The following is a 130,631-nucleotide window of genomic DNA, read 5'->3' on the forward strand; positions in this document are numbered from 1 at the left end:
GCGTAGCTCAGTGGACTGAGCACAGGCTGCGAACCAAAGCATCGCAGGTTCGATTCCCAGTCAGGGCACGTGCCTGGGCTGCAGGCCACGGCCCCCAGCAACCGCACATTGATGTTTCTCTCTCTCTCTCTCTTTCTCCCTCCCTTCCCTCTCTAAAAATAAATTAAAAAAATAAAAAATAAAAAAAATAAAAATTGAAAAGAGGAGGCAAAAACAAAGCGAATAACAAAACGGCACCCTGAAGGCAAAGCTGTCAGTCACTCTGCCGAGTGTAACGGGTGTGCACACGCTGACGAGACAGACGTCACAGGGCAGGGTTGAGGGGGGTGCTATCAGCCGGGACGCCGTGCGCCTGGGGACCCGTGTGCCGCCCGGGAGGGGACACCGTGCCTCCTCTACCTCCGGGCGGAGGGAAGCGGACGGAGAGGCAGTGAGAAGGCGGTGATTCGGCGCTCACAGCTGGAAACGTCAACGCCCCACTTCTAACGGTCGATGCAAACCAGGAGGAGGAAGATCGGCAGAATTAGGACCCGCGCGCTCATCTTACTCCCCCCGCCGACGTTCCCTGGTGGAGTGGGAGAACGGAGACGGGTATCGTATGAATCCCTGGTCATAGGTTCCTTAACGTAAAATTCTGGAAAGCTTTTGTCCAAACTGAAATAATCACTCCTTGATTCCTAACCAAAAGTAGCCACTGTGGGAGCAGAGCCGGCTCTCACTTTTGAAACGCACCCCCAGCCGCGTGGCGGCGGGCTCAGAGAGAAGGGGGTGGGTAGGTGGGAAAGCCGCTGTCGATTCGGTTCCCTTCTTTCTCTCTAAAGTGAAATCTCACCAACTCATCCAGAAAGCAGTTCGACTCTGATTTCTCCGGAAAAGAAGCCAGGTCCTCGGCGGCCTGAGTGACTCCGGAGAGGAGAAGGGGCCGTGAGCAAGGGGAGCCCCGGGCCGGAGGCGCTTCCCTCGGCCGCCTCCCGGCGTCGGTCCCCCGAGGGGTCCGGCACTCCTCCCCCCAGGGCAGCTGCCCAGATGCCCGACCTCCGACCTCTCCGGGGACCTCCGGAGAGGCTGGCCTATCTGCAGCCTGGATTGCTCAGACCCTGCCCGTGGTCCGGGGAAGACGTGGCTTTCGGGGAACAGCTCTCCCGGGGAGCTGGCGGTCACTCCCAGATGGACCTGGGCCCTGGACTGGGAGCCTGGAGCAGGGCCCCTCCTGAGCGCCGGGACACGGCCAGTGTGCGGTCTGTGCCGCGGAGACGCCGGCGGCAGCTTCCTCTAAGTCGCATTCCCGTCTGAGCGTCAGCGGGGACGCCTTGCCGTTGGTGGCAACTGTCATGCTGACAGCTCTGTCGCTAAGGAAGGCCCGGCGTGTCCTGTTATGTCGGGGAACGGGTCTTCCTAAGACCTTCCTTAAATGTGTCACAGGATGCCAGGGTGCACGTTTTCAAAGCAGCGGTAACGCGGGACGAGGTCACCAGTAGCAGGAGGTGGCCGCTGGCCGAAGAAGCGTCACTCGGTGCCGAGGAAGCACTGGGAAGGGCAGGTGCCAACAGGACGACGATAGACGCCCGTCCCGGCAGGGCAGATGGCAGGGTCCGGGGAGGGCGGAAACACCCAGCAAAAGGGAAGTGCGTGCAGGACCGTTTGGAGTTTCCCAGGCTCGTGCGGAGGCGCACCGTCCCCGGGGCACCAGCTCGGAGAGCAAGGAAATGAGGAAGCCAGGGCAACAACACACCCACTGGTGCCCAGCTCCCGCCGGGCCGAGCGGAGCTGGGTGAGCGCTTGGGTGTGGCGGGCGCTTCAGCTCCGAGTGCCCCACCCCCCGCCCCCCACCCCGTCGGAGACCTGGGGAAGCCCGGCTGCTCCGGGCGAGGCCTTTACGGAGCCTCAGTTTCAGGTCCTGGGGAGGGACAGCGCGTCGGCCCAGTGGTGGACGTGCGGACGAGGCCCTGCCGCCTCCCCTGGCAGGTCGGCTGGTGGGAGCTGGCGGGGCGGTGGGCACGGGCAGCGGGCCCCCTGTCCCGCTTTTGGGCGGTGTTCCGGGGCCCGCTGCCCGCAGGCGGCCCCCACCTGGCGTCAGCGTCTCGGGGGCCCGGAGCTTGGGAGAAACGCAGCCTCTTGCTCGGGCCCCCATCAGGGGCGATGGTGTCAGACAGAGCCTGAGGACTCGCGGGACTGCAGGGACCACGTGCAGATTAAAGCTGAGGCCCGCCCGCCCAGAGCGCAGTGCAGCCTTCCTTCCAGACCAGAATTCTGTGAAGCTTCTCTGGGGCTTTCACTTACACCCACTGGGCAGCGGCCCGGCCCCCAGGGCAGACCGCGTCGCAGGCCCTGGCGCGGGAGCTGCTGGCGGGAGGCGGGGCAGCGCCCCTTCTCCCACTCCCCTTGGAGGTCCAGGGGCCACGACTCCAGCTCCTCCAGGCACAGGTGGCTGGCACTCGGCCACAGCAGGTGGCCTGAGGACCCTGCCGCCGTTGGAAGGCATCCAGTCTCCGGGGCCTGGACTCGCCTGCCAGCGCTCGGCTCTGGCCAGCCTGACTCTCCACGTGGCCACCACGCCAGTGAGTCCGCCAGATCCGTCCGCCCGAGGCGGTGGCTGAACCCCACGGTGGCCCACCCTGGTCGCAGGCTGGCTGCTGGCAGCTGGCTGCGGGCCGTCGGCTGGGGCTGCGCCTCTGCCCGTCGGATCTTAACTACCAACTCCGGAGGCGTGTCCCCTCCATTTGCAACGTTCCCCGCTCTTTCTCGTGGGCGTGGCCCTGAACTTCCAGGGGGTCCGTTCCTGGGGTCCCTTTCTTTCCTTCCCGGGGCACGGCCTGTGGCCACCCTCCCCGGACTCCGCTAAGCCTTGGCCTTCGTGCGTCACCTTCTCAGCCTGGTCCAGGCCCCCTGGATCTGCCCCAGCCCCGGGATGAGGGGGGCCAGACACACTCTTAGAGGGGCGCTCTCGTGCGGAGGGGATGAGTTCACCTGTGGGAAGGGGCAGCCCCCGGAGCCGCACGGGCGCAGCTGTGCGTGCCGGCCCCCCCGGATGTCCGCTCCCCTCCCCACGGAGGAGGAGGAGGTCTCGGGAGTGCCCCGCCCCCACTGAACACGAAGAAAGCGCCATGTCATGCACAAAACCACAGCTTGCCTTGAGCTCTTCAGAAAGCTCCGGGCACATGACAGCTGTGTGAGCGGGATTCCGAAGAGAGGGAGGCCCCTTCGGGGAGAGACGGCCGTGTGAGCTGTGCCCCACTCGGCAGAGAAGGGAGAGAGGCGGCCGCCACGCCGTGGGCAGGGGCAGCGGGCCTCGTTCTAACGAATCCGGGCCAGCGGGCCGGGCTCGGGCGGCAGGAGGCCGGGGACCCAGGGGAGATCGCGCTGGCTGGCGGGCGCTTTGCCGTGGCCTCCCCGAGAGAGTCTGGGGGGCCGGGGAAGGACCACGTCAGTGCCACGGGCTTCCTAAGGCCATTGGCAGCTCCCGGGAAGGGGACACAAAATCTCTGTTCTTCCCGTGATCTTTCTCTGCCGGCGAGCGAACGCCTCGAGCTGTTGAGGAAAGGACTCCGGTCAGGCCTCATTCCGGGACACACGCAGAGCTCCGGTGCTGCAGGGGGAGGACCGGGGACTCTCTCCCGCCCGAGCCTGGCCACACACACAGGCCGAGCGTGGCTTCCGTGCAGTAGAGTGAGACCAGACTCGGACCCGGCTCGACCCCTGAGCAGCGCGGCAGCCCCCGTCCCCTCGCAGATGCGAGGACAGCTCACTGCAGTCTCTGGGCTGTGTGGGCACAGCTTTCAGCAGTCCGTCCAAAGCTGACGCAGAAAGGTAAAGCGAAGAGAAACAAAACCAAATCACTGGCAACAGGTGCAGCAATCCCGACGCCAGACCTGGGCGGGGCCCAGCTGCGGGACTCTGAGACGGAGGCTTTAAAGCGACCGTGATGAACGGTTACAGTAAATGACTTAGAGGAAAAGGCGTATCGATGGCACGAACAGGGGGGGGATTCAAACAGATACAGAAACTATAAGGAAGAGGCCAGCAGGGACACTGCAAATAAAATAATAATGACAGAAAACAAGCAGTTCCCGTGGCAGGTTTGCGGTCGGCTGGTCTCTGCTGAAGGAACAGGAGTGACCCTGAGGACAGGCCGGCACGGGTCATACAGAGTGGTGGCCGGCGAGGAGCACAGGACAGCCAGGAGCCGCAGACGGCACAGAGTAACTTCATCACGCGCATGCAGCTGGGAGAACAGACAGGAAATAAAGAGATCACAGCTAATAATTTTGCAAAAATAATGCAAGACAATCTCAGGCCCATGCACCTCAGAGAACCCCAAGAGCGTAAATACAGGACAAAAGAAAAACAACCAAAAGACAAAAAACAAAAACCCCCAAACCAAGGAAACCCACTGAGACATTTGTGACTGAACTGTTGAAAACCAAGGACAAGGAGAAACTAGAGCGCGGCCGTGGGGAGCGTGTCGGAGGGGAGAGCAGGGCACGTGGCGTGTCGGAGGGGAGAGCAGGGCACGTGGCGTGTCGGAGGGGAGAGGAGCACGTGGCGTGTCGGAGGGGAGAGAGGGGCACGTGGCGTGTCGGAGGGGGAGAGGAGCACGTGGCGTGTCAGAGGAGAGAGGAGCACGTGGCGTGTGGAGGGGAGAGCAGGTCACGTGGCGTGTCGGAGGGGAGAGAGGAGCCCGTGGCGTGTCGGAGGGGAGAGAGGGGCACGTGGCGTGTCGGAGGGGAGAGCGGGGCACGTGGCGTGTCGGAGGGGAGAGGAGCACGTGGCGTGTCGGAGGAGAGAGCGGGGCACGTGGCGTGTCGGAGGGGAGAGAGGAGCCCGTGGCGTGTCGGAGGGGAGAGGGGAGCACGTGGCGTGTCAGAGGAGAGAGCAGGGCAGGTGGCGTGTCGGAGGAGAGAGCAGGGAGCACGTGGCGTGTCGGAGGAGAGAGCAGGGCACGTGGCGTGTCGGAGGGGAGAGCGGGGCACGTGGCGTGTCGGAGGGGAGAGAGGAGCACGTGGCGTGTCGGAGGGGAGAGCGGGGCACGTGGCGTGTCGGAGGGGACAGAGGAGCACGTGGCGTGTGGGAGGGGAGAGCGGGGCACGTGGCGTGTCGGAGGGGAGAGCAGGGGCACGTGGCGTGTTGGAGGGGAGAGGGGAGCACGTGGCGTGTCAGAGGAGAGAGGAGCCCGTGGCGTGTGGAGGGGAGAGCGGGAGCCCGTGGCGTGTCGGAGGGAGAGCGGGGCACGTGGCGTGTCGGGAGGGGAGAGAGGAGCACGTGGCGTGTGGGAGGGGAGAGCGGGGCACGTGGCGTGTCGGAGGGGAGAGAGGAGCCCGTGGCGTGTGGGAGGGGAGAGCGGGGCACGTGGCGTGTCGGAGGGGAGAGCGGGGCACGTGGCGTGTCGGAGGGGAGAGAGGAGCACGTGGCGTGTGGGAGGGGAGAGCAGGGCAGGTGGCGTGTCGGAGGAGAGAGAGGAGCACGTGGCGTGTCGGAGGGGAGAGCGGGGCACGTGGTGTGTCGGAGGGGAGAGCGGGGCAGGTGGCGTGTCGGAGGGGAGAGCGGGGCAGGTGGCGTGTCGGAGGGGAGAGCGGGGCAGGTGGCGTGTCAGAGGGGAGAGCGGGGCAGGTGGCGTGTCGGAGGAGAGAGCGGAGCCCGTGGCATGTCAGAGGGGAGAGCGGGGCACGTGGCGTGTGGGAGGGGAGAGAGGGGCACGTGGCATGTCGGAGGGGAGAGCGGGGCAGGTGGCGTGTCGGAGGAGAGAGCGGAGCCCGTGGCGTGTCACAGGGGAGAGCGGGGCACGTGGCGTGTCGGAGGGGAGAGCGGGGCAGGTGGCGTGTCAGAGGGGAGAGCAGGGCATGTGGCGTGTCAGAGGGGAGAGAGGAGCACGTGGCGTGTTGGAGGGGAGAGAGGAGCACGTGGCGTGTCGGAGCGGAGAGGCGCAGGCCCGAACGGGAGATGTCGGACATCTCATGAGCTGGAAGATCGCGATGGGGTACCTTCCCAGTGTTATACAGAAACGGTTATGAACACAGAATTCTACACCCAGTGAAATATTTCTCAACATTGAAGGCAAAAAGTGTCACTGTTTTGGACAAACGAAAACCGAGATGTCTCATTCCCCACAGGCCCGAGCCACGGAACGTGGCGCAGGAAGCTCTCTGGGCCGTGGGGGGCTCGCGGCGGTGGGGATCGTACGGGGTCCGCACGGAGAGCGCTGGCCCCAGCGCAGACAAAGGGGACAAGCACAGTGTTTTTATTGTAGCAGTTTTTTAAAAGAAAATAGAAGCCGAGGTTTATCACACCTGTAGAAGCAAAGTACACGGGAATGATTACCCAAGCGGGGAGGAGGAGTTGGGGGTTTAAGATTGCAGACGCAAACCACTAAGGTCTGATGCCTTTCCGAAGTTCTCTGGTTCTTTTCGGCCTGAGGTAGGGATTTCAGACCAGTTGCTACTGTTAGACGTGAAAAAGCGTGAGAAGAACAAGTCACACGAGACTTTGATTTTGAGGGAAGTAAGTGTTCTCATTTGCTCTGTGGTTCTCAGCTTTAGCTAACGTCCAAATCACGTGAGCGAGTTTGTTCAAAAATGGAACTTTCTGGAACGTCTGGTGCCACACGTTTGCCACAGGTTTCCTTTGGGCGAGCGGCCTCCTGTCTGGCCCCGGCGCGACCTGCTGACAGGGTCCCACGGCTGCGTGCGAGGCGGCGTCCCCCCAGGGTGGCAGATGCGGTGTCCTTGGTCCCTGAGCCGGGTCAGGGCGCGTCACACAGGAGGAGACCGATGGCCCGGCTGCCGAGACACCACAGCCCGGGCTGGCGCCAAGACCCCCTCCCTTTTATCCACAAGCTGCACCCCCGGGGGGTCTGCGTGGAGGAAGGGCACCCCTGGGAACAGTGGGGTGTACTCGATAAACCCAAGGGCCTTCTTCTACTGCAGGAACCCGGGGACCGCAGACAGTGGCCAAGGCCAGCCGACCACAGCAGCCCCTCGGGCGCCTCTGTGTGGTTTAGAGCTGTGGCCTCTGCGTCCCGGCGACACGGGCCGCCCCCTTCCCTCCGGACAGCGGCCGCAGCTCAGCAGCCCCTGGTCAGGGACGCAGGTGGGCTCTGGGCCCCGCTGGTCTGGGGCGAGGACCGGAGCAGAAGCGGCCCCCGCCGGGGCTGGGCTGCCTCTCCCAGCTGGGGCCGGAAGGGAGGCGGGGGTCCAGGTGGGGCTGCAGGCCGGGCCCTTCTGGGTGGGGCCCTTCTGGGTGTGGCCTGGGCAGGACCAGCCGGGCGACCCTGCCTGGGCTTCTCGCTGTGGGGGGGCGGCGGGGCGGGGGGGGCAGATAAAGAGCTTTCTCCCCCCACCCACCCCCCGGGGCGGCAGTTTTCAGGTTCTGCCGAGTAACCGGAGTGACAGAAGCTCTGGTGTCTCCTTAGCTAGCCTTGCGTGACCCCCAGGTGGCAGGAAGGCGAGCTGCCCCCCCCCCGTGGCCGCATCGCTTTTCCTTCTTTTCTGCTCCCCCAGAGCCACTTCCTCCGTGTGGGGCTGCGCGTGCGAGCCACCCAGGGTGGCAGCCCCCCTGAGTGCAGCCCCCCTGCCGGCTGCCCAGGGAGGTGGTCCCAGCGGGTGGGGCCTGCCTGGGCCAGCGCCTGTGGTCCAGCCTGGTCCGGCGGGTGCCTGGAAGCCCCCGCAGGCTCCGGCCGGTGGGCCACTGCCTGGTCGGAGCTCTGTCACCGGCTGGCCCCTTCGGGTGACTCGGCCATCACCTCCTGAATTCACAACACCCGCTCCCGGCCACACGCATCCTGAGCAGGCGGCTGCCCCGCACCCCAGGCCCCGGCGCCATGTGGAGGGCACGGAGGCCCGGGGAGACCAGCACTTCCCTGCTTCCCCCAGTGAGGGCACGGAAACGCCAGGCCCAGGTCCGCTCCAAGCCCAGGGTCGGTCTGGCTGTCGCCCCCTAGTCCTGTCCAGACGTGTGTCCCCATCCCGGTGGGCCCGACCCCGACGGTCACGGCCTCCATGGCCCACGGCCACTGACCGCCACGCCCCAGTCTTGTGTCTAACCACGAGGGGACTGCCGCTTGGAAAGGGCACGTGAAAGTGGTGCAGCCCAGTGTGGGTTCCACTCACTCCCAGGGGCGCACTTGTCTGGGGGCCGCAGCGCTCGGCGCACCCCGTCAGAGCCAGAAGCTCCATCGAACGAGATGCCCTGGGCCTCCGTGGCCCCCGGCAGGGCGGTGGCCGGGGTCCGGGGTCCGGAGGAGAAGTCGGAGAGGAAGTGGCCTCCCTCCCCGCCCCCACCCCCCTCCCCCCAGCTTCGATCGTGTCCCACTTACGAGCCGCCTACTTTTCTTCTCTTTCAAGTCGAAACCTCTTCCCTTTCTGAGATGACAAATCACAAAGCCGGCTCTGCCCAGCTTGCGGCCAGGCCCTATCTTTGCATCAGCCGTGGTCGGGTCGGCGGAGACCAGGGCTGCAGATGGCTGCAGCTGAGATAAGCTCTTACAGAGCTCTTTAAAGAGCTCTCCCGAGTGCTCCTGCCAATCACTGCAGCTTCACTGTTGCCCCACTCACCCCGGGCATGCACCTCTGGAGCCTCCTCGGAGGGCGTGGAGGGGGGCCTCAGTCCGGCGGCCGGAGTCTGTGGGCAGGGAAGCCGGCAGGGCGTCGTCCCCGAGGGGCTTGCACACTGGTGGTGGCTGACAGGCCAGCGTGCCGACGGGACAGAGAGGCAGGGCCTGGGCACCAGGGCAAGGCCCGGAGGCCAGGCGTGCAGGAGGCACCTGAGCAGGGGAAGAGGAGGCCTTCTCCACGGAGCGACAGCAGGGACAAAGGCCCCTCGAGGCCAGCATGTCCTGAGCCAACTCGCGGGAAGGCCTGGGTGCCGGGGTGGCCGTGTGGACGGTAGAGGGGGCGGGCAGCACAGGGAGGGGTGCGGGGGGCAGGTCCTGTGTGTGCCTGGAGGTCCCCGTTGGCAGGCAAGGTTGCACCCTGAAGTATCTGGGGCGCCCCTGGGGAGTCTCAAACAGAACGCAGGTGCGGAGTGAATAATCTCTGAAGTCCCACCCTGTCGAGCGGGGGTGGGGCCGGCCACTGGGCAGCTGGGGACGCCGGCCCGGGCTGCGGGCAGAGAGGGAACCAGAAGCCCCAGGTCTGGGGTCAGGGCCTGCATGGAACCCGGGAGAGAGCTAAGAGGGTTCGCTGGCGGGTCTGATGGGGAGAAAGAGAGAAACTGGGACGCCTCTGAGGCTGGTGCCCTGGCGCCGGGTGGTGCTGCCTGGTGCCGGGGGAGCCGGCCTGCGGTGAGGGAGCACGTGGCGGGCAAACGAAGTCGGGTCTGGTTGCAGACGGCAGGTGGCCGGGATTTCCGTGGACTCTCTGAGTGACACCTGGGGCCTGGCGTTCCAGGCAGGGCTCTGGGTTGGAGCCACCTGGAGGGTGCAGGTGTTTAAGCAGCGTCTCCCCCAAATTCACGTGCACCAGGAGCTCGGGATGGGACCTTACGTAGAAATAGTTTTCTCAGATCTAATTGGTTAAGGGTTTTGAGATTCAGACATTTTGGCTTAAGGGTGAGGGCCCCCAGCCTCCATCCCCCCCCAACACACCGTGTCCAGCATCCTAGTGAGAGAGGCGACACCTGGGGACAGAGAGGCAGCTGATGTGCAGGTGCAGGCGGAGGCTGGAGGGACGGGCCTGAGGTCCGGGGCACCGAGGATGGCAGGCGGCCGCCGGGGGCCCGCAGACGGGGCGGTGCGGGGCCGGAGCCCCCAGAGGAAGGGCCCTGACATCGGACCCCGGCCTCCCGGACCATGGGCCAGCACGCTGCTGCCGTCTGGAGCCGGCGAGCTCGTGGTCCTTGGTTGCGCACGGCAGGCCCGGGAGCTGGAGCAGGCGTCAGGGCACGTGGCCGTCTGGGGGGCGTCACCCCGGCCTGAGCCCAGGCCCGTGACTTGAGGGGGTGGTGGTGGGGAGGTGCCAGCAGAGGAGCTGACGACCCCCTTCTCCTTCCTCGTTCTGTGGGACGCGGCGGGAGAGCTGGAGGGCGGTCTTGCAGCATGACTCTAACGGCCCCGTGGGTGCCTCGGCGTCTCGGTGCACGTGCTGTGCCCGGCCGCCCGTTCACTCGGGGCCCTGGCCCCGCCCCTGCCCCTCACTCGAGGCCCTGGCCTCGCCCCCGACTCAGCCCTGGCCCCGCCCCCGACTCGAACCCAGCCCCGTGATGTCTCGACTAGCTCAGGCACGGTGCCCTGTGTTTCAAGCCGACCTCACGGAGAGGCGGTGCACAGACAGCAAGGGGCCTGCCTGCTCAGGGCCAGGTCGGCGAGTTCCCACAACGTCCCCCAGGGCGGCCGGGACCTCGGTGAGGACGGGAACGTGGCTGCCACCCTCGAAGGCCCCGCGCCCCTGCCCGTCACCCCCACCCGGCCCCACACAGCGGCTCGTCTGGTGCCCATGACGCCCCACCCCCCAGTGCTGCGTGCACGAGGAACCCCAGATGGCGCTCGCTGCGTGCTCTGCCCAGAGCCCCCCGTGGAGAGGGGTGTGTCCGGCGTGGATGGGCGCCCGCCGGTCTGGGCTGTGGGTCCTCCCACCCCCGCCTGGCGGTGTTGGCCGAGGCAGGAGCGCTGACGCCGGAGCCACAGGCCGGAGCTGTCGGCCAGGGACTTTCTCCGCCCGAGGAGCCCACGCTGACTCACCGGCCACGCGGGTCCGGTCGGGTGGTGGGGCGTTCAGGCTGCCTTCCTCATCGCTCTCGGGCCCCTCGGCCGGAGCCCGGGTGGGCCGGTGCTCCAGTCTGCCCCACCTGCTCGCACCGCGCCCCCCGTGGCCCCCCAGGCCTGGAGCTCGTCCCTCCAAAGGCACCAGAGAGGAGGCAAAGGAACACGGCGACCCAGCCCCAAGCTCGACTGCGTGGGACACTGTTGTCACCGCTTCTGTCCCTCGGGAACCGACCCTGCGGCCAGGACGAGCGCTGCTGGCCCGGCCCAGGCCGGCCCAGGCCGGGGTTTCAAAAGAGGCCGAGGCCCCCCCAGCGACGGGAGCCCCTGCTCACACGCCCTCGGTGTTGTCCCCCCGCACTCGGTCCCCTGGGGGGTGCAGGCAGGAGCCTCCGGTCCATCTCCCGTGGGGGCGCTGGGTCCTGCCTCCCCCCCCATCAGCCCTCCTCTCTTCGTGGAACTTTCCCCCGGGGGCTTTCTCTTTTCCCTTTTTTTCCTCCCAGAGGACATCTTTTACATTTTCTTCAAAGCTTCTGGAGAGAGAGGAAAGGAGACAGAAACATCAGTTCATTGCCTTTTTGTCGGTGCCCCGGCCAGGGATCAAACCTGCAACCTGGGTGGGTGCCCCGACCGGGAATCCAGCCTGTGGCCTTTTGATCTGTGAACCAATGCTCCAAACAACTGAGCCACCGTGGCCAGCCCACCCCCAAAGCCCCAGCCCACCCTCTCAGCCAGGCTTTTGATGAGCTGTCAGCCGTGCGCATCACGGGCGGCTCAGCACTGTCCAACCTGCAGGCGACAGGGGCCTCTCTTCTCCCAGCGCCCCTGAGGCTGACCTTCCCGGCGGACCGAGGGGATCCCTCCCAGAGCCTCTCAGCTTTCAAACTCAGAGTCAACGCACGGGCCTTCTCCAGCCGGCGCCCGAGGGTCTGGTGACAGTGCGCGGCCCGGGCCCTCCTGTCCGCGCTTGCGTGACTTCTGAGTGCACAGGTTGTCCCAGGCCTGGCTGCTGCCGCCGCTGCAGAGGGAGGCTGTCGTGTGGAGCTCCCGGCTCCGCCCCCGCCACCCCCCCCCCCCCAGCGGCTGCAGCTCTCCTCCCCGCAGCGTCGGCCGGCACGCCCGGGGCTTCCACGTGGCCCCCGCCACGAGCTCCCGGGCGCTGCACGCCTCCCCTGCGTTTGTGAGAAACCGTCCGTGGGGCGTCGTGCCCTCACACACACCGCCCCCCGTCTCGCGGTCCTGGGTTCCGGTCCCGGTCTGCTCACGACGGGCTCCGCCGCCTCTGAGGTCGGAGCGTTTCCCTGCACAAAGGGCTGGATTTCGTCAGCCGCGCAGGAACGGTGGCTGCCAGGAATTCAGGCCCGGCGTCCTCCCGGGCCTGTGGGGACAGCCGGGCCTGCGTGGCCGGCGCGGAGCGGCGCCCACACTGTGTTTCACTTCCAGTTCGTGGAGCCGCCCCACGCGGGCTGCAGGCTCCTGACCACCCTGTGAGCTCTCACCACGCAGCCCTGCCGAAACAGTCTCCCGGGCGCCTGGCGACCCGGGCCGGCGAGCGGCGAGGCCGTCCTACCTGAGGGGCGCGCGCTGCCGGTCTCCCCGGGTCTGCGCACACGCGGCCTGCCGTGCCGGGCCCCGCAGAGCGGGCACCTGCAGGCCGGCGCCGCGAGCTCACAGCCGGAGGCCCCTCAGAGGGCGGCGCCGGGGCCGCACGGGGAAGGAGTTCCCCGATGCCCAATGTCGGTGCCCGAGAGCTTGCCCAGTCAGAGCTCACCGGGGGCAGGTGAGCTGCTCGACAGGAGCCCCTACCTGCGGCAGTTTCCCGTTTGGCCTTCGCCCCTGCGCCCGGCACTGCTCCCGGCACACGGCACACCCGGGCCCCACGGGGGACCAAGGGCAGCTGGCTTCTTGCCCGGGCAGCTCTTCGCGGGTGGAAGGCGGCTCTCGGGCTGCACCCCGAGTCCCTGTTCCGAGACTAGACACAGTTGGCTCCTGCGATTCCTCTTAAACGGTGCGGCCGCCCGTGCTCAACTGCCTGCAGGCCGCCCTCCCGAGGACAGCCGCGTCCCCTGCAAGACGGGTGCCGGGCCTGGGAGCGGCGACCCCTTGTCTGGGCAGGGTGGACGTGGGTCGGTGGCCCCCGTGGCCCCGAGTAACCAGCTCCGGCACCTGCGCCCTTGCCTATGAGGTCTCATGGGTCTCCTGTCCGGAGGCAGAACGGCGTCCTGGACCGGTCTGAGTTGGCCTTGGCCCAGACTGGCCGTGGTCCGTGGGGTGCGGCACAACCGGTCGTATACATGGATTCCATCAGCTAAGAACCTGCCGCCTAAGGGCGGTGCCCTTCAGACCGCTGTTTGCTGCTCTGCCCAGGAGGGTTTGAAGAGCCTTGGTGGAAGGCCTTGCCAGCATCTGGGTGTCGGGGGGATTGGGGCCTGCGGTGGGTAGGCAGAACCGGGCCTGGAGGTGTTGCCGCCACACCAGCGAGCTCAGACCCGGGCAGGGGACGGGGTGACAGGGGACCCCGAGCTCCCTCCCCACGGGGCCCTGCCGAGTGCACAGCGCCAGGAGCTCCAGAAACTACCGGAGTGGCCCCCACCCTGGATGGAAGGGGAGATGCCCACGTCTGGTTGGACGGGAAAGGCCAAGGCCCAGGCTCGCCCTGGGCCCCACCCGCAACCCAGCGCAGCGCCGCCCGAGCTGGGGAGAGCCCCTGGCCCCCCGCTTTCCCCTGAGCCAACCGCACGCGGGGCCACGAGACCCGCAGGACCACCGCACACAGAGGAGCTTCCTTGATGTGTGAGCAAGCACTTGACTGCTGAGGCCCCCCCATTAGCCCAGACGGAGAGAACCTGCCACCTCCCAGGCTGTCGGGGCGCTGTGTGGGGGGGTGTCTGCACACTCTTCAGCAGCTGCTTCCCCAGGGCCGGGCTCGGGGTTCGCGGGCGTCCAGGGGATGGCTGCAATCTCCCCAGAGAGCACGGCGGCTGGCGGACGCCTTCCATGCCTCCTCCCTCCAGCCCGCTCCACGGACGGGACCAAGCAGCCAGGGGTGCCCCGGAGGGGCCGGCACACCCGTGTGGCTCCGCAGCTTTTGTGGCCGCCCCTCACGGCGGGACAGGCCCCCGGGCCTCCCGGCCCCAGCAGCCACCGGGCCTGGCACCCCCAAAGCCCCGGGACTGCAGCAGAGGAAGAATCAGTCCTCGGTGGTCGTCGGGACGCAGCCCCAGCCCCCACTGCGGCTGCATCACAGGCCCCGCCCGGAAGGGGCCAGCGTGACACTGGGAAGGGGCTGCCGCCGGGAATGGGCTGCACGTCCTGCTTCCCAGCCGCTGCCCCGGGGGGAGCTTCTGCTCGCCTGCCTGGAGCTGCCGCCGAGGGCGCTCCTCCCCGCCGGGGCCGGGCGGGGCTGGGCACCCCTCGACCGCCAGGAGCCGCCGGGAGCAAACAAGGGGGCTCGGAGGGAGGGTCGCAGACGTGAGGGAGAGGGCCGGGCAGCAGGCGCGCCGGCCGACCAGGTGCACGTCCTGAGCGAGGCCACTCTGACCCGGCCTCGGAAGGGGCTGATCTCTCTAGCATGCGGGACCAGCTCGGGGGGTGCCCAGGGGGGAGGGGGGGTGACGAAACAGAGCGACGCGTTCCCAGCCAAAGAACGAGCTCAGGACCCAGAAACGGACGTTCCGGGTGCAGGGGTGAGGGGTGTCGCCGAGAGAGAGAGAGAGAGTCCACACGGCGGTTCGCGTGGAGGTGCTCGCCGGGGCCAGGAAGGTGGCGTGTGAACAACGTGAGAGCTGCAACCACGAGACGGGAGGTGTTAAAGACGCCAGACGACACCGCAGAGCTGGCGGATGCCGTGACGGAGCTGGGGCGTTCAGTAGTGGGGTTCGTCTCCGGGCGAGGTCAAGCGGAAGACAGGGCCAGCAAAGCCACAGCCACGGCCGGGGAGCTGTTCCGGCTGGAGGAGCAGAGAGGGTGAGGAGGGAGGAAGAGGAAGGGCTCAGGGACGCACGGGCCGGACCTGCTGGGCCGCCGAGCGCCCCCCGGAAGTTCCGGACGGAGAACAGAGAGTGGGGTGGGGTGGGGGGTTACTCAGACATCACCGGCCGAAGGTCCCCCTAACGTGGGGAAGGAAACAGGTTTCTGCGTTCAGGAAGCCGCGAGAACTCCGAAAGGATGAATCTGAAGAGATCTACACCGGGACACGTAATTGCACTGTCTAAAGCAACAGACCGGGAGCGAATCTTAGAAGCAGGAAGAGAGAAACAACCTGTTGAGTAAAAAGAACCCCCACAGGACGACCAGCACATGGCCCGACGGAGACCTCAGTTAAAAGTGCGGGAAGAAGAACACCACCCACCAGGAGGCCGCAGCCCGGCGAAACCGCCCCTCCGGCCTGGAGAGAGAGAGACGTGTTCCAGGCAAGGGAAGGCCGCGGGGGTGGGCCGCCACCGCAGTGGCCCAGCAAAGAAAAATGTCTCAGGGCGTTCTTCAGGTTGCAAGAAAAGAACACGACGGGTAACCTGAGAACACGGGAAAGCATGAAGCTCATGGGTAAATGTAGACGTGCAATTAAATTCAGAATGTCTTAAGGTCGCAGTGGTGGTGGGAAGTCACTCGTAACTCTAGTGTCAAGGCCGAAGGACGCAGTATCAGGTACCCTCACTCCATAATAACGTATTCGTGGGCGCACATCGCAGAAAGACGCAGCTTGTGGCGTGGAGATGTGTGGGGTGGGGGGGAGTCGGCGGCGCGTTCACGGCCGAGTGGTCAGCTTAAAATAGACTGTTACAAGTAAAAGGTGTTCTGTGTTTCCTGGCACCCACAAGCAGAAGCTTAGAGACACAAAAGATAAAGAGAAAAGCGTCTACGTGTACCACTCATAAGGCCATCCGATCAGACAGACGGGGCGCACGAGCGGAGGGAAGGAGCGAAGGAACACAGGACCGGGAGGCCACGGAGAAGCTGGCGGCAGCAGGCCCGTCCCTGCCGACGGCCGCTGAGAGTGCACAGGGCCGCTTCTCCGGCGAGGACCACCGAGGGGCGGGTGGGTGGGAAGGGAGGTCCAGCCCTGTGTTGCCTGCAGGAGACCCGCCTCAGCGGTAAGGACAGAGGTGGACGAAGTGAAGGGATGGAAAAAGGCATTTCATGCAAATGGAATTTTTTTTTTTAAAAAAGCAGAGGTATCTGTAATTATATTAGACAAAATAGATTTTGGCCCAAAGGCTGTAACAAGAGACAAAGAAGGTCATTGTGTAATAATAAAGGGGTCAGTTTATCGAGAGACTATAATAATTACGAACACGTGTGCACCGTATAGATTTAAGGGGCACTTAAACCTATAAAGCAAAGATTAATTAACGTATCCGAAGGGGAAACAGCAACACCAGAGTCACAGGAGGTGTCGGTGCTCTGCTTCTCGCCGCGGGCACATCGCCCAGACAGACAGAAGCCGGCGCGGAAAGTCAGCCTGAACCGCAGGTCCGATCGGACGCAGCGACCCGGCGGGCTCGGAGCCCCCTCTGCCCCCGGCGGGCAGCCGAGTGTGCCTCCTGCTCCGGGTGTGCGGAGCCCGCTCGCCAGTGGGCCGTCCGTGGGGCCACTCGACAGTTCTGAATAGATGCAAGACGCCCGAAGTCACACCACGCCGCCTTTCCAACCACAAGAAGCAGAAGGAAGTGGCAGACACACACATTCAGACAGAAGGAACATCTCAAATAAACAACCTGATTTTACACCTCAGGGAGCTTCAGACCTCAAGGAACACGAAAAAGCAGAACAAAGCGAGCCCGGAGGGGGCAGGAGGCAGGAAGCAGCAAAGACCAGCGCAGACACAAATGAAATAGAAACTGAGAAGGTAATAGAAAACACCAGCGCGTCTCAGAGCTGCTTTTTCGAAACAATAAATGAAATGGACAAACTTACATCCCAACTTAGCAAAAAAAAAAAAAAGGGGGACAGAGGAGTATAGAAATAACACCAGAAGTAAAACAGCCAGGAAACAACCGACATTATAAAAGTACCCAGGATCATAGGAGACTGCTACGAACAGTCATACGCCCCAAAACCGGACAATCTAGAAAGAATAGATACACCCTGAAACGTCACACCCGACCAGGACTGCACTGAGAAAACCAGCATCAGCACAGATCAATCACTAGTGAGGCGGTGAAATCAATAATCACGCACCTTGACGCCGGCCAACCCTCTTGCACCCTCCCAGAAGCGAAAGAGGGAGACGCACTTCCACACTCGTCCTAGGACGCCGGCATCACCCCGGCACCGGAGCCAGACAGAGGCGTCACCGGAAAGGAAAACGGTTCCCGCCGTCCCTGACGAGCACAGAGGCAGACATTCCCGACGGACAGCTGAACAGTCGCAGGTGCGACAGCGCCTGGAGCGGACCCCTCGCCACGCACAGTGGGGGTTCGTTTGGGGGCACGGGGACGGCGTGGCCCCCGCGGAGGAGTGGACGGGCGCGCCCCACTGGCACTCGGAGACTCCGTGCAGGCAGAAGAAGGGTTTGGGACCGTCGGGCCCCGGTTCGGGACGGAGGCTCTCGGTGGTGTCTGGTGGCCAGGGGAACGCGGCTCTGGAACCTGCAGTGGGACCGGGAGTTACTGCTGCTGCCTTCTGGGCCGGGCGCCTGTGCAGCTGTCCCTCGTTTTCTCGGCCGCGGCCGTGGCAGACGCTGCTGGGAGCGGGCGTGCAAGCCCCGGGCGTGAGAGGCGGCCGTGTGGCTCATGGGAAGGAATATGCACGCTCAGCACAATTCTTAACACTTGTGCGGGGAGGGGATGTTCCGCGTCTCCCAGGCGTGTCCCCCCCCCGGAGCGAGGACAAGGACACGCCGCACGGGATAGCGTGAGCACAGACGGGGGGAGCAGGGTGGGGCACACAGCAGGCACTCAGGGGACGGCTCGTGGCCGCCTCACCAGGCGTTCCAGTCGCAGCCTGGACACTTCTGCCCTCTTGCGAGAGGTCCGAGTGTGAGCGTGTTCTGAGTCTCAGGAGCAGACCGGAGCTCCCGCTGGCTGGAACGCGCCCCGCCCACCGGGCCGCCCCCGGCAGGTTTACCCGTGAGCCGGGGGTCCCTCCCCGTGGGGGCGTGTGCGGCAGGGATTCCCGCGAGATTCCCCGGTGCCGTGAGCTGTGCAGACTCGGGGTGTGGCTCCCTTGGTCCGGGTGGGCGGTGACGCCGACCGTCTCCAAAGGTGCTGGTCTGGCCCGTTGACGGGCCCGGGCCGGACCGGACCTTGGTGCCAGAAGTCAGGGCCACGGCGGGGGGTGCTGGGCCGGGGCCGTGGGGGCGTCCTTGTGCCCTGATGCCCTGCTGGCCTGGGCTGCGGGACCGACCGCTGCACTGCCAGTGGGGCGGCTGGCGCCCGGTGCCCAGCCAGATGGCCGCCAGCTGACCGACCGACCGACCGACCAGGAGCCGAGCACAGAGGTGCCCTGAGGGTCCTTCCTCCTATCGCTCCCCCACGGACCTTCAGTAAGAGCTGGTTCGAGGACCGGGGTCCTGACCCCGCCGCCGTGGGGACAGGGACGCCGGCCCACCCCAGGCCCGAGGGGACGCGAGCAGGGGCGTGGAGCCCTTGGTCGGGGCCAGAACGAGAGGGGCGGCCGATCCACCGAGGTCGACGGGCGCCCTCCAGCCCGGACGGCCGGTCTCCTTCTTGTGCCCACTGAGGGCCGACGCCCTCTCGGGTCAGGTCGTAAGGCGTTCGGGGTAAGATGGTCCCGTTCAGTTCACTGCTTCGCATTCCAGAGGAGCCAGCACAGACGTGGCCTTCGGGGCGGGGAACACCTGCAGCCTGTGCAGCGATGAGCCGCCTCGGTGGTGGGCAGTGGGGTGTCCGGGGGCTGTGCCCTGCTGGGGGCACCCTGTCCCGGAGCTCAGGCGGCCGGGCCCTTCCTGAGGGTGGGAAGTCACGGATGGCGGACCGAGGGGGACTCCGGGTCCCCTCCCCACCTCGCGGAACCGGCGGGGCACGGACCTCGTGCGAGACACACACCCCCAGGGTCGTGCTGGGGGCGGCGCCCCGGGCAGCCGCTGGCCTTGCTCGTGCCACCGGTGTCTGCCGGCACGCTCAGGCCCGGCCACGCCTCTGCCTTCCCGTCCGGTGCCCGATGCTGAGGCCAAGCTCCGCTCTCAATTCCTCCGGAGCGCCTCTAACACGTCTGTCCGGTGCGTGTGACAACGTCCTCTCTCCTCGGGGCTGAGGGCACTGGAGTCCTGGCCACACGCAGGAAGGGCCAGGAGGGCCTGAAGTCAGGGGTCAGGACGTCGGCCCCCGAACCCGTGCAACCTCATCACACGGGGCGGTGTCTCCGAACCCCAGCCCAGACTGGGCCCCGGGCTCCGCTCGCTGCCCGAGAGCACCTGTCGGTGGGCTGCCCTCGTCCAAAGGACGGACGAGCCCGTCCGTGACCACCCAGGGGTGCGGACCACCCAGGAATCCACGGCGGTCTCCCGTCATCTCGCCGGAGAGCCCGGCGGCCGTGGTCGCCAAGGGCGCCACTGTCTGCCTGCTGAAGATCAGCCTGTCCCGGTGCATTCGACACGAGAAAAGTCACGGTGGAAAAAAAAAAGTGCTGCTTTAACAGCTGACCAAGCTCAGTAGTCCGTGGCTCTGCACACTGGCAGGGGCAGCATGACGTGGAAATGTCTGGGGTGTCAGAAGCCAGCATCGATTTCGGGAGGAAGCAAGGGTTCGAGCAGCAGTTGCACTGTGCTGGGCGCCCGGCGACCCCGCTGCAGCAGGCCCCCGGGGGCCGGGGTCCCGGCCTTGGCTGTGGGTCAGGTAGGGTGCCGGTGGGAGGCCCGAGGGGCCGGGCCGGGGCTGCTCTCCAGGGGCTCTGCCTCTGGGCTGCAGGGGACAGAAGACAGCTTCTGCCTCTCACACGCCCCCGCCCACCGGCCCTCTCTCAGTCTGACTCAGCGGACGACCGACCGGAGAGCTCTGGCTGAATTTCACCTTCCTCCTCCTCCCCCTCCTCCTCCACTCTGGCGCCCACACAGCCCACCGCGTCTAGAGAAGATGGCAGGCCATGGTGGCCGCGGCTCCCTCCTGGAGCCCCGGCCGCCGCAGGTGTCTCTGGCCTCTGCGCCGGACACCAGCTCGTCCCCCCTGCTGTCCGGCCAGAGCTCTGGCGCCCCTGCCCCCTCTGCACTCCTGGCCGAGGACCTGGTTTCTGACGGTGCAGGGGGCGGAGCCCCCCCGCCCCCCCGCCCCACCCGCAGAGGCACCACCCCCTGCGTCCTGGCCTGCCAGTCCGCACCTGCGGCACAGCCGCCCGCCCCACCCGGCTGGGCCCTGGGGGTCCCGCCCGCCCCGGCCTCCTCACCGGGGCCCTCCCACAGCCCCGGGATGTCTCGTTTCTCCCGTCTCAACACCGCAGCTCGTGGGTCGCAGCACCGTCTGTAGCTACCGCCCGTTTCTTCCCCCTCACACAGCACCCCCCCCCCAAAGTACACGTCTGTGTCCTCCCGTCTTCGGCCTTCCTCCAGCCAGGGTTGCCTCCCCCCTCGGCCCGCTCAGCAGAACGCGGGGCAGGGTGGCAGGGAGATATTTGCACGCGGCCACCTCGAGCGGCCGAGGTTCTCTAGCTTCGTGTCGCTCGCCTGCCAGCGGCAAGGATGTGGCTGCCCCTTCTCCTCCAGAAACACTCCTGCACGCGGCCCCCAGGCCTCAGGCCCGGGGCCTCCGGTCCACCCACGCCCACCCCCTTGGCGGGGTGGTCCACTCACCAGCGGACAACCCCTAGGCCTAGATCTGCAGCCCAGTGCGCGCCCCTCCTGGCCCAGACCCCACGGCCACCCACGCAAGCAGCTGTGTCCCAGGTCCCGCCCCTGGCCTAGTGCGGGTTACGGGGGTGTCAGCCTCGTCTTCACCGGGGGCCACAGCAGCCTCGCGGTGGCCTTAAAGGGCCGAATGCAACGTTAGGACTGTGTACACGTGACTGCTCCTTTACAGTTAAGGGAGAGCTCAGCACTGCCCCCAGGTAGAAACCAGGTGCCGGGCCGGATAAAACAAGGTGGAGGGCCGGGTTCGGCCCACGGGCCTGGGGTTTGCACCTGCGGCGTAGAAGGTGCACCTGCCTCCCCAGGCTCCTGACCAGCTTCCCGACACGCCCTCACCGGCCTCCTCTGCCCGTGTGTGTGCCCCCGCGTTTTTCCTGGGCTCCTCCGGGCCCTGGGTCAGTCAGACGCCTCGGAATCACCGTTCTACGCACCCCCCGCCCCCCCGTCTGGCCTGTGAGCGAGTTCGGCTTGTCTCCAGGAGGGACCCAGCACGACTGGCCAGGGTGGCCCTCGAGGCACCGCCCGAGTTCCTCCTGACCGGCTCGAACACGGCCACCAGGGTCACCTCCTTGAAGTGGAAGTGGGATGACCTCCCTCTGGCCTCCGTTGACCGGAGGAGAAGGGGAAGTCGCAGTGGACCGCGAGGCCTCACACCCGGCCCCCGTCGCCCCTGTGACCTCACCCCCCCCATCGCCCCCCTCGGGCTCGCTGCAGCCACCCCGGCTGGGGACCCACCCCGAGACGTCCCCCTCTGGAGGCGCGCCTGGCTCACTCCCACCGCAGGGCCCCTCGGCGCTGCCTCCCGGAACCCTCCCTGTTCTGTCCGCTCGGCTTAAAACCGGGGCCTCAGCCGCCCCCGCCCGCCCGCCCCACCCTGATCAATGTTTCTCGTCCTCGCCCGCCACGCGAGGTGTCTTTTCCTTCGTCTCGCTCGCGGTCCGGCTTCCCGGAGAGCGCGTCCCCTTCACTCCCGGGGCCCTCTCGCCTGGCAGGGTGCCCAGCGCGCAGTGGGCGCTCAGCCTGGCAGAGTGCCCAGCGCACAGTGGGCGCTCAGCCAGGGTTTCGCTGCAGGAATTGATGAGTGGCCGAGCGCACGTGCGGGGCCGCGGGAGACCCTGGTCTAGCTTCCGCACCCGGACACGCAGGTTCAGACACCCCTGACCGGATCACTTCACTCCTTTTCGTGCTGGCGTCTTCCCACCCGTGAGCTACATCACCGGGCCCGCCCGTCAGGGTTCAGTGAGGAGATGAGATGGGAAGTGCTTTTCGGTCGGCCTTACACGGCGCTCGATGACTCTGCGCCCGTGAGGCGGACTGCGGCTGAGCTGCCCCCACTCCCCGCCCCGCACAGCCTGGGGTTTCCTAGCAAGGGCTGAGATCTGGGACTTTTCTTGGGGGCGTTTGTCATCTGACTCATGCTCACGTCAGACTTCGGTCCCCTCACATTACGGGGCTGCTCCCAAATGCACGCGGACAGGTCCCCGGACGCTGGGGGACGCCAGGTCTCTGCCACCCTGTGTGGGGGCAGGTGGCCCGAGCCTCAGGGGCTGCCAAGTGGGCAGCACAACACCGTTGAGGTGGCGTGTCCCCCCCGAGGTGGGTTCCGCCGCCTCCCGGGCGATCGCAGACCCGCAGTGTCCGTTCCCGGCTCCTGGCTCGGTTCCCCGGGAGGGCGCACGCCAGGCGGTGCTTTGGGCTTTCTGCCCCACATTGAAGAGCAGAAATGGAGGCCGTCGACGACCCCGGGAGCTGGGGACGGCGTGGAGCTTTTCGGAGAACTTCACTGTCATTCTAATTAACTTGGGATTTCCAAGAAGGCAGAATAAAAAAAAAACGTTCCACCAACGAATAATTCTGAAACACACACAAAAAATTTGCATCTAAAATTGAAATGATCAAGTGACCTAGTTACATAAGCCTGCCTTCCTTCCTCCCTCCCTTCCACCTATGTGTCACCTTTCTACCCGCCGAGGTAGGTGCTGGGAGAATCGGAGTTGTGGTGAGTCGGTTCGCCACGCAGCCCGGCGTGTGGGCGCGCAGCTCTGGGACGCACGCGTGTGAGGCTGGGCAGTGCAGGTCTGCACGGGGGGGGGGGGGCGGCCGTGCTGCCACCGGGAAGAGAACTCGGAAGACGTCAGAACCTGAAGTTCAGGAGGAAGGCTGGGTGGCAGCCTCGCCTCGGTGGGCCGAGAAAACAGTGAGTTGTTGTCTGGCCGTGGAGCTTAGAGCAGGCCGCGGCCTCTGCCGGCGGCGCCTCCGTGGGCCGCGTTGCCGCCTTACGCTTCGGAGGCAAGAACGTCGCGGACCGTGTGTGGCCGAGTCAGACGCCGGCTGACTGCCGACTGGGCGAGCGGCCGGCTGTGTGAGTGGATGGGTGGCTGTGGTGAGCAGGGCAGGGCAGGGCAGGGCAGGGCAGGCCCCTGTGGGGGACACACCCAGGCGTGATGGCTTCGCAGCCAGGCTCAGGGCAGGGTGCTGTGATTCACGGGAAGGAGCTGCGGTGATAGCACCGTCTCCCGAGTGAAAGTGTTAATCGGGCGGTGGTGAGTTTCACTGCCTGTGGGCTAATGCATTCACGCCGTTTAAGACGCCGTTTGCATCTATGTGAGGTCACAGTGCAGGCGTCTGTTTTGGTCTCATCCGTGTGTTCTCTGAGCCAGGGTGCGTGAGCCCCAGCCCCAGCCCCCTTGGCCCGGTGGCTCCTGTCTGTCCCGTGGAGCCTGCAAGGCGGAGAAAGAGGAAACGGGCAGAGGCAGAGGGCCTGCGGCCGAAATAGCCACCTGACGCCCTGCCAGGCCTCGCGAGTTGCTCCCAGGGGAGGCCTCAGGTGCACAGGCAGCTGTGCTGGCTGCTATTTTAGGGGCAGGTCTGGTCAGCGGCCCGCTGGGCTTCCCAGCGCGGGGCCGGACCGTCCTGGAAGGGGCGGGGCAGGAGGGGCGGGCACTGGAGCCAGGCGCGGAGGGCCCGGCCGGGCCGCTGCCCATGGAGGACAGGGCGCGAACCCCCGGTACAGGCGGGGCAGCTCAGGGTGCTTGTCCTGGGGCCACAGAAGGCAGCAGTGAGCCGTGCCTGGTGTCCGAGCCACCTCTGGGTGCAGAGGAGGGGCCCGCAGGCAGGAGGCAGGGCTGGCCCTGGCGGGTCAGCTGGAAGACGTGCCCGAGGGGGCCCCTCATTGGTCAGGGCTCACACTCGACGTGGTTAAAAGTGCAAATGGTCCACCTCGGATGCAAGTGAACTCGGAGCCCGTCTCCCCGAGAACAAGGGGGTTCGAGGTCGCCGTGTGCCTGTGACGTGGCTCAGCGTCCAGGGCAGGGGCGGGGCGCACGGCCCCGCGTCCGAGAGGGTCGGAGTTCAGAACACACCCCCTTCCTTCGCCCCACTCCTCTGTCGTGGGGGGAGAGCGAGGAGCAGGGTGCCGGGCACAAGAGGAAACGGAACGAGAAAGCAGGAAGAGGTTAGGGGGTGCAGGCGGGGAGCGAGGTGAAGACCACCGGCAGAGGCTGCGGGCGGGCCGCCACCGTGACGGTGACCCTGGGCTGGTGGCCTCTCACCCAGCTCGCGGACAGGCGCAGAGCCAGGCTGCCCATAGCTGGGGGCACGGGGTCCCCGAGCACCGGGGGGCCGACCCCTCACAGCCCCGTGAGGGTCCAATCAGCACCTCTCCCCCAGGACGGAGTTCCGCACCACAGGGGCCGTGCTCGCCCCGCCTGCTCCCTGCCCCCAAGCCTCTGCCGTTCCCGGGGCAGGTGGAGGACGAGCTTGAGGGGTTAGAAGTGACATGCACTGAGCTGGGGCCTTCTAGACCCTTCTGCCCGAGCACGGTCTCCCAAGCAGGCTCTCAGTCTGCACCCCAGGCCCGCTCAGTCCGACCCTGCACCTCACCCCGGGGGAGGTGGTTGTACACGCAGGGTGCGCAGGCACCGTTCCGAAGGTGCAGGAAACCTCGGCCCAAAGGGGTCCGTGTGCCCGAGGGTGCTCCTGCTGCTGTGTTCTTTCCACACGGGTGGGCCCAGGGTGGGCAGGCCCCTTCCCTCCCCACACCGCCCTGGCAGCTGCCTCCTCGAGCACGGGGCCCCCAGGGCCCTCCTGGCACCACAGCGCCGCCCACTCCCTTCGGTGGCGCCTTCGTGAACAGCTGGGCCGCCCCGTCAGGCAGAACGAAAGCGAAGGCTCTGAATCTGGGTCACGGCGGGTGCGGTGGGGATCAGAGAGGCCCGGGCCCCGGCCCTCTGCCCGCCGCCCCCGCATGGCCCGCCCGCACCTCCAGGCCGGAGGGCGGGGCCCCGGCCTCTTTCCCGCGGGTTTTCCTATCGGCGCCCTCGCTCAGCCGGAGGTCCCAGCTCCGGAGGGTGTGCGGCCTTCAGGTCGCCCCCCGGCAGATGAGCCGGCACTCTCGCCAGCTCGAAAACCGGTCTTGCACGCATCCTTGACCGAAAGCTCCGTGAAACCGGCCGGCTCCTTGGGTCTCCAGCCTGGGTCTGAGCCACCTCGGACTCCGCAACACGGATGGAGCGGCTTGTGCGTCCCTCCCCACGCGCTTCTGAGACGGCAGCAGCTGCCGCACGGGCGCCCCACCGTTCTCCGTCCCATCCTCCGTCCCATCCGACATCCGAGAGTCCGAGAGGGAGCCCTCCCGCCGCCCCCCCCCCCCCCCAGGCTCCGAGGTGGCCCGAGGCCCAGGGCCCGGCCCACTGGGTCGGTGCCCCTCGAGCTCCGGATTCGGCGGAACCGGTGAGCGGGGCCTTTGTGTCCCTGTGCCCCGTCCGTCCTGGTGAGATGAGGGGCGCCCTGGATGAGGGGCCTGGGGTGCTCCTCGGTCCCAGCAAAGCCTCTTCTGCAGGGTGCTCATCTCGGAGCTGCCTGGGGCCCTTTCATGGACGGGCACAGTCTCCTTAGGGCGGCCGTCCCGCGGCTCCAGCTTCCCGAGCTCCGCGGGGCTGTGCCCCCCCCCACCGCGGCCCCCCCCCCCTCCCGCCCTGTGCCGGCTCTGGGAGCCCTCAGGCAAGGGGCGCGGGAGCTGCCGAGTCGGCGTTGTGTCCCCGGCGGTGAGCCTGGGCGAGCCTGTCGCGGGTCCTTCCGCTGTCCTTAGGGGCTCCGCCACCACTCGAGCAAGGCCCCCGCGTGGCCGGGCCCCCGGAGAGCAGCACGGCCCCTCTCGCACCCTGCCGCCGGGTCCCCACCGGCCGTCACAAGCTGTGGCAGGAAGAAGGCCGCGTCTGGCACGTGCGGTCAGGACGAGGCGTGTCCGTTTGGGGCCTCCAACAGCAGTTTGAGAGGGGACGGCGGTGTTCACGAGGCCCACGCAGCATGCTGGCCAGCTTCCGCTCCTCCTCCCGGCGGAGGCCCCAGCGCGGGACCAGGAAGGCGTGTCGTCGGCCCAACCGGATCCGCCTCCGTGACTGCCCCTGGCCCCAGCCCCCGCCCCCGTTCTGGGGGAGGCGTAGGGAGGGGTGGTTCCCCACCCCCTTCCTGTCCCTTGCAGGCCATGCGGACACTTTCTCACGCTGCCTCCCTCGGCCCCGAACCCTCTCGGCCGCCCTGGCCGCCCGCAGCCACGCTCAGCCAGCCCCAGCTCTCCAGCCCGGCTTTCTCTTTCCGCCACGGCCCCCCAGCTCTCTGCGCCCCAGGTCAGGCGGCCCTCCTGGGCTGACCCTCCGGCCCCCGCTCACGGAGCAGCGACCTGCTGTCCAGTCTGCGGCCCGGGCCCCGCAGCCCATCGGGGAGGGAGGGGTGGCCACTGGGCCCACACGGGGCGGCCGGCCACGTCCAGAGCCGTCCCCACGCTGGCAAAACCATCCCCCCGCACCGTCACGTGCTCCGCCTGAGCTTCCCTCCCGGTGCCGCGATGGTGAGGCCTTCCTCCTCCTCCACCGGGGCTCCTCGCCCACGGTGGGGGGGGGGGACCCTGTGCACTGCCGTCCGGCCCACCTCCTCGCTCTGCCTCCTCGGGCCCTGCAGCCCCCGGATCGCGCTCCGTGACGAGGCGCCACGGTGTGCTAAAGCCGGCTGAGGAGGACTCCGGCGCCCAATTCTCGGTGCTGCCATTCCCTGCCAGACCCCGGGCGGCCGACCTCCTGGTCTTCCCGGGACGGTCCTGGCTTTAGCGCGGAGGCTGCTGCAACGCAGAAAGCACTCGCGCTCCAGGCCAGCCGGGGTGGTGGTCCGCCCTGACGCAGGCAGCCCCACAGGCCAGGGGCCGGGAGGTCAACGCCAGTGTGAAGTGCTGACCCCCATTCCCCTGGGGGTGTGGGGGCGAGTCGTGTCCACTCATTGGCCGAGGAGGCTCCGTGGGTCCAGTACGCCTCTGTCCTTCTGGGCCACACCTGAAGGCCCAGCACAAAAGGCCTTGAGTCAGGAAACCGGAGCTCCGGGTATCCGAGGAGGCACCATCCACGAGGGCAGTGTCGGCCGCCGCCACTGCCGGTAAGGTCGGGCGTGGGCCACGGGGCGCCCACCGACGCCCAGGGCCGAACCAGCCAAGCGGGATGCGTGTTTGGGGCTTTGGGGCTCTCTCCTCCCTTGAGTCTCACTGCCAGGGATTTGAACAAAGTTTTCTACGACTGTGTTCTCCTGGTTCCTCGGTGTTCTCCGCCAGCCCTGCCCTGGAGCCTCTGCCCGGGCGCCCACGCTGCACGCCCGACCTCCACGAGTGCTGCGGGCTGCCGCCATGACGGCACGCAGAGGCTGGCGTTCCGACCCCAGCGCCCACCCCGCACCCGCCTCCGCGCCTGCCCTGGGAGTGCTGGGTCGATTTTTGAGTGACCCGTTGTTCTCATGGCCACTCGTTTCTGGCTGCTGTTTGTTCCCTGTTGCCTGAGTGTAAGCGCAGGCTCCCAGAGCGTCTGTCCACATATTGGTTACAATCCCTCTGTGCATGACCTCCTGACCCTCTGGCTAGAGCTCCCCTGTAAGACTCCACTGCCACCGCCGCCATCATCATCGCCATCACCACCACCACCACCATCATCACCATCACCACCACCACCACCATCATCACCATCACCACCATCATCACCATCACCACCATCACCATCACCATCATCACCATCACCACCACCATCATCACCATCACCACCATCACCACCACCACCATCATCACCATCACCACCATCACCACCATCACCATCACCATCACCACCATCACCACCACCACCACCATCATCACCACCATCATCACCATCACCACCATCACCATCATCACCATCATCACCATCACCACCATCACCACCACCATCACCACCATCATCACCATCACCACCACCATCGCCATCACCACCATCACCATCCCCATCACCACCATCACCACCACCACCATCACCACCATCACCATCCCCATCACCACCATCACCACCATCCCCATCATCACCACCATCACCATCATCACCATCACTGCCATCATCACCACCGCCGCCACCCCAGCAGCTGTGCCTGTGCGCCTACCCTGTGGGAGCGACGCACTGCGTGTGTCTCTAATCGCCGTCCTAACCCTTTACAAGCCTCTAACTTCCACTCGTATCCATCTGAGGAGACAGACCCCCGGAGATGAACTTGAGAACAGACTCATCTGTGGCGGCCGTGGCCCTGTAGTCCCGACAGGCGTCCCCAGCCACATAGCACCTCGGGCTCACCGCAGTCTGTGCGCCCGAAATGAGACTCATTTCCTTCCCCTTCGGTCAGTTTCTGCACCTTCTCTGCGCACAGACTCGTTAGCCACCTAGAAATAAGTTTCCAGCCCCGATTTCTCGGTTCCGGTCAGGATGGAAAATGTGGTATCCATGTTTCTCCCCTTCATCCTGGTCGTGACTGGTTCTCCAGGAAGTCTCCCCCACGCCGTTCCCTCTTCACGTTTATCCCAGAGAGGCACGACCTCTGGGACCAGACCGGGTGGCTTTGAACCCTGGCACCTCAGGGCATGCCTGGGTGGATTTGAGGAAGTCGCTTCATCTCCGAGTTCCAGGTTGGGGCGCCGACACCGGCCAGGCTCGTCGTGAGGGTCCGTGAGACGGACTGAGGGGACGTCCAGGCGTCAGCTGGCGGTCCTGCCTCTGTTCCCCGCCCGTGGACACACCTGCCCCCTGTGTCCCCCTGGTCGTCAGTCCTGTGCACCTGCTGCCCGTCACAGCACCGCCCAGGGTCACGAGCACAGCCCCGCCCTCCGCAGCGCTCAGGTTCCCTGCTCCTGCTGTTTGCTCCCCCACCTCCCACATTTCGCCCCCCCCCACATTCCAGGTGTCCCCGACTGAGCCCCACCCTTCCTCCTTCCCAGATGCCGCTCAGCCCGGGGCTGGGGGGGGCACTCCCTGCCTCCTCGACGCGCCTCACGCCCCCACTGCCGGCTCCCCAGTGGCAGAGCACACACGCCACCGGGTGTGGCTGGCCCGGCAGGCTCATGGTCATGCACGCGTCGCTGTTTTCCGGCCGCGCGGGCTCCTGGAGGGCGGAACGGGATCGGCCTGGGGAGGTGTCTCTGTGTGTGTGTGGTGCGGTGCACGCGGTCGCCCTCTGGAATATCCGTGTCTGGCAGGCACAGCGGGCTGGATTTCACTTTGAAACCCGGAAGGAATATCGGGGCCCAGAACATTCCGGGCCCCACGCGGGCCAGGGAGCCCAGAGGGCAGCTGGGGCGGGAGGCAGGCCCGGGGCGGGGCCAGGTCCCTGCAGACGCCCTTCCCGTCCGGGGGCAGAGCAGATGCAGGGGTGGGGGTCCCTCCCGGGGGACCTGTCCCCCCGCTGCTCCGCGCTCCGCTCCTGAAAGGTGGCCCCACGCCGGTGGCAGGCGCCACAGTGTGTGGCCCCCAGGGCCTGTGGCTGCAGCACCTTCGGCGTTTCCCTGGGACTTGATTCACAGCTGCACCGGGTCGTGAGCCCCTCTGTGATTCTTTAAATTTTTTTTTTTTTAATTGCTTGCTCCTAAAGATGAGGCCCCGAGTGAGTCATCTCCTACTCTTTCCAACTTTCGTTCGTCATATCGAGTGACAGGGCACCCGCTGGGTTGTCCCCTGCTTTTAGGGACCTGTGTGTGTGTTTCGCTGAGATGTGATTGGCACCGAGCACTGCGTCGGGTTCGGGCGTACGGCACAGCGATCTGGGGCTTGTGTGCCCTGCGGCACGGCGGCCACGGCAAGTCCAGGTGACGCCTGTCCCCACCCAGTCACAGTCCCACCAGCTCCTGTGTATCAAGAGCCACTCCAGGCGCACAGGACGTGGCCCGGCCCGGTCACCCCTTGACGCTGGGAGGCTGGAGCAGCGCCTCCCCCGCCGCCCCCAGGGACCAGCTGCGCACGCACTAACTACAGCCCCGGGGGGCCGGCTCTCAGCACTTCCACATTCCCCCCTCCCCCGCCGGCCAGCCGGTCAGGGACGGCCAGGTACAGGGCGGGGCCTGCTGGAGCCGTCCGTCCGTCCGGAGGGCCTGGCAGGGCTCGTCCCACTGCTGCTGGCTCAGCTGGCGGTCCAGGGTCACGTGGTGGCTTCATAACCTACAGGATATGGATGGTTAACCAGCTGCGTTTGGGCAGAGAGGCGTTACTCTTAAGTAGGAAGTGGTAATTCAGCAATTTGCTTTTGTCCCATTCTGGTCTCTCGCTGACTTTTCTTGATGACCTCTGGAACTCTTGTCCTCAGAGTCCCGCCGGCGGCCGGGCGCCTGGAGCATCACCGGGAGGCGTGACCGAACCATTCTCCGTGGGCCCCGGCATGGCTTCAGGTAAGCACGGCGCCGCCTGCGCCCCTTCCGAAGCGTCTCGGCGTCTCTGGTCCCCCCACCGGAGGGCCTTCGGACTCGGGACTGCTTCCATGCAGAGATTCCAGAGCGCGGGCGGGTGGCCTGGGCCTGCACCGAGATGCACGCGCTTCCCGGCGTGGTGCTGCCCGTGTTGGTAGCGGTGCTGTGCTGTCGAGAAGTCCGCTGGCCCTGAAACGGCCCGGGACCGTGAGAGCGCTCATTCTAACCGCCTCTCCCTGGAGCCTGGGGGAGGTCTGGGCATCGCCGAGAGAGAGAGAGAGAGAGAGAGGGGGAGGTGATTTTTTGTTTAACCGAGGACGCAAGGAGGGCTGGGGAAGCTGGGCGCTGAGCTAGGAAGGGTTTGGAGGCACTGCGGGAGGTGGTTGATGCAGAGCAAGGCTGGGAGCTGCTGTGTGGGATGGCGGGGGTCCAAGGGAAGGGGTTGGAGAGGAGAACCGAGAGGAATTGCGCGGGGGCGGGGGGGGACGTGTTTATGGGGAACAGTGTGGTCCCGGGGAATCTCTGATCGCAGGTGCAAATGCGGTGATGACAGTGAAGTCAGGCTCTCGAGGCCACGAAAGGTTCCCAGTGGTTTTAGAAGGGTCCGCCAGAGACCCCCGAAGCCGGCAGGGGAGCGGAAAACAGGCACCCCAGACGCCGGCGCTGTAAAGAGACGGAGGCAAAGTGTGAATCACAGTGGTTCTGGGGAGGGTTAAAGAGATACTTTCTGTAAATAAGAAAGAAAATGTGAGAGCTGGCTTCCCAAGAGGCAGAAGGAACCGAACACAAGAGAAAAGAAACCACCAACCTATATACAAATCACTGGAAAAAACCTTCAGCCTTCTTTGTGAACCGCTCTTGCTCAAAAGCAGAAGGAAGCCGGCCCGGGGTTTCAGCCGCACCGCCGCTCCTCTGAAAGGGGCCGGGCCGCGCGGGGCCGGGGCTTCAGTTAAGAGCTGAGAGAGCGTGCTCGTTGAACGCGGGCCGGCGCGGCGTGCGCGGTTCTGGGCTCCGCAGGCGGGTTTAGCAGAGCCGTGTCACCTAAGGCCCGTGGCAGTTTCTCGGTCCCGCGGGACGGCCCTCAGCAGATGATGCACGGGCGGGGTGGGGGTGGGGCGGGGGGGGGAGCCCAGCCGTGTGGGTGAGCTGCAGCCTTCCCGTCGGTGCAGGGGGCGCGGTACCCACCCAGGAGGCTTCCTGAGGTTCCAGAGATAGAGATCAGTGGTCCCCGTGCCCAGAAAGCACCTGGCGGCCACCGCCCAGCACACACGTGTGCCTCCACACCTGCACACATGCACGTGCGACTGTGCAAAACATGTGTGCACACATGCACGAGCACATGGGACATGCATGTGCACCCATGCACGCTAGCACATGCACCCACACACGGCACATGCATGCACATGTGCATACAGGCATGCTGGCGCACACAACACACACACACGCCCTGTTGCCCTGCAGTATCACTATTCAGGAAAGGAAGCACAGATTGTAAGTCTTCCGATTTGATTTAATTTTAACAAACAAACTTGTGATCACCTCTGTCTAAACTAAAAATGTAACGCAATTTTCTTCGCTGATGGTATTTCACGACTGTTATTAAAGATATCTTTCCTATATTTAATTTTCTCGGGTAAGGCTGCCCTCGGCCACACGGACCAGCCGCTGGGGTTGGCCTGGCAGCCTTCCCTGCCCCCTCCTCTGCTCTCGGCCCCCGCCCCCCCTGCGCCCGGCCCCACCCAGCCACCTGGGCGCTGATGGCCGACTCCCCTGCCCTGAGGGTCTGTGGTCCCTTAACGGACACCAGCTAAGACGCTTGCTGCTACAGACTTGGAGGTCTCCCTCCTGTCCCCGGTCCCCTGCTCAGGACCAGGGACTCCCGAAGCCTCAAGGTCCCAAGGGTTTCGCCGAAGCAGAGGCCAGGAGGCCCAGGGGCGGCGGGGGGGAGAGGCGGAGCGTACGGGCTTTTCCTCGGCTGCACGGAGTGGGCTGTCTCCCTCCTGATGTCAGGCAGGTCTCGTTGTTCTCACTTTGGAGCGAATGCGCCAGTTTGCCGTCTCTGAGACGTTGTCTGCCTAACAGAAACGATGCTAGAAACCCACGTTATTTCATTGCAAGATGAAGTGTTTTAACTACCACGTTTAAAACGCGGCTCTGATCACGTCGCCACTAAGTTTTTCTCCAAGCAGCGTCCTTCTCACGCGCGCGCGGCGCCGACATGTTCCCGGTGCCTCACCAGCACACGTCCGGTTCTCGGGGCCCCGGACCCGTGCCCGCCACCGAGAAGGCGACGTGTGTGCCCCGCCCCCACCTTAAACGCAGCAGCGACACGAGGGGCCGCCTTAGCGTCCGCGCCTCTGAGAGGGAAGCAAGGCGGCGCCGAGACGTGTCTCTCCGTGAGCGCCGGCTTCCAGGCGCGTCTGAGATGAGAAGGTGGCCGGCCGGGAGGTGGCTGGGAGCCCACCGACTCTGTTCCCGCGTTTCTGGGTGACAGGCTGTGGTCCCCGAGAGAGACTGTCCCAGGGGCCTGCGTGCCACCTGAGGGCCGGGGATCCCTGCCCCCCGGGCACACGCCCCGCCGCGCCGCCAGGGTCAGCACCGCGGAGGGCGAGCTGGTGGGCGAGCCGCGGGTGTGCCTGGCACCTGTGCCTGTCCTTTCACGGGTGGGTTAGGGAGCTTCCCCCCGGGGTGCTCTGTCCCCCGTGTCCCAGGAGACACCACGTGTGAGGAGGTGGGGGGAGCTCCTGGAGCCGAGGTCTAGGGCCGTTGACCCCGGCTGCGGTGTGGACCCTGGAGGAGGGTGCAGTCAGCGGTTCCCAGCCGTCCTCACCCGGAGCACCCCTCCCGCCCTTGCTCCCACCCAAGCCCCCCGCGCCCCGAGGACTCACGCAGAATTAATTGCTGGGCTGTCCCCCATACATCATTGTTTGGAGCCAGGTCCCCTGTGATGCACCAGTCCTCGCAGGGCCGTGCGTCCCGGCCATGGGGACGGGTGCAGGACCACCCCTCTCGCCGGCCTTCAGGCCATGCAGATGCAGGCAGGCGCCGGCACACACACAGAAACACCCCTGGGCCGGAGGGGCCCTGACCGTCCGACACGCTCGCTCACTGGTAGCGGGTCCAGGCTGCGGAAGGACGCTGGGCACCTCGGCCGTCCATGTGAAAACGTTCTTCTCCAAGGCTCCCTGCTTCTGTCGCCAGGCCACGGCAGCTGGACGGGGCCTGGGAGCTTGGCTCCGGCAGCCTCCACGGACCGTGGCCAGCAGCCCGCCACGTCCAGGCTCCCGTGCGATGAGCAGCCCGGACGCCCAGGCACAGGGGGCTCAAGGCACTTCCCGGGCGCATGGCCAGGTCTCCCCCCGCCACCCCGTAGATGCCACTGGAGTGTTTCCCAGGAGGGCTGGTCCGGGGTGCTCGTCCCGCTGACCCCAGCGGGCAGGGGCGTGTCCCGGCCTGTCACTCACCCTCCTCCCCAGGCAGAGCGGGGCCCACGGAGTCTGACTCGGCCGGTCGGGGCGGCCTTGTTTCCACCTCCTGCCCCTCTGGAACTCGCCCCTGGGCCTGGCAGGGAGCTGGCCATCCTGCAGGACAGCCCGCGCCCTTGGTGGAGAGGCGTCCAGACAGTCTGTCCACTGCGAGGCCAATTCTTTCTCTGCGGTCTCTGTGCCAGCGTCTTCTCACCCTTGGGGGGCTGGTGGGGGGAGTCCAGACCCTCTTTCAAATGACAGCGAGTAGCTGACGGCCTCATTCATCACCTGCCCGTCACTTTTTTTAGGGCCGAACACCCCCAGGTCTGGACCCAGCGGTTTCCGTCACCGTCAGCCCCTTGCTTCGGCCGGTTCCAGCGTCACTGGGCGTCGCTGTCGTCTGACCCCGCAGGGGGACGGGGCTGCTCCTGCCGCGTTCTGAACGCTCAGGCTTTTTTTTGGTAGTTTCTTATTTTATTATCTTTTTTGCTTTAATCTTTATTGTGTTTTTTCCCATGCCCATTCAGTCGCCGTGTACCCCCAGCCCCAGCAGCCCCCACACTGCGGCCTGCGTGCACAGTTTCAGCAGTTCGCTCCCTTTTCTATGGACCGAGGCCACCAGAAGCCGCCACCGATGCAGCAGCTGAAACAACCAAACGTGGTGCCCGGCAGCTCTGCGGGCCAAAGCCTGGCCCAGGTCTCGTCGCGGCCTGGCACCCAGGAGCCGGCAGGGCCGGGCTCCTCCTGGAGCTTCTGAAAGGGGCGGCTTGTCCCGGCTCGGGCAGGCTGTTGCCGCGGTTCAGCTGTTGTGGCTGGAGGCCCCAGACTCCCGTCCGCATGCAGACTGTCCGCAGGGGGCCTGTCCCAGCTCCCAGGACCCTCCCGGTCGCGTGACCTGCGGTGACGACACAGCGGCGGCAGCAGACAGACACCCGCTCACGCTTCGGATCTCCCATCCCCCCCCCCGCCCCGGCTATCTCCCCCCGCTTCTCCTCCCCCATCTCAGCCGGGACAGAGTCCCCACTTTGAGAGCTCACAGCCGCCTCGGGCTGCCTGGAGGGTGCGGGCCTGCCCCTCTCCAGGTGGGTCCCCTCGGTCCCGCTGGCAGGGCTCCTGCTGCCCCATAGCGGCACCTGCTACAGGTCCCAGGGGTGGGCGGGGGTCGCCGACCTCCCAGCGCTGCCGCACGCTGTCACGTGGGAGGTCCCTTGTCCTCACCGAGCGCTGAGGACCCTCTTCAGACCCCTGCTCCGCTTCCACCCGGGAGTGGACCCTCCCAGCCCCCGGGGGGGAGAACCTCCGAGCCCCCGGGCGGGGCCTCCTGTTCTCCGGCGGAGTGTCCCCCCCTGCACCGCATCTGCCGCTGGTGTCCGTGCCCAGGGTTTGCCCGTGGGCCCTCTCCTCCGGCACCGCACCGGTACTTCCGGGCTGCTCGTCGCCTTCAGACCCGGGGAGCTCGCCTCCTCTCGTTCGGTCCCCGACGTCGATAGGATTGACGGCGGCCCAGGGCGGGGGACGCAGAGACCCCCGTCAGGGTCTCGCGCTGGGCGGCCGTGAGGGCTGGTGCCACGGGGCCGTCGCCAAGCGAACACCCACCTGTGCTTTCGCCTGGCCCCCGCGTCCCCGCCCGCCTTTCAGCTGGAATCGCAGACTTGCAGTGTCTGCGCTGCACTGCCCCCCCATCCACGGCAGTCTGCACGTGGTCATGCGTCACAGTCGCCACGACAACCACGGCTGGGAGCTGACGAGACACACGGCCAGGAAATGCTCGCTGGCCGAGAGCGCCCCGCCCGCCCCGTCCTCCTGTCACTCCCGCCTCCGAGGCCCAGTGGCCGCTCCCGCACGCAGACCCCGAAGGGCTCTCTGCCGGTGGGCTTGGGAGGGTCTACGCAGGTCCGTTCCCTGGGACTCTGCGGGCACCGGCGGCGGGGGCCGGGCACCCTGAGTTCCGGGGTCTCCGCCGGCACCACCTGGGCCCAGGCAAGTGCCCCGACTGGGGACGGAACCCCAAACCTCTGGTGCACAGGGGCGGCGCTCCAACCCGCAGTGCCACCTGGCTGGGCCCAGAACCCTCCGCTTCAAAGAGTCCCCCCCCCCCTCCCCCGTCTGCGCTGCACGGCGCCCCCAGCAGGAGCAGCCCGTCTCCCGGGAGCCGGCAGCCGCTGCTCCAGGTCCGAGGCGGTGCGGGGGCACGGCAGGTGCCCCAGCCTCCCCGCGGGCCGTGGCGGCACCGCGGCCCCGGCCTGATTTCCCCGAAGCAGCTTTGTGGTGCTGCGGTGGTCGCGGCGGCTGAATCACTTCCAGGAACGCCCAGCGACTGGCAGCCGAGTAACGTGACCATGGCCGCTGCGGGGAGTGCCAGCCCCGAGCCACAGCCGCCCGATGCCGTCACTGCCCCTGCCTGCGTGTCGTCTGCGCCCCGCAGCCCCGCCACCACCGCTGAGAAATGGGGAACCGGCACCCCACGGGGGCGGGTCTCTCACGACCGTCCCCATCACAGCCAGGCAGGGGCGAGGGGGAGTGAAACAGCGCCTCCCCATGGACGCCGTCGGGAGCGCAGGCGCGGCGTCTCCCGCGGAGCAGGGCAGAGCCTTCCGCGACGCTGCGCTTCTGGTCCCCAGGGGCCAGGCCCTGTTGCTCCCTGTGCCCCACGGCCACCGCGCGCGGCAGCACTCGGGCGTGTCTGAGGGGTCCCTGGCGGCGGTTGGTCCGGGCGCCCTCGGGGCCGCGCTCAGGGGCGTCTCCCGGACGCGTGTGGAGCGGGGTTGAGTCTGAGGTCAGACAAGGTGACGTGTCGTGCACGCGGGGGGCGGCTGGGGGCCGGAGGGGTTGCCCTTCGGAGGGGTGTCAGCCAGGCACAGCGCTGGCCACCCGCTCGGCCTTCGCCGGCCGCCCCACCCCGCGCCCCTCAGCGGGGACCCCGCCTCCGTGGGGCGTGAATGCCGCCTGCGCCAGCCCCGCGCCCGCCTCGCTAAGGAACGCTGGAGGCCCCTCCCCTCGGCGCGGGGTCCGAAGCGGTCCCGTCTCTCGGTCCCCAAGGTGGTCCCAGCCCCCTCCCCCCACTTCATGCCTTCCCCGCCCGCCGCTGCCCCTCCTTCCCACTGTCCGCACCCCCCCCTCCCCGGGGCCCACGAGCCTCTGCGCCTCCCCAGGCCCCCGCGGGCCCCCCCTCGGACCCGTCACACCCGCCGTCCCTGCGTGTGTGTGGGGGGAACCGTGGGCCGCTGACATGTAGTAAACTCCACGGACGTGTGACTTCCACGGGTGACGTGTCGCCGGTTTGAGCGCGGGCACACTGAGGGCGGCTCCAGCCCCTCCGCCCCACGGCACCGAGAGTCACACACTCGTCTCGGCTCCCCGGCGCGCGTGCGGGTCACGTTCCCACGTGCTGTCGTCCGTGGGTGTGCGGCGGCACGCCGGGAGCGCCACCTGTATCGCCGTCAAGGGCCTCGCTGCTGGAGAGCACCACCGGCGCCTGAGCGCGCTGGGAGAGTGGGGCCCCTCCTCCTACCTCACTCTGCGGAGCTCAGCTGCCCCGGCCTCCCCGGAATCTGACCCTGCCCCCCCAGCTCAGCCGGAGTGCGCTCTCTGCGCCGGCGATCCCCCTGCTCTCGGCGTGAGGTCCCAGAGCCGGGGCGGGGCGGTGCAGCACCCTCCTGGCGCCCCGGCCCACCGCCTGCTCCGCGGGGCTGGTGCAGCTGTCCAGTCGGCGGGCCGGCCGGTCGCCCCGCTCCACAGGCGTGGGGGGGGCTCGGTGCTCCTTCGCGGCAGCAGCGGCCCTGGTCACCTGCGGGGTGTCCCCCCGCCCGCCCCTGCTGCTGTCTCCAAGGACCCCGAGCGGGTCTGTCCTCACAGCCTCTCCCGATCGTGCTGGCCCTGACCTTCTCCCCGCGCTCCGGCTTGTGAGGGTGTTGCTGCGTCCGCCGGCAGACGAGTGGCTGCAGACAGAGTGTGCGTGGGACGCATCCACAGCTTTTTACAAGTAGGCGTATCCCTGCCGCCTTCCAGGTCGGAGTGTCTGGTCAGTTTGTCTTGAGAGTCACCCGCACACACAAGCTTAAAGACGCCCTGGCGGCATTCTCGCGCCCCCCCCACCCAGTGGAAGTGGCGGGGCTGCACTGTGGACGATTTGGGAGTCACAGACGTTTTGGGTCTGTCTTCCCCTCTGCATCCCTGGTCCGGGGGGTCCTGTGGAAGGGGCTTCAGCCGAACTTCGCGCGGAGACGGCTGGGCGGACCCAAGGCTGCGGCTGGGCGGGCGTCACCCCGCTCACGCCGTGGATCAGGGGCCGGCTCGTCGCGGTCGGCGGGGCCCTCGGAGCCCCAGAGCTGTGCCTCCCGGCCCCGCCTGCGGGGGGGTGCCGCCCCTGCTGGGAGTGGGCGGTTTCCCCCGCCGGCACCCCAGTCCCCGGCTCTCCCGGAACCCAGCTTTGACCTCAGCGTCCCCGGCTTCCTTTCCTGCGTAGGCTCCCCTGTCTCCTGTTAGCTCCGCCGGCCGGCCGAGGGTCCAAGTGCCCGCCCTCCTGCGTCAGGCCCTGCCCAGATCCCCGCCCAGCAGCACGATGGCCGCGGTGAGTCCCCGCCGGGTTCGGGCGGGCGGGCAGGCGAGTTCGGCGGGTTGCGGGGGCGGTCGGAGACGCATGCCCCAGTTCACTCTGCCTCTGCTCGCCCCTCAGGAGCTGGAGGCGTACACCGAGTACCTCGAGGACGGGGGCAACGGCACCACTGAGGACTACTGGTCCTGGGGCCCAAGTGACAACCTGCTGTGCTCCCTGGAGGAGGTCAGGGCCTTCTCCAGGCTGTTCGTGCCCGTCGCATACTCCTTGATATGCGTCTGCGGCCTCCTGGGCAACGTGCTGGTGGTGGTCACCTTCGCCTTCTACAAGAAGGCCAAGTCCATGACCGACGTGTACCTGCTGAACATGGCCGTGGCGGACATCCTCTCGGTCCTCACGCTCCCGTTCCTGGCGGCCACGCACGCGGCCGACCAGTGGCTGTTCAGCAGCGCCACGTGCAAGCTGGTGCGGGGCATGCACTCGGTCAACTTCTACTGCGGCATGCTGCTGCTGGCCTGCGTCAGCCTGGACCGCTACGTGGCCATCGTGCAGGCCACCAGGTCCTTCCGCCTGCGGGCCCGGGCGCTGGCGCACCGCCGCGGCATCTGCCTGGCCGTGTGGGCCGTGTCGGTGTTCATCTCCGTGGCCACCTTCGTCTTCTACCAGAAGTACCCGGCGCCGGGCCCCGTGCCGGACGGCGGGCGGCAGAGCTACGTGTGCGAGCCGCGGTATGCCGGCGTGTCCGAGCCGCTGCACTGGAAGCTGCTCATGCTGGGCCTGCAGCTGTTCTTCGGCTTCTTCGTGCCGCTGGTGTTCATGGTCGTCTGCTACCTGCTCATCGTCCGCACCCTGCTGCGCGCCCAGAACGCGAAGCGGCACCGGGCCATCCGCGTGGTGCTGGCCGTCGTGCTGGTCTTCCTGGTCTGCCAGGTGCCCCACAACCTGGTGCTGCTGGTGACGGCGGCCAACCTGGGCAGCATGGGCCGCTCCTGCCGCGGGGAGAAGCTGCTGGGCTATGCCCGGCAGGGCACGGAGGCCCTGGCCTTCCTGCGCTGCTGCCTGAACCCCGTGCTGTACGCCTTCGTCGGCCAGAAGTTCCGGGGCTACTTCCTGCGCATCATGAAGGGCCTACTGTGCGTGCGGCGGGGCCAGAAGTCCCCCGGCTTCTCCTGCTCCAAGATGCAGTCCGACACCTTCGCCTCCAGGCAGAACAGCGAGACCGCGGACAACGACAATGCCTCCTCCTTCACCATGTGACGCGCCCCGCGCCACGGGGGCACGCCCTCGCACGCGTGCACGGTGCCTGGATGCGGGGGAATGTGGACGGGGGGTGGGGAGGCTCGCGGTGTCTTCCCCGTGGGCCCCGGACTGCGGGGGGGCCCGGGCGGGGCCCCTCTCCAGGGGGTGGGGGTGGGGGGTGGGCTCTGGCAGTAGCGCTTCCCAGATTTTCTCGGCTGGAGACACGGCGACGCGGCCGTACTCCACAGCCGGCACCCCTCCAGACGGGCCTGGGGAAACACGGAGTTGGGGGGACTTATTTACAAACACGAACGTTTTCAGAAACATGGGTGAAGCCGTCATAGGCCGCAGCTGCTTCCAGTCAGGAAAAAAAAAATCAAGTAGCTTGAAAAACCAGAACAGAAAACACAAAACAAACAAAGAAATGAAAGCCCACACGCTGCTTGTTCTCGGGGAGAGGTCCCAGATTCCATCCCCCTCCCCCCGCCGGCCCGTCTGCGGCAGCTGCGCAGAAGCAGCTCACGCCCCGCGGTGCCCTCGGCGGTGGGGGCGGGGGTGGCGGCCGTGTGGGTGTGAGTGAGTGCTGTCCCCACAGCCCAGGCCCGCGGGAGAGTGAGTGGAAGCTGGCCGCGGCGTGTCCCCGTAGCCGGCGGTCCCTGCCGAGGCCCATCAGGCCGAGAGCTCTGGGAAGACAGGTGCCCACGGCTCCCAGCCAGCACCCGGGGGCCTCAAGAGATATTTGCTTAGCGCGTCATAACGAAACTGGAGCCGGCAGTGCCGCTCACGGTGTCAGGTGTGAGAAGCCGTTCATCCCCGGGGCGCTGCTGGGAAGAGAGCAGGGAAACGGGGTTGAGGACAGACAGAGGGACGTGCGTCCCCTTCCTCGGGGGACGGGGGCGGGGCCGGCTGCCGGCCGTCCCCGAAGCGGTCCCGCCTGGGACCCGGGCCCGTGAGGAGTCAGGCCTCCTTGCTCTCCTCCGCGCCCAGGGAGTTCGCGGAGCCGGTGCTGGGCAGCGTGCCGTGTAAGTACGGGGACACGGCAGGGACATGACAGGGACCGCGCCGGCCTGCTGCAAGGGGCCGGGCCTGTGGGGAGTGCCGGCGTGTCCCGGGCTGACGGCCGTGTCCTCGGAGCCCCCTTGTCCTCGTGAGCTTTACGTCCCCGTACGAAACTCGGCGCCATGTCTGGGACTCAGAGTCTGCATCTCCGGGCGCCGTGCTGGCTCCGCCAGGCCACGCCGGGATTCGCAGGTGGAGCAGAGGCTGGCTTCCGGCCGTGGCGTCCGGTCTTGGGGGCCGCGGTGTGCAGGGACCCCGAGTCCTTCGAGCCTGTGAGCGGCCGGCTCCGAAGCCAAAGCGAAGGGGGCGGCCCCCCGACGCCGCTCTCCGTGGGACCGTGGCGGGGCAGACGTGGTCTCGGGAGGTGAGCCACGCTCCCAGCCGGCTCGGCGACGTCGGGGCGCCTGGCACGGCCGGGACACGGGCGCGTCCGAGCGACTCCCGTCTCCCGAGGACAGATGCTTGCTTCCCTCTGTAGGCAGCAGCCTCTCAGAGTCTCCGCCACAGTGAATAAAGGTGTTTCTAACGCGTGCTACCCGCTCCCCTGCATTCCGTGACCGCTCTCCTCTGGCTGCCGCAGGCGTCGGGTCAGTCGGCAGGTCGGTGACGGGGTGGCCACACCACAGCCGACTCCCACGGGTGCAGGGCTGTGCGGGGTGGGCTCCTGTGCGGGAGCCCGGGGACCGTCCTTCCACGGTTCTCGGGTCCCCTTTCCACGACCGTCCCCTGCTCCTCGGGGTCCGCGCCTCCTCCTCCGGCAGGACCGCCGTGTGCCCACCTCCAGTGCCCGCCCCGCCCCCGCACCCTGTTCTGCCCGACTGGGGACGGGCCCTGCTCCTGTCGGAACCGCCCTCCTCGGGCCGCGAGTCACGCCGCACAGGCTGCTGTTGGTGCCGTGATCAAACATGTGTGCACGCGGTTGTGACACACACGTGTGTTTACATACGGTCACACCTGTCACTGCTGACCAGAGACGACTTTTCCTGGCTCCCGCTACAGAGGAGCTGAAATGCTGTCAGTAATTGCTTCTGCGTAAGTGAAGTTTCGTCAGCACAAATCTCAGCCGCGGCGGGCATTCAGGCAGGAAGTGCGGCCGTGCAAACACTCGCACTGGTAAGAGGCACGCGGGGGTCGTCTTGCAGTCTGTGTGCTGATTGGCTTCCGGGGCTGTGCAGCTGGTGTTGGAACGACACCAGAAAAGTGCGGTATGTTCAGGTCTTTAAAAACTCTGATGCCATGTACAAAATCCAGGCATTCTGCAGACACCAGAGCACGGGGTCTCCTCGAGCACATGCATGTGCTCACGGTGCGCAGGTGTACGTGTCACAGTGTGCAGGTGTACATGCTCACGGTGCGCAGGTGTGAGTGCTCATGGTGCATGTGCTCTCAGTGTGCAGGTGTACATGTCACGGTGTGCAGGTGTGTGTGCTTACGTTATGCAGATGCGTGTGCTCACAGTGCACAGGTGCATGTGCTCACAGTGTGCAGGTGCATATCCTCACAGTACGCAGGTGTGTGTGTCACAGTGTGCAGGTGCGTGTGCGCGCTCTCAGTGTGCAGGTGTACATGTCACGGTGCACAGGTGTGTGTGTGTCACAGTGCACAGTGTGCGTGCTCTCAGTGTGCAGGTGTACATGTCACGGTGCGCAGGTGTGTGTGCTCACGGTGCACAGGTGTGTGTGCTCACGGTGCACAGGTGTATGTGCTCACAGTGCACAGGTGTGTGCGCACTCTCAGTGTGCAGGTGTACATGTCACGGTGCACAGGTGTGTGTGTGTCACAGTGCACAGTGTGTGTGCTCACAGTGCACAGGTGTACATACTCAAAGTGCGCAGGTGCGTTTGCTTGCTGGGGCTGCCATTACCAAAGGCTGGAGTCTGAGATCCAGGGGTGAGCAGGTGGGTTTCTCCCGAGGTCTCTGCCCTTGGCGTGCCGACGGCCTCTTTTCTGTCTCCTCGCTTGCTCGTGCCTCTGTGCCCCAACCCCCGGTGTCTCCTCTGTGCCCTAATGCCCTCTTCTTACGAGGACCCAGTCAGAGGGGGCGGGCCCACCTGATTACCTCTTTTTACCTCAGTGACCCTTGAAAGGCCTGGGATGTCCAAGTGCGTCACAAAGAGACCAGGAGCTGGGACTTCAGCACAGGGGCTCGGGAGACCCAGCGGCGCCCACGCACCCAGGCAGAGAGCGCGGCCTCTCCCCGTAAACTTCCAACAGGCGGCACCGTTTCCAGACAGAGCCCCCCTTCCTCATAGGCCGCGTTCAGGTGTTCGTGCCCGCTGCGGTGGTTCAGCGGCCTATCCCCACGGCATGAAGAACAGGGACCCTCGTGACCTCGGGCCAGACCACGCCCCCTGTTTAACCTGCCCCGAGTCTAAGCCCCAACACCCCCCGAGACTCACACCTCCTCCGAGAAACCTTCCGTGTCGGGGTTCCAGTGGCCTGTCTGCTGCCCCTGATCCTGCCTGGGGAGGGGCTGCCCCCACCCCCACCGTTCTCCGGCAGGACAGAGGGCAGGTCCCCAACCCCGGTGGCTGCTGTGCTCACTGCAGAGACCTCCCTCTCTTCTTGGGGACCTCTGTCAGCAGGCAGTGGAAGGTGGCTGTGTCGGGCCCGTGGAGGCCAGCCCCCATCGGCCTGCCCGTGTGTCTGCGCAGCCTGTGACTCAGGGTGGCCTCTCCCCATGACCCGGCTCCTGGAGCAGCGTGCAGCCACCCCACCCCCATCTCTGGGAGAGAGTGGCGGGGCACGTTTGCTGTCAGACTAGTCACTCTCCACCCCTCCCCCTGCAGGTGTAGGTCCTCTGATGCCGTCTGCACCCTGCTCCTTGCCCCCCAGGGGCCCGGCTGACGCGGTCTGGTGCCCAGGGATTTGTGTGACACGGCGGGGAGGCTGCAGCGTGCCCAGCTCACTGCAAACTGCCAATGCTTCTGTGTCGGTGCCCCGAGAGGCATTTGCTAGTATAATCATGCACCTGCCGTTTTACTCGGGCGGATCGCGTGAGAACTAAACGCAGGAGCTGTGTCTCTCCTAATCCCTTGGTCCGTTTCTCTGTTGCATCTGAGTCCTGGTAGGCAGTCCAGACGATCAGCGGAGTGCCGCAGTCCAGGCTGTCCTCGTGGTCCAGATGGGCTGCTGTGGCTCCTGCCATCGCACTTCCATTCCAGCCAGCAGGCGGAGGAAAAGGGGAAGTGGTGGTCTTTTCTGTAAGGGCACACCTTGGAAGCTGTGGAAATCACTCCCCCCTCCCCCACCTCTTGGCCTGGAGTCAGTCAAGGGGCTGAGCCGGGTGGAAGGAAGTCTGAGGATCATCTTCCGCTGGCCAGCCCCGAGTCCTCATGGGTGTGGCAGCAGAGGACACGCAGTGAGCCCGTCCACGCGTGGGCAGAAGGCAGAAGGCAGGGTGGCCGCAACAACCACTCACGTCAGAAAGAAGAAGGAAGGCGATTGGCTTTCAGGAAATGCTTAATTCAAGCTGCACTGCGGGGCGACGACAAGAACCCACAATGCCGGCACCGCAGGGAAGGCCGGGGGCCATGTCCCCCGGGCCCCCGTGGGCGCCCGTGAGGGGGGGGCTCCCCCCGCTCACGGCCCTGGTGGACGCCGCTGCCGGGTCCGGAATCCGCCAGCCGGCACGTTCAGGGCACTGCACTGGGGGTCGCCGCCAGCGTGTTGTGAGTCTCCTCCTCCGCCTCGCGCTGGGAGACTACCTGGGTTCCGGAATGGAGGGTGACATTTTGGGGTCCTTCCTCTGAGACGGTTATGTAAGTAGATGAGGTGGCAAGTGATCACGCTGAGGGCGCCACTCAGGAGACCTCGAGTCCTCACGTGACGGAGCCGCGGCTTTGGGAAGGGGGACAGCCCCAGACGGGCCCCCTGGCCTCCGTGACGCGACACTGCTGCCCCCTGCTGGACGCAGGCCGCACCCGCAGAACCGCTCCCGCCCTCCACAGGACCCGCCGGCCCGTGTCCCGGTGCGAGCAGAGGACACGCAGTGAGCCCGTCTGGGGCTCGTCACAGGGGCTTATGCCGTGTTCCCTGAAAACCGGCATCGAGTCCTCAGAATAATTAATTTTAAGACTTTGCCTGCAATATTGCTGCAGCTCACTCTCTTTTTTTACTGCCTCAAATACTCAGTAGATTGGCTTCTTTTTAAAAAATCTTTTCCCTCTGTGACTACTTACACTTTTGTGCATGTGCTTGTGTATTTGTTTTGGTGGTAACATGTGTTTGAGCATATGTGTGTACATGTGATTTAGGAAATAAGATTGATATGTATTTTAGGGTATCCATTTCAGGACAATTTTAAGGACGTGATAACTGACGGAGATTTTACCTTAAAAGATGAGATGCAGTTTACTCGCCAGAAATTAGTTCTGAAACCGTGAAACTAAGCAGCCTCATTTCTCTACCCGTCTGCATTCTGGGCGGGGCCGAGCCTGTTTTCCCCGTAGTGAGGAACAGCGTGGCGTCGGGGTGTCAGCACCCCCCGAGGACCGTCACTGCCTCTGGTCCGCGAGGTCTGCTGGCCGGGGGGGGGGAGGTGGCCGTCTCGGGGCCGCCCGCCAAGGCGGACAGTGGCGTCTGGTGTGGAGATTCAGGAGCCGGGCCTCGCCTTTGAGAAAGACCTTCTCGATGGGCTGCCCCTCCGTCGGCCTCAGCTCCAGTGGCTCCTGTCCATCAGCGAGTGGCCACAGCCGAAGGCATGGCTCGAGAGCCACCAGCGGTGACCCCCCGTGGTCCAGCCTCTCTCCCCGGCCTCACTCGGGAGCCTGGGGTGCAGAGCCGTGGGGTCACAGCCCAAGGCGTGGGAGCTGCCTCGTAAGCTCTCCCCGGCAGTCCTGACCCTTCTTCCCTCCTGTGTCCAACCCGCCACACTCTCCTTCCCCCTCCCTCTCCCCATCTCCCTCGCCCTCCCCCCCTCCCCCTCCCCGAGGCGTCTGCAGCTGCCCGCAGGCCCGCCCTGCCCGGCGGGCACACGGACAAGGGACCAGCCGCCCCTGGGTGAGACGGTTCTGGCCGGAGGCCGAGTTCGAGGGCAGCACGTGGGTCTGGCCCGGCCGGTGCGCCTGCTCACGGTCTCCTCCCGTTGGCTGCGACGGGGCCGACCCCCAGGAACCTCGGCGGGCAGGTGTCTCAGCGAGCAGAGCCCGCCTTAGTCTGAATTCCCACGGACCAGCCCCTCCTGGAGCTCCTGTGTGACCCAGAAATGAAATGACTTTTTGTTACGTCTGACCTGTGGTTGTCCAAGGGGAGGGGTCCCTCTGGGTCTGGCGGTCCTCCTGGACAAGAGACGGCTTGTGCCTCTGCAGGGCGCCCCCCCACCCCCCTGTTGCCAATTGCTCCACGGGTGACCCAGGGCAGTGCCACTGCACGCGAGCCCTCCAGACTGTTCTAGAAGCCGCTGCATCTGCACTCAGACCCTCTGGCCCATTCCGCAGGTGGCAGCAGCTGCCTTCCCAGCAAAGGCCACAGGGTGGGAAGGTTGCTGGTCTAAGCTCTCGCTGCCCTGTATTACACAGCCACCCCCTAGCCACCTGGGCCCTGCACCTGACCCCTGATTTTGGACTCCGCCCTGTGAGTTGCCGTGGCATCGGGACCCAGTGGCTGAGCAGAGGCTGGAATGTGCTCTTGGGCTGGGCTGGTCCTTCCAGCTTTGGCCATCCAGGGCACTCAGGGCCTGGGGCCACCAGCCCTTTCGCCTGGACATGTAGGGGGAACCTAAGACAAACGGAGCCTGGAGCATCCCAGCAGGCGTGTATATGGCCAAGGAGGAGCCAGTGGCTGAGTAGGTTCTGCAAGAGAAACGAGATTCACAGCTTAAAGCTGACAGCGCAGCCTGCAGAGGGAGGGAACTGTGTGGCTTGGGGTGGGGGCCTGGGCGGCCGGTGGGCCGGCCTCCGCAGACGTGCAGGGCGCAGGTGCAGCAGCTGAGATTGGAGGGCCCGCGGGCATGGCCGTGCACCGGCGCCGCGGCGCCGCCAGGGGTGAGTCACGGGAGGACAGAAACCGAAGCCGGCCAGCGTCAGCAGAGCCCTGGCTCCGGGGTCTGCCGCTTGCTGTTCGCCTTCACTTTCCTTCTGAGTCATTTCCTCGCTCAGCAAAATTCACGAGGGGAGGGCAGGCACCTCATGCCTCTGCCTCTCTGGAGCAGGGAGACGTCTGGAGGCAGAGCTGCGGGGCGTCCAGGAGCGAGCACGGGGTGGGGGACCGGGCACCGAAGACGGGCCCTGGGACGGGGTGGCCCACGGACCCTGGGCCTTCCACTGTGGGACACTGTCCCCTCACGGTGTGCGGGGTGCAGCTGGAGGCAGACAGAGTCCCTGTGAAAGGCCCGGAGAGCAAGACTACGACAGACGCCGGTTCAGCAGAACTTCCCCGCATCCGGCTCTCCGGGCACCCAGCCTGCCCGGCCCTGCGTGGAGGGTGTGCGGGCGGAAAGTCCTGTCCCCAAAGGGCACACGGACTGGCTGGGGATGTCGCCAGGAGACGAGAACAAACCGGTCGCTCGAACGAGCACAGTCCCCGCTGCCGGACGTGTGTGGTGGGCCAGGCGCCGTGCTCCCCGCACTGTTCGGTGTTGTCCTTGACCCCACGGGGCCCCCACGGGTTGGCCTGTCCCACCCCCGTATTGCGGCAGAGGACGGTGGTGCGGTGACTGGTCCCCGGTCACAAAGCCGGGAAGTGACGGGGCAGGGTGCCGAGCCGAAGGCCCCGACCTGAGCCGCTAACCCGGTGGTGACTCTCAGCCGTGGCTGTGATGACCCCAACATTACCGGTGCCCGGGCGCCTCCCAGACCGACCGATCAGGACACTGGGCTGGCCGAGGCGCCAGTGTTTTCTGAACGCTCCGGGCCCGCTGAGCAGGCCCCGGGGTGAGCGGGAAGGAGGGCCCCCCGCTCTGCCCAGGACCCTGGCAGCAAGGGCCCGAGGGGCCGGCACACTGTGGGGCGACTTCCCCCTTTGGCCGGGCTGATGCGTGAGCCCGGGTGGGGGTGCCCAAGGGCAGCCAGCTGCAGCACCCTGGGCCAGACACGCACCCAAGGGACGGGCGGGCAGAGGCATGTCTGAGAGGCTGCCGCACCCAGCACTGGCCCAAAGGCCGGCCGGAGTCCTGTGGGCTGCTGAGTCATCCCGCCTGAGGGCGGGCGTCCTGCAGGGCCGGGTCAGAGGGCTGTGGGACTTCAGCGTGGGCTCGCCTGTGCGCAGAGCAGCGGGCCTCGATGTGCCCCCCCCACCTCCACAGGGAAACGGTTCGGAAGTGCCTCCCGGAGAGACGACAGGACAATCCGGGACAGAAGGCCTGGGGGCGGTCACCGCAGGGTGGACAACACTCCTGGGAAGGGTCGGCTTTTTGGGAAGCAGCGTTTAAGGTCACGCGTGCCGTGAGGTCAGGGGAAGAAAAGCAGACACTTTCCTTCAGCGGAGAAGGAAGTGAGCAGGCCGGGCGGGGAAGGTGTCCCCCCCCCCCCGCCCCGGGGGTTTTATTCACACGCTTCCCAGCTGCACCTGCTCGCCTGCCCTCCGAACCTGTGAGATTCTGTGGACTTGGGGGCGGGGGGGACGGAAACCTGGGGAGGCGGGGCAGCGTTGCCGCCAGAGCCCCACCCCCCGGGGACCCCAAATGTGGTTAGGTCATGTGGGAACACGCTCTCAGCTCAGAACCCCAGAGCCCTACTTTCCCAGGTTCGTTGCCGCCCAGCTGCACACTGGGGGGTGGGGGAGAGGCACAGACGTTTTGCATTCACAAATCAAAGCCGAGAAAAGGAACACCTCTTGCACACCCCACACGGAGGGAGGGTAGGAGCCGCCTCCAGCCTCCGCCCCTCCCCGCTGGGCCCTCCAGTACCGTCCTTCCTGTGGGGGCGCGGTCACCGCAGCAGCTCAGCCTGCAGCCGGGTGGGGGGCCGGGCGGGGGGCCGGGCAGGGGGCCGGGTGGGGGCGGGGGCGGGGGCTTCCTCGTGTGCACCTGCTGCTCCGTTCCGCACGGCAGCCCAGGGTGTCCTGGCGGACAGGCCGTGATAACGGTCGCCATAGTTTTGCTGAAGTCCGTCCGTGGTCCGGTCTTTGCGGCGCCGCCCCAGCATGCACCCCCGCCCCGTGTCCGGGATCCTAACTCACGGTCACTCCCACGGGGGTCCCAGCAGACCCAGGGCTTGGGACCCAGCCGTCCTCAGGAGTCGGAGTCTCTGAGCTCGCAGCCCGGCTCCTGCGCCTCCGGCCCGCGGCCCCGCAGGGTGAAGAAGACCTTCCGGTAGGAGTGCCTGAATGCGGGGCTGGAGAAGCAGTACACCACGGGGTTCAGCACGCTCTGCAGGCCGGTGAGGCTGCTGGCCACCTGGGACGCGTGCACCAGGGCCGTCCAGACCTTGCAGCTGCCCGCCCCTCGGAAGGCGGCCAGCAGGACCTGGGCCAGGAAGCTGGGCAGGAAGCACAGCGCGAACAGCACCACCACCGCGGCCAGCAGCGCCCGGGCCCGCTGCAGCTTGGGCTGCTTGTCCGTGCCCCGCAGCCTCCGCCGGAGGGTCCGCAGGATGCCGGCGTTGCAGAACAGGATGAGGCCGAAGGGCAGGACGAACTGCGCGAAGGACAGCACCTCCTGCCAGGTGAGGCCGGCGGGGCCGCGCCCACGGGGCTCCGAGCCCGCGCACTCGGCGGCGGCGGCGGGCCCCAGCAGGTGTTGGTGGCTGAGGCCCACCATCAGGAGCCAGACGAGGACGGCGATGCCCCAGGCCGCCCGAAGGGACAGGAGGTTGACCCGGAGCCGGGGGTGGACCACGCGCAAGTAGCGGTCCACAGCCACCGCCGTGAGGAAGGCGACGCCCACGCTGCGCCCGAGGGCCCACAGGAAGAGCAGGGCCCTGCCGGGCGCGTGTCCGGGGCTGCAGGTCCTGCGCTGCAGGAGGAAGGCCGCGAGGAAGGGCAGGCAGAGGGTCAGCAGCAGGTCGGCCAGGACCAGGTTGAACAGGTAGATGGCGTAGGGCTTCCACACTCGCAGGCGGGAGAAGAAGGTCCACAGAGCCACGGCGTTGCCCAGCAGGCCCAGCCCGCACTCCAGCACCAGCAGCGTGGCCACTGCCACCTCCACCGCCGCGCTGGGCTCCGAGCAGTTCGGGGGCGGCATGGCCCTGCCCGCTGCTGCGGGGGGCCCAGAGCCGGGGGGGGGGGCCGCGTGGCCGCCCGAGGGAAAGAACAAGGCTGTCCCTTGCTCCCAGGCTCTGCCTGTTCTGGGCGTGCGAGCGCGGAAGCAGCGCCGGACCGGAGTCAAAAGCAAACTGAAGCCTCTCTGGAAAGAGGATCCGCGGGGGAGGCCAGCGCCCAGCTCCTCGCTCCTGTCATGCTTTGCCTGAAAAAGAGGAAACTGCGGTTCCCTTCCCACCAGCTGGTGGGAAGCTGATCGCTTGCGGCCAGAGAGCACCCGAGGGAGCGGGCTGGGCCCGCGGCGGCGGGGCAGGACCCTGCGAGGAAAGAGCAAGGGCCTGCAGCTGACGGTGCCTCCGGGAGCCGAGACCGGCCTGCGCGGCTCGCGTCCACTCGCGGGCGGTCAGGCCGTGTCCTGCCTTCCCCCAGGAGCGGGTCCGGTGGCCGGGTCACTCCACAGGGGGCCGTTTCCAGTTGTGCTTCTGCCAAGTTTTCCCTTCTGCTGAGGAGACCCCCCCTTTCCTCGCCTGCACCCCCGGACCAGGGTCCACACGAGGGGGCTCGGGCCCGAGAGTGCCGTGAACCCCGTGTCCGGTGCCAGAACGATGCCGGCACATCACGGAGCCAGCAGATGAATGTCGAGTGAATCCTGACATCCCGCCCCTCAGCTGAGCCCGGTTCACCTCGGTCCTGACCCTCTGCTGAGCCCGGTTCACCTCCGTTCCGCTCAGCCTGACTTGAGCTTCGGGGTCAGACGGGCTTTAGTCTGGTTCTGGTTCTTCCACGGAGCAGCACTGGGGCCAGGGGAGGCAGATACAGGCGCGTGCACCCCAGGGGCCTCGCCTGGGAGGGGCAGGGGCTGGTGCACGTTGGAGATGCCGGGGAGGAGCCGTGCGCCGCCTCCGGGATGTCGCGTGCTCCCCCGCGTCCCCGCCGCGGACTGCGCCGCCGCAGCGCGGTGAAGGGGGTGCCGACCCCAGCTCGTGCTGTGGATGAAGTGGAGGTGCAGGGAGGGGAGGTCACTTGCTCAGGGCGACAGGCCAGTGAGCATGGGGGGCGGGGCGGTCCCAGCCCAGGCTCCGGCCAGCGCCTGGGGTCAGGACCAGATGCCCAGCTGCCCGCCAGGGGACGGGAGCTGCACTGCTGCGGTCAGGACACGTCCAGGTCTCCGGAATCCGCGGAGCTTTGACCCGGGCCCTTTCGGGGGGCGTGGCCTGTGCGTCTCCGCGTTGGGTCCTATCAGGGCTCCTCTCCAGCCGGACCGCCCGCCCACCGCCCGCCCCCCTATCGCCCCCCTCGGCCTCACGCGGGGTCAGCTGCTTCTCTGTTTTCTAAGGACGTCCTGCGAGCACCCGGGATTGTGGCAATGTCTCAGCTGGCCCGCCCCCCCCCACGCCCCACCTATGAACACCTATGAACGGGGACCCGCCAACCGCATGCCCGGTATGAACAGTTCCCGGGAACCGGGAGGGAGGACGGAGTTCCGCCGCGTGCGCGCTGGGAGACCCCGGGCGGCCGCCGCCTGCCTGGGTCCGAGCGCCGACGCCCCGAGCCGCCCAGCCCTGGGGGGTGGGGGGTGGTGGGAGGTGCTAGCCCCAGGAGAGGAGCGAGTTAAAGCCCTTTCTCCCAACACCCCGACACCTTTGGCAGGCCGTAAAAGCTACCCCTTAATGACAAACTTCCATGTGTGCCGGAACTTTCCAAAGCACAGATACTCTCACTCGTTAGGTCAAACACAAACATCAAGAACGACACACATTCCTTTCGAACATGGGAAATCGAGGTGGAGCATTTTATTTAAACTCTGCTTTTTCTCAGCACACAGATTAACCTCCCCTTCTTCTAAAAGAGTGAACTGTCCTTACCGTCCTCTCTCCTAAAGCTGTACCATGGGGGCCTCGGCCTTGGGGGTCCCGCCTAAGGAGCTCTAACAGTCGGAAACGCTGTTTCCAGTCACCACCGCTGTTCCTCCAGCGCCCCCCCCGCAGGAAACTGCTCTGCTCTCCCTTCCATTCGTGAGGCGTGTGTTTTGTTTCTGTCCTCGTTCTGGAGTTTAAATGGCTGTGGAATCATTGCCTGAAACCCGCGCCACAAATTTAATGCTGTCCGTGTTTCCTTTCTGGTTTTCTCTGCTATGTCTGAAGGTCACCAGGAGGAAGACTCGGTGCCCACCGAGCCGTCGCGCTGACCCCGGCTTTCCCGTGCCCGGCTGTGGGGTCAGCCACCTGCGAGTTTGGAGGGCGGACCCCACCCCATTCCCCTGCCCACCTCGCCCACCGCCCCACTGCCCCCTCTCTGACGCCAGCGGGCAGCCTGGGCGTCCCAGAAGGGCTGGCAGAGCGCACTGCACGTGCCTCTGTTCAGGGTTGTTTTCTGTTGCAGAGAAAGGACGCAGGTCAGGGTCAGCCAGGGAGGAGGTGCGTGGGACAGAGGGCGGGAGAGTGACCGGTGTAGGGCCTCCGGGTCCTCTCCCCGGGGGTCAGGACGGGGCTGCCTTGTCTGCACAGATGCGTGATGGCCCCCGCAGCCCACTGGGACCCCCGAGCTTCCGAGTGCAGGGCCTCCATCGGAGGGGCCCCAGCCTGTGGCCCCCAGGCAGGGCAGGTGGACACCGTGCGGCCCAGCGCCCCTGCCACACCCCGCGGCGTCTGCTTGCCGGCCCCGTCCCCGGCGAACAGGGGCGCCCTGACCAGGCTTGACACGCCAAGGGCTCGGAGGTGACCTCCCAGCAGCTGAGGGCCACGGTCAGACCTCTTTTGGGGCACTTACATTCTTTACTGCACAGCCACTTATGCAAGTGACATTAGAAGGCAGGGTGGCCTGTTCTGCACTGAGAATGCACACACTTACAGTTCCTACGACACTTCCTAATTTCGAGAGGTGTGCTCCGGCGTGGGAGACCAGTGAGGAGGCAGACGTGTAAAAACACAACAGGACCCACTAAGCGTGCAGTGGAAGTGGGAGGAGGGGAACCCCGGCCGGGAAGGGGCCCCCGGCCGGCGGACACCCAGCCCTCGTGAGCCATCGCGGCCCGCTGGGGGCGGGCCGCTGACTTTCCTCTGCCCCAGCGACTTCTTGTGAACTCTCAGAAGTGCCTCACGTTTCACTTTCTTTCCTGGGTCCCAGTTCCAAGCGACCGCCATCCCCTGGGACCCTGCTCCCCTCCCAGTCGGGGACACCTGACTGTCACGTGGCACCCCGGGCCTCAGGAGAGAGGAGCCGCAGGCACTTTCAGAGAAAGGCTCGTTTCCGTGAAAGGAGGAGGAAGTCCCAGCGCAGGCCTGGGAGCTCGCAGGACGGGGTGTGGCCTCTCGGGTGTCCTGAGCGCGGGTCCGAGTGTGCGGCTGGTGCCCAAGAACCTCAGCAGCCTCAGGACACCCTGCGTGCGCGTGTCCTCGGGCGAGCGGGTGACCGATGCCCCCGTGATTCAGGCCTCAGAACACCATCGGTGTCAGAGGAAAAAAATTCAGTCCCGCAAAACAAGCTTTTCCTGTGCGACCACGGCGCTCACCCTCCACGCCTGGGCCACAACGGCGCCGTGTGCGGACACGCCCCTTGTCAGGACGCTGGTGTCCCCCTTGTTCCCTCTTCCTCCTCCTCCTCCTCCCTCCTTTATTTTTTCAGTGCAGGTTCAAGTCCAACACAGGGTTTCAGGCTGAAAGTGATGGACCCCCCCCCCCCCCCCGAGCAGACCCCCGGAGCGAGCGCGCACCGGGAGTGAGCTGTGCCGCAAAGTGAGAGGGTCATGCGTGGCCAGCGCTGGACACTGGGGTCAGGGGGCCGTTTGCGGGGCCGTCGCTGCCGGAGAGACTGCAGGGACGTCGCCACGTGGCGTCCCTGACGGTGTTTGGGTGAAACCGGTCGTTTTCCCATTCAGCAGTGTTGTTTTATCTTTTCAGTTGTCTGTTTCATTGAACTAACTGTTCTTCTAAGTAGTTAAAGGTGCCGGGGTGACATTGTCCAGCAAGGTCAAGTGTGCAGGTCTGTGACACATGACTGGACCCTGCACCGTGCACCCCCCCCCAAAGCCAGTCTCTGTCCGTCCCCACATATCGAGCCCCCCTTTCCCCTTTACTCCCCTCCCCCGCCCCTCCCCTCCGGTGACCCCCGCACTGCTGATGAGTGTCTGCTCCTTTATTCGTCTGTGTCTCTCCTCCTTTCTGGGGGTCAGCTCTTACACTGCGGGGGCACGCATGTGCTCACCCCTGCACCCCAGTCACCGCTCACACAGGGCTCTGGGTGGGAGGCGGCACCCAGCACGGCGTCTCCCGCTCACCCCGTGCTCCCCACCATCCAGGGGTCGCGGGGCCGCTCAGACGGCGAGGCGCTGGGGGACGGTGAGACTCGGCATCGCTTCTGCTGGTCGCAGCCGCGCACCCAGCTCTCTCCTCCTGAGCACGTCGTCCAGCGTCTGTCCGTTGTGACCTCAGAAGACAGCTCGTCTTCCTTCCAGGACAAGTGTAGGGCATTTACCTGGTGGAATACTACGCAGCCGTAAAAAAGGAAGGGAGTCTCGCCTTTCGCGACAGCACAGGTGCACCTGGAGAGCATTACGCCGCGTGAAACCAGCCTGTCGGAGAAACCCACGCGCCACGTGATCTCGGTCACACGGGGAGTCGGATGCACGACCCAGGAGCAGACTCACGGGGACGGGGAACAGGCTGGCGGCTCTCGGGGGAGCGCTGGGGGCTGGAGGAGGAAGGCGAAGGGATTAAGCCGAGAACAAAGCTCATGGACACGGATGACAGCCTGGCAGTTCCCAGGGGAGGGGGTGGGGGAGGTGGGGGGGAGGGGGCACATGGAGATGGAGGGGGCTTGGCTTGGGGGGGTGCCCACACGATTCAACAAGCAGATGACTAGCTGTGGAATTTGTGCACCTGAAACCCAGCGAATTTTGTTAGCAATGTCGCCCAATGAATTCAATTAAAACTAACTAAACTAATTAAATAAAATTTAAAAGAGAATAAGTGCTCAGAGAGTGAGTTCTTACTATTTATTACGTTCTGAAAACTGGTATTGAGCCCTTTCTCTGGCCGGCTGGGGGCTGGCTGGCTGTGCCCGGCCCCTGGGAGCAGGGGCGGCCCACCGCTGGCACGTGGGCGCCTGTGCAGCCGGGGCGTGGACTGGGAGGGCGGGCCCCTTTAAGACAGGGCGTCGGTTTAGAATCAGGCCGCTGTCTTCTGGTGTGCCCTGACGGTGGGGGGCAGCCGTGCGGGGACATGGCCCGGGGGGCCCGGCGCCTGGCCCCAGCGGCCTGCACGGACGCGTGAGGTGACAGAGCCCGGCCGGGGTGGCGGGGGAGAGAGGCCCCCCCAGACTGCGGGGTGGAAGGGATGGGCCCCCCCTCCCCCTCACACAGACACGCCCGGTTCAGAACAAAGAGAAAAAGTGCCCTTTGCGGGGTGACATGGGGGACCAGCCCGCGCTGCCTTCTGGGTGCGGCCTCCCTAAAACCCGCCCAGGCAGGGGCGACCGAGTCCCCGGGTCGTCAGCCTTTGTTGGGAGACTCGGTCCCCGAGGAGACGAGCTTCGAGGGCCGTGTTGGACGGTGCGTTCCGATGCCCGTGGGTGGTCTGAGGGGCGCGCCTTTCTGGCAGTGCTCATCGCTCTGGTTTTCGGGGGGCCATGAGCTTCCCGGGACAGGCAGAGCTGCCCCGAGTCTCCCGCACAGAGGCTGCTCCCCCTGCCCCGCCCTGCCCACACGGGCCCTTTCTTCTAAGGCCCCAGCCCGCCAGCAGGGGCCCGCCAGCAGGATCCCGCCCCCCTCAGCGCTGTTTGGGGACGGTGCCCAGCTGGTGGCCACGTGCCTCTGCCTCCTAGGCACGGGGCCTGCAGGTGCCCGCTGCGGTCGCTCACCTTCTCTGCGGGAGGCATCGGACGGCCCGTCTGTCCATCACCCCAGCAGCCGGGTCTGGTTCACATTTTCCGATGGGTGCACCTCGGCCGGTGCTGGCTGAGGCGCTGAGCAGTCCCCAGGTTTCCACGGAGACAGTCCTGGGCCCATCTGAGAGACCCCCGAGGGGCGCTGCCGAGGAGAGGCAGCCCCAGGTGGCCCGCCTAGGCCCTCCCCCGCTCTCCCGTTGTGGCCCCCAAACCCCACAGCGTTCTGCTGGGTGGGTGCTGAGCACTGAGCGGCAGAGATGGGCTGGACCTTGCACTCCTTCCTCAGAGGGTGCGGGGCCGGCACCCCGCCTCCCGCCTCCTGACGGGGCCCCCTCCCCTCCAGAATGCTGGAACCCCACCTGGAGGCTGAGCGGCCAGCACACACCGGCTGCCCCGGGGACCCACAGGCCGGGACCAACCCTGGGAAGACAGCCGAGCGCCCCCGGGAAGGCGGTGGGGCCGAGGAGTTGCTGGTGAGCTGGGTGCCTCGGGGTCATGCGGGGTCATGCGGGGTCATGCGGGGTCATGCAGGGTTGTGCGGGGTGCGGGGGACTTCGTGGCACCAGCTGGGAGCACCCCTCCCAGCGTCGGGTCTCCCTGCTTCCTCGTCCTGCAGGGCCGGGAGGTGACGCACTAGCACAGAGAGGGACCCCCGTCCTTCCGGGGGGTGGGGGTGGGCAGGGCTGTCTGCCCTGCGGCTGTGTGTTCTGAGGTTGGGGCGGGGCGGGGAGCCCCCCCGGGTGCGGCAGCTCAGCGCTTCTGACCTGAGAGAAGGCACAGGCCGGGACAGCCCCGCTGAGGCCGACGGGAACCTTCCCCCGACTCGGCTGTCCCCCCAGAGCCCCAGAACCCCGAACTCGGCCGCCTCCTGTCTGACGCCATCGCCGGGTGCACACCTCTCTCCCCACGGTCCCCGGAGCGCAGACGACCCCGCACGCCCCCGCACGCCCCCCCCCCCCCCGTGCCCTCTGTCCAGGGGCACCTCCTGCGGTGAAGGGTCTCGTGGAAAAGCTAGCGTGTCGGGTTAAAGGCCGTGGCTTCTGACCTCTAAACAGCCGGGGGAATGTCCGTTTCGGTAAAACTCTGGTTTCTGCTCGTTCTGCGGGAATTCAGAAGTGTCAGCCACAGACCGCTGGTCGAGGCCGCACGGGACATCCTCCCCTAACGTCCTTGCCGCGCCCTTCAGCCCTGAGCGAGGCGACACGTGGCGGAACCCGGGCTGCTGCAGGCTGAGCCGTCTGCGCCTGGCGCTGCCGCGTGGAGTGGCATGTGGCGACCCCACTCAGCAACACCGTGGGCGCGCGGCTCCTCGGAGGTTGGGGTCACCAGCCAGGGCTCTCTCTCCCCGGCGACAGCGGTTGCAGCGGCAGGTTGCCGGCCTTCACCAGCTGCTCCGGACACAGGAGGCCCGCTGGTCCGCCGCCTTCCGCCACCTGCAGACGCAGATCGACGCCCTGAGGGGGCAGGACCGGGGGCTGCGGGGCGGACCAGGAGCCGCGGAGCTGCGGGCCCCGGGCCCCGGGAGGACCGGATCAGACACTCAGGTACCGAGGGCTCTTGTGTTTGACTTAAAGAAGCCTGGTCACCATGGGGTGTGTGTGCTCACCGGATGCTGCGGTGGGTGAGGGCTGTGACCTCTGAGTCAACCCCACCCCCATAAATGATCAGTAACAAACACGGGCCCAATCTGGGCTCTCGGAGAGCACCAGCGTGTCTGCTCTCCAAAGGCACCCAAGGGCCGGCCAGCAGCGGCTGACACCGGTTTCCCCCGCCAGCACCGGCCGGCCCTCCTGCTCACCCACTGCGGTGACTCCAGGACACAGGTCCTCCGACCGAGGCCGCACTGGGTCACCCGGCTGGCGAGCCACAGGCCTGGGTGTGCGTGACGTAACAGGCCCCGGCCCTCCCGGACCTCGCTGTCTGCAGAGCTGGCCTTGCGGCAGGAAGCTGGAGGCCAGACGGCTCGCATCTCCGCGGAGCCGCGGGGGTGCCCCCGACACAGCGAGCATTTCCTTCCTCCTTCAGCGCCGGCTCAGCGCGGGCGGGGCCCCGGGGCACGAGTGTGGGTGCTGTTGGTCTGCCGCCTCTGGGGACCTGGGAGACCTCGTCGAAACAGCGAACAGCAGTGGGAGGCAAAGCCCACGGGGGCCGTGCCTGTGGCGCGGCGGCTGCCGGAGGAGCTTCCCCAGGCGGGGCGGAGCGGAGCGGGCACCCGGGCCAGGGGCCCCACTGGCCCCCCTGTGTTCCCCTGGGATGTGGCCATTGTTGCTGAGTGGGTGAAAAATCGAGTTTCTCTTCCAGCCACCGTGCCGCTGAAGATGCAAACAATCTCCCCGAATTTTGTCTGGGGCGAATTGCCTTCTGGGTGTGGACACCGACTTTTGGAACAATCCGCCCTCTGCCAGCTGACGCAGGGGACAAGGACTGTGTGCCCTGGGCGTGCGCCCTCTTCCCGGGTGGCCCTCTGTGTCGGCGTCTGTGGGAGGGAGCAGAGGCCCAGGGCCCGGACTCTCGCGCCCCACCCGCATCTCGGCTCAGACGCCTGCCTCGGGGACCGCGGTCTCCCCTGGGGGCGCCGTCAGGGTCATGTGCTTTAAAGGAGCCGCATCTTCTCACGGCTCTTGGCCCGTGTGTGTCCTACGGCCCCAAGGCCGGCCGGCTCCCGGGGGTGCCCGCACGTCCGGCACAGGCCGCTCCGGGCGAGTCCTGCTGTTCGGTCAGACGCCGCTCTTGGCCCTGCTGCCCGTTGCTCCTGAAGGCGTCCGGCCGGCCAGCACGTCTGCCGCACCGGCTTCCTGCCGTGTCCTCGTGCCCGGGAGCTCACGCCTGGGAGCGGTCTGCGGCCCCATCCAGCTGGGGAAGGGGTCGCCGGTCTGCGAAGACCCCGCACTCCTGAAGATGACCTGGTGCCCCGACATTCTCTCCCAGCGCGACCGCTGAGCAGAAAATGTTTTGTGCCTCGAGGGAGGGGCTGCGGTCTCCTACTCCGAGCACACACCCAACGCAGCGAAGGCACCTTTGGGCCCTCTGAGCCGCTGAGGGCGGGGGCGTGCCGCACCCTGGGCCCCCCCACCCCGGAGATGCAGCCTGTCCTCTGTCCCCGCCGCAGACGGGTTAGTCAGACGCCTGCAGTGCGGCGGCTTCACCAACGCTCGTCTGGACGAGCGGACAACTGGCCCCTCTGTCCCTGGAAACCGTGTTCCGCAGAGTGAAACCCCGGGTGAAACACTCCACCACACCACTTTTTACCTCAGGGGTTTTTTGGTGTTTCTGATGACGTTTTTTGTTCTTTTTTTAAAAGCGTATTTTATTGATTACGCTATTACGGTTTTCCCAACTTCTTTTCTCTCTCTTTATACCCCTCCGCCCTTCTCCCCGCCCCCCACCCCAGCATTCCTCCCCACTGAGCTCATGTCCACGGGTTGTGCATGTAGGTTCTCTGGATTCTCTGTCTCCTACACCGTTTTTATCTCTCCCCGTCTAATTTATGCCACCAATTATGCTGCTTCTTCCCTGTACCTTCCCCCCCATTCCTCCCCCCTCCCCGCTGAACTCCCTCCATGTGATGTCCATTTCTCTGATTCTGTTCCTGTTCTAGCTGTTCGCTTAGTTTTTGTTTTCATTGTTTTTCTTTTCTTTTAGGTTCATTTGTTAATAGTTGTGAGTTTGTTGTCATTTTATTGTTCATAGTTTTTACCTTCTTTTTCTTAGATAAGTCCCTTTAACATTTCATATAATAAGGGCTTGGTGATGATGAACTCCTTTAACTTGACTTTATCTGGGAAGCACTTTATCTGCCCTTCCATTCTAAATGATAGCTTTGCTGGAGAGAGCAATCTTGGATGGAGGTCCTTGCCTTTCATGACTTCAAATACTTCTGTCCAGCCCCTTCTTGCCTACAAGGTTTCTTTAGAGAAATCAGCTGATAGTCTAATGGGAACTCCTTTGTAGGTGACTGTCTCCTTTCCTCTTGCTGCTTTTAGGATTCTCTCCTTATCTTTAATTTTGTATAATGTAATTATGATATGCCTTGGTGTGTTCCTCTTTGGGTCCAACTTCTGTGGGAGTCTCTGAGCTTCCTGGACTTCCTGGAAGTCTATTTCCTTCGCCAGAATGGGGAAGTTTTCCTTCATTATTTGTTCAAATAAGTTCTCATTTTCTTGCTGTTGTTCTTCTTCTTCTGGCACCCCAATGATGCAGATTTTGGAACGTTTAAAGTTCTCCCAGAGGTTCCTAAGTCTCTCTTCACTTTTTTGAATTCTCATTTCTTCATTCTGTTTTGGTTGGATGTTTATATTTCCCTTTTGTTCCAAATTGTTGCTTTGAGTCTTGGTTTCCTTCCTGTCACTGTTGGTTCCCTGAATATTTTGCTTTATTTTCATTTTGGGTATCTTTCATTTGTTTTTTTTCATTTTTCGACCAAGCTCAATCAGTCCTGTGAGCACTTTGACTACCAGGGCTTTACATTCTCCATCAGTGAGGTTGGCCATCTCCTTTTCGTTGAGCTCTCTTTCTGAGGTTTTGCTCTGTTCTTTCATGTGGGCCGTGTTTCCCGGCCTCGGTGCACCTGTTAGGTTGTAAGGGGGCGGGGCCTCAGGGACTCACCAGGGCGGGACAACCCTCCTGGCTGTGCTGTGGGGAAGGGGCTGGAGGGGGACACTGCAGCTCGCTGGCTCGGCTCCAGCCCGCCTTCCGAGGAACTCCCGTGGGAGACTGGGAGTCTCTCCCACCGCGGCCACCGCCTGGCCCTCCGTCGGCTCCGAGCCTCAGTTTCTCCTTCAGCCAGCCCCGCCCCCTTGTGGTCTAGGTCAGTGGTGGTCCTCCTCCCGGCTGTGCGGGGAAGCCAAGGGTTTCCACCTCCGCCTCGGCCTCGGCCGGGACTCCTCCCTCGGCGCTGCGTGCCGTGATGGCGGCAGACCTTCCCTCTGCGTCCCGCCAGACCTGGGCCGTCAGACGGGAAAGGGGGAGCCCAGGGCTGTGCGTTTCGGGGCGCAGACGCAGCGTCACGCGGGCCTGGCCCCCGTGACGACCGGCGGGACGCGCCGGCTGGTGGCTCTGGACGACGGGACTGTGCTTCACGCACCCCACCTCTGCTTCCAGCCGGCGAGGACGAAGATAGAGAGAGTCGACTGGGGGAAGATAGTGACGCGTGAGGACGGAGACAAGACCGTGTCCATACACCTCCGGGTCCGAGGGGCCGCAGGGAAGCCCGCCCCTCTTGGGGGCGCAAAGGTGAGGCGAGGAACGGTGCTCGTGTGCACGGTCGCACCGCACGTCGAGGTTAGGTGGAGCCCCACCCAGGTGTGCTGCCAGCCCTTGTTTACTGTTCAAGACGGTTTCAGTTGTGCAGCATGACTCTGTTCCCCTGGGCGGCTTGTGGAACCTCCACGGCTCGTCGTCAAAGCTGAGACACTGAGCGGCCTGCCCAGGGGGCCGTCTGCCTGCCCGCCCCCCGACCCTCGCCCTGGTCTTGGCATTTAGACAGAAACATTTCTCCTCGTGCCGAGGGCAGTGCCTTTGGGTGAACCTGGGCGTCACCGAAACACACTTGCGGCTGAAACAGCCTTCGGTGGCACCAGTTTCTGGCCTGGGTCGCTGCCCCTGAGGTGGCAGTGCCAGGCTTCGTGACTGTCCTTGCTCCTAGGCTGCCACCACCCCGGGCCGGAGTCTGCCATCACCGAGCGGCAGGACGCCCGCAGGGCCGGCCGCCTGCCGTGCCGCGCCGATGGAGGACGGCCACGCTGCCCAGGACCCTGGTGAGGCCGCCCGGGCCGCTCCTTCCTGTCCCTGTCCTGCTCCGTCCCCTGGCCGTGTCCACCCCGCTCTTGCTGTGGCCAGTGCTGGGGTCCACGGGACGCCCTCACCGCTGGCCACCTTCTCTGACCCCTGTCGGGTCCCTTCTGTCTGTCCTGCCACCCCCTCCTACCCCACCCGACGTGCACCCAAAGCTCAGGGACGGCCACTGGCCACTGTCCCCGCCACCTCGATAGAACACGCCCCCGTGTCATTCTCTCCCCCTTCTGAGCTCTGGGTGGGGGGGCTGTCCACACAGCTGAGCTGAGCCTTCTGCACCTGGGGCCCCACCGGCACCTGGGGTCTCTCCGGCACCTGGGGTCCCTCCAGCACCTGAGGCCCCACCGGCAGGACCGAGAGGCACCTCGTTGGGCAAGTCGAGGCGCCCTCCTCAAGTCCCCGTCAGAGAACGTGCACCGCCCCATCCAGGGCACCTGCGGGAACATGTCCTCACACACACCAGGGCCCAGGTGTCCCCTCAGGCGCGGGGCCCACCAGGCCCACGGGCACCATGAGCCTGATGACCAGAACACAGACCGAGTCTCCCTCATACCCAGGCCCCTCCCTGCCCTCCACCCCCATCCCAGTCCTCTCAGTGGGTGCCACCCTGGGTCCGCCAGGCCCCTGGGCAGAGGCCTGAGGACCCCTGCCAATCCCCCCACCCCCTCTCCCTGGCCAGCTCAGCCCCCCCTGCTCAGCCTCCGCTCCTCCCCTCCCCGCCTCGGGATGCCCGGCCCCTCCCTCCCTGCCGCCTCCAGCCCAGACTGTCTCTCACCGCCCCCAGGGGGGCCTCCACACGCAGGAGCCTCCTCACCCCCCACCCCGAGACCCACCTGCTCCTCCGCAGGGTGGGCACAGTCCTCACTGGCCCCCGAGCTGCCTCAGTTTACCAGTCGGTGGCTTAGTGCCTCACCCTGCCCCTCTCTGTGGTCACGTGGGCCACGTCTGTCTCCCAGGCCCGTCCCTGACTCAGCAGCTACTTGCTGAGAATTCCCCTTCAACGGTCCGTGCACCTCACGGAAAAGAGAGCGCGGCCCGGTCGGCTGAACGACTCTGTCGGGGGCAAGTGACCCTCCCGCCTCCCCGCGTGTCTCCGCAGATGCTCGCCCCTCGCCCCCCGAGGGTCCCGAAGGCAAGCCCCCTACCCGGGCTGGGACAGAAGGGCCCGCCGGCCCCTCCGCGGACACGGAGCCGCAGGTGCGTGCGGGGGGCGGGAAGCATGGTTCCGGGTGACTCCTGGGGCAGCTCCGCCCGCCTCTCGAAGACGTGGAGACCTTTTGTTCCGGTTTTAAGTCGGCCGCATGCAGCACTCAGGCAAAACCAGATGGATGTTTTTCCCAAATCAAGTTTTTATATTATTTTTACTTATAATTTTCAATGGAGATTAGTATGAATTTAGCAAGTAACACTTCTAAGCCCTAGCTAGCTAGCGGTCCACTTATTACATGCTATTTTTTTGTTTTGTTTTCTTAACATCAGTATGTGGTTGCCTCTCACACTCCCCGCCCCCCAACTGGGGAACCTGGCCCACAACCCAGGCAGGTGCCCTGACTGGGAATTGAACTGGCAACCCTTTGGTTCTCAGGCCCTCACTCAATCCACTGAGCCACGCCAGCGGGGGCCGTTACATGCTGTTTCTAACCCCAGAGTCAGGAAAACGAAACAGTGCTCTCCGTGGGCGGGAATCTGGGCTGTGAGCTCGGCCACCACGTAGAGGGAGACCCCGGGAGGAAGTGCAAGAACGAGGGTCCCCCGTGCCCTCGCCTCCCCCAGGGGAGCCCTCGGTCTGCGCTGCCCCTTCCGACGTCTGAACGCAGGGACCTCGGCGCCGCCGTCCCCTGGGTGTGCTCTGCGGGGCCCCAGCCGGCGGGGCCGCACGGAGCCCCAGGCGGCCGCTGCGCAGCTCTCGGGCTGGCTTCCCCCAGCACGCGGCGTGTCCTCCGTGCGCTGTTGACCTTGGGGTGGCCACCCCGGCCCGGACCAGACAGACAGGGGCGCGGGGGACACACACCTTTGTAAAACCACGGAGCGTGGCCCGAAGCCCCGGTGCCTCTGGCCCGTGGAGATGCTCACGCAGATGCTGGGGGACCCGCTTCTCCCGCCTCATGACCACGGTCTCCACGGCGACCTCCTGAGGCCATGGCTGCACCCTTTCTGCAGAGTCTCCCCGGGAAACCGGAACCGTCATGGCCCACGGGCGCTGGGACAGGAACAGAGGGGAAAGGAGGAGAAGCACGGAGCCCAGACGGCCAGGTAGGCTGCCGCAGACCCGCCGTCCCGGGCGGAGGTCCCGCCACCGGTCACCTGGGCCCCAGGTCGCGAGTCTGTGCCGGGGGTCACTGCGCGAGCTGGCTGACAGCCGGGGGGAGGGGCGGGGGGCGGGGGGGGTTCTCCTGTGGGGAAGCAGCGCCCCGTCCAAGTCTCGCTCGGCCTCCGAGGCTCGGCCTCCGCGGCTCAGCCTCCGCTCCGGAAAGGACGGGTCCTCGGGGTGGCGGTGGCCCCGGGGGGAAAGCAGAGAAGGGACGCGCAGCAGCCGGCCGGCCGGCGTGTCCTGTGAGCTCTGGGGAGAGTCCACCGACGCTCGGAACCGGCACCGGCACCGGCCAGCCACACGGCCGTGCCCTCGGAGCCTGTTTGCCGGCCTGGCGCGGGCTCTCCCTCGCGGCGCCCCCCCCAACCCGGGCTGACCGTGGCTCTCGCAGATGAAATGTCTGCGAAACCAACAACAATAGCTCTGAACAGTAGTAGCTCACAGTAGCACTGAATGAGTTAAATGCTGTTGTTTTTTCTTTTTACCTTTAGTGGAGTCGTTGTACAGGTTTCTCGGGGGAAGGCCCATGAAACTTAAAAACCTCGTCTTACTATCTCAGCGAGAGGGGTGTAAGAAACGAGTGATATTCCTTAAGGATTTGTCAAGTGCGTGGACGAGTCTGTCACGCACCTTGATGCCCCCAAGGCTGCGGGACAAGAAGTAGTAGCCCGCTCTCGCCCTCTGAGCCCAGCACACCTGCCTGCCCCTGCACCCCCACCTCGCCCCCCAACCCCGCTCTCCTGGGCCCCCCCGCCCCCCTGCTGCCCCTTCACTGGATGGATGGGCCGACACCCCCTGTTTGCTCATTCGCTTGTTTTTTCTTCTTAGGATGTAAACCCCGAAGATAGTGACTAATTTTATGATTTTCTTACATGGAACATTTAAAGCGTTGCACCTGTGCTTTCTCGTTCCTGAGCCTCCGTAAGCCTCACGGGAAACTTCTTTTTACTGGTTGAGCAGCTACTCTTCTGCAGTGGAACAGAACACACAGCGCTTTGTCTCGCGGGTTTGGGGCGAGGGCGGACTTGCGGTTTCGGTGCGAACCTGGAGTCCGTCAGGGGCCCCGCACGGCCGGCAGGGCACGCGGAGCCGGCTGTGGGAAGGGCCGCCGGGGGCGGGGCTTCCGGAAGCCCCGGCGCCGGCATTCAGGCCCCCCCCCACCCACGTCTCCCCAGGGGAGCCACGTCCCGTACCCCCCGGGCCACGCCGGGGAGCGACCACACCCTGGCTGACTCTGAGCCTGGTTCAGGCCACGCGGTGAGCGGCAGCGCGCTGACTACTCAGAGTTCTCACCCGTGCAGACGTGAACTCTCGGAAGGTTGGGAGGATTTCTGTCCGTTTTCCCTCCTGTTCAGCTTCACGTCACTAGTGTTTTCAACCTGAAGACAGAGACTTTTCCCCAGCTCCTAGCTCAGCGCTGTGCCCGCGCAGTCACTCACGGCCTGCCCATTCTCGCTGGGAGTCGGGGAGCCTCCGGGGTCAGGTGGGGTCAGGCGGGGTCGGGTGCGGGTCAAAGGCCCGGGAGGCAAAGGAAAGAGGAATGCACAGCGGACAATTCCCATGTCGCAGTCCGCCTGCTCGAGGCCCAGGGTTCCCACACCCACCCCCTGCGACGGCCACACGCTGCCCGCACCAGAGGCTGTGGCCTGGCCTGCGTGCACAGCGTGGCCTCAGGGGGGCGGAGCTCAGCGGGGCGAGCCCGGGTGCCCGGTCACGACTCCCGCCTGGGCTCAGGGGTGCGCCGTGGGGCTGCTGCATTCCGTGAGTGCTGGTTCCCAGGCACACAGCAGTGGGGTCCACGAGGCCATGCACAGGACAGGGGTGTGTACTGATTGTGCACGGAGGAACGCGCGAGAGCACTGTGGTGTGTTTCCTTTTCGCTTCGGACGTTTGTGTTTCCGCACAGGTGGGTGAGGCCGCCAGCGCCGGCCGCCAGGTCGTCGTCACCGCCCCCGAAGGCCCCGGGAAGGACTTGGGGGCCGAGACCACCGTCCTGCACTTCCTCAACGGGGACACGCAGAGGATCCTGCCCGACCAGAGAGTGGTGCGTGCATGCATGCAGCCTGTGAGTCTGTGCCTCACACAACGGTCGGAGCCGCCCAGCACTAGACGTCTCCCTCCGGGGCTCAAGGACGGGGCGGGGGGGGGGGCGGCGGCGACGGGGCAGGGGCCAGGGCGTCAGTGAGCTGAGCCCTCCCAGCCACTGCTCCCCGTGGGCTCAGGTCTGCGCATGGAGGTGGGAGTAACCTCCGCCCCACCCCGCCCCCTGGGCTGTGAATTCTCACTCAGCCAGTTAGTGGCCGGCAAGCCTCCCTAAGCCTCTCATGGGGAGGTGACGACAGGACCCACCTCAGCGGAGGGTCATGGCCCACTCCCGCCCCGCCTCAGTGCTCCCCAGAAACACAACAGGGGACACTGGGAGAAAGTGCCTTAGTCACGGGCTCAGCATTCAGGTGGTGGCAGGGGCAGGCGGAGTCGGGAGCCCCTCCAGGTACGAGCTGGAGGGCGGGTCGCAGCAGGTGGGTTCTCCTGTCTGCACGGGAGTGGCTTGCCCACAGTGCACTGTCCCTGTGGCCGCCCGTGGGGCACTGCGTGCTGGGTGCTGGGTGCTGGGTGCTGGGTGCTGCGTGCTGGGGAAGCAGGGGGCATGGGCCTGGGGCCACAGGGTTGGGGGCTGAATCACTGCCCGTGACCATGAGCCCGGATATGAGCAAGTCAGCCTGCTCAGCCTCAGTTTCTGCGCCCAAACACGTAGGAAATACCTGGTTCACACGTCAGTGTTCTCAAGGTGGGGGGTGGCCCCCCGGGAACATCTGTGGCGTCTGCAGACATGTCTGGTTGTCGAGAGCCGGCGTGGGGGGCGCTGGTGCTGGCCTGTCGTGGGTGGAGGCCAGGGGCGCATGGTGTGGCCCCCCCCACAGCAAAGAGCGGCCTGGCCCAGACTGTCACTGGGCTGAGGTTGGGGACCCGTGACAGACCATTACAACCGAATGTCCTCCGCGCCAGTGCGGCTCGGCGCGGAGTAGGTGCTCAGGGACCGCTCACCTGGGCTCGCGGGCACGGCTGTCAGCCCCGGGGTTGTCATCAGCACAGGGCGGGGAGCCTCCCGTGGAGGTCAGCAGCACGGCTCCCTGTGCGGGGGGCCGCCGGTGTGGGGCGCCGTGACATGGGCCCAGTGGGCCGGGCGTGTGTGTGGCGTGGGGCATTAGATACACATGTGGAGATGGATGCATAGGCCTGGGAAGGAGAGTCGGCAGAGTTTGGGGTTTCCCGGGAAGACCTGCAGAGACGCAGGTATCCTTCTGACGACTCTGGTTCACCGCGATTCTGACTCAGGGACACGGGCAATTCGCAGTCAGTCGCCGCAAGTGCGGCCTGGAGCCCCGGGCGGGCGGGTGTGTGGCGGACGGATCACAGCCTTTCTGCGCTGAGACCTCACCACCTCGTGCTCCGTGCATTTCTTTTAAAACGTCCTCGTGGGAATCGCCGGCTTTATCGTCTTCTTTACGGAGCTCTGCGGCCCCGACGGCCAGGGCGCCGGCGGAGCGCCCCTTCGTGTTCCGGTCGGTTCCCCTGGTTTCCCGGGGCGGCCCTGCGGTAGCTCTGTGCTCTCTCCCCGCCCAGGCCCCCGGGCCTCCCTGGGGGTGGGGTTAGAGCCCCCACGGAGAGGTGGACTCCCACTCGAGGCATCACAACCCAGCTCAGCGACAGGCACCACCGTGAGCCCGTCAGCCTCCTGGGTCTGCCTCGCCTGCAGCCGGCCACTTTTCAGCGACTCAGGAGGGTGTGGGGGTGCGGAGACCAGGGCGGATCTGGGACGGGGGAGGATGGCCAGGAGGATGGGGTGGGGGGCACCGTGGAAGGTCCGCGCCGGCCTGTGGTCAGGGTGGAACCCGCTGGACCCGGCGCCTCCTGAGTGGCTCCGGGCCTTTCCCCTCCGCCTTCTCCGGTCTCGGGGAACCGGGCCCCGACGGAGGCTGGACCGTGTGGTTCCCGTAGTGACTGAGACGAGCGCCGTCTGCTCCCCTCCCACCCAGGGGGCAGCTACCCGCGCAGGACGCACGCCTGCGTGATGTGGGCGGTGCGGCCGGGAAACCCCGTCCTCGGGGCTGAGCGGCGGGGTTCACGGTCACAGGGCCTGAGGCTCGCGTGACGGGGACACAGGAGGGTTCTGGGCCTTGTCCTGGGTGGGCCTCGGGGTTTGGCGGGTCCTGATCTCTCAGACTGTCGGGGTTTGAGCACCAGCTCCTCCTCGGAGCCCCGCCCCTCCCCGCGGGCAGGGCAGGCCCCTCCCACCTGCGGAAGTCCTCCGCCGAGGCGGAAACCAGGTTCGGGGCGCTGGTACGGACCGCACCCCCCAACACCCGCACCTCTGTGCTCGCAGGTCTACTACTGCGCAGGCGCCCAGACCACGCGCACCACCCACCCCAGCGGGCTGCAAGTCCTGCGGTTCCCCGACAAGCGCACAGGTCAGTGGCATCGCGCGGACCTGCGTCACCCGCCCACCGTGTGCGGGCGCCGCACGTGGGCTGTAGGGGTTGGAGCCTGTGAGGCAAGTTCCGCGTGGCCGCTGTCGCCCCATAACTCGGGGCGTGAGTTCCTTAGTGCGGCCCGGGACGCGCGCGTCCTCGCCCGCCTCTCATCGGGCAGCTCTGGGCCCGCTGCTGCCGCCTCCCGAGGCCTAGGCAGTGTCACCAGGCCCCAGGCGGCAGGTTCCTGCCTTCGCTCCTGTGCGTGGGCGCTCCTGTGCGTGGGCGCGTGCGCTGGGAGCCCAGACCCCAGGTGAATGAGCAGCCCCCCACCGCTGAGCCGCAGCCCCGCGCTCTCAGAGGCCTCGGTTCTGCATGCGCTCCAGACTACTGCGCGTTCCGGTCGAGGCCCGAGGCTCCGGCTCCGGCTCCGGGAGCTCGCTGCCAGGCGCGGTGGTGGCACCTTCCCTCTCGCTGTGACCGTGACCCATCCCTGCCGGTGCCCCGTCAGTGACCCGGAGGCCCCCTGAGCTCGCAGCGCCCTCCCTGGTGCGGACTTGTCCCCCCACTCAGGGCGCTCAGTGGTAGTGACTTTTAGTTTCAAATCCTCACCAGAGGCTGCGTGTCTGTCGATCTGGGAGAGCGAGGAAGTGGAGGGGGGAGAGGGAGAGAAACTTCCATGCGAGAGGGAGAGACTTCCATCGGTTGCCTCCTGTGCGCACCCCGACCGGGCACCAAACCCACAACCTCTCGGTGCACCGGGTGACACTCTGACTGGTGGAGCTGCCCGCCAGGGAGGCCTCACCTTCATTGAGCCGCCACCGTCCACTGTCCACCAGGACTCTGGACGCGGATTTTGCCTCTGGAGGAAACGTTTCAGAGCCATCACCACAGTGGGCCGCCTCCCGGTGTCTCCCCGTCTCCTGCAGCCGCCACCGCTGTCTGTGCGGAGTGGGGTGTCTCCCGGAGTCCCTGCTGCTTCGCTGAAACCAGCCAAGCCCTAGTCCTGTCCCTGGGGTGGCCAGCAAGCCACCCCCCGAGTGTGGGAGCCCCGGCCCTCTGGGGGGGCTGGGGCTCAGCTGTGCCACAGTGGCCAGACCACGAAGTGCTTTCTTTCCGTGGAAAGGGGTGTGTGTGTGTGCGTGCGGGCTGGGAGAACCGCAGCCCTCAGGGCCGGGGGCTGTCTGCACTCCCAGGCGCCCTCTGGGGGCCTGGAACGTGTCCCCTGGGGACAAGGGGGGCGGCTATAACACACGTTTTTTTAAAAGGGCAAAGGAGGCCAAAGGTCAGCACTTCCGGTTAAAACTAAGTCAGTCCTGGGGAGTGTAATGCAGTGTGTCGGCTGGAGTTACAGCGTTTCCTGCATGTCTGAAAGTCGCGAAGAGAGCGGATCTTCACAAGTTCTCGTCGCGAGAACACAGCGCCTGTGACTGGGTGCAGTGTGGGTGGGGACGGGACGCAGATGTCCCGTCGGTGCCGGCCGCGCCCCGATGCGAACCTGTGTTCTGCAGAAAAACTCCACCCCGACGGCTCCAAGGAGACCCTGTTCCCGGACGGGACCGTGCAGCGTCTGAGCGGCGGGCGGGAAGAGACGGTGTTTCCCGACGGGACGTGCGTGCGCGTGGAGAGGTCGGTGTGAGGGGTGGCGGCCCTCGGACGCGCCCCCAGTTTCGGTTCGTGTAAAAGTCCGGGACGTCTTTCAGTTAGTTTTCCTGAAGGCTCCCATGTTCGTCTGGATGTAAGGACAGAGAACCGTGCCCTTGACCCTGTGCCCTTGACCCTGCAGCTGGGTGTCAGGGCCTTGTCTGAGCTGCTTCGAGTGGACTCGAACCCCGATTTTGAGTGTCTCCCTCAGCGACCTTGGTCGCGACCCCGAGCGTGCGCCCACCTCAGCCCCAGCCCTCTAGAAGCCAGAGCCCAGAGCAGAACAGGCGTAAACCATGTCCGACTCCCCAGGAAGGTGCTCACGGGTGCACCTGTGCCCGCGCCAGGATGCGCAGGGACGAGACCCCGGCGCAGACGCCGTGCCGGTTGGGGAGTCGAGACTCTCGCTGCTCCTTTGCCCCCGACAGCCACCGGCCCCTGAGCGTGTGGGGCACACACCCTGCCCCTCCCCCCCAGTTCTGCCACCGCGAGCCCTCCTCGCTGCCCCCTGGGTGACGGCAGCGGGCCCCACCGTTCCCCTCCCAGCAGTCAGGTTCGCCTCCTGACCTCTGGGGTCGCTCCTCTTGGGTGGTGGTAGGTTGTGTCCAGGTCACTGCCCCTGTGAATGCTGCACCCTCCCGGGGTCTCCTCCGAGATGAGACCCGCAGCACAGGGCGCCGGGTGCCGCATGGCCAGCCTGTCCGGCCTGCCCAGTCCCCCCTCCGGGCGTTGTCCCCAGGCCTTATCTCCAACCCGCGGAGCTCTGCCTTTCAGTCCCCTGGGCCCCCTGTGGGCTGGCACTGCCCCGGCCTTTGTGCATGCTCGCCCCTCGTCCACCGAGACCTGAACGGGGGACCCAGTCCCGGGCCACATCACCCACGCCCGCAGCCCTGGCTCCCACGAGGCCAGCTGACACGGCCTCCCCCTCCCCAGGAACGGCGACAGGACCATCGTGCTCAGCAATGGGCAGAGGGACATTCACACGGCCCAGTTCAAGCGGCGGGAGTACCCGGACGGCACCGTCAAGACCGTGTACGGCGGCGGCCTCCAGGAAACCAGGCTCACCTCCGGGAGGGTGAGGGTCAGACGCGACACCAGCAGCCTCGTGCTGGACCAGAAGCGGGCCGCCCACCACTCCCGGTAGGACCCCCAGGAGGGGCCCGTGGGACCGACCAGTTACGGTTTGTCAGAACGGAAACAAAAAACGAGTAGAAGACTCGCTGCCCCGAGTGACGGACGGAGAACCACACAGAATGTCCGGGCCACCCCGCTCGTCTGGGAGTCGTGCAGGATGTGAGACCTGCCTTCGGCTCTCCTGGTGTGGGGAAGCGGTGGGGCCACCACCGGTCAGGGAGCAGAGGGGACGAGGGAAGGGCCCCGGGACACCCAGCAAGGCTGCAGGCTCCGCACCGGGGGCCACGGGGGCCTCTCGCACGTGCAGCACCGTCCCCCTGTCACCCGGCGGGCCACCCATCCTCTGGTCGGCGCTCAGCTTCTCCCGGTCCCCCCAGCCTTCCCGTGGCCCCGGGCTTCTCACCTGCTTCCCCAGATAGACACACACGCCTCTGCTTTATAAACAGACGTCTTACTGATGGAGGGAAGGAAACCACGTTTTCTATTTTTAAAAGGAATAAAATGAAATATGTCCTACCACATTCTTGTGTGTTATAGTCATTTCATGTATTTTACCTTAGCTTCTTGTTGAGTATCATTCTGACTCGTAGGTTGGAGAGCAGGCTGGCTTCTCTGCCTTCGCCCCCGTGTGTCTCTGGGCTGTCGGCCGCTCCAGTGCCCGGCTGGGGCCGCGTGAGGCAAGTCCAGCCAGCCAGCCAGCCGGGCAACCGTCAACCCACCAACCACCACCCACCCACCAACCACCAACCAACCAACAAACCCCAACTAACCACCAAAAAACCAACCAACCAACCACCAACCAACCAACCAACCAACTAACCACAATCAAGTGACCACCCACCCACCCATGCACCGCCCCCCCCGCTCTGGGGCCCGCAGCCAGGCTGCTGCCTCGCTCTGGGCGGGGCCGTGCTCCTGCAGCTGGTACGATGTTCTTGGTGGGTCTCGGTGGAGGGTGACGTTGGAGGGGAGAAGGTGTGGCCAGCAGGTGGACGGGTGAGAAATGGGTCCCAGGGCGCGAGGGACATCACCGTCATTGGGTGATGTTGGGACGACGGCGTGTCTGCACATGTCTGAGGACGGGGGGCGGTGGGGTGGACGGGTGGGGGTCTGGGGCAGTGGGAAGGCTCGCTGTTCCGGGGGTGGGAGCGGCTGAGGCCAGGGTGCGGGTCCCCAGGTCTCCACCGCCGCCGCCCCCACGGTCTTGGCCGAGGTCCCCGAGCTGCAGGCGGAGCAGGTGCCGGGACTCGCCGCGGCCAGCGGTTCGCTGGGCGGTTGCTCTGTCCGAGTGCCGGTGGGACCGACGATATTTCTGTGTTGTTTCCTGCTGTCTCGGGGCGAAGGGGCCCTGCCCTGTCTCGGGGCCTGAGGTGCAGCGTGAACGATAGGTGGTAGTGAGTGACATTTGACCCCCAAAATCCTTTTAAAATTTCCAGCCTTTTATCTCGTACCTCACAGGCCCCGAGCCAAGTGAGCGAGCCCAGGGCCCCGAGAGCAGAGCGGTCACATGACTAAAATTGGTGCTGCTCAGTCAGACACACGCACTCACACCGAGGAGCGTTTGAGATGCCCACTCGGGGGCTGCACCCCGGACTGGCCGCAGCAGGACCCTCAGACGGGGCCCAGGGGTCTGCCGGGGGAGGGGGCCGTGTCAGAGGTCAGGAATGGCAGTTTCAGAGTCACAGGGGCGACATGAGGTGATGCTGGTAGGCGGTTGGGGGCGCGGAGCTCAGTGGAGATGACCCCGGGAGAAGCCGGCGGCCGTCAGGTGCGGGCTGTCCGCAGCCCGTGTGCGTGAGCGCTGATCTGGCCGGCGCTCCTCCCGACCGGGCTTGCTGCCCGGGGGGACACTGGGCCGGTGTCCGGAGGCCAGCGGACGTGAAAACGAGCGCGAGGGACCCAGGGCAGTGGACACGTCCGGTCTGGTCCACGTGCAGAAGCCCACGCCGTCAGGGCCCGCGTGGGCAGGCTCCCGGCGTGGCTGAGAGGAAGCGCAGCGCACCTCCCTTGCAATGGGGCCAGGGTTCCACGAACTTCGCACGGAAACGTGGAGCGGGGACCCCGGAAGCTGGGGCCGGCGGGCTGGGAGGGAGTGACTCAATGGAGAGGCCGGAAGCAGTTGGGACCCACGTGAAAGTTCCTTCACATTTCAGTGCCTGGAAGATTCACCTCTTTTATTTATTTTTTTTAAATAATGTTTTTTTAAATTTTTATTTATTTTTAGAGAGGGAAGGGAGGGAGATAGAGAGAGAGAGAAACATCAATGTGCGGTTGCTGGGGGTTATGGCCTGCAACCCAGGCATGTACCCTGGCTGGGAATCGAACCTGGGACACTTTGGTTCCCAGCCCCGCGCTCAATCCACTGAGCTACGCCAGCCAGGGCTAGATTCACCTCTTTTAAAACACTAGTAAACCCCCTGTTATCAAGCATTACGGAACCTGTGGGCCTTTGCATTGCTCATTTTACTCATTTTGGTAAGTCACAGTCCGTGCGTGCTGGCCCTCGGCCTGGATTACGGGCACACTTGCTTTGTCTGGACGCTTTTCCCTGTGCTCCCGTCTCTAACAGACTGCCTTCAGGTGACCCCTCCACTTCAGGAAGTGTTCTGATAGGCTGCGGCCCACGCTCATGCATGGCGCGCTGTTCAGTCTCGCCCTCATCATGGACTCCGAGCAAGTAGCGGCAGTGCGTCGTTTGCCGCCGAGCCCTGGAGTGGGGCCACGAGACTCCCGGTCGCCGCTGGGTCAGGTCCGGCCGAGGTTTGGGACACCGCAGTGGAGTTCGGCGATGCGCAGATCGCTGCAGGCCAGCCTCGGCCTCCGGGCACGGTCCCCATGCTCGGACAGCATCGGCAACGACCCACCATCTGAGAATTCCCTGGGAGCCAGGGACAGTCCCGTTCCACAAAGGGAATATGAGAACCGGGTACACAACGGCCCTTCGGCTGACCTGCGGGGGGCTGGCGTGCCAGCCCGGCTGAGGACACGGGGGCTTGTCTGTCACCCGCCCCCTAGGCACCGAGGAGCCCGTGCGGGTCCGGACCCTTGGCCCCATGCCAGGCCCTCGGGCATGGCCACAGGTTCCCCCCCGCCATCTGCAAGTTCAAAGGACAAAGAGAGAGGAAAAGGCCCCCACGACGATGCAGGTGGTCCTCCAGCGGACGGGACGGCGCGGCTCAGCCAGCAGCGTCCGAGGCCCCGGCCACCTGCTCTCCAGACAGCCTGACGGCCAGACGGCCCATGCCTGGGCCGTGCTGGGCTCGCCCTGCCGGCCACTTGAGCAGGCCCCGGCTCCCGGCGTGGCGGCGTCTGGCACGTTTTCCCGTGCGCGCCGCCAGCAGCCGAGCAAGAGGACGGGCTGGGCCATCCGGTGGGGACGCCGGTCGCACTTGGCCTCCAGCAAGGAAGCCGCTGCGCTGCAGACACACGGAGGAGCAGCTGTGTGCACGGCCCCCCCTCCCCCATCGCAGTGGGCTCTGCCCCTCATCATGGGGAGAAGAAGCCTGGTCACTGGGCCTGAAGTCCACGCCGGGCCTCCGTGTCCATGCTCGCCTGGCCTCCCGGTTTCTCGGGGGTCACCAGAGAGAGCCCTGTGGGTGTGGTACTTAGCACCAGCGCCTGGGCTTTGGGGCTCCTGAGCGCTCCTGGCGGCGGTGCAGGGCCAGCCCATCCACCGGCTCAGTGGGATGCCCCACGCCCAGCTGCCCCGTGCAGCAGGCCACCCCCTAGGTCGACAGCCACCGGGGGCACCCGCCGCCAGGCTTCCAAAGCGGCAGATGAAATGACACCATCCCAGCACTGCGTGGCTGCCCGTCCCTGGGCTCTGCTGTGGGGACCCTCTGGCTGGGACACGTCCCTCTGGAGGGCTGCCCAAGGCCGTGCGCACACTGCCTCGCTCCTCGTCGCTCCTGGGGCTCTTCCTGCTGGGCCCTTGGCACACAGTTCCCTCCTCGCGGCCACCTGTGTCCTCAGTGGCCGCTGAGGACCCCGCGGGGAGAGCGCCCGGCGTTTGAGAGGAGCCGTGCGCAGGGCAGCCTGGCGGAGAGGAAGCCTGGAAGGTCATGGCCAGGACTTCAGACCATGGTCTTTAGATGGGAGGGGGCCCTGGGAGGAGTATGAGCTGCAGGACAGTGTGGGTGTGGTCAGCCCTGGGCGGAGGAGAGGACAGGGAGTCGCCGGGGGGGTCAGGTGAGAGGCAGGTGGGGATGCAGCTCCAGGCACCGACTGGGGAGACTGGTGGGCGGGCCCCCGGCCGGTCAGGGAGAGAGAAGGAGCAGGAGGGCCGCCAGTCACTGCGGTGGGGGCTGCGGGCAAGTCCTAGCAGGCGGGAAAGTGACACCCAAGGGGCCGTGGACACGTCACCTTGCAGCAGGAGCAACTTCACGTTTGTTTGATCCACACCCGTCCCCTCACCTGCCCGGGAACTGGCCGCAGGACGGAAGAACTGTGTCTGTGTTAGCTCAGCACAGTGTCCGCAGAGAGCGGGGCTCGGCCACGGCTGAGGGGCGGGTGCACGGAGGGTCCCGAGTGTGGCTGGATGTTCACAGAGACACCAGTGACCTCGAGGGTTAATGAGTCTTTTTTTTTAAAGATTGTATTTATTTATTTTTAGAGAGGGAGGGAGAGAGAGAGAGAGAGAGAAACATCAATGTGCGGTTGCTGGGGGCCATGATCTGCAACCCAGGCATGTACCCTGACTGGGAATCGAACCTGCGACACTTTGATTCGCAGCCCGCGCTCAATCCAGTGAGCTACGCCAGCCAGGGCGGGTTAATGATTCTTTATGTCATTGATGCATTTTCTTTACTCAACAAACATCCCCTAAGCACCTATGAGTATTACATGCCAGACGCTAAAGCTTAAGGCCCAGCAGGGGGAGACATTTGTGCAAAAACCAGCATCACAAAGCACTTGCTGGGTAGGCGGTGAGGACTCCTGAAGCCGGCTGGTCTGGCGTGGACAGGCAGGGCGATTCGCGGAGAGCAAGCGGGAGCGAAGGTCTGGAGGGCAGCCGGCCCTTGGGAGGCGTCCGGCGGCCCTGGTGCCCTGCGCTGGACTCGTGCAAACGGGAGCCCCTGAGGGGTGTGGACAGGAGTGGGCCTGACAGGGCCTTGCCTGCAGCGGGAGGAGGGCGGAGGACAGCTGGGGGGAGGCGGGGCTACCCCACGGACAGGGGAGAGGCAGTGCGGAGGAGGGCACAGGTGAATGCGGCGTGGGAGGAGGCGGCCTCACGGCTCACAGCCGACAGGAGAAACCCACGGGGAGCACCAGTGGGTGGGAGGGTGCGTGCGGGGGGTGGGGGGGGCGCAGGGCAGTGCGGAGAGGAAGAAGCACTCAGAAAGGAGGCGCCGGCGGCGTGACCTGCTTCTCCCAGCCTGGGGACCACAGGGAGGTCCAGACCGAGGTGAGCACACGCGCGGGCTGCGAGGTGGGCGGGGGCCGCTTGGAAGACCCCCCATGACCTAGGACACGCCAGAGTCGCCTGTGTGATGACGGCCTTCGCTGTGTCACCCACGTGAGCGTTCAGAATCAAAGCGCGTGGCCAGGCGGCAGGTTCGCGACAGCACCGCGTTTCTTTAGAGGCCCCCGCTCTGCAAGATCCAAACCCGCGCACTGGCGCCTGGCTGCGGCGCGCCCGCGACCCGAGGCAGCCCGCCCACGAGCGCGGACGTCAGCTGGTGAACCCGTGGAGTCGGGCCGCGCCACTTGGGACAACAAGTCCCGGGCTCCGGGCTCCGGGCCCGGAGACAACAGCGACCACGACACCGAGTCTGGGCTGCTGGTTCTGTGCCTCTAAGCAAGTCCCAGTGGGCTGAGCAGACGCTACACTTTTTTCTTCTGCACCTGAAATTAACGGATTTTTTTCACGGATACTCCTCACCTCTGCGGGTGAGGAGGTGGGCTGCACATTGGATACAACTGGAAAAACGACATAAAAAAATAAAACTACATGATGCCTTTCCAACGGCCTCCTCTCGCTCAGACGGTGGCGGTGGCGAAGCGTCGGCCACCACCTCGGAGGCGCCCCGCCCCTCGACGCCCCGCCCCGCCCCCGCCGACGCCCCGCCCCGGAGGGGCGTGGCCGCCTTCACATCTTGGTCTGCGTGTCCCCTCCTTCCGCGGGCTCGGAGGCTTCCGCCGCGAGGGGCCCCGCCAGCCCCCGGGCCTCCATGAGCTCCACGGTCCCGTAGGCCAGCATGGCCACGCCCAGGACGCCCAGGAGGACGTAGAGCTTGACGCTGACGCACAGGAAGGTGCTGTACCCGAAGGCGACGACGAAGCCCAGCGCCTCCCAGAGGCGGTAGTTGGCGAAGGCGGCCTCCTTGTTCTTGTCGAAGAGGACTCCGTACAGGGCTGCAAGGGAGGGGCCGTGAGCGCGGCGCCGCCGCCGCCGCCGCCCGCCGCCCGCCGTCTCCCACCTGCTGCTGGGGGCCGGGCTGCTCCCCGACCCCACCCTGCGCCCTGCCCGGCCTCCTGGGCAGGACCAGGACCTTTCTCTTAAAAACACGGAGAATGTTATGCGGTGGACTCTAGGGCGGGGTGGAGAGTGGCGACACTCCCCGGCAGTGAGAATCGCCCCACGCACAAGAAACGTGGGACTCGTGACGTGTCCGCCCTGGCGACTCCGTGCGCAGCGTCCCTGCCGGGCCTCCGCACTGACCGCCCGCGGGTGACTTCTCCGTTCTCCCGGACACCACCGCCCAGTGGCCGCAGGGCCTCCCCACGCCTCCCACACCACGCACGGTGCTGCCCCGCCTGTCCCCCCGTGGCCCGGGCACCCCCCAAGGTCAGGGGCCACTCTCGCCCTCAGTGATGTTCCACGGCTACCGCGGAGTCAGCGAGAACTCGTCTTGAACGGCTAAGTGGACGAGTAGAGGGACGGTCACGCCATGAAGTGAGGAGGGCACCAGCAGGTGCGACACCACCAAGCCCGTGTCCTCCGTGCAGACTCGACACCTAACATTTAAGGACGCGAGGGCGCGTCTGCACTGGAGCCCTCCGCAGGCCCCGCGGGCATGCGCGCGCACTCTCTCCCGACACTGTCCGGGAAGGTGCGGAGGCCTACGCCGGGGACGCGCCCGCCCCTGGGGCACCGGCCGGAGGCCCGCGGAAGCCGCAGGGAGTTTCTGTTTCTCTCTCCCCTGTGCCGCGGTGCTGCTGTCCGGCAACATCACAGGCCTGGCCCGGGAGGCGGTCCTGTCCTTCCTCCCAGGCACTGACCTTGACCCAGACACACCAGGTGAGGGTGCCCAGCCGAGCACGTGAGCACGGGCGTCCCCTGGTTCAGAACCTTGGGCAAGCCCCCTGCGGCCCTGAGCCGGCGGAAGCACGGGTGAAACCAAACCATGGACGCCCACAACGCTGGGGGGTCTCAGGGAGCCAGTGCAGCTGGCCAGCCGGCAGGACACAGGTGCTGAGGAGGGCTCCGCCCTGTAGACCCTCGCCCCGTGGGGGGTCACGCACCCGGCTCTTCCCACACTGGGGCAGCAGCCAGGTCCCCGCCCCTGACACCTGGCTGGTGAGGCACTGGCCGAGCTGCCACTAGTCCCAGGTGTTTCCTGCGGGACGTCTGCAGGGAGGAGGCTCCCCGCTTGGCCACCGCCGGCTCCCGGCAGCCCTGGGGCATCTCACCGGGCTCTGCGTTGCCGGCCGGAGGTGGGCCCGTCTCCGGGCTAAAGTGCCACCTTCACCCCCCTGTGTTCGGCCGCCACCCAAATCCAGCCCCTCCATCGCTGCCTTTCCCGTGTTGTCCCCCAGGCCCCGCCCCAGGCCCTCTCAGCTGCAGCCCACCCCATCTCGTTGTGGGGAATAGGACTGGCCGGCCACCCGCGGGCCTCCCTGACCCTCCAGTCACGTGGGTAGTGCTGACCCGACACCCAGCCCCCATGGGGGCTGCCCAAGCCTCCCGGTTCCGAGATGCACAGGACCCCCTGGGCCCCGGCTGCCCCTCTGCTCCTGGCTCTGGCCACTCATGCTCCTCCCAGGGCCAGGCCCTCTGACCCCGCTCCCCCATGTGGCCTCCTGTCCCTCGAGCTGACAACGAGCCTGCTGTCTCATGGCCCTCCCCCTCCCGGAGCAGCCGAGGGCTCCGAGCTCCCAGCCACCACCCCGACCGCAGCCAGCAACCCAGGACTGCCGTCCCGGGATGGCCCCTCTAGCCCTCCGCAGCTGCCCGCCTCTCTCCACCCCCGTGGACGGTGGAGACAACCTGACAGCCGAGGCCGTGCCTGGAGCTGGACCTCAGGCCAGATCCCAGCTCTGCGCTCACGGCCGCCCGCCGCACATGGCTTCTCTGCGCTCCAGGGCGTGCGGAGGACCGCCAAGGCCAAGCCAGCGCCCTCACTGACCAGCCTCGGCGAGAGGCCAGCTGGCCCTGAACAGGGAAGCGTGCTCTCACCAGGCAGGGAGCCCACCAGAGCCTTGACCTTGGCCTTGTGGACCCAGAACTGTGAGGAATAAATGTCTGTTGACCCCCAGAGTGTGTGGTGCCCCACACAGATGGGCACAGCCTCCCAAACCCGGCCGCCTCCACACCACAACTGCGCCCGGACCACCTCCGCATCTCGTCTCTCCGGGGTCCCCGCCTCACCCCCCACGGTCCCCTCCGCCGCCCGGGGGAGGAAGGGGGCCTGGGCAGCGACGGTCTCGGTGCAGGTCACTCACCGTTGTTCTGTGTCTGCCAGACGGCGTCGGCCATGCCCCACAGGCCAGAGAACACGAAGAACACGGCCAGCTGGTCGGGGCTGGGTCTCCACAGCAGGAGGGCGACGATGCAGGACAGCTGGGTGACGGCACCTGCGCGGGCCCAGGGAGAGAACCGCAGGGGTGAGGGCCGCGCCCGCGGCCGGCGGGGCTGCGCTGTGCTCGTGCTGAAGGAGGCTCATTGTTGCTTCGTGGTGCGAGCAGCGTTGCCCTGACACCCCCAGACCGGGCTCTGCGGGAGGGAGCCCCTGACTCGCGCTGTGCCGGCCGGCGTGCGCGCCCTTTGCAGAGTCTGACGGCGACTGCTGGCCTGCAGCCTGGCAGACCGCTGTCAAGGCGGGGGACAGCGGGGCCACGAGCCACAGAGGAGGACATCGTCGTGCGCGGGCGGAGGAGCCCCCAAGTTACGAGGGTTCAGGCCCAGTGGGGGAGGACTCCTTCCTCAGGCCGATGGGGGCGGTGTCCCCCCACCCCGTGGGAGCTGGCCTTCAAACGGGGCGAGGGCCGGTGGGGAGGCAGGCTGGACCGCCCCGGCTGCCTGCTCCTGGCTCTGTCCTGGCGGGTCCGGTTTCTGCGGGCGCCGCGTCGCCAGAAGGTAGTCACACGGCGGCTCTGGCCACTCCTGAAACCGCTGGCTACTCGGGAGGTGCAGGGGCACACTGGGTCCCCGAGGCCGTGTGGCCTTGAGACAGACACCTCACTTCTCCCTCCTCGGGTTCCCCACCGTCCAGGTGGGCAGGGCCCACGCCACAGGGTGAAGGTGAGGACGCAATGGGAATATGCAGACCGCTTGGCCCTGGTCAGCTCCCATGTCCGGGACCCCCAGACCTCGGCCGAGGGGCCAGGGAACGTTCTGTTACCGCCTGGTCTCTCATTACTCACAGTGTCTCTGGTCCTTCCCTCCCTTCCCGAGGGAGAGAAGGTGACGTGTGTTTGGCGTGGAGTCGGTCCGCTTTGAAAGCTCCAACTTTCTGCACCGGGGGAGTGCAGGCCACGCCCCTCAGGGACTGTCCCCAGCTCCCCGCCTCACCCACGGCCAGAGGACCGGCCAGGGCCTTCCTTTCTGTGCCACACGGAACCCCGTGCTCCCCGCCGCCCCGGCCCCGCACGCCGGCCGCGGTGGGGCAGCCCTGCGCAGGGTCCCGTCCCCTGCACACCCACAGGGCCAGCCCGGCAGTGCCGGGCGCGCTGGAGAACCACCCCCTGCTGGGGGCTGGCCGCGTGCCCACCTACCGAATGCGTAGAGAGGGATCCTGCCCGTGTACTGGGACACCTTCCCGTACAGCTCGGAGCACAGCGCGTTGGTGGCCGAGAAGCAGATCATCACGTAGCCCACGAAGTGGATGCCCAGGGCGCAGGTGACGTAGGACTGGGGACGGGAGCAGAGCCGCGTCAGAGCCTCCTGGAGGCCGGGTGCCGGGCAGGGGTTGGGGGACAGCTCGGCGGGCGAGTGTGGTCGGGGACCCAGTCACGCCCGCATGGGCTGGGCGGGGGACCGAGGTCCTGCTGAACCGGCCGGAACCCTCTGTCGGCCCAGCTCCCGTGCAGAGGACAGCGGTGATGTGCGTAAGGAAACCGGCACGTGGGAGCCGGCAGAGGGCGTGGACAGGCGTCTGCACTGCCGGCGCCTGCTGAGCTCTGACACCGGGCGGCCGCTCCCGCTGGGGCAAGGGGGCGGGGCCTGTCGGGGCGAGGGGGCGGGGCCGGTGGGGGCGGAGGAGCGGGGGCAGGGCTGTGTGGGACACGGCTGTGCTTCCACGCACGGGTGCTCTGAAAAGGGAGGTATCCTCCGTGGGGGTGGGCATCGCTCAGAAAGTTAAATCCACATCTAATGGCCTTCCCTTGTGCGGCCGCCCACTGGGCCCCACCCCCCCAGAGCCCCGCCCCCAGGGGTCGCCCGCACGCACGCCTACCCGCGTGTAGTCGCCCGCCAGGAAGGCCTGCTCGAACCCGCTGTACATGGGCAGCAGCACCAGCAGGCGCAGGCGCCGGTCTCTCAGGAGTCTGAAGGTCGACAGCAAGGTGGAACAGGTGGAGGGGGTCCCGCCTTCGCTCCTCTGCTGAGGCTCTCCCAGCGGGTCTAGCAGGAGCGCCACCAGCAGGACCGCCAGGACTCCGCTCCCTGGAAGGACAGCCCAGGGGCGGCTGCTGTTTGGGGGCTGGAGCCACGGAACACAGGCTCCACTGTCCCCTTCTCCGTCTCCGGGGGCGACGGCCGACCTCAGACCCCGGGCGGAGACTCAGCCTGCACCGCCCCCGCGCACCCTGCACACGGCGGTCGTCCACGCCGTGTGACTGGCCTGAGACCCTCGGGCCCCCACAGGACGCTGTAGGCAGCGGGGTCTCCCGAGGCGGGAAACACGAAGCCTGGGGGGGACCCCAACACCTCTGTGCTCTCCCCCCACCCCCTGCAGTCCAGTCCTGGCCCCGGACCAACAGCCAGCCCCCATGCCGGGGTTGTCCCTCCGTCCGTCCGTCCGTCCGCAGCGGCCCTCTGCTTCCTGCTCGTCCCACCCCGATTTGGAGGACCATGCACGCCCACCACGGTGGGTCCCCTGCGCCGGGACGGCGGGCGTCTGGGGACGGAGCGGAAGCTCCAGGCGCGCGAAGTGGGGGGCGTCCCCGGGAGGAAGGGCCGAGAGCGGAGCCGGGTGCAGGGTGGGCACGGGCACTCTGGGCGTGTCACCCGTGAAGCACACGCCCAGACCAGCCTCGCTGCTGGTATGCACGGTCGAGTGGGGAAAGGTGTGTCCGCGGTCCACTCCGTGACCACAGCTGCTCCCTCCCCACCGTCCCCCCCCCCCCCCCCCGGCTGTGGGGCCCGAGCGCCCAGCAGGAGGCTGCCGCCCTGCACTGGCCAGCCCCGAGCAGGGCCCACGAGAGGCGGCGGCTCTCAGAGCCACGTCCGCACTGGGGTGTGGGTGGGCAGGCGCCCTATGACACAGACCCGGCCCTTGGGGCAGGGTTGGGAAAGGGCTGAGGTTGCCCAAGCAGCGTCCTGCGTTTCAGAGGAGCTGGGGCGGGGGGGTGGGGGGGTGGACAGAGCCTGCAGCCCTGGAAATCGCTCCAGGGAGACGGTGGGCTCTGCCTGTCATCCACTTTCCTCCTCTTCTCCTTGTCTTGTCTTTGTGGCAGTGTGGCTTTGCTTCGAGGAGAGAGACTGACGAGGCTCTTCCTGCAAGGAAGCCAGGAGCCCAGTAACCGGAGACACTGTCTCCGTTTCGGGCGACCTTTGGACTCCAGCTCCCCAGGGTGCCGGCTTCTCGGAACTGGGGCAGGCCTGGCTGCTGCCAGGGGGCGCAAAGGGGACTGGAGACGCAGGCTGTGCCCGTGCCCAGGGCCTGAGCTGCTCTTCGGGGACGCACACGGCCAGCAAACCGCAGTCTCGGGACCGGACCTGCCCCCCCCCCCCCCCCGCTTCTGCACACGAAGCCTTGCTAGGACAGACACATCGTGGTCCTCCGTGCCCGCCTTGCCTGGCGCCTGCTCCGGGGAGACCGCCCGGCCAAGGCGCGGCGGAAACCTGAGGCCCTGCACCCCCGCACGCGCCCTCCTACCACGGCCCCTGCTTCAGCCTCTGCCTCCCGCGCCCTCCCGGCTCCCCTCCTCCACTCACACCCCGGGGGGGGGGGAGGGGACCGCCCCCTGGCCCACGCAGCCCCAGAGCTGGGCCCCGCGCGGAGCTGCAGCTGCGCGTCACTGGGGAACTGTGCAGAGCCCTTCCATCAGAGTCCGGCCGGGTGGACGTGCACCTGCCCCCTTCGCTGAGCCCCCAGCTGACAGCGGGGGGGGCCCGTCTCCCCGGGGCCCAGAGCAGAGAGGGGCTGGCGTCTGCCAGGGCTCACTGTGCCTCCTCCCCGTCCAGTGGCTGCTGCACGAGGGCTCCCTCCGAGCCTCTGGCGCAGCAGTGACCTCCGAAGGGAGCTGCCAAGTCGCGGCAGCCGCCCGCGGCTCCTTGGAGCCCCCGAGACCCCGCCCCCACCCCGGGAAGTCTGGGTGTGGTCCCACCGATCCACACACACCAGGCCCTTGCTCGTCAGGAGCCTTCCATGACCTTCGTGAACTTCACACTCATTGAGAGTGACCCAAAGATAGACTTAAATTCCCTCCAAGATGCCAGCCAGAGAAAAAACAACAACCTTCCGAGGCGCCCCCCAGCAGGAGCGGAGTCCCTTAGAAGACCATCAGCACGGACGTTTTCCGCTGAGACAGGCCCCCGAGGACCAGGCTCCTTCTGCCAATCAGCCCCTCCGGGGCCCCATCTTTTCCGTGGGGCTTAGTGTCCGTGCACCCGGCTGCCCCGTGGGCAGCCCTGAGCCCGCACTGGCGAGGGTGAGGGGCAGGAGAGAAGGGTGCCCTGCACCGGCCTCTCGGCAGGAGTCCCTCGAGGACGGCCGCAGAAGGAGACGACCCTGCGTGGGGACTCTGCGTGTCTGGGTCGTCGGACGTGGCTGGGATGCAGGCGGCCCCTCCTCCGACGCCTGGTCCACCACGAGCTGTCCGCCGTGGTGGCCGTAGCTCAGAGAGGCCACTGAGCACTGGGAGGTGGCTGTCCTGACTCAGAGACGGTCTTTGCAACTTAGTTAACTAACATTCAAACAGCCCCCTGTGGGGAATGGCTACGGGGCTGGCCCGTGCGGGGGCTGGAGGCTCCCACCCTCCCGGGAAGCTGTGCCCGCCGGTCGGCGGTGCCTGGTCCCCTGTCTGTGAGGACACACGGGGCCGGGAGGTGGCCGGCAGACTGGGGGCCCAGCGAGGCTCCGCCCTCCGCAGGACTCGGCCAGTGCCGCGCTGCGAGCACGTACCCGTGTAGATGCCCAGCAGGGTGTAGATGAGCTGCTGGGTGGGACGCTGGGTGCTGTTGCCGGGCGCCGTGGCCATCAGGCAGTCCCGGGCCCCGCAGGACGCGAGCTGCTCCTCAGGGACGGGGCCTGCGGGGGGCGGGGGGACAGGCGGCGTGAGGACACGGGCAACTCCGTGGGACCGGGGACACGGGGAGCAGAAGGGCCCGGGGAAGAGGAGGGTGCACAACCCCCGAGCCCGGCGTCAGCTTGCCCAAGGTCTCGGGACGCGGCTGGCTGGACTGGGGGTCTCAGAACGCGTCCCCTGGGGCGCGGGGGCGCACGCCCCCTGTTAACACGGTCCAGACACAGGTGTCAGATGCCTGTCACCCGTTAAATCGCTCTCCTGACGTGAATAAAAAATTCAACTCTGTAAATTAATCAGGAAGAAAGAACGCCTGTGAGGGTCCACGTGGGCGGGCCTGGGTCCTCACGCAGACTGGACGCCGGGCCCGTGGCCCCATGGCCCGGCCACTGCCCGTCTTTTCCGGGTGTCGGCCGCCTTATCCGAGGGGAGAACAGGAGGTGACCTCCCACGACGTGGCAGGAGGAGAAAGGGAAGAGGGGCCTTGGTGGGGGAGTTTCCCGAAGGCGGGGCTTTCTTCGGCGGACCGGCGGATGGGCGGGCCAGGAGGAGGAGCTAGAGGCCGTCACCCTGGGACAGGCGGAGGGTTTGGACGCCCTCTCTGTCAAAGGTGTCCGTCCTGCAGGAACGGTGGGACTCACGCCCCCCGCCCTGGTTTACACTCTCAGACACCAGAGGGCGCACTTTGCAGCCGGGCCGGCCCAGGTGCCTCTGAACGTCCATCCTCAACGCTCAGACCCGTCCAGGAAGGAACGGTCTTGGGTGTGGCCTTGAAACCACACTGGTCAGTGGCCCCGGCCGGTGTGGCTCAGTGGGTTGGGCATCGTCCAGTAAACCAAAAGGTTGCGGGTTCGATTCCCGGCCAAGTCGCATGTCTGGGCTGCGAGTCTGGTCCCCGGTCAGGGCACGTACAAGAAACGGCCGGTCAGTTTCTCTCTCACTTCCATGTTTCCCTCTCCCCCTCTTCTCCTCCCCCCCCTTCTCCTCTCCCTGAAATCAGTAGGCACACCCTCGAGCAAGGATAAAAAATTCTGCACCGTGTCCACAGCCCCTTTGACAACAGCCAGCTTCTGGACAATACTAAAATCCCATTAAAAAAAGAAAAACTCAAACCAAACAAAAAACGCTGGTCAGCGGGTCCATTCGGGGGAAAGGGGGTCCCTGGAAGCTGACCTCCCACAGTCTGAGAGGACAGCGTTGACCCCACAGAGTCAATTCCACGGGCGGTGGCCTCGGCCTCTCCGGGAGGGGAGTGTCCGAGGCAGCGGGGACCCTCCGGCCCACCCACACCGCCCCGGGGGGACAGCCAGGAGCCAGGTGGCGCTGAGGCTCAGGCAGGCTGAGCAGCTTGTCCTCAGGGCCCCCCGGGGCCCTCTCAGGGGTGGGGGGGGGTCCTCCCCGCGCCCGGTCCCTTGTACCTTGAGTGGGCGTCTGGCCGAACACCAGCGAGGAGATGAGGTTGCCCCACACGCCGGACGACTGGAACACGAGGAAGAAGATGCCGAAATACCGGTTCACCACGTCTCTGCCGACCTGTCCCGCCTTCTCCGCGTAGGCGTTCCCCACGGTCGTGAGGTAGGTGCCCTGCGCGGACCACAGCGGCGCTGCGCCCAGGCCCAGCAGGACCGAGGTGGGCACCAGGGTGTACCTGCAGGGCGGGGTGCAAACGGAAGGGGCCGCTGTCCCCTCCGTCCTGCCCTCTCCTGGGGGGGCGACCGCGGAAACCTCCTTGTGTTCAAGGACTGGCTGGAGGGAGGGGTGCGTCCCCCCCAACCACCACCAGACTCGGGGAGATGAGCCCAGCCGCGGGCCGCGCCTGGTTCAGGGTCATTGCAAGAGTGACAGGCAGAGCCGTGGCCTCTGTGTCCGACAGTAAAGGGCACGTGCGGGGTCACAGGCGAGGGGGGAGGACCTGGGCGTCCCTCTCAGCTTTGCTCACAGTGGCGGTGGCAGGGGGTGGGGGGTGGGGGAACCGGTCGGTGTCGCCCTCCTCAGGGAGGCTTCTGCGTGGAAACCCACGGCAACCGGAAAAGGGGACTGGGGGCCATCGCCACCGTGCGTCCTGGATGTCGAGAGGGCGTCCCTCAGAGGAGGGCCTGGGCGCGGGGCGTGCGGCCGGTGCGCTTAGGGCTGGGTCCCCGAGGTCCCTCTCCTCCAGGGAGCAGGCGGGGCTCAGGTGGGCACGCCCACCGTCTGCGCTAAGGGGGCGGGCCCAGCGGTTCCTCGGCCCAGTCTCCCTGACCCCGCCCTGGGGCCGCCGTCCCTGGGGCCCTAAAGGCCCCTGGTCACCGAGAGGGAGGCCACCCAGGCCTGAGGCAAGGTCAGCCCGGGCGTCGGCGGGAGGAGGGGGCACGGCAGAGGGCACAGAGCCACACCGCGGCCCCGCGCGGGGCCCAGGGGTCTCGGGCGCCGAGCTCCTTCCACAGCGGAGCAGCGGGCGGCACTGGGCGAGGGCCGAGCGTGTGCCGCCGCCGCGCCTGAGACGGGACCTGGCGCCGGGCGCCACGCGCCGCGCGGGGAGTACCAGCTGGCGTAGAAGTTGCCCAGGGAGAAGGCCACGTAGCAGCTCATGGCGGCGACGATGGTCCACTTGCAGCCCAGCGTCCGGATGAGCAGGGGCGGCAGGAACATGGAGGACAGCAGCATGGCGCCGTAGAGCGTGCTGAGCACCGCCACGCCCAGGCCCTCCTCGCTGTACAGGCTGCTCTGTGGGGGGAGGGCCCGCTCAGCGGCTCACCCGCGGCCCCGGCCCGGCCCCCAGCGCGCCCGGCCCGCACGGGGAGGGGAGGCGGGCGGCCCGGCTCCCCGAGACCCCTGCCAGCACGCAAGGGCGGCCGAGGCGGCCGGGGTGGACAGCGTGTCCAGGCCCCCGCACGAGGGACGCATGCGAAGCTCCATGTCGCGCTGTGGGACCACGCTCATGCTCTCCGTTTTCCTGTCATCTGTCCCTTGAGAGCCTCGTGGTGTCGCCCGGTAAGGAGTGGCCAGGGGTCCAACAGGGACCCAAACCAGACCCTGTGTCCTCCTCCCACGCGCAAGGGGAAGGGGGGGGAGGCAGCTGGGCAGGGACACCCCAGGGACAGGGGGCAGGGCTGTGGCTCCCAGGTGGTGACAGGGCCGCCAGGTGTCCACAGCACCAGCAGCTGGCCCAGGACGGCGCTCAGTCAGCCCAGTGGCATCGGGAAGACTTTTCTAGAAGGAGTGAGGACCACAGGAGCTCGGGGGGCGGGGGGGATGACATACGAGGAGCTGACCTGGGAAAGGGGGGAGGGGCCGACGCCCAGGGGAGCTGCAGGGACATCTGTGCCCAGGTCCCTCCGTGAGGTGACAGAGCTCAGGACACGGGGCTGCGGGCAGGTGCGGCCGCAGAGCTGCCCGACCCGACCCCAGGGCGCCGGGGCGCTGGGTCGCACTGTTCTGCTCAAGCAGAGCCAGGCGAGAGGGCGCAGCTGGGGGTGACACCCCTCGGCGGGACTGGCACCCCGGGCACAGGGAAGGAGAGGGGAAGTGGCATCCCCGGGGACATCCGAGTGACAGGCGGGAGTCGGTGGTGGCGGCTGCCTCGGCGGGAAATGCGGGGAGGCTCACCGGGCCCCGGGCGGGCTCGTGGCCAGGCCTGGGACCCCGCGAGGCTCACGACGGCCGTCTCGGCCTCCACTTTGGGGCCCGAGGATAAAGCTGGCCAGAGGGACCGACAGACGGGAGCATCCTCGGTGGCAGGTGCAGCCACTTCTGTCCACGTCACCAGGTGATTTTGCTTAAGCTGGGCCTGGTAGACGGGGTCACCCGGGTCGGACGCGTCTCTGCAGTCCGGTTGGGGGCAGGGGCGACACGGTCCCAGCTCGGAGGGAGGAGGGGTGCTCGGGTTGGCGGGGCGGCTCCAGGCCCGAGTCAGGCGTTCCACCACCCCCTGTCGCCCGAGGCGGAGGGGACCACGCCCAGGATAGGGCGCTCCTCGCCCCCTGGGGTCCGGCCGGCTGGGGCACCCGGTGCGGGCGTGTCGCTGCCCTCGGGGCTGCCCGGCTGTCCTCGGGCCACTGTCACCCTGTCCCGAGCGAGCTGCCCCCTGAGCCGGGGCCGCAGTCACGGCCTGAGCAGCTCTCCCCCCCTCGTCCCTCCCTCCTCCGGCGTCCACGGGCAGAGGTCACTTGCCACCGTTCTGCGGAGCGCCTGCAGGGTCCAACCCCGTGGGGAGGCCTGCACCCAGGGGAGCTGCCCCCCCAGGGTCCCCCCAGTGGGGGGCTCCACGTGGGGTTGCACGGCCTCGCCAGGTCGTCCGGACAGCACCCACTCCTTTCAGCCTGGGCCCCTCCACACAAGAGGAGGGGTGTGCCGGGCACCCTGACATTTCACAGCAGGGCCCCGCATCCTGGGGGCTGTGTCACAAAAGCCGTGAGCTGGCCGGGCAGGAAAGCAGGCTGCCGCCCTCTGGGCCGGTTTCCAGCCCCACCATTGGCCGCAGTCCCATCCTCTCTGAGTCCAACTGGAAACAGGATCCGCGGGGGTTTGCAGGGGACACGCACCCATGGGAACTCGAGGCCGCACCCCAGGTCCAGAGGGTGTGCGGCCGGCCAGCAGTGAGGACAGAGAACCCCAGCCCCTCCCTGCCCTGCACCGCCGGTCCTGGCCCGCTGCGCCTCTCGGGTTCCCCTCCGGCACACAGCAGTGGGGGTGGGGGGCTGCTCCGGGACCCCCACTGGCAGCCATGTGAGACCCCACGCGTGTGTGTCAGCAGAAACTCTAAAAACGCTTCCTTGCGAGGCGGCCCCGAGGCCACGGGGCACAACTTGGGAGAATGAACGCCCCTGGGGCCTCCCCGGGTTCCCGCACGCCTGAGTCTCAGAGACGAGCCGTGAGCCGCGGCTGCCTGGACAGGGACAGCACAGCCACCCCGGGCACACGCGCCCCCGGCCCTTGCGGGGGGAGGGGGGAGGACCTGAGGAGGGCGGGGCCACAGAGGGGCAGGCAGACCCCGGGCTGTCTGCGTGTACGGTTCTGCGTGAAGCAGCCCCAAATCTGCACGGTCTGGTGCGGTCTGAGCCCTTCCCGCTCCTCCCCCGACCACAAAGCCACAGGGTCCCCAGAGATTCTGCTGGAAACTCCTTTAACCCAGCCACAGGCAGGGGATGTCTCGGCCAGCCCCAGCCTCCCGGTCCGAGGGTCAGACACACGCCCCCGTTGTGCAAGCCCGCCGGGCTGGGCCAGAGGCCTGCCCCGGGGACCGGGTGTCCACACCACCTCCACTGCCGCTCTGCAGGGTTCGGGCCGAGCTGCCCAATGGGAAAACCCGCCTTCCCCTGGCCTGCAGCCGCGGGGCCCATGGAGGCCGGGACGGCGTGCGGACCGGCACGTACCTGCAGGCTCTGCAGCCCCCCGTAGGCTGTGAAGAGGAGCAGGAACCCCAGGGAGACCACCAGCACGTTCCTCAGGTTCCTGTCCATCGCGCTGGCGGCCGGTGCCGGCCCTCCGCAGACACGGGGATGCGGGGCTCCCTGACCGGGCGCGGTCGGTGTGGGGATCGGTCTGCACCCCGCTGCCGCCACAGCACTCCGCCACGCGGGGTGGAGGGCCGGTCACGAGGCTGTGGGAGGTAACGACTCGGTAATGACAGACACCGCGAAGCGCCAGGGCCACCCCTCTGCCCGCGCCGCCCACCGTCCACCGCCGCCCCCTTCCAGCGGGGCCAGGGCCCAGGCTGCTCAGCCGGGCGTCCATGCACTTTCTCCTCTAACTTCCGCCGGAGACGGCCCCTCTGTTGCAGCGACGGCTTCCCGCCCCAGAGTACGGTTGCACCTCATGTAACGTCACACACATGCACCATCGCGCACGGATCACGGTGCCGGCCACCGCAGGAGAGACCATGGACGGTGCGCAAGGTGGAATGAACTTCGGCCTCAGACAGCGCAGCGCGAACCTCGGCCCGAGGACACACAGGTCACCTGAAAGTGTCACCCTGACTGTCAGAGCCGGGGGCCGAAGTGTGGGCGGCTCAGAGACGGCGTGGCTGCACCCGCCGGGATAACTGGGCGCCCACGCGGGTCCGAGGCGCTCCACGCCTGGACACGGGCCTCACACGCGTCGCTCCCTGTTGCCCGCAGCAGGGCACCGGGCCACACTCCCAGACGGGCGCCGCCCTCGGAGGGGCCTGGAGATGCTACGGGTCAGGCCTGGGCCCTGCCCCTGGCCCTCCCGCCCGGCTCCGCCCCCCCACCCCCCCCACCGCACCGTTCAGCGAGGGTTTCTCTCTGGTTTATTTGAAAGTGTGTTTCCTCCTCCCAGCCCCGCCCTGCGGGCAGACATCAGTGCCTTCTCAGTCTCTGCACTTCTGCTCCGAGGTTGTGTGTCCGTTCACGTCGCTCTCCAGGTCCCACGCACAAATGAGGGCACCAGCACTTGCCTCTTTCGTGCAGGTGGCAAGGTTCCGTTCTGTTTCACGGCCGGGTGGAACTCTTTCATGCATATATACACAGTGGCGCCCCGGCTCTCCCCCTGGATTCGTTCTGGGACCCGTGCCGAGTCCTGAAACCCAGGAGGGCCGAGCTGTGGCCACACGCAGAGACACACTCGTGTGCACATGAAGGCCTGTCCAGAAAGAATCCCGCCACGGGCTGTGGGAAGTGGAGACTTTTACTGAAGAAGACCCAAGAGACAAGAAACACTGCACACAGGACGGCGACGCCTCAGTCCCCTTCCAAGAGGGCACCTTGGGACCCCACACGGTTCTCCCGATCGCCATCGGCTGCCCCGTGGTATCTTCCTGAGTCTCATCCATGGTTTGAAATCTCTCCCCTCTCAAAGGTGACTTTAGTTTTGGGGAAAGTGGTAGTTTTCGGAATCCCCAGATCGGCCTCCAGCTCGTGCCCTGACAGTCGCCCGTCTCAGCTGACTGCAGCCCGCACGCGCTCCGCACCCTCGGGGGCTCTGCCTGCTGCAGGCCTTCCGGACGGGGGTCACTCTCTACGGAGTCTCGGCCGTCTTTGAAGATTTGTGCTGCACTTTTGTTTGTGCTGCTCTCATTGTATTGTCCCTGAAAGCCTTCTGACTCATCCGAATAGTTTCCACACAGGAATCCTCAAGCCTAACACAAAATCTGGTGCAGATTCACTGCTCCACTCACTGTCATTTTGAGTGAGACACCCACACAGTGCACACACGCTCGCTCAGCAGCACCCACCGCCCCCACTGACCAGCACGGTGAGGTCGTCACCGTTCACACCTGCGCACTCCAGTCCACGCCCCTGGGCTGCCGGGTGACGCCGGTGTCACCCGAACGGTTCTCGTCAGGTTAACCATGGCTGCACGTTCTCCGGACGAACCTCCCAGTGCGTGTGTGACTTTTCCGCTGGCTTCGGCCTCGTCACCAGGGGCACGCCTCCCGTGGCCGAACAGATGGAGGTAAAAGCGACTCAAAGGTACGTCCCCCCAGGCCCTAAAGCTGACACCGGTACTGCACCACTCCGAGGAAGGAAGGTGGTTCCGTGGAACTGCCTGGATGCGCGGGGCCGCCTGTCGGATGTTGGAGAGGAAGACACGGTGGCCCACGGCGGGGAGAACCCTGCTGAGGGGGCCCCAGGCATTGACCCTGCGGGGCCCGCCCCCCGCCACTAGGTGTCACTGTGTCGTCACTGTCTGGCTACCACACCAAGGCCCCGGGACCAGGCGATGCAGGATCGCGATTCAAATCAGTCACCTTTTCGGTGGGAAGGGAAAACGGCTCCGACACGAGGGAAGGGTAACCCATGGTTGTCCCTTTGGAAAGAAAGCACACGCTTCCACGCACGTCAGGGTGAGAGCTCGCACGCAGACGGGGGACGGGGCGGACCCTGCCCAGCGAGGGGCTCCGAGCTGCGGGAGGAGGCATGCTGGGGCTTCCTCCGGAGCCCGCACCTCGCGGCACAGCGCCGGCCCGAGTGGGCGCTTCCTCCTGGCCAGCGCCCCGAAGCGGCTGCCGAGGCCGAGGGGTGGCTGGGGAGCCCGCTGGCCCCTCGCGGAGCTGGCGGCCGTGGCCGGGAACCTGGCGAGGCAGGCCCTCGGAGTCAGGGGTTTCCTGGGGCCCGTCCTCCCCCCGCTGCCCCACAGCACGCAGCTGGAGGGACGAGGGGGGCTCCGCAGGCCTGGGGGGCACAAGAGTGGCCTGGCCCTGCGGCCCCATCACCCACGGGTGTCCTCGGGACCCCGACCTGCGGCAGCTGACGTCACCCACGTGACCCCACAACCTGCAACGTGAGGTGAGCCAGAGCGGGGAAATCTTCCTTCTCTGCACTCAGAGGGATGGCGCAGACCCCGGTTTAGGGCACACTTGCGCACGCGTGTGTAAAACACGCGCACACATACGTGCACACACCCCCTCGCCTTTGTCCTCCGCACCCAACCCCCTCTCCCTTCCCCGTGAGCCTTCTGCTGGCTCCCGAGTGGCTCGGAATCCCACAGTTAGTTGCCCGCAGCTGCGGGGGGGCCGCCTGCCCTGGGGGCCAGTCTGGGCGGGGCCCCGACCTCCTGGAGGCTGGTCCCCACGGAGGAGGCGCAGAGCAAACAGTGATTAAGGGTCGGACCCTCGCAGGTGGGGGCCGCTGTCCCCACGATGAAGCAGGTGCTCAGTCCAAAGGGCGGGGCGGGGAGGGCGGCTCCCTGCGGTCACAGCCCCGAGTCCCCCCAAGGGCCCGGAGGAGCACCGGCCAGCCCAGCGGTCGCCCCGCTGCAGGGGCGCCGGCCCGGCGGGCTCTCTCGGCAGAGCCTGGAAGCCCCAGCCTGCAGCTCCGACCCTGCAGCTCCGACCCCTGGGGCGGGGCGGTCCCTGGCAGCTGAGGAAGCTGGAGATCAGCCGAGGGCAGCCGCTCCACGCCGCCCGGACGAGGGGCGGCAGTGGTGCTTGTGCCGGAACTTTCTAGGCAGCTTCCGATCTATTGTTTGGTGCCTGGCAAAGGCCCTGGGATGTGAGGTGACGTTGGTCAGACTCCAGAGATAACCCCGTGCCTCCGCGGCCACCACGCGCACACACTCGTAACATCGGACGCTCGCCCAGCCCGCCCGCCCGCCCCGCCCCCGTCACTGTTACCTACAGCCGCGGCCCGCTCAGCTCCGGCCGCTACCGTGTCACTCGGCTTCTCGGCTCCGGGGCCGTCGGACCGTGGGGCCCCGTCCCTCCTGCCGTCCTTCGCAAGACGGCGGGAGCCTGGGAAATCATTGCGACACAGCGGGCCGCTGGCACCGCGGCCTGCCCGGCTTGCGACTTACTGTCCTCAGCAGTAGCTTATCTGGCCCCGCCTCGCCCCGGGCAAGGCCGGCGGGGCGCCCCAGAGAGCCAACTGGAGGAAGGGCTGGAGGGGCCGTGTCTGAGCACGGAGAGCCTGAGCTCGCTGCAGGGAGGATGCGTGCACGTGTGTGCATGCTAGGGTGTAGACGTGCACACATGTGCACACGCGTGTGCGTGCACACCAGCACAGGATGCGTCTGCCAGGAGACTCCGGCGCCCCGTCTCCGGGCGGGAGAGTTGGCCCGGAGGGACCCCTGCCCTTCTGCCCTCAGATGCCTGTGGCCTGTTTCCGAGTTTTGGGACAGCGCACAGATTTTAAAGAGAACACAGATGTTAAAGGAAATGCACTTTGCAAAGAAATCTCATGATAAGGAACTGTCAAGATGGCGGTGAAACTGCACCCTATTTTCAGGCGTCTGATTTCCATAACTGGCTCCCCCGGAGCCCCGCCCGCGCCCGAGGTTCACGAGAGGAGCTCGGACCAGCGTGCAGGCCTCGGGCGTGGGACCTGGCCTCCGCTGTCCCCCCCGGCCCCTCACTGTCCCCCCAGCCCCACACCCCACACACACCCACACTGTCCCATCCCAGAGCCAGTCCCCCACGGCGCTGTCTGTCTGTGACAAGCTGGACAGACAGAAGACACTGGCGAGCAGGCCTGGGGGCTCCACTGTGACACGCAGAAAACATGGGGGGCTCCAGAGGAGCAGCCCCCACCCTGTGGTGTGAACCCCGTGGCCGTCTCCACTGCCTCCTCTCCCCGGGCGGCGCCCACACACCTGCCCATCCCGTCGGGCCAGAAACGCTCCCGGCCCTCTGAGACCGGTCTCCCACTCCCGGGCGTGGCCACTGGGCCTGGCCTTGTCACTGAGCTGGCCCCCCAGACGCGCCTGCCTCCCCACACCCATCTCTCGGCCACCTTTCCGAGGGGTCCGGCCAGGCTGGGGAGCGAGGGGCGGGGCCCTGCTCTGGAATCACACGTCCGGGTTGCTGTTGATCTGTTTATCCAAGATGAAGACAGCCACCCACCTTCTCCTGCACGCCAGGCCCCCCTGTCCGGGTCAGTGGGACCTCCAAGGCGTCCCGGTCTCACAGGCTGCAGGTGGCTCCGGGGGAGGGGAGGGGTTGCTCATGGGACCTCTGGGCTCCTTTGCAGGTGACGTCCCCGGCTCCTCGGTGCGTGACGCCCCGGGCAGCCAAGTGACTTCCACGTCCGCCGAGGCCTGTTCAGAACAGGTCTGCTGGCTGGTGCGTCCTGCTGAGGACACCCAGGGCCGGCGCTGGTGGTGGGGGAGCCTCCCTGTGTGGTGGGATGGGAGATGAGCCATGTCCCTCGGGGCTGTCCCCGGGGCTGCAGGCAGAGGCGTGCTGATGGGCGTGGCCAGGATCGGCATGGGAGAGACGGGTGGCCTGGTCCCGAGCGAGAAAACTCAAGTGTCAGCATTCCCTCCTGTCCCAGCCCCAAGCCCGAGCGCCTCAGCGCGGGCCGTCCCGAAGCAGAGATCCCGGGAGAGGAAGGAGCAGGAGGGGCCAGTGGTGCCAGCCACCCCTGGAGCCCCATTCGCCTGCCTGGGGCAGGCTGGGGCCCTCCGAGAGCACCACCCGGCGTGGGCCGCTGCGGCCGGGAGGGAATGCCCAGCGAGGGTGGGCGGGTGCTGCCGCGGGGCCGGCGACCCCCGGTGGGGGGGGGCTTCCCGGTCGGTGCACCTCGGCCCCCACCGCCGCTGTCCCTTCCGTGCACGGCCAGCAGGGATGGTCCCACGGATACTGAACGATAGTGTGAATTGAAGAGTAAAAACATTTGTAAAGGAAGAAAAGGGAAGCCAGCGAGATGGTGTCCGGGTGGTAGACCAGGGCCCGTGGTGGGGCCGGAGCCTGAGAGCCCCTCTCTGCCCGCCCCCCCGTCCACCCCAGGCCGCCACTGCTCCCCTCTGACGCCCGGTGTCCGTCTGTCTGCAGGACACCCACGGCTGGGACGCCGATGTGCACGGCTGCTGACCGCTGTCAGCTTGCGCCGCTGACCCAGAACAACCCCCTGCCCTCGGCCTCCCCCCCGGAGGGGACCACGCTGGGCCCCCCACAGCCCCGATGGCACCCAAACTTCACGGACCTGTGCCGTGGCTCCGCGTGCCCAGCCTCCTCCGGCCCGCGGGCCGGCACGCCGGCTGCGGGGGCGCAGTGGAAGCCCACCTGGGGGGCTCCTGAGGCGGGCCGCTCCCCAAGGCCCCTGCTCCAGATCTTCACCGCCGGTCGGGAGCCGCTCCCCCTTGCCTTCTCGTCTCGTCTCGTGGTGCTTCTCACGGTCGACGCGGGGGAGGACGGTGCTCCCTGCCTCTGCCCCCTGTGGCCGACGCCACCCCGGGCCACAGCTGCACAATGAGTCCCTGCCTGGGTGGCTGCGGGTGATGGCATCGCTGACCGTCACCCTGGGCTGACCAGGGAGGGGTCGCCGCCGCAGCCCACCGCTCCCGCTGCCTCCAGTCCACGCGCCGCTGTGGCAGCAAACCCGGGAGACTGAGTCACTGGCCACGCGGCTGAAACAGGCCGGGGCCCTGCCAGGCACCTTGTTAGATTCGTCTGCTACTGACCAGACTCTGTCCTGGGGCTCAGGGCCTGGCCCGCCCCCTGGCCTCATCCCCACCCCCTCAGCCGGCACCGTGGGGGCCCCTGCGGGAGCGGGGACTCTCCTGGGGACTCAGAGGGGTCAGACACTGCTCAGACACGGGCAGGTAGTGGGGGGAGCCAGGTCCCTGGCGACACGTGGGAGCCCCGGGTCAGCTCAGGGCCACCGCCCGCCTCCCGGTTTCTTGTCGCACGAGGGGCAGCCGCCCCGTTGCTGAGGCAGCCTGTGTCGAGGGGTGGGAGGGGGTTGGCGTGACTCGCAACCAGGCACGTTCCTGTCGGGACGCTCGTGGGCGGAAAAGGGGTTCTGTGGGAAGTCACCCCACGGGGGGCCCGGGCACAGCTCCCAGCCAGGCGGGTCACGGTGCGCGGCCACGCCCCAGGCCCGGAGCGGCTTCAGTGGAGGCCCAGCTGAGGCTCGAGCGAGCCCGGCCTGCAGTTTCCACGCGGCCAGGTGCACGCACCCACAAGGTGCCTCCTTCCGGCCCTCCTCCCGCCGCACGCCGCTCCACAGGTCGGTCTGCTGTGTCGTTACCACTGCGGGGCGTGATACACCTCCCAGTGTGTCACGGCCGTGGATTGCACGATCAGTGTGGCGCACGTACACACACACACACACAGACACAAGGGCACACCCACAGGCTGTTCCCGGGTGTGGGAGGGGCAGAAGGAAAAGAATTCTTTCCTCCCCTCCACGCCCACGACCAGGGGCAAGTCAGGGGTGTGGACGGACCGGGGTGTTGTAATAAACCGTAAATTCTTACCGGGGAGGTCCCGTGGGCAGCTTTGCCCCGGGCCCGCAGCTCCTTTAGCGAAGGTCTCTGTGGGCTGGAGGCCAGCCCTGGCCACGGTGGCTGTGCATCCGGGTTCCCAGGCGTCTGAGACGCCGCAGGAGTGGCCCTGGGAGGCACCGCCGCCCTCCCAGAGCAGCGACCCGGTCAGCCCTGCGGCCACCCCCCCACCTGCCCTGCTTTCTCCCACCTCCTGTACCCCCCTCCTCAATTCCAAAGGCAAAACTGTCCCCCTGGGGAGCATTTGGAGACCTTGTGATACACATAAACTCATAAAAAGTCTCTCCGGATCTGGACGTTCCTTACGTCCCCATTCTTAAACGCTCCCACTCTCGGCGTGCCTGGAGCCCAGGCGTGTGGCTCTCTCCCCCGCGCCCGAGGGCCTCGCTCGGACCCAGATCCAAGGGAAGACCCCTCGGGCCACTGAGTTCCGGGCGGTCCTGGCGATGAAACAGCCCCCCGTCCTTGCCGGAGAAGGTGGACCCCAGACCCTGAGTTCGGCGAAGAGAGAACTCAGAGCCAGGTCCGCAGATGAGCAGCGGAGGTTCATGTGGGAGGTCACGGAGGCAGTGGAAGCGAGCCGGCGGGGCCGCGCGGGCTCAGGAAGCGAGTTGCGGGGGCAGAGGAAGGGCCCTTGGAGGTGAGAGGAGGGAGAGGCGGAAGGACCGGGCCTGGGGGGGGGAGAGGGCGGAGAAAGGCCGGGCGCGCTCCGGAGAGAGGGAGCAGCTGGCTGGGCGTCCGGGGGTGTCCCGGGGCGGGTCTCCCCATAACAGCCACCTGCTCTGTGGGGGCGCGCCAGGGTGGGATCCATTCCCCTGACTCCGTCCGCCCTCGGGTGTGGCTGGCGCAAAGAGCAGGAGGATTTTGTTATCTCCCTCTGAGCGGGGTAGTTTCAGACTATGTACCTCCTGGCTGGAGAGGGGAGTGCGAACTGTGTATTTCTCCTGAAGCGTCGTCCTTGGTTAGGGGACACGGGATTCTGATTTACCAGGTGGCTGTAAACGGCCACTGTAAACTGTAAACGGCGTGGCCGTTGACCTGCCCCCAAGTCCCCGCTGCACCTGTCCCGGCCGACGCCCATGGCAGCCGCCAGAGCCCAGAGTCCAGAGGAGCCGGCGCTGTGTTTGCTCAGGTGGACAGACAAGGAGGGTGTGCCGCTGGGGAGGCAGAGTGTCCCCGCTCTGGGCGGGGCTGCCCCGGGCCTCTGCTGGGGAGGAGGTGTCCCCAGGGAGACCAGCTGGTCGGGCGGGTTGGCGCTCACGTGACTTACAGCGGCCGGACCTGCTGACTCCGAGGTTGGGGCTCCAGGGCCCAGCAGGGACAGCCCTAACACGTCTGTCCAGAAACCGCCACCTCCCCGCGGCCAGGGGCTCCGGTCCTCGGCTCCTCAGCCCCTGGCACCCGGCTGGCTGCTGGAGGGGCCCGGGGCGCCGCCCCCGTGCGGCTGGGGTGTAAGGAGGGCTCTGAGCTGGAGCTGTGACAAGCGGACACAGGACAGACAGTGCTCTGCCTCTTCTCCCCACCGGGAGGGGCGGGCCATTCCCACCCGCGGGGCAACCCAGGCTCTCCTGGCCCGGAGACGGCGGCCCAGACCTCGCCGAAACAGCCTCGCCTCCCAGCACCTTCCCCGTGGACTAGCCTTCCCGTCTGTGCGGCCCCCGGCCACACGACGTCCCTTTCCCTCGTGCTGTCCCCGCCCCACGGCTGTGCTGCTCTGAGACGCAGAGGCAGCCTGAGTGCTGGCCGCCTGCTGAGCTAGGTGCTGGCCTTGTGTGTGGTGCTGGAGGCCGTGGCCTGTCCATCTCCCTGTGCATCTGCCTGGAGCCGGCCGGGTCTGCAGAGCCCGGCGGGTGGCTGAAGGTGGGCAGAGCAGCTCAGGTGCCCTGGGGGTGGGCGAGCAGCCCCAGCTCTCAGAAAAGCCCTCGTCTGGGGTGCTAGCTCTGGAGACTGGCCTGCTTTTCTGGGGCAACCTCGAGAATCCTCTGGAAAGTGGAAGGGTGGGAAGAGAACCAAACTTTGTTGATCAAACAAACAGACAGACGGGGGCCCCTCAGAGCCCCCAAAGGCACCAGCTGCCTCCACAGCGGCGGACCCTCCCCCTGGCCGTCCTCGCCTTCGGCTGAGCCAGGCGGGGGGAGGAGGTGGCAGGTGGCAGGCTGGCGGCCGACAGGAGGCCCCAGGGACCGGCTTCCGCGGGCCTCCAGGGTCTTCAAGGACACGAGGTGCGAGGAGAGACGCCCAGTGTCCCCACGTGCAGCAGCCCCCCAAACACCGGAGCAAGCCCAGGCCGCAGCCCAGCTTGTAAGGAAGCCCCAGCAAGGCTCCAGTGAGGAGGCCGGGGCCGGGGCGTCCGTGAGACGGGGAGGGGGCAGTCCCCTGCGCAGCAGGAGGCGTCTCCACGGGTGCAGACGCCGGGACACAGCGACGCCGACTCCAGACAGTGTCTTCGGTTCCCGCCCAGCGGCCGTCTGTCCTCCGGTCATCGCACCCGCTCTCGTCACCTCGCAGACCGCGGGTTGGGACACGAGGTGGCTCGGCTCCGCGCAAAGGTTGTTTCTTGGCTTTAACTTCCGGAGTGTTGGGGGTCGGGTGGGCAGGGGTGTCTCTGTACCGGCTCCGTGCCCAAGCGGCTCCGTTTGTGTTATTTTAACAACGCCACCACCTCGCTTCCGATGGCTAGAGTCAGGGGTTTCATCTTCTGCCTTTCAGTTTTTCAGTGTTAGTTTTGAGTGATACAGATCAGTGCGGATTTCAGAGCCAAGAGCAACCCGCCTTCCAGGCAGAGGGTCCTGTCTCCCCAGTAAACTCCTCAGTGCGCGCCGAGGGGGCCGTGGGGCCGGCGCTCACGATGACCAGGGTCCGCCTCTGCTCGGCAGCCGGAGGTGGGCTGGCACCGGCGGCAGCATCCCCTGGGTTTCCCCGGGGGTCAGCGGCCTGCTCCGGGCTGTCATTGTGACACCCGGGAAGACAGTCCTCTAGGGGGCGATGTCACACTGGCTCACAGGCACTGGGATTAGCACCACGTGGTCAGAAAGAAGAGGAGGAGAGGCCTCCTGGGGTGGGGCGCCAGGGGGAGGCGGGGAGCAGGCAGAAGACCCTGCAGAGGAAGGGAGGGAAGGAGGTGGGCCGCATCCAGGGAGGATGGGGGCTTAAGGGCCCCCTGTGGCCCAGGATGCAGCGAGGCCACGGTTAAGCTCAGAAACGTGGGAGGACTCCTGCTTGCTGTCGCCTGCGTCACGCTGCAGGCCTGGCGCAGACGGGTGGGCACGCGGCGCCTGGAAGACGCCAGGCGAGGCGAGAAGGCGAGAGTCTGTGTGTTTCGGCAGGGCGTCTTGGTGGGGGCGGAGGCGCGGCAGGCGGAGGCTGCCAGGCCCTTGCCGGGAGGTGCCGTGGGGCCGGGGTGACTGGGGGCGGCCGGCTTTGTGCGTTGAGGAGCCCAGCCCCTTCCCTTCAGCCTTCAGGCTGAGGGTCTCCCTAAAACATCGGCAACAGCAAAGGTATCGTGGCCTCATCCCCTCAAAGGCCCGAGTAGAACTGCCCCCCCGGGCTTCGGAAAACATCAGCTGGTGAATTCTTGGGTAGAAAAAGGAAAACTGAGGCTGTGAAAAACAAACGCAGGCAACTGGCAGTTTTAATACAAATCGACTAAGTATCATCAGGTGCCTTCTCCGGTGCGCTGGCCGTCCCTGCTGCAGGACTGGGGGGGAAGGGACGGCACCGGAGGGGCACAGCCGGGGACCTGCCGTGCAGGGCACCCAGGCCGCCCCCCCCCCCCGTAGGGACGGTCACGCTGGCACCGGGGCCTCTCGGAGCTGCTCCCGTGCCTCCCCTTCTGGGGCAGAAGTGGGAGGGGCTCACGGGGAGGAGGACCGAGCATTTCCCGGAGGCGGGCTCCTTCGCGCCAGCGGTTGACGGCTGGCGGGGACGTGCGTGCCCCTTCGGTCACCTTCGGACGAGTGAGCTGTCCGGGAAGGGGTCCCCTCCCTCCGTTTGCAGCAGGCATAGGGCGGCCTCGTCGGGAGTGGGGTTTGGCGGAGGGTCCCTCGCACCTGGGGGGGACACCGGGCAGGGCCCTCACCCCCGAGCCTCTGCCCCCCAGAGCTGCTGGGCTCAGAGGGCAGTCGGTGGGCAGTGCCCCCTCCACGCACCAGCTTCCCGTGCAGAAACCCCTGGTGTTATCGCCACAAAAAGGCACACCGGTCTTTCCAGGGGAGGTTTCCAGCTGTGCTCTGGAAAGCCCGATCAGGCCCCCAGATAAGCAATTCAGAAGCAATCTCATGGCTAAGTTGGGGGTCTATTGGGGCCGCTGCTAAAAGAGCAAGCAGAAAAGTAGTTTGAAGATAAATGCTGTCATTGTTTTAAATGTGGCAGCGGCGGAAGAACTAACTTCAGATCCTGGAGATACATTCCTACTGAACCTGCAAAGCTGGGTGCGAACACCTGAGTCCTCTGGGGGAGGGGCTGCTTGCACCACAGCGCCCCTAGCGAGGACGCCCCTCAATTGCAGGCAAAGTGTCCGGATCATCAATCGCGCGCTGAGGGACCGACTGGCTTGAGTTTCTTGCAGGAATTTCAGTGTGTGTCACAAAATGTGATGGAGTGTTTTCATCTTGTCCCTCAAGTTGTTAAGAACGCTAAGTAAAATATAAATGATAGGCAGCTTACCTATTATCATTGTACTATTTCTAAACACTTCACACATTCTCACTCTAGTATTATTGGCACATGAACAAAAATAGTTACACTAAAAATATACAACTAAACATAACGAAATCAAGAAAAGTGAGCATCTATAAAAATGAAAATGGTGCCCTGGCTGGCGTAGCTCAGTGGACTGAGCGCGGGCTGCGAACCAAAGCGTCACAGGTTCGATTCCCAGCTAGGGCACATGCCTGGGTTGCAGGCCATGGCCCCCAGCAACCGCACATGGATGTTTCTCTCTTTTTCTCTTTTTCCCTCCCTTCCCTCTCTAAAAATAAATAAAATAAAATCTTAAAAAAACAAATTCAGGAAATTTATGGGAAAAAATGTAAATGGTACATTATTTGGCATTTGTAGCAAACGTTATCAGCGGCTCTTACAGCGAGCTGAGAATGTGTGTGTGTGTGTGTAAAATCAGACTATGTATCAGTCCATCGTTTCTGCATAAAAGGGAGTAACTGAGTCGATGATCCTGACTTTGAGACGTAAATAATTCAGATTTTAATTTTCTTAGACAGAGGTGGAGCTGGAGCACACCAGCAAAGGTACTGACATTTCAGGACTTGAGTGCCAGGCGGGAACGCCAAAGCCGCAGACGGCAAAGGAAAAGGTGAGCTGCGATCACCGTCGCGGAAAAGGTCTTCAGGATACATGTAAGTGTCCGGGAGTCACTTCAAACGTGTCGGTCACTGTGTCCTCTTCGCGTGGCCGTTTGGGGTGAGTCACAGCCTTAATTTTGAGCAATACGAAGGGGATTGTTCACAGCAAAAATATCTCAACTTAATGAGTTTCACCTTCTTCTGGTTAAAGGGTCCACCCCTGAACTCCCGGACGAGACCGAAGGGACACACGGGGTCCTGCCCACCTCACCCGGGCCTTTCAGGTCTGGTCCTCGCGGTCCGATTCCGCAGCTGCCAACTTTAATGCAAAACTAAGAAGACTTACGAATGTGTAAGTAGCATATGCATACCCTAGGGGAGGGAACGTCTTATATTGTGGTGAATCTTCAAGTAATTGATAAGTTTTAGGTATTTGGAGATCTTTGTTTCACAGGACTCAATTTTTAAAAAAGATTTTACTTATTTATTTTTGGAGAGGGGGGAGGGACAGAGAAAGAGAGGGAGAGAAACGTCCATGTGTGGTTGTCTCTTGCACACCCCCAACCCAGGCTTGTGCCCCGATTGGGAATCGAACCAGAGACCTTTCAGTTCATAGGCCGGCACTCAATCCACTGAGCCACACCAGCTGGGACTTTTTTTCTTTTTATTTTGGAAGTACGTTTATTAAAGCTGGTTTCAGTGAAACAAGGAAGGGCTTAGCATAGAAGCAGCAGCAGCAGCAGGAGAGCGCCTGGGCGGGGCTGCCGAGGACTCGCGGTTCTGAGGGAAGAATTCATTGGGTTTCTGGGGAGTGGAGGCCGAGTCATTTTCTGAGTGTTTACTCTTCCCGATTGTGTTAGAACGCCAACGCTTACACAGCCCACACCTACACACTGTGGTTTACTTAGGAAATGGGCCGGAGCCGTCTTACTGCTTTCGTCCCAACTCCAGCCTGGAAGCACCTGCCGCAACCGTCAGAGTGACGCGATTGGTTAGAGACACACCGGGTGCGGTGTCCAGCCCCCGCCCCCCAGCCTCGCCACGCGAGGGCGCGTCCCGGGAGTCTGAGCTGCTCTGACTACCGACACGCCCCACCCAGTAGCGCGACCCTTGATAACCTCTGTGATCCTCCGAGAGGGCAGGGTGGCTTTGGCCAAAAGATGGGCGCTCGTGAAGTGCCTTCTCCACTCCACCTCCGCCCCGTCACCCTGTTCACGCAGACCACTGCTGACTAGTCTCCCGGCGCCAAGCGGAATCGTGGCCCCCCGCGTTGGCCGAGCCCCAGGATAACAGGGGGGCCTGGAACGCGACCCCTTCGGACCACGAGCGTCGGACCAGCGCTGGGCCGCAGGCGACACGCACACAGGAGAACTGAATGAGTTGACGTGTGAATAAGTAAAGCTATTCTAGTTTTAAAAAACAACTTAAAAGCATGAGATGCTAATTATTGCAAGCTATTAGCGTGTCTTCTGAAACCAGGTGGCAGGGCAGTTCAGGAGAAGGGCAGACGAAACTGGAGCTCAAAAAACAGTGCGCGTGTGGGCGGGGCCCCAGGAAGCCACGCCTCCGGCGCAGCAGGTGCCCCACTCACTGCCTCCCTGGAATCTGGTCCTGGGAGGCTTGGGGGGGGGGGGGGGGGGGGGGGGGGGGGTGGCTGGGGGCTTGGTTTCAGTTTTTAAAGCCCCATGTTTGGCGTCCAGTCCGAGGCTGAGAATTTGCCCGGAGCATGAATGGGTCGGTTCTTGCTCGTTAGCTGGAGGGCGTTAACACTGGACGGCATTTGTGAAGGCCGCTCCTTAGGAGCCGTGCAGCAGGGAATGGCCGGGACAGGTGTGAACCGTTCAGCCCGGAGGCACGGGGTGGGGGTGGAGGGGGGAGGGGAATTCCAGCTACGTGTGGCCGCCGGGCAGAGACTGCGGGGAGCTGGCTGGACAGAGAATCCCCGCACTTGGTCAACCCAGAGCCGGGAGAAGCGGGTGAAGGTGCCGTGGGCGCAGGTAGGACCCTGCTCAGCGGGAACACCCTCTCCCCGCGGGCCTGGCTGCCCGGCCAGGCACAGTGCCCGCGGGAGGTGCACACCTGTAACTCCCTGGGGGCCGCGGCCCTGGTCCCCCGCGGAAGGACCCCCACAGGCAGAGGTCTGTGTGTGCAGCTGCCTTGGAGTCGGCTCCGCGGCCCTGCGGGCCCTTGAACAAGGAGGATATCGGAGCGTCTGGGCTCCTGTTTCCGCTCCCGTGTCTGCCCCGTGCCCCGGGGACGCCAGGGCTGTGGTTTACCGCAGATCCATACGTCCGCCCGCGGCCTGTGTCTCTGGCACCTCCTGCGATGACCCGAGTCCCCAGAGTCCCAAGTGCCCGCAGGCTGGAGGGGACAAGCCCCGTTGGCCGGAGCCTGGGCCAGTCTTTCCGGAACCGAAGCACTGGGGTGACTCCGTGGTCAAGGTGGCCTGTTAGCTGTGGGTGGCAGGCACCCAGGGGACACTGCAGGCCGTGTGGTCACTAATGCTCTTGCCTGGAGGCCTCGGGCCTGGTGCCAACACGGGGCACGGGAGCCGGAGCAAACCGCTCAGCTCTCGGGGACTCAGTGTCCCGTCTGGGACCCCGGGGTGCTACCACCTGTCCAGGCGAGGTGGCCGGGTGCTTAATCCCGTCCTCTCGTCGCCTGTAACAGGACTGTGTCCCCGCCCTCTGCCTCATGGCGTGGCAGTGCCCATGGGAAGCTCTGGGAGGCGGCTGTGGTGGCCCCTGTGTGCGCCGCAGACCCTCTCGGCCGACACGATGCTCCCCCGTGGGACGAACGTGCCATCGGCCGCCGACCCTCAGCGGCACCCAGGAGACCGTGCGGGGAGGACCGGCGAGGACACGTGGCCCGGGGCAGGGCAAGTCCCTCAGGGCCGGAGTGGCTTCCCCTCCTGCTGTAGACGCGGGGCTGCAGCTGTCCGAACCCACATTCCTGGATCTCCTGGGCGTCGGACTGGGGTGGCTGTTGGTGGGTTGCGACCCCCGAGTCCTCCCGAAGCTGGGGTGCCCAGGCCCCTCCGGCCTCCTCACCTGTGTGGGCACAGAGGTGCAGCAGTGGGAGGGGGGGCCGCAGGGTCCGGGAAGGACCGGGTGTTTGGGGAACGGGGACAGGGCCAAGCTCGGTGTGGGGCCGGCTCCTGCTGGGTCCACGCGCAGAGGCTGACAGACGGGAGCCTTCTCCCATCTTGCTTTGCCCGTGTGAAATGCCAAGCTAGTTGCTGCCCAGCTGGGCCCCCTTCCTGGCGACGTACTGTGGGGCACAGGGCATCTGGATGGGTGCCCGTGTGGCACTTAGAAGGAACGGGCCACCGCGTGGCTTCCCGGGGACATCGGTGTGCACGGGCCCCGGGGAAGATGCCCAGGAGTGACGAGGTGCCTGCCCAGGGCTTTGCACCGGATGGCGCCGGACGCACGTTCACGGCATCGGTGGAACGGGGAGGCAGGTGCTGTCATGCCCCCACCCCCCCATCTGTCCTGACCTGACCGGCATTGCAGCTGCATGCTGAGGCGGAGCTGCTGCCCCCCCCCCCCCCCCCCGGGGCCTGGCTCTGAGGCCTCACGGCCCGGGCTCAGGACCCTCTGAGGCTGCAGTGGTGGGGGAGGGGGCACGGGCGGGGCTGGGCACCGGTCTGGGCTCTGCTTCCGGCTCAGAGGCCCACTAGGCCCGTGGCTTCCCAGGGGGAACCGAGCACCTCAGCCTGGACCCGGACCCCCCGCCCTGAGTGGGACAGTGGGCAGGCGCCGCCCTGTGCTCCGTCGAACTCGTTTCCATCCTGACCCTCCCCCGGAGGCGGGACAAATGTGGGGCCAGAGTTGGACCCCTCCGTGGCCCGTCCCCCAGTCAAACCCGGCCCGGGAGCACGTTGGAGGAGGTCACTCCAAACCGAAGGGGAAGCTGCCGGAATCCGCCCCCACGGCCTCCCCCCAGAGGCCAGACCCTGCACTCTGCCCCTTTCTCTCTTTCAACTACACAGGCTTCCCTTTGCCCAGTGCACCCCCCCCCCCCCCGGGGCTCCCTGTGTTACTAATAATGTGACACAACCCCCGGACACGACCCATCCTCTCCTCCGCGAGCGCCTCACCTGGCGCCAATGTGACACCGGCGGCGTGAGCCAGAGCTGCTGTGCAGGGCCGGGCCTCCCTCCGGGTGCCCACCTGCCGGGTGCCAGCCTGCTGGGTGCCCGGGGCTGGAGGGGGTCACCTCCCCTGCGTGGCCAGGTGCTACCCGTAGTGGACCCCAGGGTCACAGCAGGCTGAGGAGGGGACCTGGGAGGACAGGCAGCTCCCTGATCCCCGTGGCGGTGCCTGGTCATCCTGGTGGCCGACTCGGGGCTTGGGAAGCCCTAGGCAGTGGGTGCAGCGGGTCTGGGAGGGATGAAAGTGGGGGCCTGAACTCAGGTCACACATCCAACAGCAGGAAATCGGAGGGGCCACTTGGGGCCTCAGGGGCGTGACAGGGCTCGGGGCCTGATTTGGCTCTGTCCCCCCTCATGCAGGCAGGGCCCTCGGGCTGGTCACTCACACCCTGGCCCTCACGCCCCCACATGTTGGACACCAAGCCCTATGTCCCCGTGTGGTGGGGACTAAAAGAGACAGTTCACATGAGATCCCGGCGCACGCAGGGCCCCATGAACATGCCCCAGCTCGAGGGAGAGAGGCCAGGACGCAGTCCGTGGGGGTATTTATTAGCTGAGCGTCTGAGGAGGTGATGAGACGGGCGGCAGGTGTCCCCGGAGCCCTGGCCCGCAGAGGCCTGTGCTGGCTGAAGGGCAGAGGTCGGACTCCAGCACCCAACGGAGAATGTGCTCCCCCTAGAGCCCGCTGCTGGTCACCGGTGCCGCCGTCCTGCCCCGGGAAGCTCAGGGGTGCTGGGGACTTTCTCCTTTAATCCCCTCCTCAGCCTAGGTGAGAGGTCCAGAGACCCGGTAAGGTACCGGGTGTGGGGGACCACCAGCAAGGACACAGGGGAGGGGAGAGGAGGGCACACGCAGGGCAGGATGGGAGGCGGGCAGGTGGGGAGACAGCCCCGACCTCGAGCGGCACGCGGGTCTCAGGGCTGCAGGCGTGCTGGCGCCGGTGGCTCGTGTCAGAGCAGAGGACAGCAGTGGGTCCCTGTCCCCGCCCCCAGCCCCCGGTCAGCAGCCAAACCCACTCCGCACGCCCTGACGGCCTTCTGCCCGGGACTGGGATGACCGGGGAGACGAGGCTCAGAGCGCGTTTTCTGACATGCGGTGGCATCGGGGCGCTCTGGGGGCAAAGGCGACCATCGCGAACCAGGGTGGCTCTCTGCCCGGCCCCTGGCAGCCTCGCAGGGACCCGGCACGTCCGTCCCGGGGGCCTCTGGGCAGTCGCCGTGGGCTCTTCTCAGCAGAGACAGAGTCACTCGCTGCAGAGAAAGTTTCAGAACCTTCCCCTTGTGATTTGCCGGGACCTTTTCCCTCAACGGTGTTGCAGGGGGCTCCGCGCGACATCTCACGTTTTGCCGCACCTCTGTGCCCTCTGTCCACCCCCTGCTCACCCTGCCCGCTCACCCCGCCCGCGTCGTCTCAAAGGCAGCGGCAAAAGCAGTTCATTCAAGTTCCGGGAGTTTTGACAAGCCCGTTGCCTAACACAACCGTTGTTAAATTTAAACTATGTAAACTCCCAACTAAACACATTCTATTTTGAAACGTAAGAAACACTCAGGACGCCCCGCTCCCTGACAGTGTTACTACGCGCGACACTTCCCCTGCCTGGGACGCCCCTCACACCCGGTCTGCGACGGGCAGCGGGGCCCGACCCCCGCCCAGCCCCCCGCCCACCCACGGGGGCGCCCAGCACCGGCCGTGGTGGCAGGGTTCACACCGCAGGCACGGGCGGCCGCTGCGCGCCAGGCTGGGTTCGCTCCTCCGCAGACGCCCTCGGCTGCAGAGGGCAGCGGAGAAGGGTGTGTGGTCGGGCGAGCGTGGCCTCGGCGTTGCGTGCGGGGGCGGATACAGGCTGCGGTGCACCGTGTGCGGTGAAGGGGGAGGCGTGTACGGGGATCGCCAACGGGAGCAGCGACAGCACGTTCACGGAGGGTGGGAGGGGCAGCACGCGGCCCGGCCGGCCGGCTCCCGGGGATCCCATTTGTGACAACGGCCATTGCTGTCTGTCTTGGCCGGGAGCAGCAGCGGCCCATGGCGCCCTCAGGGTGTCGTGGCAGAAAGGTGCTGGCCACACACGGGCCCGGTCTCGGGGGCGAGCACGTCATCAGGGCCTGCGGAGGAACAGCCCAGCAGGGGACTGTGTACACAGGAGACCTGGTGTGTCTGGGGGCGGAGAAGTCGCGCCGGCTGCCGTCCACAGGCTGGAGGCCAGGACAGCCTGCGGGGTGCGGCCCGAGAGCAGGGGCCTGAGGCCCGGGGTGCCGACGGTGAGAACCCAGCCCGGCGGCAGGTGGGCTGTCTTCCCGCACCCACGGACCCAGACGCCGGCCTTGCGGGGACACCCCGCCACAGATGAGCAGGGAACACCGTGGGGCTTGGGGCCCGCGGCCGGTCCTGCGGCCACACACAGTCGGCGCCGTGGTGAGTCAGCACAGGTCGCTGCGGCGTCGGACGAGAGCGTGGCGGCGTCCCAGACGGGAGAAGAGTGTGTAGGGCTCCCAGAAACTGCGTCTCTGCCCACGGCCTGTTGCCACTCAGGTGACGTGAGGGGCGTGACCGACCTCACCTGTGGTCAGCTCTCCCATCTCAGCGATCTCCCATCTTTTCTTCGTCCCTGGTGGGCTGCCCGCCCCAGGCCCCGGGCGGAGAGTGGAGAGCAGCGAGCCCGGGCGCCCGGCCCCACCCGGAGCCCCCGCCCACACCCACGGCCAGTTCCCAAACGGACCTCCCGCTCAGCACAGGCCCACAGCACAGTGCCAGGGCCCGAGACCTCGGGCTTCCCCAGCCAAAGGCTCTCGGACAGAATCGTGTTTCTGTGTTCACATTCTCTCTAGAGAACGTCAAACTGAAAACCAAAAATCAATTAAAATGTTTAAAAACAGTTTAAGAGAACAGCAGGTGTGCCTGAGTAAAAATTAAATGCAACAGAAGATAAAGTGGCCCCCCCCCACAGGGTCTGCCCTGCTCCCCCTCCCCCTCCTGAGTCCCAGGCCCGGGGGCCTGCCCCTCTGAGCTTGAAGGGCTCCCCCAGGAGGGGGAGGGGCAGGTGCGGGGTGCGCGAACAAGGCAGATAGCGCCCAGGGAGCGCGCTGGGCGGCGTGAGTGGCGGCCGGCCCTGGCCCCAGCCGCCCTCTGTCCTCCTCCCCGAGGGGGGCTCATCTTTCATCTTTCATCTTTCTGAGCCCTCCGGCGGCAGGGCCAGGCCACGGGGACGCAGCAGCAGCAGCAGCGTGTGGAGTTCCATCCGGGAGAAGCATCCTGGCTCTTTCCTGCCGGAGAGGGACGTCTGCGTGTCCCCTCCTGGCTTCCCCCGCGCACTCTGTCCCGCCGGCGTGTGCTCGCAGCCCCGGCATGTGCCGGGTTCGCAGGCGTGTGCTCGCAGCCCCAGCGGTTGCTGGGGGGGCCGCGCGGAGCTCAGGACGTGCTGAGGCAGGAGGATGACTCCCTGCCATGCTGCTCACCTTGTCCAGGTCCCAGGGAGGTCCAGGTCCCAGGGAGGTGCAGGCCCCAGGGAGGTCCAGGCCCCAGGGAGGTCCAGGTCCCAGGGAGGTCCAGGCCCCGGCGAGGTCCAGGCCCCGGCGAGGTCCAGGTCCCAGGGAGGTCCAGGCCCCGGCGAGGTCCAGGCCCCAGGGAGGTCCAGGTCCCAGGGAGGTCCAGGCCCCAGGGAGGTCCAGGTCCCAGGGAGGTCCAGGTCCCAGGGAGGTCCAGGCCCCAGGGAGGTCCAGGTCCCAGGGAGGTCCAGGCCCCAGGGAGGTCCAGGTCCCCGCGAGGCTCAGGCCCCGGCGAGGCTCAGGCCCCGGCGAGGTCCAACGCTTCCCCGGAGACCCCAGTGGCTCAGAGGCCCCGCGAGCGTGCTTCTCTGCGGTCTCGCTTGGCTGGATCCACGGTCAGGGCTGACCACGGAGCGGCTTCAGGCCTGGACCCCTAGGAATCTGGACCTTGTAAAACTGTGAAACCGAGGAATTTGAAACGGAAAGCAGTGAACTCGGCGACTGCCCTTGGGCAAGGAGGCCCTGGGGCGCTGGAGCTCCTCCTGCTGCCAGCTGGAAGAGCCGGGCATGGGAGCAGAGCCGGGTAGAGGAAGCGAGCCCGGGTGGGGGGAGAGTGGACCAGGGTGGAGACTTCGGTGCGGCCAGAGAGAGGGGACAAAGCTCAGTGAGGACCCCATGAGCCGCACACAGCAGCCCCCAGGTGTCAGGCGTCCCGGCCGCTTTCTGACCCGACCACTCAGGACTGTTTCAGGAGGCGGATGTCCTTGAATTGAGAGCTGTCCCCTTGCGTTTCCACCGCGCGGTTCTCAGGGAGGAAATTCCGCCCGCCCGCCGCCCTTCTGGACCACCTGGGGGACGCTAACCCGCAGTGTGTACACATGAAGCGCGACTGGGCACCGCTGACGGGCCCGCCCGCATCCCCGCCCCCCCCAGGGCCGCCCTCTGCGCGCCGCAGCACAATGGGCTCAACCGGCCGGAAGGACGCACGCCGCCCGGGCCTCGGCGCGGCCGGCCTCCAGGACAAAGCCCCGCGGCCCGCTCGCGCAGCGCACTTTTGTCCCCGCCGGCCGTCCTTTGTGATGTGCCATGGGAAAGATCCCAATGAGCCGCCCGCCCGCTCGCTCGGCCGAAACCCCCGTCCCAGAGAGTCGCCCCTCCCTCCACCTGGCGGCGAGGACGCAGCAAACGTCACGGCCTTGTCTCCTAGGCAACGGGACGTCGGGAGGAGAACAAGGTCCTGCGGGGGGGCGGGATTTGGCAGAAGAGGGAGGGGTCGGAAATGCTGAGTAGGGAGCCTGCTGGACCCCGTGCCGTGGCTGACGGGTGTCCGCAGAAGGTGGGGGAGGGCTGCGTCCCGCCAAGCCCAGGAAGGCGGCGGCCGCCCCACGGGCCCTTCCAGAGCCCGCCCAGGCCTCCCTTCTGTGCCAAATGCTCCGTTGTGCAGCCCGGTGAAATCATTACAACTGGCGAGGAGGCAGAATCCTCCGAAAGTGTGAAAATGGTCCGGGAGATGAACGTAACACGGCCAGGTTCAAGCCAGAGACGCGAGCTCAGCCCCTGGAGGCCAAGTGTCCGGAACAGGTGTGGGCGGGTCCGCGCTCCTCCGAGACCAGGGCGCCGCCGGCCGGCTTCTCCCAGCTCCTAGCGGCGGCCTCCGTCCTGGACGAGCCCGTCCCCCGGCTCGCAGCTGTGCCCCTCCGGTCTCCTCCTGTCGTCACACGGCCGCCTTCCCGCAGTCTGGTCCCAGCGTCCTCTTCTCCCAAGGACACGGGTCGGGTGGACCAGGGCTCCCTCTAACGACCTCGTCGGGGATCCGTGACGTCGGCCGAGACCTCGTTTCCTGGCACCTTGTTGCAGGCCCCAGGGTCAGGGCTTCGCCAGATCTCTTCCGGGGACACAGTTCACCCCGTGACATTGAATACAACGTGCCATGCAAACACACGCACACACCAGTCACCCCACGAAACCAGACGACGGACAGCTGCATGGTGTCACCTGAGCCAGTACCTGCAGAGCCCGGGACACGAGAAACTGGTTTCCCATCGGAAAACACAGAGTCCGGGGCCCCTACTCCTCCTCCCAGCGCCGGCTGCAGGGCGGACGCGGCCGCTCACGAAGCGCTTCTGGAATAGCGGGGTGTGACTAGGGGCACGACCAAGCTGGCCAGTCGGGAGCCCGCGAACACGGAATAATTCCCGGTCAGCACGGGCTCCCCCACGGGGGTCGGGGGGACCGTCTCCCCCTGGGGCCGGGACGAGACTGGCGACAGCAGTCACCGCGACTCTCAGCCACAGGAAAGGGTGAAAATGCGGCCAACGGCACTGCCGTGCTGCGAGCCCTCACCGTCCAGCAATGCACACGCACCGTGAGTCCTCAGTCGTACACGCATGTTCCCAATTTCTCTGCGCGTGGAAACGGGGAGGAGCGTACGAGCGCTCTGAGTGGTTGGCTCTTTTCAGGAGTCTCCGAAGCAGAGTCTGGGTGTCAGAAGCCGCATGCTGGCGCACCGCATCCATGGCTAGGCTTTGCGCATGCCCGCCGGAGCGGGGCTGGGAGGGCGGCGGGCCTTCCCCGTGGGCTCCGTGCGGGGGCAGGGGTGGGCGCGTTCTGAGGCTGCGGACGCCCTCCTGCACTGCGTGAGGCTCCTCCTGCAGAACCTTCCAAGGAGGAGCAAGAAAAGCTGCCAGGAAACAAGCACACTCAGCCCTCGGGGACCCAGGGTGTGGGGGAGGGGTGGGAGGTGCAGGGACTGGGGCCGCTCACGGAGCTGAGTCCTGGCTGTGCCAGGGTCACCAGCGCAGCAGGGCTGGGTCCCCGCACCCAGCCGGCTGCCCCCAGAACCGGTGGGAAGACCGTCCTGAGGCCGGGGAGTTAGATGTGAGCGAGGGAAGTGCAGGCGACGCCCGGGGACCCGGGAAGGCCAGCAGGCCACGTGCCCGCACAGGCCCAGGCCCTGTGTCAGGGGACCCCCGTGTCATCCAGCCCTGTGACAGGCAGCTTCTCGTCCCTTTGCTGACGGGCAGCGATGCCCAATGCGGCCCGTGATTGAAATGAGACACCACGGAGGCGCACGCACTTTGGGCCGTGCGGATCCATCTCTTGTAGGCGCAGAGTGGTGGGAAGGCTGGACGGAGCCTGGGTTCCCGTGGTGGCCTTGGACGGGTGTCTCACCACCGTTCTGGCTCCTGCTTGTGCCTGTGTCCCTTGGGGCTCTCAGGACGCCCCTTGATGCTTTGCGAACAGTGCGTGCCTCACCTGTCTCGCAGGACGGCTGCTGATGAACCAGCAGTGCCGCCCCAGCCCCCTCCACCTGCGCTGCTGTGACCTTGGGGGTTGCCAGGTGCACCCCAAAGACCCTCACGGTTCCTCTAGCGCAATCTCCTTTCCAAAATGAGAACGTTTTGCTCCCACCTCCGCCTTCGCATCCCCCCTGCTCCGGGGACGCGCCCAGGCCGGAGCAAGGCGGCCAGTGCCACCCGCAGCTCAGAGGGCGAGGCCCCTCCCCGCCCAGCTGTGGCAGGTGTGGGGACAGCCATGCCGGGTCCTGGAACAGACCGGCGGCAGGGAGGGGCAGCGCCCCTGTGACGGCGGCCTCCGCAGACGAGCACTTAAAACCCAGCCAACAGCAGGCCACCTGGTGACAAGTGGCAATAGGAACAGGAACAGAGAGTTGGCTGAAAAGAACATGTCTTCGGTTCTCAACTCCACGGGGCGATGGGAGTCGAACTACCGCGAGGTGGTGTTTTCCGCCGTCAGCAAAGGCGAGAAGCTCTCCGCCGGCGAGGCTGGGAGGGCGCCGGCTGCCGGGCACGTGGCGGGTGGGGACGGACGGGGCGCGGCTGACGCGGAGGGAAGGCGGCAACACGGATGGAACCCGAGGGCACACGCCTTCGCCCACCGGCCTCACGGCTGGAACAGGAAGTCTCGGCAGCAGTGCTTAAACGTGCTGGTTTCGGGGCCACCGGACTCGCCAAAAGTTCCTGAAGATCCCAAAGCTACTGGCATTCACCATATTTAAAATTAAAGTGAGAATTTTTTTTAAAGATTTCATTTATCTATTTTTAGAGAGGGAAGGGAAGGAGAAAGAGAGAGAGAGAGAAACATCAATGTGCGGTTGCTGGGAGCCGTGGCCTGCAACCCAGGCATGTGCCCTGACTGGGAATCGAACCTGCGACCCTTTGGTTCACAGCCCGCGCTCAATCCACTGAGCTGCGCCAGCCAGGACTAAAGTGAGAAATTTCAAGGTGTCTACTATAACATAATAAGTGTATTGATAATATAAATAACGTATTCTTGTTTCAAAATTCGTTAAAACTAAAAAGAACAAGGGCAGTTTTTACGTTTTTGTGAATCAACGTCTGGCCCGAGAGGAGGCCTCTGGGCCCCACACTGGCGTCCGCGTCCAGCCCGGCGGCGCGCTCCCACGGCGGGCTCAGTGGAGGGACAGGCTCCGCATGGGGCGGGCCCTGTGACAGCCCAGGAGGACCCGATCCACCGAGGGCCCTGGGGACCAGCAACAGGGGCAGCGATCAGGGGTCCCCGAGGGGGGGGCTGGTTCAGGAGGTGGCGGTGGCATTCTGTGCGGCCACTGAAGTGAATGAGGCCCCACCGGCTGCTGCCGAAGTCCCGGGTGTTGTGGCGTGAGAGTAAAGGGTTTGTTGTTCAGAACAAAGCGAGAAAAAAAACAAAAACGGTGCAGAGGGATTTGTAGTCTTCTTCTGTCGCTGACGTGCTCGTGCGTAAACCATGTCTGGAAGGCAAGGCAATCAGATGTTTTCTGCCCAGGGCTGCCTCCCTGGAGGACTGGGGGCCAGGGGCCGGGTGGCAAAGGTGAGGGGACAGAGAGGTCCGAGACTGGCCGTCACAGCACTGTTCCGGGGACGAGAAAGCAGCACAGGGAACGGGGTCGATGGCGCTGTCGTGACAGCACGTGGTGCCCGGCGCACCCCGGAGACGTCGGGGACACTTGGTGAAGTGCGTGACTGCCCAGCCTCGATGCTGCCCCCCTGAAACTAGCACAGAGCCACGCTGGATATAAACTGCCGCTGAAAAAGAAAGAAACCGCAGCTAGAAACAACACCGTGTGCACAGTAACCGCAGGCTTCGTCGTGTTCGAGCTCCGGGCTGTCCCCCTCGCGGTCCCCCTGAGTAACCCCCCTCTCACAGCCGCCTCCCTCCCAGGCCGACGGGAACAGCGCAAAGCAGCTCACAGCCTCCGAAACTTCTGAAGGTCTGTTCCAGGCGTTACACATTTCTCCCAGATGATTTTTGGAGATTAAACCGTGTTAAAAGAGTGCCTTTCCTTTTCCCCTTGGGTCGGACTAATTCCCACTGGAGAGACCCTCCCGGGGACGGGGCCGTGCCCCTGCTGGGGGCTGGCGCCAGGAGAGGGTGCGAGTCAGCGCTGTTCCTCCTCCGAGGGTGCATTCCCGTCCCGGTTCTGCTTCCACGCCAGCTCGGCCAGCCTGGCCCTTCGCAGTTGCCGGCCCGTAGGTCACTGCTGCCCTCACGCTGTGCAGCCGGTCATCGCTCCGTCGCGCCCGGCCTCGGTTCCCGCGACGTGAGGTGACGCCGGTGTTTCCTCCTCCGTGTCACTCAACAGTCACAGTCTGAACTGGAGACTCAGATTATTGGGGGGAAACGCTCCACCCACCCAAAAACTCAGCACTGCTTTGTTCCGTGGTTCCGCAGCTGAGCTGGGAACCAGCGTTTGGCACCGGCCACCGTTCCCTGCGACCTCATCCCTCCTCCACCCGGCTGTCGCCCCCCATGGTGCGCACGACGTCCCCGGTCCTTGGGGGTGCAGCATGTGCGCTGGGTCTCGGGGTCTGAAGCCAGGCTATCGCGGGCTTGTTAAAACCACACCGCCACGCCAGGGCCCTGTGTGACCTTTGCTGAGGTTTCGGGGCTGTTCCTCTCTGGGTGCATTCATTCGTTTGTTCATTCATGCATTCATTCATTCATGCATTCCTAAGTCTGCGGAAAGGTGACTATGTAGGTACTAGAGCGTAAAGTGACAACGAGCAAGACATGACCCAAAGGCAGACTCGGAAACCACTTCAGTTTCCATTTGCCTTTGACTGTCTCTCTCCTGGCTGGAGAAAGATAGAAGGACAGGAAGGGGAGGGGAGGGGAGGGAGGGGAGGGAAGGGGAGGGGAGGGAGTAAAGGAAGGAAGGAGGAAAGAAAGGGAGGAAGGGAGGAAGGGAGGAAGGGAGGGAAGACCTGGTACTATGGCCCTTTTCTTGTGCCTCTCTTGTGGTCACCCCACAAATCACAAACTTCCTTCAATGTCACCTCGGATCATTAAATGCACGAGAACCTGATCGGACCTGGCTGGGCCCCGTGGCGGTTCCTGGGTGCAGGCCGTGCCCAGGGGCCCGGCGTGTGTGTGTCGGCAGGCTGGGGCTCTGTGCCCACGCCCGGATCCGGGAGGGCTCCGCTGGACCCTCGCAAACCACGTGGATGGGGGCGACTCCCCCGAGGAACTCGGGGTCCCGTAACAACACAGGGGCGAGGGGCGTCGATTCCAGGCACGGAAACGGCAGGCCCAGCACACGGGTGGGGGCCTGGTGGGTGAAGGCAGGGGCCCCTCGTGCGCCGGTGGCTCCCGTGGACCTGGGTCAGTGCTCAGTCCTCTGGACGGGGACCGGCCGCCTGCTGGGCTGTTGGAGGGACGTCAGCTGAGACTCCTTCCTCTGCGTACGAGGAGTGTTTTCTGTCCGACAGTCTGGCCTTCCCCCATTGTCTTCACCGCTGTGCAGCGTCACGGAGGGTTTCTAATAGAACCAACCAGGGTCCATTCACTTGTCTTTCATCTTCTCTCTGCTTCTCCCTATTCCGTCCTCCATGTTTCTTCTCTCCTGCCCATTTCATTTCCTATTCCATTCTCTTCCTCTGCTTCCCAGTGTCTGAATGATTTTGGCAATACAGCAAGCTGCTTTAAGTTTATTTTATTGGAACAAGGGAAAGGATAGGTGGATGTGTGAATGGAAGGCTGGATGGATGGACAGATGGATGAACGATGAATGGAAGGATAGGTGGATGGAAGGATGGGTGGGTGGAAGGATGGATGGGTAGATGGGTGGATGGATGAATAGATGGTTGGGTGGGTGGGTGGATGGAAGGATGGATGGACGGATGTAAGGATGGGTGGATGGATGGATGGACGAGTGGATGTAAGGATGGGTGGATGGCAGGATGGATGGATGGACAGATGGATGAACGATGAATGGAAGGATGGGTGGATGGAAGGATGGGTGGGTGGAAGGATGGATGGGTGGATGGGTGGATGGATGAATAGATGGTTGGGTGGGTGGGTGGGTAGAAGAATGGATGGTGGATGTAAGGATGGGTGGATGGAAGGATGGATGGGCAGGCGGATGGATGGATGGGTGGATGGGTGGATAGATGGATGGATGGATGGATGATAAATGGATAGATGATGGATGGATGGGTGGATGGGTGGGTGGGTGGGTGGGTGGATAGAAGGATGGACGAGTGGATATAAGGATGGGTGGATGGGTGGCTGGGTGGCTGGGTGGCTGGGTGGCCAGGTGGATGGAAGGATGGATGGACGGATGGGCAGATGGATGGATGATGGGTGGATGCAAGGACGGATAGGTGGGTGGGTGGATGGGTGGACTGAGGCATGGATGCGTAGTCAGCCCCTACAATAACCGCATTGTCTAATGCCCCAGTGAGTGACTCAGTGCTTGGGGAGTGAGCGAATATGCCTGACGAGTCTGGCTGCAAGGCCTGGCTTGTCACTGCCGGGCAGGAGAGTCACACGGAGTGTGTGGCTCAGTGTCGGTGAGGGTGCTAGACCAGGAAGGTTCCCCTCCGAGGCCAGCACTGAGCCCCAGAAGCTCGTTTTCTGGGATCATCTGAGCACTGTCTTTGGCAAGAGAGACTTTCCACTGAGAGCAAAGCCCGGCTCTGTGAGTCCCTGTATGTCTGCGCTCTCTGTCACTGTGTGACCACCGCGCGCCAGGGCCTCCGCAGAGCGGAGACAGTTCCGTGGCTTCTTTCTAATGGAGGAGTGTAAGCCGCGAGGCACATGGGAATATAACCAGCTGCTCTGGCCCCTGTGCCCGCTGGGCTGCGGAAGGAATGACCCCCGACAGGCAGCCGCCGAGTGTGGACGCAGGATTTGGGAACGCGGGCGCTACGGCCCACCGGGACCCTCGGTCGGCAGGAGGGGACTCTGAGACACCATCCTGCCCGTCGGCGAGCCCCAGCGATCAGCCGGCGTGCTCCACTCTCCTCCTGGCCCTGGTCCTGGTCCTGGTCCTGGTCCGAGGGGCCGGGACACGCCCCTTCCTGAGCCTGACCCCAGGGCGCAGGGCGCACAGACCGCCCGAGACGCCGTCCCCTCTCTGTGGCGGGGGGCCAGGTCTCCCCCACTGGCCGCGTCTGTGTCGAGTTTGAACGCGTCCTGGGAGGGCGTGGCTGGGGGGGTGGGCAGGCTGCGTTTGGGGCAGTCTCACGGCTGACTTTTTTCTGATGCGTTTTGTAAATAGAACAAAGCCCGTGTCTGCCAGACACCTCCCGCCCGGCGGGAGGCTGTGGGAGCCGCTCCCCCAGCTCCATCAGTCCGGATAACCCTGCGGGGTTCTGGTTGGTCGGGAGGACGGTGTGGCGTGGGAGGAGGCCCTGGGCGGGCAGCGGAGGGCCGGGCCTCGGAGACCTGCGCCCGCCACCTCCCTGGCTGCGGGAGTGATGACCCCCCACAGAGGCTGCTCGGTCCCGGGGGCCGGGGCGGGGGGGGGGCGCTGCTCTGGGCCTCGGACGCCGTCTCCACTGTGCACGCTGCTCCGCTGCTCCTTCTCTCTTCCTTTGCAGCGCCCGGGCCCGGCCTCAAGGGAGAGGACAGGGCGAGGCTCTCGGAACACTCCCTGCACATTTTACCGCCTGCCCCCCGCCCCAGCCCCCGGGCTGGGAAGGGCGGGCCCCCCAGCCCCGTTTCCAGCAGGCAGCTGCACCTTCCCCGCAGCGGGCTAATGAAACCCTCCTCGTAAAGCCGAGCACACGGAGGGAGGAGCAGGTCTTCCCGGAGGGGTCGGACGGGCACCGCGGTCGGAGGAGGGGCGGACGGGCACCGCGGTCGGCGCGCCCGGCTCTGCCTTTACGGCCAGGGAGCCTCGTGGAGGCTGGGCCCTGCAGACACAGCCACGAGCGCCGTAAATCCTTGCAGCCCTTTACGACCGCAAGGCGAGCCCCGAGTCCCCCAGAAATAGTCAGGGGGTGGTGTGCACACCGTGTGCGAGTCGGGCCCCCCAGGGGCATGCCCGCCGCGCCAGCCAGACCCTGAACCTGAAGCCGTGAGCTGCGGCAGCACCTTCCGACTGCGCGTCCGAACCGGCAGCCGCGTTTCGTCCCCCGTCCGTCCGTGTTGGGGCGGGTGGTGTCGAGAGCGCACGCCAGTCCCCCACGGGCCCAAGAGGTTAAAAACCTGATTTTTTTCTCCAACTAAGTTCTCTGGCGGGGCAGACGCACGTGAAGTCATCTGAGTTTCTTCCCCTTCCCAAGGAGAAGCGTCTTCCGAAACACCCTTGGGCGGCGGGGAGTGCGGAGCCCTCCAGGAAGGACGGGCCGCTGCTCCTTACCCGGTCCCACCGAGGACACCTGGGGGACCCGAGGGCTCCACGTGGCGCTCCGTGGCTCACTCCGTGTCATCCCCGGGATCCTCGAGGCCCTGAAAGTGCCTCTCACATCGAGGACACGACTTGCTCCCAGTCCCAGGGGACCGGACTCTCAGGAGCCCCACGAGGTGTGACATGCTGTTACTTCCCTTTCGGGGACACCGAGGCTCGGAGAAGCCCAGTGCTGTGCTCGTGGTCACCCAGCTCCAAGCAGAGATGTCACCAGCTGACGGCCCCTCGGGCTGGGCAGAGTGCAGCACCCCAGCTAGCGCACCGGAGGGGCGCAGGGGAGCAGGCTGGCCCCCCAGGGCCACTGCCCACCCACCGGGATGCAGGAGAGGTGTCAGAGCCAGGCGGGGCCAGGAGGGAGAGCCGCGCACCCCTGTTTTTCTGGGGCCCCCTCCTGGCCCTGTGACGGCTGCGAGGGGGTGTTCTCCCTGGGAGGGTGGGTGCCTTCGAGATGCTCACCTGAGAGTTTCAGGAAGTGTTTTCATCAGAACAAGGAAGTGTGTGTGAGTTTCACTGGGCTCCGGCCGACGAGCGGCGGGCGCATGGCGGCGGCTCTTACAGCCTAACCCGGAAGCCTCGTCTCTGGCGTCCTCACGCTCTGCAGAGCTCTGGGACTTGTGGCAGCATGGAGACTCGCCAAGGGACCGGAGGTGCAGGGCTTGACCTGAGAAGGACCCTGTGCCCCTTTGGGGCTCCCCTGGCACCTGCACCCCACTCTGTGCCTTCTAGCGGGGCGTCAGCGCCCAGCTCCCACCCAGCCCCGCACTCCGTCCGAGTGGACGAGCTCACTGCCCCACCCTCTCTGGCTGCAGCTTCTGGTCCCCAGAGCGGGCCCCGAGGTGGGTGGCCGGCTGTGTCCCGCTGTCCCTGCTCCCCAGAGTCGGGCAGCAGCCCCCGCAGCACCTCCGCGCCTGTGGGGACGCGGGCTCCCAGCTGCTCGGGTCCCGACCCCCGGGAGCTCCGGGCACTCAAGGGCGTCCGAAGAGCGCCCTCCCAGGTTCCCGGGTGGTCTCTGGCGTCGGCGGACCTTGAGTGTCCGCAGAAGCGAGAGCAGCAGCCCGAGGTCGCCCTCCTCCCCGGCTCCGGGTGCCCCTGGCACAGACCTCAGACGCAAAGGGCCCCCTGCGTGCGTGGACCTCGCAGGGCAGGCCTCGGGCCCAGGACCGGCGGGCAGGCAGCCCGGCGCACTCGGTGTGCAGGGATTTACCTCTCTCCGTTTCCCGCCACGTGAAATGCGGGGGAAAATGACAGCCGCACCGGTTCTCCTCGGGACCACCTGACGTGATGCGGGAGGGGCTGGCCGGGGTCCTGGCTGGAAGCGGGGGCCGTGGGTCACGCCTGCGGCAGACCAGGGGTCCTCACCGCGCAGGCCTGGCCTGCGCACGGTGGGCTCCGCGAGGTGGCGGGCGGCACCGAGCGCCTTGATCCCGGGGTGAGCAGGGTGCACCCCCGTCTCCCCCTGGGCCGTACGTCTGCTGCCAGCCCGTGTGACTGGGACCCGGGAACGAAACAGCTCTCCAGGAGCCCCGAGTCCCTGACGCGTCTTCCGAATTTATAGAGCGGGCACTTCCGCCCTGTGCTGCCTGCGGAGCCGGGCTCGGGCAGAGCCGGGTCTGTTCGGAGAGTCCGGTCCCGCTGCGGGGACCCAGGACCCCCTGAGGGGCCGTGCTCTGTGCTGCGGCTGCCTGTCCCGCCCTCTGAGCCGGGCACAGAGGGGGCTGCGCAGGCCCAGGCCCCGGGTCGTCCGAGCGACTCTGGGGAGCCTGGCAGGCGGCACAGGCTCAGGGGGCAGGTGTCGGCCCACAGGACGGACGGCGGAGCGGCCAGGGCTCCCGCGGGGCCCTCGGGAGAGCACGGAAACGCACCCCCTCCCGCTCGGGGACAGCAGCTGGCTCTGTCTGAACAAACAAAGTCACGGTATCTGCTCTGCGGTCCGACGCCAGTGGGCTTGCGGGGCTCCTCGCCCGGACAGAGTACGTGAAACAGGGCCTTTGAAACGTCCAAACTGCGGGCCTCCCACCCGTGCCCCTGCTGAGCACACGCTCGCTGCGCCCCAGGACACCCCCCTGACGCTCGGCCGGTCCGGCGGGGGTGGGGGGGGGCGGCGTAGAGGAGAACCAAGACCCTCTCCTTGGGGTCGCCAGGTGCCCCCGCACGTGCAGAGCCAGGTCCCAGGTTGTCCAAGGCCAGCAGTTTGCCGACTTCCCCAAAGAGGGCTGCCGCCCCCTGCCCTCTGCTCCCGCTGCCCCCTGCCCTCCGCTCCCGCTGCCCCCTGCTGCTCCCAGCACCCGCCCGGCAGGTCGCGCCTGTCTTTCTCTGGCCTCCCTGCCCCCGCCCGCCCGCCCGCCCTCCGCCCTGCGAGGACAAAGGCAGAGGAGCTGCCCCGCCCTGTTCTGGGGGAGGTGGGCTTTGCTGGCTTCTCTGGGGTCAGTTCACATCGCAGCGACTGGCCGAGGCCATAGTGGGCAGGGTGGGAGGGGCCTGGGTGAGGACGAGCTGCGGCCTCACGTCCTGGGGGGACCTTCCCGGGCCGTGGGCAGTGACCCGCCGGGCGGCCCCCCTTTCAGCTGTCGAAGAGGAGGCGGGGCCGACCCTCGGTGGAGAGCAGGGAAACGAGACTCCGGCCCACCCGGAGGGCAGTGGCCTCGCCACCTGCGAGAACCTCTCGGGGAGAGGGACAGACAGCAGTGTTTTTGTTTGCTCCGTCTCGCCCCTTCCTGAGTGGAAACCCTGTGTTGTCCCCGAGAGTCCAGTGGGCGGCTCTGGCGAGGCGGCCCTTCCCGCTGCAGGGCGTCCTGGGTGGCGGGCGGCCGAGCCCCGGGGCCCCACCTCGCATGTCTGTGGCACCCCCACTTTCTGCACAAACCAGCCCCCAGATGTGTTCCAGCGCCCCGGGGGGCGCGGCAGCCCTCCCTTGCAGCCCAGCCGGGGAGCTCTGGCGCAGTTCCGCCCCACTGTCAGTGAGTGCGCCGCCCAACCAACGGAAACACTCCCCTGACGGGGGCCGGGGAGGGCAGTCACTGCTGGGGGGGCCGGTTACGATGGCCCTTCGGCCCCTCTCCACGGTGGCAGCGCCTCAGACGGCTCTGGGCAGTCCCAGCGTGGGGCCTTTGAGGAGGAGGTGACAGGTGCTCAGCTCGGGGCTGGGACCCTCCGGTTGGCAGTGAGTAGCCGTAGGTGACCGCAGGCTGCTCCAGAGATGCGAGCGTGCGCTTTTCTGGGGGAAAAAAAAAGGACTCGTTTCCCATGGTCTTCATAAAAAACACGTGTGTGCACACATGCATATGCATGCGCACATACACAATATGTACACACTCAAACACGCACACATGTACACACGTGCAACACACCGGAACAAGCATGTGTACGCACCCCTAAACATGTGTGCATACAATACATGCATGCGCACACACACGTGTGCACTCTTTTCACAGTGCGCTCAGCTCCTCGGGCTGTTTCCCCCTGCAGGGGCGGCGGGGCAGCTGCAAGGAGGGGGGTGACCCCCGGCGTCACTGTCCCAGGAGCCCCAGCCCGGCAGTGACCCTCGCACTCTCGCTCGCCCCCGAATCGTGCCGTCCACCACACGTCCTGCCTTCAGGCAGGAGGAGGACACGCACGCATTTTCTCGGAAAGGGACAGATCGTCCATGAGAGTCCCCTGGAACCCGTGTCTGCACACCAGTGAAGAAGCACAGGCTGGCCACGGACTGACCCTGCCCAGCCTGGCCGCGGGGTGCTGTCGTGGGTGTCGCCCGCCCACCCCAACCTGCCCACGTTCCCGGGGTGGATGGGACCTGCTTGGAGAACCGGGGAGGGGCCGGCGGGGAGGGGGCGGGTGGGTCACGTGGCGTCTCCTCCCGGCAGCCTCCAGGCCTGGGTCTGACCCCGCCGGCAGCGTGCAGCGGCCAGGTGTGGATGGAACAGCTCTCTGGAGACTTGGGGACCTGCCGGCTGCTCCAGGACCTGTGGGGCAGGAACGGGCCAGAAGGCCGCTGCTCTGTCCGCTGGCTCTGGTCAGGGGCGGTCAGGGAACCCGACGTGGCCCCCCTGGCTCTAACACGGCTCCTCTGGGAGGGGCTCCCCCAAGGCGGCTCCTGGGCTCCTGGGGTGCAGATGCGACCCAGCCGAGCCCGCCAGAAAGAGGCGGAGATTCTCCTGGGGCAGGACGTTGCCTGGCCTGTGGGGGCCCCTTGGGACACTCGTCCTGTGGACCCAAAGTCACAGCAGCTGGCAGGACAGAGCACAGGTGTGGGTGGGACTGGGGGCGGGGCGAGAAGCAGGAGAGGCGGGGTCCGCCGGTTCCCAGAGCCCCTGCTGTGAGGACGGGCGCCTGACCTCGCAGGGTGGCTCCCCGCGGCCCGCACTGCTGGGCCGACCGCTCAGAGCCGGGCCACCGGCCGTGATGGACTCGCCGCCATTCTCCCGGCCGGGAGCTCCGTGGTTCTCCCTCCGAGCTTCGTGGACTCATCGGCGCGCAGCCACGGCGACGCCGGACGGCACCACCACAGTCCTGCAGGGGCTGCGCCTGGGGCTGGACCGTGAGCCTTCTCCCGGCCCGGGGTGTGCGGCCGGAGGAAGGGGTGTCTGCCCCGGGACCCGGGGAGCGCAGCGTCGGCACGGGGAGCACTGTGTCACTCAGGGGCACGTCCCCCGTTCAAGGGTCCATCGTGCCCCACCGCCCCCAGACAGTGATGATCATAGAAAACCCTCTGAGAGCGTCCGGTCACTGGGCTCTGCTCCGCCCGACAGGCTCGGGCGGGCGGGTCTCTGAGGCAGCCCTGGGCCGGGCGGCCGGGCGGGCTCCCAGTCGCGGCAGCCGGGGCCCCCGCTGGGAGCCGCCGGGACCCGGGGCCTGGGTGGTGGTCTCCCCCGTCCGCCGCCTCGGGGCCTTGGCACCCTCCGCAGGAGCCTGGCACTCCTTCACCGCTGAGAAGACGACCAGGAAGGTTTTCTCCTGCGTCATCTTCCAGAACCTTCACCGTGTCAGCTCTTTCCCTTACGATGCCGTGCGAGTTCACTCCGGTGTGTGGTGTGAGGTGTGGGGTCTCCGTCCATCTTTTCCCATACGGACGCCCGGCTGCCAGCAGCTCTGGTTTAAAACGTGCCCTCCCGTCCCCGCCAAATTGTGCTGGCCCTGCCGCCACAGCCAGTGCGGACGGAGGGGCCTACCGCCCTCTCGGTGCGTCCCCGCCAGCACCCCACCCTCCCTCCCGCAGCGCGGCACCGAGTCCCCGACTGCCCCTTCGGGGTCAGCTCTGGCTTCCGGAAGGCAAGGTCCTTCCGCGTTATTCCTCGTGTTTTCAGAATTACTTGGGGTTTTCTAGGTCTCTTGCAGTCTCATATCAATTTTAGGATCATGTCATACATTTCCACGAAGAAAAAGACCCTGCTGGAATTTTCAGGGAGGTCGCCCAGTGTCTGTCGATCAGTGTTCGACGGAGGAACCTCTGCTCCGGGGTCGGCGTCTCTCCTGCTGCCTCGGGAGCGGACCCGCCCCTGTCCTCGGAGCGGCGCTGGCCACAGCTCGGCCTCGCGGGGGGAGGACGGGCGACCCCGGGGCGGGTCCTGCTCCCCTCCAGGAACTGGCCGGTGGGTGCCTCCTGTCGGCTGCGGGCACAGAGTCCCCGCTGGTGTCACCTCTCCGCAGGGTGCGCGCCGTCCGGCCCGCGTCCCCCAGAGCGTCAGCTCCAGTCCCGAAGGAGAGAAAGGCACCCTCACGCGGGCCTGTGTGCCGTGTGGACTGTGACGACGTGTCTTCTGAGTAAAGTCGCCGACAGGCACTAGCTGTGAGCTGTGGTCGGCGGCGCCCATTGGTCCAGTGTCGGCGTGCGGGTGCCGATGCTCTAAGCACGCGGTGAGCGCCAGCTCCCGCCACCTCCGGGCTGCGTCCTGCCTCAGGGCTCCCAGCACAAGTAGGTTGTGAAGCTAGGCCATCAGGGGAGGGTCCCCCATCAGAGGCCGGGCGTGGGCTGGGAAGGGGCAGAAGCCAGGAGAGCTGTCTGCAGGGCCCTGCCCTGTGGGAGGAAGGGAGCTGGACAAAGTGTGCAGGGCTGAACCCCCACAACTGGGGGCACAGGGTCCAGGCAGGGACCCCCAACAGGTGCGCCTCCAGACGGGGCCCAGCCCGAGCCGCCCGGCCAGCCGGTCAGCCCCCGCCCGCAGGAACTGCCACGCAGTGCAGAGGGCGGATCCGGGCAGAGACTGCAGCCCGAGGCCTCGGTGTCCCCCGCCCGCCCCCGCCGGCTCCCTGGGCGACACTGCTGCTGGAGGACACGCGGTCAGAAGGGCTCCGTCCCTCCTCGGCTGTGGCCTCCCGCCCCTGCCGCGCCTGCTCTCGCCCCGGCTCCCTCTGCTCCGTGGGTTCCGGGCGCTGTTTACACAACCTCTCCAGCCTGACCGCTTGGCACTGACACGCATTCCTGCGCTGTACCCACAGCCGTGGCCGAGGCCGAGGAGCCCCTGCCCTGGCCGGCCCAGGGGCCCAGGGGACTGGGGTTGGCGGGTGCCCCCCAGCACTGAAGAATCACAGACGCTCAGCTGGCGAAGGACTTCTGCCCTGAGCCTCCGGGAGGGGCCGCCCCACACCCACTGCCCACCTCCCCAGCTCCCCTGACCTTCCCCGGTCCACCCACAGGTCCTAGGGCCGCCTGCTGGGGACTGTTGCTCCGGCCACTCAGCCGGGGGCGGCCGGCTGCGCAGCCCCCAGGGCAGAGCAGCCAGAGCGTAGGGTCCCGCTGGGAGCACCTTCCTTCACCGGGAGTGCCTCGCGTCACCGAGTGTGTGCGCCTGCCGTTCGCTCCGGGGGAAAGTCCTCCGCTGGGCTTCTGGGGTCTCCGCAGACGGGGAGACGTTTGTCCTTGTGTGGCGGGGGCGAGAGTCGGGGAGCCAAAGCACTTTGATTCACAGGATCCCGCTCCGTTGAGAGCGGAGGTTTGTCCTGGCGTCCCGAGGGCCGTGCCGTGAGTATAAATAGCAAAGTCGGAGTGGGGAGGTCGCTGCCCCACCCGGGGCCTTGGGAGACAGCAGGAGGAGTGGTTCTTCCTCGGGAGAGATGGAGAGGGAGGCTGGCGGGGGCGGGGGCGGGGGGGGCGCATGCTGCCCACCCCCTTCAGGGCTGAAGCCTGGGGGGCGGGACACCGGGCTGGCTCCCCAAGGTGGGGTCCCGGGGACTGTGAGTCACCCAGAGAGGGGTGCATCCAGCGTGGCCCCTGGGTGGGAGAGGGACAGGTTGGGGGCAGGTGAGCGACCCCAGTGCACGGGGTGTGGGGGGAAGAGCTGACCTTTTCACCTCCCAGGGTCCACGCTGAGGGGGGCTGGCACCCACCCCGGTTCCACATTCAGCTGGGGAGCAGCCTGTGGCAGGGGCGGGGACGCAATGGCGTAGCTGTGGGCACGCTGGTGTGGCCGTGGATGCGATGGTGTGGCCGTGGATATGATGGTGTGGCCGTGGGCACACTGGTGTGGCCGTGGATGCGATGGTGTGGCCGTGGGCACACTGGTGTGGCCGTGGATGCGATGGTGTGGCCGTGGATGCGATGGTGTGGCCGTGGGCACACTGGTGTGGCCGTGGATGCGATGGCGTGGCCGTGGGCAGGAACGGCAGGAGCCTCCCCAGTGGAGCCTGGGGTGCAGGATCAGCTGTGGTGAGTCAGGAACACAAACTTGGGCCCGTAAACCAATGACCCTTGAGTTTCTTCAACGCGTCTCCCCGTGATCCCCCCAGCACCCCAAGAGCTGGGGTGAGCCCTCGCCACACAGTGAAGGGAGGGTGCACGGCAGACACCGGCCCCACGGCCCTCCCGGGACCCCCGCGCCTCGGGCGCCCCGCAGCGGGCAGCGGCCCTCCTTCCCGGCCGCCGCCTGCAAGGACCGGCCTGGCGCCCGCCGGCCTGTCCGTGTTGGGCAACAACAAAGCCACTGTTGTCCCCACAAGACGGGGCTCCCCTGTCCCGAGCTGGGGGCTTTCTTGGGGTCCCGCGTTCTCTGCTTAGTGTTCTTTCAAATATTTCCTTAGTAGCTGCAGCCCCATTTCGGCGAAGACAAATGACAACAAATACACCATCTAACAAGTTGCCACCTTTGAAAAATCGCTCCGTCCCTCTTTATTTATCTAAGCAGGGACCTGTGTGCTCCTGCTTCCCGGGTGCTCACTGCCCAGCTCTCTCCCTCCCCCGGGGCCTTGAGGAGAAGCGTTTCTCTCCCTCCCTCCCTCTCTCTCTCTCTGTCTCTCCCTCTCTCTCTTTCCTTCCCTCTCTCTCTGTCTCTGTCTCTCCCTCTCTCTCTCTCCCTCCCTCTCTCTCTGTCTCTCCCTTTCTCTCTCTCTCTTTCTCGCACGAGGAGGGAAACACGGGGGCGTGTGGGGGGCAGAGCAGATGTGCTCCCAACCCCCCGCTCCTCCAACCCTACTGCACCACAGACCGGCTGGCTGCTCAGGGACTCCGACGACCCTTCGCTCCTCGGTCGGCTCTTGCAGAACAAAGACTGAAGACTGGGCAGTCGCGGCTGCATCGCCACCTATTTCTGTGCCACAAACTGCCCCAGAACTTCCTGGCTCGAAACAATGACGAGGGCGTATTTGTTCTCCCGGGTTCTGGGGCCAGGAGTTCAGGAGCAGCTGGGAGGGTGGCGGCCCCGGGCGGGGGTCACCGACTGGCCGACTGGCACGGGGGTGGAGGCGGCTCCCTGCGGCAGGGGGCCAGCTGTGTGGCCGTGGGCGGGACGCCCCTGCCGGTCCCCACGGGGCCGGTCCCCAGCCCGGGGGGAGTGCCCCCACGCCTGGCAGCTGCTTCCCCTGATGAGCCTGTGACCCTGTGGCTCTGTCCCGCTGGGGCTCTCCAGGCGTCCCCGCTGTGTCCCACGTGGGCCCGTGGGTGCAGCTGTGAAGCTGCCCCTGCCCCCACCCTCCTCGCAGGCCTCTCACAACACAGTGGCCTCAGCTCCAAGACACCAGTGGCACCGTTTTGCCCCATTCTGCTGTCAAGCAGACCACAGAGCCGGCTCCTCCCCCTGCAGGCAGCGTGAATGGAGAGGCCTCTGGGTGGGGGACCACGGTCATCTGCCGTGGGGGACAACCAGCGGAGGGCCTACCGGCTGGAATCGGGTGGAAACAGAGAAGGAAAGTAGGCGATTTAGTAGGGACCCTCTCCTCCTCACCTGCCTTCAGTGTGACTGACTGGTAAATCATTCTTCAGAGAAGTGTGCCCCCGAGAGGCACTAAATCAAAGCGCTGGGTCCCCGCAGCAGGGCAGCCCCTGGGTGCGGAGCAGTGACAGCTGGGGGCGGACGGGAGGTGGGGGAGGGGCGCGGCGTCGCTACAGGCCACGTTTCAAGAGCCCCGGGCAGCTGACAGCAGGGCACACACAGTCAGTCAGAAGGGCGGAAGGCCCTCCGAGCACGCGATAGGGCCGCGTGTGCCAGGGCAGGGTCAGCCCCAGGAAGTGCGGAGCCCGACTCGGGCCCTGTGGACCCCTCCAAAGGAACCATCCCTTTCCACTCCTTTAGGGGTCTCCCAGTATGCATGGATACCCCCAAAGCGCCCCAATCCACTCTCTCAGGGTTATCCTTAGAGAGTCCTGCATGGAATGGTGGAGGAAAACGAGGAGAAACAAGAGGCCCGAGGACCGCAGGGTTGCGTGTGAGTGCCGGGGTCTCCCGGGGGGACCACGCATCACCAGGTGCCCCACACGGGGAGGGGGGCATGAAACGGTTCGTGTCAGAGGTGGCTGGTCACGCGCATTGTGTCACCCGAGCTGCAGGCAGACCCCACGGCTCTGCCCCGGCCTTTTAGAGACACGGTGACGGAGACCCGGGCGCCGGCTCTGGGCCGGGCCGGCTCCCAGGCCCGCGACCCTGACCCTCTGCTCCCCGGTCCGTCGGCCGCAGCCGCACCCCCGAGCGGGCGGACGGGACGTGGGGCAGCAGGAGCACCTCCTCCCTCCGGCACGCCGACGACGCCCGTCTGCGGGTCTGCACGTCCGCGCTGCTTTCCACTCTGCCAGTCGCTTCGCTTTTGAGAAAAAGCAATTTGCGTCTAGACTAGACAGTGTGTTTCTCGAAAGCCATCCTCCCGGTTTCATGAGAGGCCCGCACACCGTCGACGCTGGAGCCACCGTGCGTGACTGTGGAGGAGGCACCACACCCGAAGGCGGCGGCTGTGACCGGCTGTGACCGGCTGTGACCGGCCGGACCTCGGGCCGCGTGGGCCTCACCGCCTCCGCAGTCCACGCCGCGTGAATCAGCCTCGGCTTCTGCCTTCGTGGGCTTCTTGGGGGGGGCTGTGGGGGGGGGTCTCGGTCTGTAACTCCCCCTGAGCGCATCAGGCCCTGCCTCTGGAAAAGCAATTAGGCAGTGCCCAGCCCGCAGAGATGAAGACTTGGACGCGTTCTGCTTCTGCTCGGGGGTCAGACCGCAGACACAGAGTCTCAATCAGCCCGCTCACCTGCAGGTCGGGAGGAAGGGCCGCCGAGTTCCAAGGAAAACACGGCACCGGTTCCCTACGGACCCCGTCCAGCCCGTGACAGAGTTCAGGTCACGGCGACTGGTCCTCATGACCGGAGGGGAATGAAAGGTCACGAAAAGGCCTTCGTTTCTGAAGAGACCGGCGCCGGTGCCCGGCCACAGCTCGTCGCAAAAGCTGGGCGTGAACCGGGTCGGGGACGGGCCTCTGGCTGGCTGCGGAGTCATCCTCCAGGTCACGGACCATCGCCTCTAGACTGGGGGTGCGCGGGAAGAGCCCGGGGGAAGAGGCGAACAGCCAAGTGTGCCCCCCACCCCGTGCAGTGCGGTGCGGTGACGGCCTCGGGCAGGGTCACACGCGTCTGCCGCCGACAGCACAGCCCACCCGGG

General features: G+C 66.2%; 3 protein-coding genes and 1 long non-coding RNA gene across 12 annotated transcripts; 2 read left to right on the forward strand and 2 right to left on the reverse strand.

Moving 5' to 3' along the window:
* The first annotated feature begins 22,442 nt into the window (after positions 1-22,442).
* CCR6 (C-C motif chemokine receptor 6) lies at positions 22,443-39,545 on the forward strand. 4 transcript variants are annotated; one of them, XM_045843690.1, is made up of 4 exons: positions 22,443-22,461; positions 30,114-30,195; positions 38,146-38,250; positions 38,356-39,545. In XM_045843690.1, exons 3-4 carry the CDS (start codon positions 38,242-38,244, stop codon positions 39,490-39,492), a joined length of 1,146 nt encoding a protein of 381 aa, XP_045699646.1. In that variant the 5' UTR covers positions 22,443-22,461; positions 30,114-30,195; positions 38,146-38,241; the 3' UTR covers positions 39,493-39,545. The 4 variants fall into 4 exon arrangements, with proteins under 4 accessions (XP_045699646.1, XP_045699645.1, XP_045699647.1 ...); XM_045843689.1 differs by lacking the exon at positions 22,443-22,461 and adding an exon at positions 22,581-22,686; XM_045843691.1 differs by lacking the exon at positions 22,443-22,461 and adding an exon at positions 22,751-22,851.
* An 8,833-nt stretch (positions 39,546-48,378) lies between these two features.
* On the reverse strand, positions 48,379-51,646 carry GPR31 (G protein-coupled receptor 31). The gene has a single exon (XM_045844203.1). The coding sequence runs from the start codon at positions 49,652-49,654 to the stop codon at positions 48,704-48,706; it is 951 nt and encodes a 316-aa protein (XP_045700159.1). The 5' UTR covers positions 49,655-51,646; the 3' UTR covers positions 48,379-48,703.
* Positions 51,647-75,563: 23,917 nt separating this feature from the next.
* Positions 75,564-95,011, reverse strand: UNC93A (unc-93 homolog A). Of its 3 annotated transcripts, none has more exons than XM_045842570.1 (9): positions 94,814-95,011; positions 89,889-90,115; positions 87,059-87,240; positions 85,953-86,182; positions 84,414-84,539; positions 81,522-81,730; positions 80,842-80,977; positions 79,570-79,701; positions 75,564-77,259 (listed from the first exon to the last, which is right to left on the reverse strand). In XM_045842570.1, exons 2-9 carry the CDS (start codon positions 89,973-89,975, stop codon positions 76,994-76,996), a joined length of 1,368 nt encoding a protein of 455 aa, XP_045698526.1. In that variant the 5' UTR covers positions 89,976-90,115; positions 94,814-95,011; the 3' UTR covers positions 75,564-76,993. The 3 variants fall into 3 exon arrangements, with proteins under 3 accessions (XP_045698526.1, XP_045698525.1, XP_045698524.1); XM_045842569.1 differs by lacking the exon at positions 94,814-95,011 and adding an exon at positions 93,594-93,765; XM_045842568.1 differs by lacking the exon at positions 94,814-95,011 and adding an exon at positions 93,590-93,765.
* Positions 95,012-97,561: 2,550 nt separating this feature from the next.
* Positions 97,562-103,877, forward strand: LOC123821953. Of its 4 annotated transcripts, none has more exons than XR_006786189.1 (4): positions 97,562-97,837; positions 102,413-102,551; positions 102,709-102,849; positions 103,406-103,877. It is a non-coding gene; the product is annotated as an uncharacterized LOC123821953 (long non-coding RNA). The 4 variants fall into 4 exon arrangements; XR_006786188.1 differs by lacking the exon at positions 97,562-97,837 and adding an exon at positions 98,493-99,746 and having other exon boundaries at positions 102,413-102,615; XR_006786187.1 differs by lacking the exon at positions 97,562-97,837 and adding an exon at positions 98,493-99,746 and having other exon boundaries at positions 103,358-103,877.
* The last annotated feature ends 26,754 nt before the right edge of the window (positions 103,878-130,631 follow it).

Source organism: Phyllostomus hastatus, unplaced genomic scaffold, assembly GCF_019186645.2.
Source record: "Phyllostomus hastatus isolate PE091 unplaced genomic scaffold, TTU_PhHast_1.1 phas_contig_40, whole genome shotgun sequence".
In the NCBI taxonomy this organism is placed as follows: Eukaryota; Metazoa; Chordata; class Mammalia; order Chiroptera; family Phyllostomidae; genus Phyllostomus; species Phyllostomus hastatus.

What these genes read in the sequence shown, in the direction of transcription:
- UNC93A (XM_045842570.1), bottom strand. Translation starts at nt 89,975, where the DNA reads ATGGACAGGAACCTGAGGAACGTGCTGGTGGTCTCCCTGGGGTTCCTG. An exon ending in GGGGGCTGCAGAGCCTGCAG is followed by an intron (nt 87,241 to 89,888) that starts GTACGTGCCGGT and finishes CTCCCCCCACAG; the next exon opens with AGCAGCCTGTACAGCGAGGA. An exon ending in CCTGCTGGGCATCTACACGG is followed by an intron (nt 81,731 to 84,413) that starts GTACGTGCTCGC and finishes CTGTCCTTCCAG; the next exon opens with GGAGCGGAGTCCTGGCGGTC.
- GPR31 (XM_045844203.1), bottom strand. Translation starts at nt 49,654, where the DNA reads ATGCCGCCCCCGAACTGCTCGGAGCCCAGCGCGGCGGTGGAGGTGGCA.